At 41.3% G+C, this 110019-nt stretch overlaps 1 protein-coding gene across 1 annotated transcript; it reads left to right on the top strand.

Annotated features, from left to right (window-relative positions):
* The first annotated feature begins 27017 nt into the window (after positions 1-27017).
* Positions 27018-101072, top strand: LOC137347929 (protein HEG-like). The gene is made up of 12 exons (XM_068012984.1): positions 27018-27324; positions 69784-70560; positions 72356-72469; positions 75179-75288; positions 76237-76295; positions 81016-81158; positions 84479-84607; positions 87533-87575; positions 88844-88881; positions 93427-93514; positions 96057-96234; positions 100513-101072. The coding sequence occupies exons 1-12, from the start codon at positions 27231-27233 to the stop codon at positions 100633-100635; spliced, it is 1896 nt and encodes a 631-aa protein (XP_067869085.1). The 5' UTR covers positions 27018-27230; the 3' UTR covers positions 100636-101072.
* Positions 101073-110019: the final 8947 nt, after the last annotated feature.

The following is a 110019-nucleotide window of genomic DNA, read 5'->3' as shown; positions in this document are numbered from 1 at the left end:
GCTTGTTTGTGACTAGCAAGAGAGAGGAAGCAACACATAGAATGAGAGCTGCTAGTATATAATGAGAGAGACAGACAGACAGTAACTTGTCTAATGAGAGCTGTTAGTGAATGAAGGGAAAATAAACATGAGGAAGTTGCATTTCCTGGCTGTTTTCCATACATGTGGTGCATAATGTGGGAAATTCCTTTTTGGCAGGAAAATGGGGCAGAAGCCATCTACCAGTTTTCTATTATTAAATTGCTCCCCAATCTCTGGAATTCCCTGCCACTTTCTGGCCCTTCCATGACCCACCTGCTGAATCCCAAGTGCCATTATTTAAATAAATTACAATGAGGTTCTGCAGCGTTTCTGCACCCAAGTCTTTTGCTTTTATACTCCTGACACAGCCAAGGTAATACCAAGTGCCAAGGTACATACACTGCCAGGATATACGAATATACATATGAAAATACAAATTAGGAGCAGGAATAGGCCACTCAGCCCCTCGAGCCTGCTCTACTGAAGTGATTTATGACTTTAACCCCTTATATGGACTAAACCAAATCCTTTAATTAAGTTCAAACCAGACAAACTCTTATAGACACTTATTTGGGTCCAAAGAATTGAACTAGTTTTCCCTCAAAGAAAGAAAACTAACAGAGAATATTACCATCTTTCAGATAGCCTATTTTTAAAAATAATTATGGCTAAGTCAAAAGTATCCCCGATATTATAAGGGTCTGGGAAACTCTCTTCAATACGTATTTCTACACTTAAAGGGACACAGAGAGGTGGTTCTTGTAGTTGTATACAGAATGCTACATGAGACGATGTATTAACTTTTTTATATTTATTAAAGAATTTAACATGCAATACACTTTTAAGTGGATAAGTATACTACAATATCAAAGATTACTAAGAGATGTAAAACATAATCTTATTTCTAAAATAGAATCCAAAAGTTCAACCTTGACAATGTTAGAGCAAAATATCTTAGAATATCCATCAAAATTCAAAGTAAACTGTTACCTTAAATTCACCAAGTAAGCCTCCTGCTTAACAAGACAAAACACGCTTGGTTAAGAGCAGAATTCTCTTGTCATGCAGTCAGACATTCTTACCATAGATTGAGAAGCATTGATGAGGAATTTCAATACCTCTGATTTTTCGATTAAAAACTCTCATGTTTGTACTGTTTCTAATCTATTAACTCATCTTCTGGAATGTAGGTGTTACCTTTTTGTGTGTGTGTGTTTTCCCACTTTCATTATCCATATATGGTAATATCATTAGCTACTTATTCCCAATTAATTATCTGCTGAGAATTCCCTTCTGATGAAGTTGTGAGCTTTTATCTGGTCAAAATGTTTGTAGTGTTTTATAGTAACTCTGAGACTTAACTTTATAGATGTGTTTTATACTTAAAAGATTTTTAATTAAATTGTACAGTAACTGTTTTTTCCTTTTTGGGTTAAATTGGGTTTACGTGACATCTGTTTTTGTAGGTAACATTCCATTTTGTGATTGATCATCTGTGATGGTTCTTTGATGGTACCTTGTACCATCTCCTTAGTCAGTCTGTCTATATCATTAACATTATCAACTAATTAGGATTATAGTTATCAGTACAGACCAGGTATAGCCTGTCTTATTTAACTTAAAAGATGTTTCTGGTACACATTCCATTGTAACAGGGATGTTCATGGATTTTTAACTCTGCCCTTAAAGGGAATTTTATTGAGTCTTGAAACCTGACCATTTATTCAATCCTTAATTCGAAAAGGTATGATGTATTAATTCTAGCTAAATTCTACCTAATTAAGCCTATTATACGTATATATCATCACACCGCCATTCAATAAGATCATGGCTGATCTGATTGTAACCTTGACTCCACATTTCCGCCACTGCCTTTTGAGGAAGAGAGTTTCAAAGCCTCATGACCCTCTGAGAGAAAAAATTTCTCCTCATCTGTCTTAAATGGATGACCCTTATTTTTAAACAATGACCCCTAGTTCGAGATTCGCTCACAAGAGGAAACATCCTTTCCACATCCTCCCTGTCAAGGTCCCTCAGGATATTGTGTTTCAATCAAGTCGCCTCTTACTCTTCTAAACTCCAGCGGATACAAGCCTAGCCTGTCCAACTTTTCCTCATAAGACAACCTGCACATTCTAGGCATTAGTCTAGTAAACCTTCTCTGAACTGCTTCCAATGCATTACATCCTTCCTTAAATAAGGAGACCAATACTGTACACAGTCCTCCAGATGTGGTCTCACCAATGTCCTGGACAACTGAAGCATAACCTCCCTACATTTGTATTCAATTCCCCTCGCAATAAACAATAACATTCTATTTGCTATTAGGAGCAACTGATGTAGGCGGCAGTCGAGAGTTTCTGAGCCTAAAAAGCGTAGAGAGTTTTACCAGGGATTTCTGCAGCTGGGAAAAAATTTTTGCAGCATTTTTTTTTGGGTTGCCATTCTGTCTATATAGACCTGGGCTTGCTTCTTCACTGTTTCTGACAGGGTGAGAACTCTGGCGGATTTGTACATGATTACATTCCATACTTAGGTCGACATATTGGATTCCTGGGGCAGGATTTTGCTCTTTGCATCAGGACGCCAACCCTGGGGTCAAATGAGGATCACAACCTCAACTATGGAGGAAATAGTCACCTGGCAGTGATTTTTTTTCCCCAAATTGGCCAATTAGTGACCAGAGGATGGGCTTGCCATCCAATTAAGGATGGTAGGCAGGCTCTTGAAGCTGGAGGGCCAATAAGAGGCCCTCCAGCCTGGAAGGAGATTAAACCAGCAGTTCAGGTAAGAGAGAGAGGGTACCTCCATTTTGACGTGCCCTCTCTCCAACTTTTTAGACTTTTAAATGTAAAAATGCCCTCAACAGCCGAGCCACCATTGTGAAGAGGGAGCCTCACCCCACCTCCAAGCAAATGGCCTGGGGTCAGGATGGTGCTGGCAAACTGGCACGCCGGCCAGCAACACAAATTTCTGTGCCCGCCCATCTCCGTGCTCACCCCAATATGGGGCTAAAAATCCTGCCCCTAATGTCACTTCAGTGGGAAATCCACCAGAAGTGTTGATAGAATAAGTCCCCAATCTCCCCTTCCCTGCCACCCAGTTGAGTAACATTGGAGGAACTTCAGAAGAGCAAAAACCACTTCAATCTCTTAAACAATATAGGGGAAAAAATCCCTTAAACCCCTACTGATAAAATGTCATTACTCATAATATATTTTAAAATTTATAAAATAGATCCTAAAAATGAAATAACTTGCTTATTTCCAATTGTAAGGTATTTATTTAGCAAATCAAGAAACATTACATCAGAACTTAGTATTTTCCCCCAAAGAAGCTTTTATATTCTCAAAGAATTACATTAACATATATATGTCATAAAGTCATGCACATATTGATTGCTTGTGGGCAGACTTGGTATTTAAAGGAAAAAGCTGATAAAAGGGAGCAGTCAAACATTGTAAGAGGCTGTGCCTCTAGATACTTGTAACTTCGCAGCAAGTACCATGAATGGTTTATATGGTTTCCTGCTCACGTCACATCCCAAGGTTTGTTTCTCATTTGAACCAACTCAAAGGGATGAAAGGCTGAGCTAATGTGGTGTGTCAGCTGTGGTTCAGTTGATTGCACTCTTGTCTCTGAGTCACAAAGTTGTGGGTTCAAGTTCCACTCCAGGACTCCAGTGTAGTACCTAGGGAGTGTTGCACTCTCAGAGATGCTGTCTTTTGGGTGAGACATCAGGTTGACATAAAAGATTCCACGGCACTATTTCGAAGAAGAGTATGGGGAGTTCTCCCCAGTGTCCTGGCCAATATTTATCCCTCAATCAACATCACAAAAACAGATTATCTGGTCATGATCAAATTACTGTTTGAGGGAACTTATGCGCAAATTGGCTGCCAAGTTTCCTACATTACAAGTGACCACAATTCAAAAGTACCTCATTGCCTTTAAAATGCTTTGGGACATCCTGGTGGTTGTGAAAGGCACGAAAGAAATGCAAATCTTTTTTTTAAGTCCAGGGCCCTCTGTTCCCAGTCCAGCTATATTGTGAGCATTATTATTGCCTAGTCTGTACTGTACTTTAAGATTCTAGATAATGTCACTGACATTTATGTGTATTCTGCTCAAGGGTAGAATTATTATCTTGTACATATCTATCTAGTAGTTTAAATAACTAAAAGAAATGTGAAAATGTTTGAGTTACTCAGTAGCTCACACTCATTATTGTACACGCAACTGATTCCAGCCAACGTTCAGAGAAGACATTGAATAGACGCAAGGAGCTTCCCCACTGGGCACAGATGAGTCATACAGGGCTGTCCTATGTACCACTTGCAGTTTTGTTGGTTATTTATTTCACTTTGGTTTGTGGGTGCTTGCTGTGTGCCAATTGGCTGCTGTGTTTCCCTACAATACAATAGTGTTTAAACGACAGTACTTCCTTGACTGTGACGTGCTTTGGGACGTCCTAAAATTGTGACATGCAATACACAATTTAGATTTTTTGATTTAGAGATACAGCACTGAAACAGGCCCTTCGGCCCATCGAGTCTGTGCCGACCATTAACCACCCATTTATACTAATCCTACACTAATCCCATATTCCTACCACATCCCCACCTGTCCCTATATTTCCCTACCACCTACCTATACTAGGGGCAATTTATAATGGCCAATTTACCTATCAACCTGCAAGTCTTTTGGCTGTGGGAGGAAACCCACGCAGACACAGGGAGAACTTGCAAACTTCACACAGGCAGTACCCAGAACTGAACCCGGGTCGCTGGAGCTATGAGGCTGCGGTGCTAACCACTGTGCCACTGTGCCGCCCTACAAATGCAAATTTCTTACCTTGTAGCTGAATTGAGAAGTGTGGGTGCAAGTGACCTTTTCTGATTGTGTGGACAGTGAGGAGGAACCAAGACAGGAAATTATTATTTTTTTTTTTAAAAAGTACCTCTTCTTGTACTGCAGTGCTAGCTAATACAGAAATATCATAGCTTCTGATAGAAATCTATTTAAGGCATACAGGCAGGATGATGGAGTCTAACCTCTGCATTTGCATCTATGATTTCAGTAAAGCCTGCCTTCCCATATCATGAGGGGACCTTTCCCGTTCAAAACACCCTTTCCCTTTACTTTTCCTGCATCTTGTTCTGCTTTTCCAAAATAAAATTCCAAAATAATAAAACTGACTTTGTGTCTTTCTTTGTGGTTTGTCACTCATGTACATGCTTATTTTATGGAATAATTTAGAACTTACTGTTCACTCTTGTGTAGCTTTTCCCTTCAGTCTCCTTCCTGCTATTTTCCTCCTCTAACTTAATTTTCTTGCTTATTTTTTGCTTACTGCTGTTTCTCTTGTACTTTTTTCATTTATTTTCAATGTGTCTTTCACTCTCCTTTCTTTCCATTCTTTTATAGCTCTTCTCTCTCATCCCATATGTTCGGAGTCCCTGCCACCCCAGACATCAAGCTAAGCAATGCACAACAAAAATGGGCTGGACAAATTCTCTTAAAGTTATGCAATCTTCTTTAAAAACGGCATTTGCATAATTCCTTAGGGATGGAAATCCAATAAATTATGGGGACCTCGGCAAATCCAGACTTGCATCTATTGCCCAACTATCAACTGGGAATCCAATGGAAAATGGTAATATTCACAACAATGAGAACGCTGCAAAGAATCTGTTGCAGTGCTCGCCAATAACTGTGCCTGAGAAGCAGTAACACTTAATCTACACTTTTTCCCCCCCACCTGCTTATCTGGGGAATGAATCGGTGCCCGAGTAATGTTCCCACTTAAACAGCTGTCCTCCTCAGCAGGGTGACCATTAATTGGCGTGTACTGTACTGATAACTGTGGTGCTGGCTGCAGGCAGCTATTGTATAGATTGCGCAGTGGAATATAGAATGCACTTAGGAACTGAGAAACTTTCTGTGGAAACCACTGTGGATTTACAAGTTAGAAACACTTCATAAAATGAAGGAGCACATAAAAGCAAGTCACTCTTTAGGGTATGAGCCAAGTCTGGAAATGAAAATAGCTTCTTGGTGTTGCTGAAATGTGATTTGTATATTTTGCTTGTGACATGAAGTAGCTTAAGAACTGAATCTGGATCTGCTTAATGTCGATAATCTAGTCCAGGCGCACTGACAAGGAACACAAAAGTCCGAGTGTATCAAGCCTGTGTCCTCAGTACCTTGCTCTATGGCAGCAAGGCCTGGACAACGTATATCAGCGAAGAGCGATGTCTCAACTCATTCCATCTTCGCTGCCTCCGGAGAATCCTTGGCATCAGATGGCAGGACCGTATCTCCAACACAGAAGTCCTCGAGGCGGCCAACGTCCCCAGCTTATACACACTACTGAGTCAGCAGCGCTTGAGATGGCTTGGCCATGTGAGCCGCATGGAAGATGGCAGGATCCCCAAAGACACATTGTACAGCGAGCTCATCGCTGGTACCAGACCCACCGGCCATCCATGTCTCCGCTTTAAAGACGTCTGCAAACACGATGTGAAGTCCTGTGACATTGATCACAAGTCATGGGAGTCAGTTGCCAGCGATCGCCAAAGCTGGCGGGCAGCCATAAAGGCAGGGCTAAAGTGTGGCGAGTCGAAGAGACTTAGCAGTTGGCAGGAAAAAAGACAGAAGCGCAAGGGGAGAGCCAACTGTGTAACAGCCCCGACAAACAATTTCTTCTGCAGCACCTGTGGAAGAGTCTGTCACTCTAATATTGGCCTTTATAGCCACTCCAGGCGCTGCTCCACAAACCACTGACCACCTCCAGGCGCTTACCCATTGTCTCTCGAGATAAGGAGGCCGAAGAAGAAGAAGAAGAAGTCCAAATTGCAGGAAAGGTGCGAATAATAATTCTAAGAGACTTGGCTTTCAATCATAGTGTAATGAAGTTTCATACCTCCTGTTCATTCCAAAATTTATCTGCTAGTCTGATTAAACTAAAACCAATTGACTTACCATCTTTAACTAAATCTTTGCAGCAGCATTAAGATTAATTTTGCCCTGCCAGTCCCCTAGCCATTTTATATTTTTGCCTCTTTACTGATCTTTCACTGAGGCTATTCATTGTCAGTTTCTTGGTGGACTGGTTTGAATTTAGTTCTCAACTCAGTTAAATTATTAACCATTATTATTTTACACGTAATTGCCTAACTTTATGGATGAATGCCATGAGCTCTGTCAACACTTAGTGAGAAATCTAAATGTAACCATTAATGCTGGAAATTTCTGACATCTGTTGTATCGCAAATTTATAAAACCAAACTGCAAACAACATCTGACTAGATTGTCAACCAGTTTCTGTGATTTGTAAACATCATGCAGACAAAAATGGTATTTTCTTTTGGTAGATTTATATGATTAGTCTATTCATTTTCAGAATTTGTAAGTTTGGTTAAGTGGTAACTCTCTTTCCTGAGTCAGAAAGTTGTGATTCAAAACCCTCCCACTTCAAGATTTGATCATTATAAGAGAAGCTTGCACTCCAGTGCAGGACTGAGGGAGTGCTACTTTGTCAGAGGTGTTGTCTTTTTATGCAATATGTTAAACCAAGGACCAGATAAACAGAGGGAATTTTTTTAAAACTGAAATTTAAAAGGGATATTTAAAAGGAATATTAAGAATAATCAATCTTAAAAGTGTAGCAGGGAGGTGAGAAAAGAGATTGGAGGGACTACAAGAGGATATGAGAAAAAGTAAAAGAGTAATTTAAATAGTGTGTCGGTCTACACGGGATGAAGGAGAGAGTTTAATTCTGGAGGATAAAGATACTGGATAAATATTTAGCATTTCCTTTCACAAATGATGATGAAAGTGGTGTACTGCAGGCGGCTATATTAAAGATAACTGTAGAAAAGGCATTGGTTCTGAAAAAAATAAGCAGAACTTGGGTTGTATAAGTCACCAGGCCCTGATTGTTTGCTCTCCAGCCCAAGAGGAGTTAGCACTCTGGCCATAATTTTTCAAACCACTATTTCTTAATCCTCAAATATGCAAGTTGTGCTGTTCAGCTGGAGAGTAGCCAATGTAAGAACTCTGTTCAAGTAGGAAGCGAAGGATAAAGTGAGTAACTACAGAGCAGTAAAACTGACGTTGTTTGCGGGCAAACTCTTAGAATCATAAATTGAGGGAAAAATGGTCAGCATTTAGAAAAGCATGAGGTAACCAAGATTAGCCTGTATGGATTTGTTAAAGGCAAGTCTTGTTTTACAAATTTAATAAAATTTCTTTCAAGAGGTAACCAATTGCATAAAGGGAATGCTATAGATGTAATGTATATGGATTTTCAGAAGATGTTCAATAATTGCTTCATGAGGCATAGAAGAAAAATTCAGGCACATGGTGTAAAAGAAGATATAGCATTGATAGAAGGTTGGTTGACAAATAGAAAGCAAAGAGCCAGGGTAAATTGGTGTTGCTTGGACTGAGAAAGCCTGGAAATGGTGTAATGTAGGCATCATGCTGCATCCTGCTACTGTTCTTAGACCTGGATTATTTAGGTATAGGGAGCACAGCCTTCAAATATTGCTGGTGACATAAAAGTGGGGGCATTGGCAAACAACAAGGAGGATTGCTAGATACTTCAGGAAGACATAGACAGATTAGTGGAATTGATAGACAGGCAATAGATCCAATTTAATGTGGATAAATGTGAGGTAATAAATTTCTGAGTGACGAAGCCAGAAATGGGAATTTTCTCCACAATGGAAAGACAAGTAAGGATGTGAATAAAGACAGATACCTAGGGCTGAATTTTCATTTCGGGGGCAGGAAACAGGAACCGAAACTGTTTCCGGGTTCTGATCCCGCTCCCAGGGGAATCAGTCACTGACCTGGAATTTGACCAGGGCGCCCCCTTAATTGGCATGGAGACAGGCTCCCTGTCTAATTATAGGAGCACCCAGTTGCAGTAAAAAGTATGTTACTGAGATGGTGCTTCAACAAGAAGGTGGCCCTCTGAGCCACTTTTTAAAAATGTACTTAAAAATACAGAAAGCAGCCAAGTCACCACTGTTGGCTGGGGTGGGGGGAGTGAGGGAATCCCCTCTACAGAGCAGCCTTTGGCTGTACCCCCACCCAGGCAGGCAGGGGGACACTAGAGGCCTGCCTGGAGTTGTTGGGTCGGGAAACTGGAGGCCACTTAATCCCTGCTTAGCAAAGCTCTTAGCCTCGTGAGGACACGGAGTCTAAAGCCTGACTACCCGACCCAAACCCAACTACATGTGTCAGGTTCCGGTCGGGTCCAAATTCCGAGTCCAGCATTCGGGGTCGGGTTGGATCGGGCTGGACACTGCTTCTGGGAAGTCACAGGATCAGGCTTACCCATGATTCCCCACAACTCCATCTGCAGGGATAGCCTGCTGCCGGAACGGATGAAGGAGATTCATGTCATGTCGGGCGCGAAAAATAATTAAACGGCTCGGGTCGGGTTTGAGTTGGTTGTGGTCGGGTTGGGCCCGGGTCGGGTTTTAATTTTATACCCGAGCCAGTCTTCCTGGGCCTCGAACAAAATGGCAAGCATCAGGAACAGGATCGGGAAGCCGACATGCCAGCCCGCCTCGTAACGTTTGGGCCCCGTCTGCCTCCTTTCTGAACTTTGGCAGGGCCTGAAATATTTAATTCTTGATGCATGCATGCAGGTATAAAAAAAAAGTCAGTAAAATCTCGGATTTTATAAATCGAAGCACAAAACAGATGAGTAAAGATGTAATGATAAATTTGCAATAAACATCACTTGGGCCACAGTTAGTTTTGTTTGCACCATTAAAGCCATAGAGTCTCAAAGCATTTGAGTGTCAGCCGTGGGTCAGTTGGTAGCACTCTGAGTTACAAGGTTTTGGGTTCAAGTTCCACTCGAGGGCTTGAGCACAAAAGTCAAGGCTGACACTCCAGCGCTATACTGAGGGAGTGCTGCACTGTCAGAGGTGCCGTCTTTCCAATGCAACGTTAAACTGAGTTCCCGTCTGCCTACATTGGTGGATGTAAAAGATCCCATAGCACTATTTTGAAGAAGAGCATGAGGTGTTAACCCTGGTGTCCCTGACCAATATTTATCCCTCAATCAACATCCCAAAAAAAAGGATATCTGATCATTACCATATGGCTGTTTGTGGGAGCTTGCTGTGTGCAAATTGGCTGCCGCATTTCCTACATTACAACAGTGATTACACTTCAAAAGTGCTTCATTGACTGTAAACTATGCTGAGATGTTCGGTGGTCGTGAAAAGTGCTATCTATATATGCAAGTTTTTTTTTCTTTTTAGAGAGAAAGTCCAGCATAGAATCACCAGAATGATGCCAAGGAAGGGGAACTGTAGTTTTGAGGAGAGACTCAAAACTATTTCTACTGGAGTAGAGGAGATTTAATTGAGGTCTTTAAAATTGTGAAAGGTTTTGATAGGGGAAAAAATTATTTCCTCTGGTTGGGGAGTCAGAGGCAGTGTGTTGTCAAATCAAAATTGTCAATAAGAGAGTGAGGAATGAAGTTAAGCGAATATAGGCCCATTCTACTCAATCTCTCCTCATAGGACAACCCTCTCATTTCATAAATCAATCTAGTGAACCTTTGTTGCCCTCCCTCAAAGGCAAGTATAGCCTTCCTTATATAAAGAGACCAAAACAAGACACAGTACTCCAGGTATGGTCGCACCAATGCCCTATAAAATTGCAGCATGATTTCCTTCCTCCTATACTCCAAAGGCCTTGTAATAAAGGCCATACCATTTGCATCCCCTTCATGGTACTTCTTCTTCTTTGGCCTCCTTGTCTTGAGAGACAATGGGTAAGCGCCTGGAGGTGGTCAGTGATTTGTGCAGCAGTGCTTGGAGTGGCTATAAAAGCCAATTCTAGAGTGACAGACTCTTCCACAGGTGCTGCAAATAAAATTGGTTGTCGGGGCTGTTACACAGTTGGCTCTCCCCTTGCGCTTTTGTCTTTTTTCCTGCCAACTGCTAAGTGTCTTCGACTCGCCACGCTTTAGCCCCGCCTTTGTGGTTGCCCGCCTGCTCTGGCAATCGCTGGCAACTGACTCCCACCACTTTTGGTCAATGTCACAGGATTTCATGTCACGTTTGCAGACGTCTTTAAAGTGGAGCCATGGACAGCCGGTGGGTCTGGTACCAGTGACGAGCTCGCTATACAATGTGTCCTTGGGGATCCTGCCATCTTCCATGCGGCTCACATGGCCAAGCCATCTCAGGCGCCGCTGGCTTGGTAGGGTGTATATGCTGGGGATGTTGGCCGCCTCGAGGACTTCTGCGTTGGAGATACGGTCCTGCCACCTGATGCCAAGGATTCTCCAGAGACAGCGAAGATGGAATGAATTAAGACATCGCTCTTGGCTGACGTACGTTGTCCAGGCCTCGCTGCCGTAGAGCAAGGTACTGAGGACACAGGCTTGATACACTTGGACTTTTGTGTTCTGTGTCAGTGCGCCATTTTCCCACACTCTCTTGGCCAGTCTGGACATAGCAGAGGAAGCCTTTCCCATGCGCTTGTTTAATTCTGCATCGAGAGACAGGTTACTGGTGATAGTTGAGCCTAGGTAGGTAAACTCTTGAACCTCTTCCAGAGTGTGGTCGCCGATATTGATAGATGGGGCATTTCTGACATCCTGTCCCATGATGTTCGTTTTCTTGAGGCTGATGGTTAGGCCCCTTCATGTTACTACTCGGATGTGAAGAATGGCCAGTAGGATGAGGTACTGAAGGATGGTCAGTAACCATAAAAATGTATCCCTGTTTGAATTGGTGTTTTCACAAAAAATGAAAGTTAAAATAAAAAAATGGGAAGGTGAATAAAATTTGTTGACAGCATGAATAGTTCTTTAATAACAGCGTGAATAGTTATTAAATAGCCCATAACCCTAAGTATCTGTTCACCTGTAAAATTACTGACAGTGAGAAATGTGTGCATACCATGGGCAAAGGGAATTAGCAAGCATGGGCAGAAAGAAACCAGGAAAAAAAACAATAAATAGGCTGGCTGGTGTGGGAATTGGAAATGGTACAGTGCAGTAATCTTCTCAGGTTGGTGTTAAAACACATTAGCCTGGGAATTATTGCTAGCTGTGTCTTTGTATGTTCATCTAACAGATCCCTTTCTCCATTGTTCAACAGAGGCGCCAATCACTGACAGCCCTTCTGAAAATAAGAAATCACTTAAGGATGATATGAGTTTGAAGATCATGTATTTGGCCCCAAAAGGTGACATTTCAGCAGCTTTGTACAGGGAGACTGAGCTATTTCATCACCCTGATGCTGTGATTGAAAGTATTTCTGCCCCTCAGTACATCAGGGCAGGGAATATGGGTCTTTTAGTTCACCAAGATGAACCAATATTCTAGCACTTCAATGCACAAAGATGACCCTTGATGCAATGAAACAGGCATTCCAGGACTTTGGGTCACTTAGGTCTAGACATTCAGCCCCTGACATTAAGTAACATGATGTGGTAGAAAGAGTGCACATATTATGAAAGCTGAAAAGGACATTCAGTACTCAAAATGATTAAATAAACATAGAGAATAATCAGGATCATTGAGATTTCAGTGAAGATATTGGGACAAAATATAAAGAGGCCTATAATTTCTGCTGTTTACTGTGTTTAGTGAAAAGGTTGCAGTGTTAACAGGTGTCATGATGAGTTTAACATAAATGCCAGCAGAATAGCCTCATTTAGCACTGCACTAGTTATCCTACCCCGTCAAACATGGTTAACAAATGTTAGTGAAACAGTTTGTCAAACAAAAAGTCAATTTGTGCTATTAAAGCTCTGAAAAGTGAATGGCACAGATTTTGCTGCTAAAATAATGGCAAGTTTAATGGTGCTCACCGATATTTAATTGGCAGCAACTTGTGTTGAGGAAGAAATACCCTTTAAATTGAGAATTGTTACAAGTTTCAGGATTGTTTCCAATTTGACCTGTCCAAAAGTAAGAAAAAATAGAAATTGCATTTGTGTCATGCTTTTCACAACCTCCAGATATTCCAAAACACTTCACAGACAATTGCTGTAACATAGGGAAACTCAACAGCCAATTTGCACACAAAATCAAACAAAACTTCCAATGCTATATATTTGAAACCTTTAAGTGTGCAAATTCACTTAAAATCATATAAAATGTTCTTTAACAGATAAGTGGCCTTAAAAGGAATTCCTTTTAAAAAATATTTTTCTTTGCTGAATGTCAAACATTTTAAACTTTCATGGTCTGTTAGCAATGGAATCCTCAACAGCAGAGTTGGTGGCTTGAGAAAGGAATGACCTTTTGTGATCTTCAGGATAATGAATTACTCTTCAGGAACAGAACATCAGGTACTTTCAGGTGAAGTACAGCGTCAGCAAAATAAAGGACCCTTTACATTTTCCTATCAGTGTATTTCAACCTCAACTCCCCATCTGCACAAATGTGACCTATTAATTTCCAGCGTTGCCCATCACTGTGGCCTCTGAGTAAGATTGCAGAATGAGTATTAATTGAAGTGAATTCAAGGGCAATTTTGTGGCGTGGAGAACTGTTATTAGGAACCACACTGAGACTGTCCGAATACGATATATTAAGGAGCCTTAATAGTTCCTTTAAGCAGCCCTTTAATCACTCTGTCTGCATTTATACGAAGGTTGCAAACCAATTCTACGGCCTGATCTGAGGACAGCCGCATAAGGCTGGTTCCAGGATAGGGAATATGCCTCATTCATCAAAGACAAGTCAGTCTTACTTACAGTGATTTGTTGTGTTTAGAATATGCAGACGAAGAAAGAAGATTTGGTTGAACATTTTGTTTGGTGTGCATCACTTCATGACTGTGTGCAGCAATCTCAAATTGTCTTAAGACAAGTTTACTTGTATGTATATATCACTTGACATGGACTTTGTAAAAAATTCTCATATGTATCTGGATGTTACTCAAGCAATGTTGCCAGAAATTATTAATTCTGATAATCTTGGAATGTATGGGAATGGTTCACTTTCTCTGCAAATATCCTCTCTGAGTGGCCAGTTTGGGATGAAAAAATTATTTACAATTTTCTCCTGGATAAATTTGATACAGCTTTCCAACACAAACATATTGATGTCCCGCACTCCCTAACCTTGAGATTTCCTATTGTTACTGGAGAGAAGTAGCCAACCCAAGGTTTCATTCTTATATTGCACTGAGGTCATAAAGCATATTAGAAAAATAGCTGTAAATATTAGATGCCTTTCTTGTGAACACACCCTGACAGATGAGTTGAAGGGCATCTATATCCAGTGTTCAGGCTTCATTAATCATGGGCAAGACATTTCTAGTTTGAAAATACTTGAAGAAGCTTTTGATTGTAAATGGTTCTGCTTCCGAAAAATGTTTCAATACTTAATCCAGATTACGAACAGTAACATCATTTAAAAAGTACTTCATCGGTTGTGAAGAATGTGCTTTTGTTTTCTTTTTAATTACAGAACAGTTTTTTAAATTTAAACTCATAAAATGATTAATAATGAAAAAGCATTGGTCTGAGCATTGGTGGAATAGTTTCATTCTCAACCATGAGCTTGTTTCTGTTCAGAATTATACCGTTTTATTCTCCTCATTGCATTTAATTTCAAACTTTTGAAGAGATGTTTCAGAGCCTGGCACCAGTACATCTGGTTCATTATCACCAAATCAGAAAATACAAATCATATCACATGACTATACATCATTACTGCCAACAGAAAACTCAGTTTAAATAATTAAGTGGAAACTAAATTAAATCTAATCATATTCCTTTCTTCGATCCTTAATAAATGCTCTGAGTATATGCAAGGCCATACTAAGAGACCCAAAGTATCAAAGCAGTCATCTGCAAATTCGAGGCAATCAGAGAGTACGATGGCCCAAGGAAATATGTATCTGTGTGTAAACTCTTGAAATTGCAATCTAAAAAAGAAAATAACTTGATCTAGGAGATGTTATGTAACACCGTTGTTTAATGCCCTAGGCCTGATGTAGTGGTATGAGTGTAGCTAAAAAAAAAAGCTAAAACTAAAAAAAAAATAATTAGACATGACCTAATATAGTGAACCTCAACCATAAATGGCTGCCTTTCGTGTCATCCATGGCATAGTTGGTAGCGCTCTCACCTCTGGGTCAGAAGGTTGTACGTTCCAGAGACATGAGCACAAAACTCAAGGTTGACACTTCAGTGCAGTACTGAAGGAATGTTGCACTGTTGGAGGTGCTGTCTTTTTGCATGAGACGTTAAACCCAGGCCACATCTGCTCTCTCAGCTGCATGTAAAAGTTCCCATGGCACAATTTCAAAGTAGAGCAGAGGAACTATCCCCAGTGTCCTGGCCAAAATGTAATCAACATCACTGAAACAGATTATCTGATTATTATCACATTGCTGTTTGTAGGAGCTTGATGTGTGCAAATTGGCTGTCGTGACTCCTACATTACAGCAATGACTGCACTTTGAAAGTACTTCATTGACTGTAATGCACTTTAGGCAGCCCTGAGGTCATGAAAGGCACTAGATAAATGCAAGTTTTTTTAGGATTAACTTCAGATGGTCTTTATCGGCAGATGACCTTTCACTACATCCTCAAGGTGAATTATGAGTTTATTCTTGGGGCTAACAACAGGTGCTTGCTACTTAATAGATTGTTCATAACATAGACTTTACTGAAGGGATTTGACTCAATTGTGACCTACAATAAACCTCTCCCTTGGTCACTTGTTAACACCTTAATGTCTAGACTTGGTATTTAATCGGTACACAATAGGCATTCAATGTTTCAGTCAACGCAAGCTAATATTATGAAATCCATTACATAATTTGGATTATAATGAATGTTTTTATAAACTCGAAACATACAGCAAATAGTTGCAATATCACTTGCACCCAACTAAAATCGAAGATTCAACATTGCACCAATTGAATAATGGGGTGCCAATTAGTCACACTCTCCTCTCTGAGTCAGAAGTTTCAGCACAAACTCTAATCTGACACTCTAGTGCAATACTTGAAGGAGCGCTACCTTGTCACAGAGGCTGTCTTTCAGATGAGGCATTAAACCGAAGCCCTGTCTGCTCTCTCAGGTGGATGTAAAAGATTCCATGGTACTATTTCGAAGCAGGGCAGTTACTCCCCGTGTCCGAGCCAATATTTATCCCTTAACCAGCATCACTAAAAAAATGGATTATCATCACATTGCTGTTTGTGGGATCTTGCTGTGTGCAAATTGGTTGCTGTGTTTCCTATATTACAACAGTGATTCAAATGGACTTAATTGACTGTAAAGGGCTTTGGGACGTCCTGTGGTCAGGAAAGGTGCTTTATAAATGCAACTCCAGCTTCCTTTTCATACTGTTTAATATTCCTATTTCAAGAAGGAGTTAGATATAGCTCTTGGGTCTAAAGGGATAAAAGGGTATGGGGCGAAAGTGGGAACAGGTTACTGAGTTGCATGATCAGCCATGGTGGAACGGGCTTGAAGAGCCGAATGGCCTACTCCTGCTCCTATTTTCTATGTTTCAGGACACTAATATAATTTATGGACTCTACTCAGTTTATGGCAGAGAATTCCACATTCTAACCACGCCCTGTGTAAAGATATTTTTAACCTCCCCTTTAATTCTTTTCATGATTGTCTGAAATTTGTGCCCTTACATTACAGTCTCACCAACCATCCTTATCCACTACAATCTCATCCCAAACCAAATATCCATCCAGTTCCCTTTTAAAGCTATTAGCTGACACAGCATTCTGGAAAATCCTAATCTTAAACCTTTCTTCAGGAATATCAATTTTATTCTCTGCTGCCAGCCCAGCTAAACAGCCTGCTCCCATGACACTGCGAGCAGAACTTAGAACTGTTTTGTTCATTTGACCAGAGCCCAATCATAGATAGAAAGAGTTTTTTTTAATTTTATAAATCTTTAGAACTAAATCTGGACAGGACGAGCAGAATAACTTCTGAGGGATTAATTCTGATCTCTTCATGGAATGTTTATGGTCTTGTTCCAGGAACAGCAGTTTAGTTAATTATTAGCTATTAAGGGAATTATCTGTGGAATGAGTATAATTAGTTATAGTGGTCTCATATTAACCTAGGCCACAATTTAAGTGTTGCAATTCCCAGTAAGTTAGCCAAATGACTGGCATTTACAAGCAGATAATATCATAGCTGATGGGGTATCGCCATCCTTGTTAGATCTAATTTGAAACATTGGATGTGTTGTGAAATAAGAGGAGATACGTGAGACTAACAAAAGGACGATGATTTTCAGCATGGGCTGAGCAGATTGGGGTTAAATTTCCATGTACACATTGAAGGCTGGGAACCTCATGTGAGTCAGCATTTGAAAAACTGAGGTCTTTCAGTGACAACATGTGCTCAGAGAATGGCTCCCTTAATATTGGGCCAGATTTCTCTGCCAAAGTAATAACAAGGTTAATGCACATGTCATTATTCGTGGGTAAATGACCCAGGAAATTGAGGTGAGGAAGAGAATACCCCTGAGTTGCGAATCACCACAATGGTTGGATGATGGGCCTCACCCTCCCCATGAGTTCCCAGGAATTGCTGCATTAATTACAAATTAAACTCATCACAGAGAGTTACAGCTGATACTTAACAGTGGAAGGATTCTTTTAATGATGCGTGTCATGTTCATGCAATGCTATTCAATCTCTCTAGCCCAGTCAGAAATCAAATGAAACAATGGAAACTCTGTCCCTACAAGTAGGCAATTTTTGTTAGAGATTTTCAAAACATTTTTTCTTACTTTTCCTTTTCTGTATCTCTTACTCTCAACTTTACTTTTCTTTCCCATCTCTATTTGTACCTGATATTGCTCAAATTCACATACTTCTTTCTCCATCATTCCTGTTTCTTTCTTGATCCTTAAATCCCTTGGGTAAAGGAGATGGACTATTGGTCCAATCTTTCACCAAGGTTCTAGATGCCATATTGGCCTTGCACTTCCAGCAATTTGTAGCATAAAAAGTTTTGAGCTGAATGGTCAGGGAAGAAGTCTAATTAATGGGGCATGCTGCGAGATGCCCCATTCCAGAAAATTCTGGGCCATTGACTCACCATCTGTAGAATGCGCAACAGTACAATTTGAGCATGTGACTGTGTTGCTGAACCAAGAAAAGTGGATTTCATTTTGCCATTGTCAGGCAACCGCACCCACCTCCCCCACCCCCCCCCCCCCACCTCCCCACCTGCGAAGACCGAGACACACATTATTTTGCCACATGAACATTAAAACTTAAAAATTGCAAGCCCCTGACTGGAAAGACATTTGCATAGTACCAGACAGCATGGAAACAAAGGGAACCAGTCTCTGCCCCAATACACAGAAGAGACCTGGTCAAACCAGTCAGTCACGTGACCACCTGCTGGTCAACTAGGGGAGATTTAAACTGGAAAAGCAGGTTTTGAAATCAGAATGCAGCGTGCTCCTGGAACTGAAGCAAGAATTACAGCCTCTCCAGTCCCGCCTGCCTCCATCTCTTTCCCACGGAACTGAATCTTGTGAAAACACATGAACCGCAAAGAGAGAAAAAGTCTCCTACATGAACAAGGTTTAAAAGGAACACATGAACCCAACAAAACTCAAGACCATATCTTCAATCAAGGACTACAGTGAGCTTGAAGCACAGTAACAAGATAGTGCCTCAAACTGTTCTACTTTACCTTTTCTTCTCTTTTCTGTCTCTATCTGCATGTGTATATCATGTGTGCATGCTAGCGTGGACGCGTCGTATATCCGTAGGCATGAACCATATTAAAGTTTAAGTTTAATAAATTTCACTTTTCTTCTTTAAACCAAACGAAGCCTGTTTGTATTAATTTCTTTGCCTTATAATTGGAAAGCTGTGAACAGGAATTCACAAAAGGAGAGCTCAAAACACGATGAAAAAATAAATAAATAAAACACGATGTGTTTAAAATTAAACCCTGTTACTATCTTCACCTAGTCTTATTGTAACAGACCCCTAGACACCTTTCTCACCTGGTCATAACATCATGTATAGTTTCTAATATGTAGAAGTGAGTAGGAGGTTCCTGTATTGGTTTAATAGATCAATTAAATTGATAGGTGATTTGACCCATGCAAACCAGGGAAGTACAAAGTTTAATACTTAGTCTGTACTCAATTTACTTTGCATGATGAAGGGGCAGCAATGGAGCACTCAAATTGGCTTTGGTGTCACCAAGCTAGGGATGGATAAATTAGCTGGGAATCCTGCTCCTGATCAGCAAGCAGGGACCCATCATGTCAACATGGACAGAATTGGATTCCGCTACAATGGTCCAATAGCCCATTGATGCCCATCATCCAGGCTGATACATAAAGAATGTCAGCTGTGGGGGGCGGGGGGAGGTGATACTGAGGGACACTGGTGTCATCTAAGTCTATATTGTGCAATTACATATGTGTCCAGCAGATGGAGTCAAGACCTGGATGTAATGCTGAAGATGTCGAGGATCCATTTGGAACTTGCTACCAAAATAGAACCTTAACAGGAATAGAGACAGGGCTGGAGAAAGGCATGGTTTCTCTTCAACTTTATTCAAGCCAAATTCCATGCATACAATAGATGGTGCACTATACCTCAGTACTCATACCTCACTGCCTTCAGGAGAGAAGGGAGAAAATGGAAAGGAATATTTTGCATTAAAGAATAATCAAGAACATTTGCTTGGAAATATCGGAAATCTTATTAACTTAAGGCCTGCAGGAAGCCAGTATGATACCATCATCATGACTGTAGAACATTACTCCCAAGCCAAGTGGAGGGTGTAAAGGAATTACTTTGAGCTGAAAAGCACAATAATTGAGTAATGGAGACTATATTATAACCTAATTACAACATAAAACAGCACAATAGTAAGCAGGTTACATTGCAACAGCTTAGCAGCCATATTATAAATTTAAGAGTGTTCACAAGTTACCAGACCGAAGAGAATTGGACACGACAGCTCTAACACTTTGTTGCAGTCATCAGGAAATGCTCCTTGTATCTATGACAACGGGCCTGTTCACTGACCCTTTCAGCCAGGTACATTTGCACCCTTCGGCGCGTGGCCACTTTTCTGTTGCCTTCTGAGCCACATTTTCCCTGTGCTACCATGTATCACAAGACACAAAAGAATTGATTTATGCAATTGCCAACAGAGATTGTTTGTAACAGTAATGTTTATACAAAGAGAGAAACCTAAATGAATTGCTTGACAGTGAATACATAAAGAAACAGCATTTCATTTCCCAGAGAATCAACAGGTTTAAAAACAGTAAAATCATTTTTTTTTCCTAATTTATTATTTGCTTGTAGTTCTTACTTAATTCTAAGACAGAGATTTTATGCCATCATTATACTCCTGTCAAAAACATGTGTTCAGGCTTCTGTCTCCATGCCAACTCGCCTTACTATTAATTGATAAGAAACCAATTTATAGAATACTCCAACATGAATGTGGAGACCATTCTCCTAAGTGGCACTATTGTGATTCTAATGAGATTACATGGCTACCATTTTACCAGTTATCATTAACAAACATATGCAAAAATTAGCTCCTCTGTTCTGTTTAAACAATGTGTCCAACCTTATAGCAGTCACATTTACACTAGTGAGTTTTATTCCCCATTTCCTGCACCAGTCATCCTAATGTCCTTTTTTTTTGCCAAACTATGGGCAGTTTTATGATGCACACCTAAACCCATCAGGAACATAACTGGAGACTGCTCAAAACCATTCACAAAGGACTCTGAGGCTTTTACAGCTTTTGTTTTAAAAGACTAGGAGAAATTCTCCTGGGTTGCTGTCCTGATGTACTGAATCGCTTGGGTGCAGCAAATATATGAAAAGTAAGTGGTTCAGAGCATGTGCACGTAAAAGAACCACTTGATTTTTCCTTCCATTTAGATTATACATGCATTCTTGGATTTTTTTTTTTTGAAATTTTTTTTGAAATCTGCCTGGGAGCAGATCCAGAAAAATCTTCCCCCTTGAAGCTTTCTATTGCATTAGTCTGGAGTGGATTCAAACTTCAGTTTTAGAGATGTAAAACACTTTGTTCGAACTCATTGTGCCACCCAGTCGAGGCTGAATTGACTTCTCACTGAATTGGTGTCAGGAAAGCAAATGCATTTATTCTAGAGTGCAAGCAAAAATGTAGGTTTGCAAACCTGTGGTGAAATGTTCCTCTTGTTATAATGGATGAGAGGAAAATTCCACTCATTGTTTTTGAATGAACTGTGGTGTCTTTCAAATGGATTTAGAATTGAAACCAGAGTTGTGTTTTTCAGAAGGGGGCAGTTCACAATTTAAGGGCTGTTTTGAAATGAAATAGCTAGAGACATGAAAATACATGCGGCAATGGGAAAGTCTTTTAAAACTGCGTATGCTGTTGTCATAATGAAATGACCTGTGCACCAACATTTTATTAGAGAACTCAAACACTTCCTCAGAGACAAAACAAAATGCAGTAACGTTGGGAGTGACTCCTGGCTTCTGGATTCTGGGGATATTGTAGATGGAAAACATAGGGTTTGGTAGCACTGGGATAGAATGTGGGATTTGCTTCACTGGATCTGGCAAAAGTGGAGAGTGGAGCATTGGGAAGGGGTACCGAGATTCCCATCACTGGGGACAGAGGGTTCTGGGGTGTGGTGACACTGCGAGCTGGGTGATAAAATCTGAAAGCAATGGTGAGGGTTCTGGCAGCACAGGAGAGAGTAAGTTCCATGGTTCAAGAGTTTTAAAAATGGCTGGATCTGGCAGCAAGGAGGTGGGGGGTGGGGGGGAGCGCAATCCTGGTATATTTCATCACTCCGATTTTAATCACTCCACTTTTGGCAGCTGTGCCTTCAGCTGCCAAGGCCTCCGAGCTCTGGAATTGCTTCCCTAAAACTCTATGACTCTCGTCTTTCTTCCTTTAAGACTCTTCTTAAAACTTACCTCTTTAACCATGCTTTTGGTCATCTCTAATATCTCCTAATGTGGCTCAGTGTCAAACTTTGTTTGATAATGCTCCTGTGAAGTGCCATGGGACATGTTACTATGTTCAAGGTGCTAAAGCTGTACAATTTGTTGGATTAGTGGTATATGGCAGTAGTGGGAGAAGGCAGATCCAATCCATTCCAAGCATATTTTTGTTTTTGTGGCCCATTCCCAGCCTGAAGTTAGTTTTCAGCACTAAATGCATTTACACTGCATACCTGGTTTAAGTTTTTTTTTCTTTGTAAGCTGCTTAGTTGGAGCCCTGAGGACCACACATGATGCCATCTCTGCTCTTGACATTCTCATCTAGAATTTATCCACAAAAGAGGTAATATTCTAAGAAGATCCCTTTCCAAACCTCCATGACAAAATTCAACCAGGATAAACCAACGAATAAGAAAAAAGTACAAACAGCACTGAGTTGCCTTGGCTTTGAGAGACAACATCCTCGGGTTCAGGGAACCACATGCTTTGACATCCCGCTATATATGTTGTCAGCAAATACGGCATGAGTTAGCAAGGAAACAGAGATTTAAGCTGACAACAGGTTAATCAGCTGGAAAATGTTGTTGGGTGGCGGTGGGGGCGGGGGCGCAGGGGGAAGGTACAGGGCCACAACAATAGGATGGACCTAACAGGCAAGGAATACATCAGGGACAAGTGCACTAGGTCAAGAGAGGCCTGGAACATGACAGGCTAGGGACACTGCAAAGCAGTTCGGATAGGCAATAAACTCAAGCCCTAGGCCCCAGAAAAAAGTTAGGCCTCAGGATAAAAGTTAACAGACATATTTCCAACAAAAGTTGGGCAATTTTATAGGTAAGTTAAAATATTTTCTACTTACTCCTTTAGTACATTATAAATTGTGGGTGGTTGGCAGGTCAAGGAGGTAAAAATGGCAGATGGACATTGTTTTAAAATTGTTATGAGCTAGTTCAGCTTCGCCTTTCCAAGAAATATATATCTTTTATTATATTTATATCTATTTAATAAATTAAGTTAAAATGTGCAAATCAACCAATCTGGTCTAAGAAACTTAAATTGAGGCAAGATATGTTTGGGTGATATTGGAATCTTAAACACCTCGCCCAATTTTCCTCTCTATTGAAGACAATGCCAAGAAATATCAGTCGAGATTTATCACACTGAAATTTACCTTTACCAGGTGGTTCCATTTAAAGAGTAACCGGGATGCATGGCAAGCAGAAAGTACGCACATTTAGAAGTTTTTATATTACTCATTGGTATCCTGTGACATTATTTAGGCAAAATTGGAGGACATGATGTTTTGTAAGAAAGTGATCTTCTATGGCATTGCTCACACTACACAATTTGGTGTGTTATTTGGGAGAAGGGCACTTGGTTTGGGAGGATTCCTCTACCACTCCTCTGCAATCTCCCACCTTTCTGCCCTTCTCAATTCTCCCTCCCTCTCCCTTTCTCTCTCCTCTCTTCTTGCTCCCCTCTCTTTAGCACAACTTTAACTAGCAAACATGATAAAACACGATGCTGGTTGCTTGAAAAATCAATGGATTTTTGATTTAGAAAAATGAAATAACTCTCAAACTAGTTGATGTTTGAGAAATCTTTACACACAATTCATTTACCATATCCTGTTTCACTACGCTGTAATGGAGTAGGACTTGCATGCTGCTTTATTGATGTAAAATGAAAAATTTGACAATCACTTAAATGCAAAACTTTACTTGAGTAAAGCTGTTCCAAATTCATTGTCCAGCTTGGCAAAGAAACTTAGAAATCGTGTTACAGCACACAAACAATGGACCTTCTCTATTGTGAGTTCTGGGGCTCTGTGTTATTGGAAAATGCATAATGCTTTATATTAAGTTAGAAACCTTAGTTTGAGATGAAAGATGGGGATTTATTGGAGTTCTATAATTGGCCTCCATACAAAGGGGAAAAATCAGTTAGAGTTTCCACACTCAATCACTGCTCAGTAAACTCAGCATATGTATGGACATCCGGTAAGAACAATGAGATCCTAACAGCATTTTAGGTGTACCTACACCACATGGACTGCAGTGGTTCAGGAAGGCAGCTCACTCCCACCTTCTCAAGGGCAATTAGGGATGGACAATAAATGCTGGTTTGACAACAACATCCACATTCTGTGAATGAATTTGAAAAAAAGATGGGCTGGTAAGGCTGTATTGCCCTCCGTCATTGAATAGCTTGTCAACATTCAATAATTTGATATATAGGTGAAGAAAAGCCACTTACACAGGGTACCAGATGGCAGCTAGTACCCATGGCAGCGGAGGGGATTTTAACTTTTGGCAATAGTGTGAAGTGGGTGATATCGGAATCTTAAAACACCTCGTCCAATTTTCCTCTCTATTGAAGACAATGTCAAGGAATATCAATCAAGATTTATAACAGCAGTCAATTCAATATGGGCAAAAGTTTAAATGACCCTTTAGAACCCTGTCTCAGCAGGAGTCAGCATCAGCAGAGAAAGAAGGAATGAATAAAGCATTTTTAAAGTTCCTGCATGGGGAACAAAAGAGTTTCAATATTATAGGCGGTCATTAAAAAAGTGTATTATAAGTTCGCAACTCTTTCTAACAAAATTACTTAGTAATATAATCTTACACCATTATTTAGAACATGAGCTCACAGTCCGCTAGAAATGACCAGTGCAACCAATAAACTGTATGGTTTCTGCTCCAAGCTTCTCAGTCAGACCCTGGTTTAGGTTCAGCACAGGTACATCCCACCTGAAGTACAAGCCAAGCTTGAGATCAGAATCCCTGAAAGGCAGAAAGCTGATTTTGTTTGGGTGATTTGATACAGCCCCTCATCTGAACCCACTTCCATTAGTGCAGCATTCCCTCAGCACCGCCCTGGAGTGTCAAGTCCTGAACCAACAACCCTCTGACTCAGAGGTGAGAGTGCTCGCACTGAGCAAAGCTGGCACAAATTAATTCAACTGGAAGGAGGCAAATCTATTATCTTATAAATATTTTAGTCCTGAAATTCTGCGACGGCTCCTCCCGGTCTGTTGCCAAAATTCCATCCACCCCTTACAAATCAAGCACAGTCTCTATCTATCTGTCACTCACTCACGCTCAAGACTACACACGCATTCACATGCAACCACACATAGCACAAGTCTTAAAATTTGCTCAGAAAAATGGGGATTTTAAGTACCGTTCTGTTAGATTAGGGTTGCAATGCACTCTGCATTCAACAGAAACCGAGGGTTTTACTTAAAGGCATACATTGTTTAGACAAGTCCCAATTTCACATTAAATATATTGTAATCCTATTAAAACTTCCAAGCCTATTTTATGGTAAATACTAAGTAATCATGAGTGACAGACTACAGATACTGACAGCCTAAGCCTCAAAGGAGGATTGTGTACAAACTTGTGCCTCTTATTGTTAAATGTGCTCAGGCTTACAGCAAATAGAACATGACCTGTGCAAAGGATACTGATCCTGTGAGTTACTAATTTGCTGTGAAACTTCAGTAATTCTACTTATTGTAAAACTCCTTGAAATGATTCCATATAGCCTCACTATAAATAGCCTTGACCACTTTGGATGCAGCAGTGAGGATCATTAGTAATCCAGATATCGTTAGTTCACACTAATCAAGTATCTCATAGATTAAAAGGGCCTTCATAAGAATTCAGGGGATTCTGAAGACCTTTCTTTGTCTTCTACTTAGAAAATTAATATTCTCTATTGCGTGTATTCCAAACACACTTTCACCTTAGACCAGTTGTAAACAAATTTAAGTGGGTACCAAAGAAACATTCCAATCTTCCACCCCCCCCCCGGTTCTCTCTGTCCTGAAGAAGCTGGCTCATACTGTGATATGGTTCCACGGGTGTCAATATCCTCTAATATCTCAGCCGAACCAGTCACTGACTATTAATAGGCTTTTTTCACCACGACGACATCACAGATGAGCTCAGCCCTCTCCTCATCCAGTGACATCCATGGCATAGTTGGTGGTATTCTTGCATTTGAGTCAGAAGGTTCAAGCCCCACTCCAGAATCTTGAGCAGAAAATCTAGACTGACACTTACGTACAGTACGGAGGGAGTGCTACACTGTTGGAGGTGTCGTCTTTGGATGATTCATTAGACCTGAGGGCCACTCTGCCCCTTCAGTTGAACGAGCACTATTTGAAGAAGAGCAGGGGCGATATCACCAGCGTCCTGGCCAATATTTATCCCTCAAGCAGATTATCTCGTCATCATTGTATTACTGTCTGTGGGAGCTTGCTGTGTGTAAATTGGCTGCTGTGTTTCCTACCCTGTAACAGTGCTACACTTCAAAAAGTACTTCATAGGCTGTTAAGCAGGGACATCCCGCGCCCATGATGTTATGTGCACCTTATGTCCACCAACTTGCACCTTCCACTTAACAGCCCCACCACTCCCCCAGTCTGGCAGTACCGAGGCTAATTGGAGAACCCAAACTGCCACCCAGCTCTGATCGGTCATCTCGAATACAGCCTTGTCAAATACAAATTAAAACTGCTGAAACTTAGATCCTGGAATGGACACACCAACCAAATTCTCAGCTCAGTACAAAACAGCTGGAGATTATTTGTTATAATATGGTTTATGCAAAAACAAAATCCATGCCATTGTAGGAATAATAGATAATGGCAGCAAAGGCAGCAATTTAATCCAGAGGTTCCCATCGCACCATTAGTTAAGGGGTTGCAATGTTTGTAAATCCTGCACTGAATTATTGGCGTGCGTTGTATTATTTCTGACACTTTGTATATACACACAGGTTTGAGATGTTGGTTGCAAAGGAAGATGTGGTGGGGCGAGGTTTGCAAATAAGGTAAGCGAGAGGATACTGACATTGTAGTGGCAAAAGTAGAGACACAATGCTGACTGCATATTGTCAGTTATTCTGTTAACATGAGTCATGTACATCGAGCAGCAGTGGCTGAGTATTTGTGGGCGGTTCGCCTTTAAAGCCAGCGGGAGGGTGGAGTCTCATGCGCTGAAACCGCTACATCTGCTGAAAGTGACCAGAACCCGAGTTTGTTCAACACCTGTACACACTGAGCCTGGCTCCGTGAGGCTGTGTGTCACCCATTCAGCTTCCTGTGGATCTCCGTGAAGGCAAGAAAAACACAGCAGCTGGATAAGGCGCCTGCTACATTTTTTTTTGTGTGTTATTTCTTGTTCAGTCTGAATTGTAACCAGGATGGCGATGATGCACGGCGTCACATTGACTTGCCTCCTTTCTCTTATCTGCTACATTGCAGCTGTAACCGGGAACAGCAACATTACAACCACGGGTAGGTCATGTCAAATGTGTTATATGTCCTCCTTGGGATTTATTGCTCTGGGGGGAGGGGGAGGCTATGCTGAAAAGCAAGAGTTAGAACAAACTTTATTTGAGTTTTTATTTTTTTTAAATTATTTCTCCCCCACACCCCCCCCCCCCCCCCTTTCCGGAGAAACCTGGTTTTTGAAACCAGAATCCGTCAGGCGTAAAGTTTCACTAATCTTCTTACAGTGATTCGTTGCGGTTCGCATAGCAACTGTGCAGTGACTCAAATAACCTCGGGCACTCCAAAGATGTGTCCTCCTGTTTGTCCGAACTCCTGGTCTAACGTGTTTAAATCCCTGCCAAAGCTGTTTGCCATGCAGATTTTTTTTCTCCTCCGTTTTCTTCATTGTCTCAGCAACATTGTAACACAAACGGAAAAAAATGCGCAATGAAGTGGGAGTGACGCCTAATAAATCAGTGGCTTTGGCTTTCAGCGTTTTTATTTTAATGCCACCGTGGAGCCCGGGCAGCCTCCTCCAGAGCAGGCTCTGGTTTCCATTTCCCAAATTAACCCCATTCCCCGTAATTTTATCAGTTCATTCGTAACCAGCCCGTGACTTAAAACTGCCCTTGGTGTTGGGAATCTAGTTTCACGTCTGTTTTGGCAATAAAGTGGCAGTCTGCTTAAAGGGGGCACTGTTGAATGTTTAAAGTGCCCTGGCACTTATCCCTTCGAGGACTGCGCGCTGTGGATCTCCTAAATCAAACGGACAGTTGTGTAAAAATAACTTGAACTGTTGAATGCTAGCAAGCTGTACCCAGCAGTTGTCACTGCTGGCTTAGTACCAATCTCTAGTTCAGGAGCTAAGCAAGTCCGCCTACTTAGTGTTTCACTAATACCAACTTCTTTTTGGGAAGGGAATAATTAAGTTCATTTCAGGAGCATGAGTACTGTCAGTGTGGTAAACCCATGTGGTTCCTGTAATTGATCTGACGTGAGATTGGACTCACTAAATTCACGCACACTACTGCACGCTTGCTTCACCCCTATATGGAGGTTTCTTGGGTGGGGGTGGGAGAAAACAGTTACACATGTATGGAATCTTTTAAACTTGGTCCCAATTTTGATCTCCCTTCAGATAGCTAAACGGAAGGAGTGCCAAACACTGCAGTCCTGCTATGTTTCACTGTTGGATAACTCTGTTCCTGCTTGGTCACCAATGGTACAAGGAGTACACCAAGATTTATTTGAAACTGTGTTGATTGCAACATAACCTACAAATGCCACGGTTGACTTGCTTTTGACTCACTTTGTGACTGGATCAGAACAATTAGACAATTCTAGTGCACTGTAGCAGGAGTGCACTCGATAGAGCATTTATAGTTTTAAAGTTTTAAAGCTCTTTATATTTCTAAAGCTTGTCATTCAAAGCTAGACTTTAATTCTCTTGGAAATTAATGGACCATAGATGAATAGCTGCTTACCTGCTCCAAGATATTGCCCTATTTGTGCTGTTGGCCTAAGTCTGCATTCCACACTGTATGAAGCAAGCTGACATGTTAGCTGGTATTCAGGTTGACTGAGGTTGTTTGCGGTAATTAGGAGGTTTTGTAGTGAGTCGGGAAGCAAGGTGATGAACTGGACATTTAGCTTTTATTTGGGGTAATTTACTTACCCAAAGAATTGATTCTATAAGTTCAGGAAGCAGAATAAGATTTTGAGGTTTCTTTTTGTACTTTTTTAACCTGGTTTTTTAAAGTTTTGTTTTGAAAAGATCCTGATGACTGATGGTGCAGTGCTTGTAACCACTGAGGGACGTGGAACATGGCTATACAGACTGTTGTCCCAGTTACAATGCCTGCTCTTGATCAGGGCAGCCTTGAATCAGTAGAGCTAGCCTCTGCCTCTTTGGGTTGAGTACAGGGAGAAGGACGAAATCCCCTCATGCTGCTGCTAATTGCTATTAAATGAGTCTTAACTGGGAAATATGCATGTCGGGTGAGAATAATATGTGACAAGCTGTCAACACACTTACACGATGCTCATGTGCTAATGGTCACTTAGGTGGGTTCAAAATAAAGTTCAAGTAAAAATATTAGCGTTTTTCTAATTGTGAATTATGATCATATTAAACCTGGACTGCTCAGCACTTGGTGCATGCATTTTTTATTGCTTACTGTAGATAATGCAAGTGCACTCCTTTTAAACCTAGTTTGACACAACATTGGAGTTGCATAACTCTTCCAGAATGCGGGCAGTCTTTTTTTAAATTGTGTTTTAAACAGTGGTAGTGCGTCAGTATGGAGCTCGCTAATTTTTTTTTTTATTCACTCATGGAAGGTGGGCATCACTGGCAAGGCCAGCATTTACGGCCTATCCTTAATGCCATGCAAAATGTTGCACTGTTTCTATCTTTGATCTGAATCAAGTAGTTACATAGGCTGCAATTCCTCCCATCTGTGTTCTATTGAAGGAGTGTTTTAAATAGAAAGATTACTGTAAATGCAAGTTTTGTTTGAAATTCCAAATAGCCCAATTTAAACAACTGACCACCAGAAGTAACTTCAGTAGCTCATACCCATCAATAAGGGGAGGTAGACCCATCATCCATGACTGGTGGTTTCCCTGTCAAAACAGTTATTTTTACTGCTTGAATACCTCATAGTTTAGGTTTTAATGTTTAAAGCCTAGCAGAGCAGCCAAGTGATACATTTACACAAAGTTAAACTCCATTCTGCCAACTGTAATTCTTTCCAGGTAATTATTTTTGTTTTTAAAATCTCTCAGAAATCAAAGCAACTGCTGAAGTTCGTTGATTATCAGTACTTTTACGATCTACTTTTATTTTTTTTAAAAGTTCAGATTCTTTGCTTCGAGATATCTGAATGGTAAACTCCATAAATTGAGAGAGTTGGAAATGGCTGGGACCTGCCATGCTATGGCTCCCACTGATGTGGAGAGATTGTGAACCAGCAGCAGCACACCAAATATTACATGCAGAAAGTTGCACAGAGGCATAGGAGGATGCTGCAGGGAACACTGACTCTGTCTGCTTACTGGCCTCAAGTCGAAACTCTGTCCCTGCCTACCCACTTAACGCACTGTCTTATCTTTCACCCCTGCCAGGAATATTGGCACCATCCTAACTATAAAATGATTGGCTTGAATCTGAGGGGAGCATGGTGGTGGTCAGTTTTTAACGTGGGTACTTTTTGATCATGTCGACGGCTATGATTACTTTGAAATCTGTTTTGGTTAAGAACTGATTTGGGGTCCTGATGGGAAAAAGTGCTAGAATGAGGAGGGCAAACTCTACTCCTCACAGCTGTTAACCAGATCGTACACTTGCTGATGCAATTCCAGTTAAAGGCCTTCATAAGAGAATTTTATGTGAATTTAAAAAGTCCTGTTAGTCTTGGGTTTATACCATTTGAAAGACTGAGCAGTTTGTTCCAGGAAAAATGTAAATCTAGATCCCGTAAACGAAAGGTCAGTCTCCAATTCAGACACTGTTGACACAAGATTTGGTTGCAGAGCACCTCAGTTGGGAGCAACTAATTTGAAGGTTAGGACCTTGTTGAGAGCAGTTGTACATTGGAGTAGCTATCTCTTCCCAGGAGGTAATATTAGTTGCAGAATGCATGTTAACAGCCTTACTACTTCAGTGCTGAGTAATTAAGCTCTTGGGTTCACCTTCGAATCTTAATGATTGAATTACCCCCCCTTTGCCCTCCTTGTTTGTGCGTTTACACCATGTGACTCCTGCTGGCTTGCACTTCAAGGTCCTGCAAATGAAGGTCGAATTTGAAATGAGTTTGGACAGGTGTAGCCTCTAGTACAACCTGATAACAGGTCTTGCAAAATCTGACAAAGAAAAAGAAAGGCTTGCATCTGTACAGTGCTTTTTCATGACCTCAGCACGGCCTAAAGCACTGTACAGGCAGCAAAGTACTTTTAAAGTGTAATCACTGTTGGAACGTAGGAAACGTGGCAGTCAATTTTGTGCATAGAAAGGTCCCACTTTTTTTTTTTAAGTGATGTTGGATGAGGGACAAATATTGGCCAGAGCCCCTGGGAGTAATCCCCCAGCTCCTCTTTGAAATAATGCCATGAGATCCTGAGAGGTACTGGTGGGGTCTTGGCTTAATCTCTCATCTGACACTCCAATAGTGCAGCACTCCCTCGTTACTGCACTAAAATGACAGTCTAAATTTTGCATTCAAGTCTCTGGAGTGGGACTTGAACCCACAACCTTCTGACTCAGAATTCGATACTGTATTGTTCCTGCTATTGTCCCTTTCCTTACAAGCTACTGATATGAATGTGTATATGCATGCACCTGTTGCATTTTTAACATTTTTCTTTGCTTCCATGGACTGCTTCAGTGATCCACAATGCTTGGCTGGCAGGTGACCTAGTATTGTCCTTCCATAATGCAGCTTTTTTTAAAATTCTTGCATTGTTGTGGCATGGCTGGCATTTATTGCCCTTCCTCAGTTGGACTGAGAAGGTGGTGGTGAGCTGCCTCCTTGAAAGAGAGCTGCCATCCATGTGGATACTTGGTAGAAGTATGATACAACTGAGTGGTTTGCTAGGCCACTTCAGAGGGCAGTTAAGAGTCAACTATATTGGTGTATAGTCACATAGAACCAAACTGGGTATGGATGATGAGCTTCCTTCCCTAAATATATGTGAGCCAACTGGGTTTTTACAGCAAACTGACAGCTTTGATTTTTATTGATACCAACTTTATATTTCCAGATTTAAAAAAAAATTCAATTCAAATTCTCAAACTGCTATTTCAACACAAGTTTCAAGATTATTAATCCAGTAACAGGACCACTATACTGCAGTACCAAAAGTTGATTTATTGGACTAGTTGTAGGAGTTGTGTAGATGTTTGTTGCAGCGACTCACCAGGATTAACCAGAACATCTAGCTGAGTTTCCCTACATTTCAGATGCTGATTGCCAATTAAGTCCCTCTGCTCACTTTCCAGTTGGTGTGGGTAAACTGAAATTCCCCCAGCCAGTTTTCTCCCTTCCCCTTCTCTCTGAAGGTGGTGTTGGGGAAATAGTACCTAATTGATGTGAGTTTTGAAGTTGCACATTAGTCAGCTATCAGATTGCAGTGGGGATCAAAGATGTGTCTAATTCTGTTCCCACCTGCATTCTACATAGCTCTGGTCATCGGATAGTGATCAGGAATGGAAATGCTGGCCAATTTCCCTAACACAAGCTGCTTCCATATTATCTATGGGCTGATTTGCCACAAGTTTGCAAAGTGTGGACCTCGAGCAATTATGAATTTACCGGATTTGCAAAAGCCAATGCAAAAGTCGTTATTTTTTTAAACTGGGGTTTCCTGGACGTTGACCTTTGTGAATGTGGCAGACTTGCAATGGGGTTGGCACTCGCTGTGCAGGAGCTACTCCTTGGGAACCCACTGACAACCAGTAGAAAAATAGGTTGAGGGAGATGTTCGTTTTAGCAACTCTACTACTAAGCTTCAGAAAACTGCTAACTTGGCACAAACTGGTTGAGTTTGGGACTTTTCTAATCTCTCTGGTTTAGTGACTGCCTGGATAAAGTCACTTGAGCTGCTGGTAGAGCACCAAGGAGATTTTTTTTTCTATTTTTATAGACACAAAGAAAGGTGATGAGATTGGTAGAGCTAGTTTTGGTCAAAACAAAATTTAGTGTGGTATATTCAAACTTGTGTTGGAATCAGTGCAGTGTATATGGCAATTTAAGCCATGATGTGAGAATGTTGTTTATGCCACAAATGATTTGCAAGCTTCCAGCACTGATATATTTTTTTTAAATTATTGTTTGATCTTGTAATCTAAACAGGAAAAACACGTTTCAGTAGGAGAGTTTTCTACTTAATGCTTGGTTGGCAGATTTTGTGGTTGTGTTAAATCTCCACTTACTGGGGCTGGCTAAAATGTATGTGGGAAAAGATTATAGATAAAGATCTCCCCCTGACTGAGATCAGTATGTACAGTACAGATTGGGAATGAAACCTGGGGCTTTTCTCATTTGTAACTCAGCTACTAACTTGGGCAAATTTGCTGAGCCATCGTAGAAGTAATTCCACATGACCTCAGTCAGTAACAGGCGTTGTATTCTTCAAACAAGTACTCAGTGGCCGTCCTTAACTGAGGAGAGCATCTTTGTTTTTACTGAACAAGTGAATTTGATCCATTGAAGGAATGAACGTTTTAGAACCAGGATGTTCTCTTTTTAATAGGGTGCCTTTTAATACCTGCCTAGGTGAAATGTGTAATAATAGCATCACTCAACTTAATACTTAATACATAACACTCACTAAACATGAGCCGTGGGTTCCAGGTTTTTGCTAATGGCGCAAGAATGGTATAAAATTGGCAATTGTGCAAACAGTGACTTTCTTAACGTGGGGCAGGAAGGAGAAGTAAAGGAGACAAATAAATGATCATAACATCACCAGCCAAGACATTCAAATTAACAGTCATCAAATTGGTATTGCCCTGCTTTAGATGGTTCTATTAGCTTCTGTCTAATAGATTCCTAGCATTGTGTATGATTACCAAGGTCATACTAGAAATGGTAACTGCAAATTCAGAAAGTAACTTTGTTTCCCTCTACTCAGAATAATCTGCCACAATGTCGGGATCTCTGTCACATACTTAATCTGGGATGCATGAATATAGTCTATTGATAACCTTTGAACTTTGCAGGAAGCAAGGCTGATAGTACATTTCTCATTCTTTTTGATGTGTATATGTAGTAAAGAGGCAGTACTATAATCCTGAAATAAAAATAAAAATGCTGGAAATGTGCAGGTGGATCAGCATCTGAAAGAGAACCCTAATAAAAAAAAAAGTAGAATACTGAAGAAGCTGGGAAGTCAGCTGAGGCTCAGTCGGCAGCACTCTTGCCTGTGAGTGACAAGGTTGTGGTTTCATGTCGCACTCCAGGATCTGAGCACAAAAATCTAGGCAGTGCAGTAATGAGGGAGTGCTCCACTGTGAAGTACCATCTTTTGGATGAGAAGTTAAACCGAGGCCCCATCTGCAGTCAGCTGGATGTAAAAGATCCCCTGGCACTATTTCGAAGACGAACCAGGGGAGTTATTCCTGGTGTCCTGGCCAATATTTATCCCTCAAGCAACATCTCTCAAACAGATTATCTGGTCATTATATTGCAGTTTGTGTGAGCTTGCTGTCAGTAAATTGGCTCCTGCATTTGCTACAGTACAACAGTGACTACACTTCAAAAAAGAAACTTCATTGGCTGTAACGTGCTTTGGGACGTCTGGTGGTCGTGGAAGGTTACTACAAATGCAAGTCTGTCTGGTTTCTAAAAAGAAAAATTGCTGGAAACACTCAGCAGGTCTTGCAGCATCTGTGGAGAAACGGGAGTTAACGTTTCAGGTTGATGACCTTTCTTCAGATGCTGGCGCTGTTCCTCTCTCCACAGATGCGGCCTGACCTGCGGAGTACTTCCAGCATTTTCTGTTTATTTCTGAAAGAGAATGTTCAGTTCACACTCCATTTACTTGGGGTGTGGCTGAATCCGACGGACCTGCTGTGCTTTTTGGAAACATTATGGATGTGAAGTACACTTTCAACTGTGAGCATGATAGAATTTGCTTTTGTATTTGTGTAAACCCATAGTTCCCTTATCTTTCGAGAAACAAGTCTCTATTTTTCCTATAAATTTTCTGAAGCTTGACAGTACAAAGAATCACAAACATGGACCAGTGGGAATGGGAATTGGAGGTAGGGGGAGGGATTGGTGGGGGGGGGGGTGGAAGAGAATTCCTTGAAAATGTTAGCAAATAGCAAATTAAAAAGAACAAATGCATTTAATGTGATCTGATCTCTCTTTTTTTGCAGTGCTGTTTATTTTTTGCCCTTCCCTTTTCCAAACATACCTTTTGACACACCTAAAGTTGGAACAGACTGTCCTTGTCTTCCATTGAATCATTGTTTAGCTGCTCATGCAGTTCCTATAGTGTAAATATGATGTAATTTTAAAATAACTTTAGGCGTTACCAGGCTTGAAAAGTTTTGCATGCTGGTCAACAGACTGAGAAACAAAAGGTATCACGATGCCAGTATGGGCAATGAGGGAAATAATAGGCAATAGAGAGGTTTTTTGTCCAGTCGATAATCTATAATCTTGTCCCCTTTTCTCCTGGAACTGTTGATATTCTGCGATCTGGTGCTGTACAACACCTCACACATGGGTGCTCTTCATACATGAGCCTCAGTTGAGATCTGCCAACTCTGTAAATCCCAGCAATTAACACAAGGAAGTTTTCCTCCCTAATCTATGTGGGGGACAGTAGCATAGCGGCAATGTTACTGGACTAGTAATCCAGAGGCCCAGACTAATGCTTCAGGGACCCGAGTTCAAATCCCACCACAGCAGCTGGGGGAATTTAAATTCAATTAATTAATGATCATGAAACTATCAGATTGTCGTAAAAAAAACCCATCTGGTTCACTAATGTCCTTCAGGGAGGGAAATCTGCCATCCTTGCCCAGTCTGGACAACATGTGACTCCAGACCCACAGCAATGTGGTTCACTCTTAACTGCCCTCTGAAATCGCCTAGCAAGCCACTCGGCTGTACCAGACCACTACAGAAAAGTTGAAAATAAAACTGGACAGACCACCCGGCATCAACCGAGGCACTGGAAGTGAAAAAGGTGCACCCTGCCCAGTTGACCCTGCAAAGTTGTTGTCACTAACATTGGGGGAAATTGGGAGAGCTGTCCCACAGACTAAGTCAAGCAACAGCCTGACATAGTTATACTTTCCTGTATTACAACAGTGACGACACTTCAAAAGTACTTCATTGGCTGTAAAGTGCTTTGAAATGTCCGGTGGTCATGAAAGGTCCTATATAAATGTAAGTCTTTTGTTTCTTTCTTTACTTACTGAATCATACCTTACATCCAGACTCCTCCATCATCCCTGGGTTTGTCCTATCCCGCTGACAGAGGTGGCAACACAGTGGTATACAGTCAGGAGGGAGTGGCACTGGGAGTTGTCTGGACCCCATGAAGTTTCATGGCATCAGGAAAAACCATGGGCAAGGAAACCTCCTATTGATTATCACCTACTGTGCTCTCTCATCCGATGAAATCAATTATTCTTCATGTTGAACACCATTTGGAAGAAGCATTGAGGGTGGCAAGGGCATAGAATGTACTCTGGGTGGGGGATCTCAATGTCTATCAACAAGATTGGCTCAGTAGTACCCAAAGAAGGGGCATTTCCATTAATGCAATTCCATGCACTTTGAACATTTCAATAACTCCTTCTCAATTAGTTCAAAAATCAGTTCTGCTTTTACAGGTTATATTGTTGCCAATTCCCAAAATAACTTCTGTTTATTTAACAAAATGGGAATCTCACTAAATGTGTTCTGATTATTGCTTGTATTGTCTTTTCAAGTGAACAACAATCATGAATGTCCTTGACTAAATTAACTTTTGAGAGCTGATTAAATAAATATGTGCAACCAGAATGCAGCCTTGCTCACCAGCTATGAATATTGGAAGATCAAGCACATTCTGCCTATCATTTATTCATGTGGGGCCAGTGGGTGAAGCTGCACACTAGTGAAGTGCATTCTTAAGATTAGACCTTTTAAGTGTCCGACTATTTTATCTGTCTGTCTCTCTGCCTTATCTGTCTTTATACAACTGCTATGCAAAGCCCTGGTTAGACTACACCTGGAGTACTGAGAGCAGTTCTGTATACCACACTTTGAAGTATATACTAGCCTTGGATGTAGCATTAGATTTACCAGAATGATAGCTGGACTCAGGATTAAATGACAAGGAAATAGGAACGTAGGAAGATAGGTACAGGAGTCGGCCATTCAGCCCCTCGAGCCTGTCCCGCCATTCAATGAGATCATGGCTGATCCGCAGCCTGCCTTTGGCCCATATCCCTTAATATCTTTGCTGAACAAAAAACTATCTCAGATTTAAAATTAGCAACTGTTCTAGCTTCAACTGCTGTTTGTGGGAGAGAGAGTTCCAAACCTCTACCACCCTTTTGAGTGAAGAAGTGCTTCCTAACATCTCTCCTGAACAGTCTGCTCCTAGCTTTTAGACTATGCCCCCTAGTTTTAGAATCTCCAACTATTTCCACTCGTTGATCTTTATCTAGCCTGTCTTTTCCTGTTAATATCTTGAAGACTTCAATTAGATCACCCCTTAACCTTCTAAATTCTAGCAAAAACAAGCCTAATTTGTGTAATCTGTCCTCTTAATTTAACCCCTGTAGTCCAGGTATCATTCTTGTAAACCTACGTTGCACTCCCTCCAAGGCCAATATATCCTTCCTAAGGTGTGGTGCCCAGAACTGCTCACAGTACTCCGAGTGGGGTCTAACCAGGGTTTTGTACAGCTACATAAATAAGCATAGTATTCCCTGGAATCTAGGTGAAGGGGTGATTTGATCAAAGTTTTCAAGATATTAAAGCAGAAGAGATGGGGTCAATAGAAACTTTTTCTGGTTGGGAAGTGTAGAATTATGGAACATAGTCTAAAAATTGGAGCAAGATCTTACAGGAGGAGAGTTTTGAAATGCTTTTACCTGCAAAAAAGGGTATTAGAAGTTTGGAACTCCCACAAATGACAGTCAGTGCTAGGTCAATTGTAAATTTTAAATCTGAGATTGTTATCCAAAGATATATGGAGTTAGATCACAGATCAACCATGAGCTCATTGAACAGTGGAACAGGCTCAAGGGGCTCCGTGACCTCCTGTTCCTATATTTCTGCTTCAAACTGAAGTCAATTTTACACTCTCTATGTAGTGTCTATAGTATTAGTGTGGAGATATCAAAACAGTGAAAACATAATGCCAAAGTACACCTGGCCTTTAAATATAAAACTTGTAGAAACTTGTCATCCATGTTAACTACCCCTCCTTTCTGAGCCTTGGCCCATTATTCTTTCCCTTGCTGTTTTGAAGACTTTTGTACTTCATGTTGTGGTAGAAGTCAGTGATAGTTCAGCCATGTCTTTGGTCCATGATTTTTCTGTTGTTGCTGCTTTTATTATGCTTACCACTACACTCCTAAAATCAGAACATTGGTATTGAAACTCCCTTTTCCCCTTTGATTTAAAATATTCTTTGAAGAATCACAAGTTACCAAAGAACTGAGATGACCCTGATGTGAGAAATGGTAATAACTTAAATCTTTTACAAATCCTAATTTTTAAAAAAATAAACCCCAAGAATAAACAGCTGGTGCTATTGACATTTTCATATCATTGAACACAGTGATTTGGATTGTTGCATTTCGTGTCAGAACTCACTAACCATATAAATATTTCAAACAGGGATGTCATCTCTTTTTTTAAATGCGTTACTTTAACCTTAATTTGTGGAACATAAGAGTCTGCACAAAATGATTCAAAATTATGTGGGGAAACATCATGAAAGTTGAACAAATTTAAATGTGCAATATTCCACAAAAATCACAGGTAGTGACATGAGAAATGCAATGCTGACTACAATGGCTGAGGGCACTTCTAGTATACTCATAGAAAAATGTTCCCTATGATTCTGTTGCTGCGATGAGTTGCATCTTTAACAATCTCCATGAAACCATGTACCTTTTTTGAACATCACTTAACTACAACAAAAACTTGCATTAAAATGTCCCAAGGTGCTTCACAGGAGTGATTGTCAAACAAAATGTGACAAAATTCTGGTTTTATTTTGTGAATTGGAATGAGCTCCAATAATAATTCCAACTGAAAAACTGTGTATACAATCACAGATCCTATTTTGGCCCCAGGTGAAGTAAGGTACTTAATGGATCAATAGTTCACAATGTGCATGCCTGCTCATTCACTGTTGTAGTTCTGAAGAGTTTTTTTTTGAAGTAGTACATAACTAGTTGGTGCAACATGATCAATACTTATTCAATGAGTACTCTTTTTGTTTTAAGACCAGTGGCCTTTCAAGTCCATATTTTTCTTCTGTTCTGTTTGCTAGAAGCCCTGTCCACCCCATAAGGCAGGTGTAAAAGATCCCATCACGTTATTTGAAGAAGAGCAGGAGAGTTCTCCCCAGTATTTACCCCTTGACCAAAACCCAGATTATATAGTCACTATCTCATTGCTGTTTGTGGGACCTCGCTGTGTGCAAATTTGCTGCCATGTTTCCTTTCATTACATCAGTGACTATGTTTCAAAATTAATTGGCTGTAAAGCAGTTTTGGGACATCCTGACATCTTGAACATTTACATCAAAGCAAATTTGTCCATTCATTGCCTTAGTATAATTTAGAATGCATCGTTTCAAGGCCAACTCAAAAGAACAGCAAAGATGGCAAATAACCCAGTGTAAAAATGAAAGGTAATCCTATTGTAGAGTTCAGTTAATATTTTATCCTATATAGGCTTGCACGCATTTTCTATCTAGAATAATGAGGTCACTGTGCAATTGCTATATTTGAAACTCCAAAGATGCATGAAGTAGGAGTTAATGGAGGTACCATCTTTGGAATTCAGTTAATGTAAATATCTCAACCTTTTTAAGTCCTTGAATATGGAGCTCTATCAGTTCTTTTTCCTCTGTGGCTTCCCATTTGGGCGGTGACCTTGATACATAACCAATTTGAGCTATTAACTTTTATCTATTTACATAAACAGTACTTGGCAGTGATGCATGTTTACATTGCTTATATGCCAGGCCCACACTGGGTAGAATTTCTATCCTTTGGGAGGGATGTTATGGTTCTCTTTCTGTGGGATACAGAGCTGGTTGATTCGATTCTTTTCGTTTTAAAGGTTTCCAGCTTTCTCGTTTTTTGTTTCTCGTTTCTCCCCAACCCGAAGTGTACTATTGTGATTTAATCCTGAGTCATATGGATCATTGACTATCCCAAGTTCAATCTGTGGCTTTAATGTGGTCAATCTAATGAAAAATTGTCCCTTGTGCTTTAAAAGAAACACAAGTCCTCTTCCCAAAGGATCCTCCGCCTGTAAACAGCCACTGTCCCCCAAGATCTCGCTCTTCTGCCGTCACGACTGCAAATTGGCTGGTGCTGATGTTGGCTATGGCTTGTAACCCTGACAATTGGAGCCTTGCCTGGGATGACCACCGTTGGAGGTCTCAAATGACCTGCTATCCTAAGGTGTTGAGGACGGGATAAAGCTATGTTGCAGTGTCTCTAGTTGAATAGCCTGCTAACACTTTGTCTCAGCCCTATTGTAAAGAATGGTCACTCAATGAATGTTCAGAAGGCTGAAGGTGCTAGTGGAATAGAGGAAAATTTGGAAGGGAAGTGGAAACTTTCTCGGGTCCAAAACTTCATTTTAATCAGAAAAGTTGAAACCCCAACACCAATAAGCACAAATTTCCATGGGTGTGCATTACTCAGGTTTAATGGTTTCTCTGCATTGTACTTGTAAGTGCAAAACAAAAATGAGCGTTGACTGTGTATCATGGGGCTGTTCAACCATTAAGCAGAAGATGACTAATGAAAGTACATCATTATTCTTACTGAGTCAATGCCATAATATTTAACTTGAGAATAAGCATTCCGTTCTGGAATCCAATCTGTCACAAAGCATTCAACTTAATTAAACTGAAGGTTATCATTACTGTTAACTGCTTGGAGGCTGATTAAAAATGACTGAGTTAGTTTTACGTGCTTTGTTTCACATTACACATTTATTTTCAAACTTTGCCACCATTTTCATTCTGCACTTCCACCATAGCTGACCCAATATAAATGGGTGAACCTTGAGGGTTCAAAGCAGGAATGACTAACTGTTCAAAGCTAGAGTTGGAAGATGATTATATCTGGGAAGTGTAACGGCCCTTATTGCAGCTCATGTTCTAGGAGAGCAATGCCAAAAGCTCCACAAAGATTGGGTCATTTACTTCAGAAAGCTGACACACACACAGTTCAGCAGCGTTCCATAAATGCTTGTGTGGCACAACGTGTGTGTGATAGATTCCGTAGAGGAGAGATGAATTCCAGATCAATAACTAAAATGCTTCCCACCCATTTGTCTTCCTCACCTCATCTTTCAATGAGTCATGCAATCCATAATGAAACAGGGGGAAAACAGTTTATGCTTTTAAAGAAGGGGCATTAAAATCAAAACTTCGGACAAGTTTCATTTCATTCCACGAATCTACTTGACATCTCAAGTTTTAGTCTTCGGGTTGTTAAGCCTGAAGCCCCACAATTCTTTATCAGCAAGAAGGTTTTTGAAGCTAAAATCATATTAATCTTGATCCATAGTGAAGTCACTGAGGCTTACTCACCGTGATGTTTGTCTGGTATTGTCATCTGTTACTTCCTGCTCTTCAGAAAAGGGAAGTCCCACATTTGAATACTTGAGGGTTGATTTGTAGCCCTTTCCTACCAGCAGCAACCAGGCAGACAGTTGAAATGGCATGTGGGACATACCCACATTGATCTAATTGCTTTCCCACCCGTTTGATGTTAACCTGCTCCTCTGAGCAGGTAAGGGGGGCTCATTTGAAGCTAGCAGGGTCCTTTTTTAAATATGCTGATTGGATTCCAATGACTTTAACAGGGCTCAATTGCCAATTTAATTGGACGCCTGTGTGGGGCAGCCATTGTGGATTCTTTCCATACCAACCTGACAGCAAGTGGATCTAGGGCCAGAAGGCTATGGAACACTCGCTTACCTGAGCGCTAGAGATCATACCTTCAGCTTCCAGTGGCAGTCTCCTGTCGCTTAAAATCCTGATACCAGTCAGCAACCACTTCCTGTCGAGCACAGGCAGGGGTCTGATCGGAAATCTGTGGAGATTAGGAGTTAAAATTTCCCATACTTTGCAAGGAAGGTCTGGCTGGTTTGCCGCTTGCCTCCGCCCTCTGCCTGCACAAATCCCACCATGTTTAAATCATTTAACTGATCTCACTCAAATGCTTGCAAACTGCTGATTCCGCACTCTATTGAGCACCTATCCCAATTTCTGGAAAAAGCTGCCTCGACAGAAAATGAATGCAGTGCATATAATTGATGTGATCACCTGATTAAACAGCTACAGTACCACAACATTCAAAGGTTAAAGAGCTGCACCTGAATAATAGTTATATATGCATTTGAAGCATGTTCTAGAGACCAATGATGCTTTCACTGTGTATGGGTAAGATGTGCAAGGAAAACTGATTACCTGAGTACCCAGGAAATGAGAGAAAATGTGTACCACGGTATGACAACTGAACAAAAATCACCACTATTAAACATTGGCAAATCACTTGGAATTCTGGATACCATTTTAAAATGATTACAGTTGCCCATATTGTCAGTCACTGATTTGAGTCTCAAAATGGTGCGTCAAAAAATCCCTAAAAGGAACTATCGATGGGGAAGCAGACGTTGCCATTAAGGCCATTAGAAGGGAACAGCACAGACTAGTTCAGATCATAACCTGGGCTGCTTTAGAACAGAAAGAGAATGATTAGGGAACTTATTCAGAAGCATTGCCAACTGAGTGGGATCCCAGCACTGAGATTCAATGGCAGTACCACATTATAGAAAGCACCTCTGTTTAGTTAAAACTTATTCAATGTAAAAATGCTCTCACCTATATATCAGGTCATGCATTCTTTTTTAAATTCAATTTAGAAGAAGACACTAATTACAGTAGAGCTGTGATGGATTTTTTTTTACACAAGTTTGTACAGTTTAGCCTTGGGTCACCAACTTCTGAAACTTTTTTTTTTCCCCCTTCAAGTTTGCTTTCCTTAATGTTAATAGTAGCAAATTGAGATGAATCTTTTCTGTTTGCAACTATAAACAATTTGCAAAATCACTTGAAACATACAAGATCCAGAGGGGTCTTGACAGGGTGGATGTGGAAAGGATGTTTCTCCCTCGTGGGAGAATCTAGAACTAATTAGAATTAAAAATAAGGTGTCGCCCATTTAAGACAGAGATGAGGAGAAATTTTTTCTCAGGGTTGTGAGTCTTTGGAATTCTCTTCCTTAAAAGGCGGTGGAAGGTGGAGGTAGATAGATTCTTGATGAGCAAAGGGGTGGAAGGTTATCGGGTAGGTGGAAATGTGGAGTAATCAGTTCAGCCATGAACTTATTGAATGGCGGAGCAGGCTCGAAGGGCTGAGTGGTCTACTCCTGCTCCTAATTCGTATGTTCGTATCTTGAGTGTATCTTGGGGACTGGATGTCACGTGGTGATCTCTGGAACTCCAATGTAAACTGGTTCTCCAGTTATGGGAATCTATTCATTTTTGAAGTGAATTTGGACAGTTTCAGAAATGCATTTGTTTCAATCGTGGAAGTAGCACTTGAGAAGTGGAAGTTACACCCGACTGTAGAGCTGAGTAACACGACATGATGATGGCTGGATGCCAAAGATAGAGCTTGTTTCAAAGCACTGATATCCTTTACTTAATATCCAGGCTTGGGCTGATAAGTGGCAAGTAACATGCGCGCCACACAAGTGTCAGGCAATGACCATCTCCAACAAGAGAGAATCTAGCCATCTCCCCTTGACATTCAATGGCATTACCATCACTGAATCCCCCACTATCAACATCCTAGGGGCTACCCATGACCAGAAACTGAACTGGAGTAGCCATATAAATACAGTGGCTACAAGCGCAGGTCAGAGGCTAGGAATCCTACGGCGAGTAACTCATCTCCTGACTCCCCAAAGCCTGTCCACCATCTACAAGGCACAAATCAGAAGTGTGATGGAATACTCTCCACTTGCCTGGATGGGTGCAGCTCCAACAACACTTAAGAAGCTCAATACCATCCAGGACAAAGCAAGCCCACTTGATTGGCACCCTATCTACAAACATTCACTCCCTCCACCACCGACGCACAGTGGCAGCAGTGTGTACCATCTACAAGATGCACTGCAGCAACGCACCAAGGCTCCTTAGACAGCACCTTCCAAACCCGCGACCTCTACCAACTAGAAGGACAAGGGCAGCAAATGCATGGAAACACCACCACCTGCAAGTTCCCCTCCAAGACACACACCATCCTGACTTGGAACTATATCACCGTCCCTTCACTGTCGTTAGGTCAAAATCCTGGAACTCCCTTCCTAACAGCACTGTGGGTGTACCTACCTCACATGGACTGCAGCGGTTCAAGAAGGCAGCTCACCACCACCTTCTCGAGGCCAATTCGGGATGGGCAATAAATGGTGGCCTGGCCACTGACGCCCATGTCCAATGAATGAATGAATTAAAAAAAAAAAAATTGCTTCAAAGTCTTTCATAGAAAGCATTCATTTAATTTAAAATATAGTTGACCATATTTTTATTAGGGCAAAGTAGTGACTAAAATTGCTCTTGTGCTGTTGCCCATATCTTGGGAGAGTGACGTAAGTGCACTCCCAATCCATTTATTTCCATATCGTGTAGCTGATTTCTATGCCATCAAGCATGCTCAGAATGACCCATGAACTTTTGGCTGGCAGGAATGTGTGTAGTAGTGGTGCCGCGCATCAAGAAATATGATTATGATGTCCAAACATGGGCTGGGAGCTATTTGTGCCATTGTGAATACTTATTGCACTTCAGGGGCTAATTAGACTGGAAGGAGCGAGAAGACCCAGTAAGCTTGAGTAATCTAGTAAAGTTCCAACATAAAGGCAGTATTGGAGTCAATACATACTTGTGATTGTCAGGGATGACCAAGAACCCAAGATCTTTTGAAGTTTGGTGCTTTTTAAACGATAATTCAGTGCATGAAAATGGCAGAAGCTCTTGGCTTAAGCAGTTACAGCAGTCTGGTTGGCCACATTGTGGATCTAGTGGGCAAACTCGTAATAGCCTTGGCCGCATAAAACCTGGAATCCTGGAACCAATTTTATAGTTTATAGTACTTGTATTGAATTAGGATATGTGACTGTTTTGCCACTACTTACAAATGCTTTTGGCAGGCATCCAGGTTTTTATAAATGGATAGCTAATTTACAGTACCAGTGGAAAGAAAGGAAGAAAGAATGGTGTCAAACATTCTAGATAAAGTAGTGTAGTAGATTTGTGTGTACAAGTTACCTTGGAAACCAAAATGTTTGTAGTGACTAGGCAAGCCGAGTGAAAGAACAGTTCAGTTTCACAACTGGATCCAAGGAATACAGCTTGTAATGTGAAAAGGAATTTGTGCATGTGTGTATGGTGTGAATCTTGAAAGTGACCTGAGATTTAGCATTCTGACAGCCTAAGGGCATTACTGCAGTTTGTCATGTTCTGTAATGTGTGAGGCAATAGTTTTTTTTTAACCTTGTTGACGCCAATCTACAGTCAGTATTTTGTCTATATTTTTGGTGTGATGGGCAAAGACTTCCCTATTTTATTGGGACAAACCATCCTGTGCTGATGGTTGATGGAAATAAATCCTTTTATAGATGTGTGTTCCGTTATATTTCTGTTCTTTCTTGACCTCCTTTCCCCCCCCCCCCCAATCCCTTCGTCCTTATTGCTATGGATTGTTTCTGTGGATTAAGAGGATAACATAAGTTGTGGATTTCCCCACTTTGCAACCATTGCTTTGTAGCTTAATGACCAGCATGCATTCCAATATTGCTTCAACACACAATGGGACCTTCCACCAATCGTGAAGCATTTATTCTTCATGTGATGGGCAAATAGCTCATACCTGAGTCTTCACAGTTCATGGTAAACCACAGAAACTAACCTATCACTTGTGTGGCCACACTGAAGGAGTAATGTAATTTCAATAACTAGCCAATGTTGTCACCATCCTTGCTCAATGAATTGGTATCGAAAAACATTGCACTTGACCAAATACATTTTAATGTAGTGTCAATACACTTGCATAATAAATCATTACCTCAAATTGTAACCACTGTTATCACTTGGATTTCACTCTTGTGTAACGCAGCTGTAAGCGTGCTGTTCAGCCACTGCCTTGGTCTGAAGGCCAAAAACTGCATTTGTATAGTAGTAGTTGAGTGTCAGTCTTGGCCTTGGCTCAGTGGTAGCTATTTCACCTTGGAGTCAGCAGGTTGTGGGTTGAGGTCCCATTTCAGAAACTGGAGTATATAATCTAGGCTGATGTAATGCAGCACTGATGGAGTGCTACACCGTCAGAGGTGCCCTCTTCCAGATGAAGTGTTAAACCGAGGCCCAGCGGTCCTCTGGTAGGTGAAAAAGATCCAAAGGTGCTATTGGAAGGGCAGGGGAGATCTTTCTGCTGTCCTAGCCAATGTTATTCCTCAACCAACATCACTGAAACACATTATCTGGTTATTAACACATTGCTCTTTGTGGATCCATGCTGTGTGCTGATTGTTGCAAAGTAGGAAATACTCTGCCAATGACTACACTTCACTTCAAAAAGTAATTAATTGGCTTTAAGGCACTCTTGAACATCCTGAGTTGCGAAAGCCATTATATACAGTCCTTCCTTTCATAGTGGATGTCGTTTTTAAAACAAAAATCAGTAAAAATGTTAACTGAAGGTAGTTGAACCTTATACAGTTTTTCAGGTCAGTGTTTTCAGTTTGGTGTTTAGAGTCTATTGCTGGATATAAATTGCTGTGTAAAACTTGTGAAGAGTACAAGATGGTGCCTGAGACTTTCTGCTCAGTGCAACATCCTGAACCATGGTCTATAAGGATTCATAATTATATTAGAGGGATACTGCTGCTTTGGTGGAATGTCTTGCAAGATTTCTTTTTACCTCTCTGCTTAGATACCTGCTAATGCCATTATAATGCTTTTCTTTTCTTTTGGTCTGTTTCTACCTAACGTCATAGGGACAGAATCTTCAAAGAAAGTCCTTGAGTTGATACAGGAAGTCAAAAATGCTGGTTTCCAAAGCTCATTTGTTTAATTTTCACCTTTTCTTTATACTGCTCTTCTGCACAAAGGACTGGGAGAGACATAGCTCTAGAGTAAGGAATAGTAAGGCATTAGGTGGGATCAGAGTAAGAGGGAATGCAGTTAGGTTTAAATTGGGTCTATTGTGCATGTATGTGAATGCAGAGTATGGTAAATAAGGTTGGTGAGCTGTAGATGAAGGTATGATGGTTGTGGCGATTGCTGAGACCTGGCTCAAAAATGGCAGGAATTGTTCCTAAATATTACTGGATACAAGGTGTTCAGGAACGATAGGGAAAGAAAGGAGGAGTGGCAGTATTAATTGAGAATATTACAGTGCTGGAGAGAGACTACATCTGAGAGGGGTTAAGGACAGAATCTATTTGGTTGGAGCTAAGAATCAGCAGTTACCCTTGACCCACTGGCTATATTCAACTAGCGAGAAAGATATAAAGAAACAAATTTTGAATGAAATTCGAGGTGCAACAATTAGTGTAGCTATAATGGGGAGTTTAATTATCCTAATGTAGACTGGGATAATAGTGTGAAGGGCAGAGAGGGGTAACAGATTCTGAAGTGTGTTCAGGAGAATTTTCTAGATCAGTATGCTTCTGGCTCAGCAAGGAAGGAGGCATTACTGGATCTAGTTCTGGGGAATGAGGTGGGCCCAAGTGGATCAAATATTAGGGGAACTTTTTTAGGGGACAGTGAGCATATTATCATAAGGTTTGTTAGCTATGGAAAAGGACAAGGAACAATCCAGAGTAAAAGCTAATTGAGGGAGGGCTAATTTCAGTGGGGTCAAAATGGATCTGACCCAGGTAAACTGGAATCAAGTATCGGCAGGCAAAACTGTAATGGAACAATGGGCTGCCTTTAAAGAGGAAATGGTTCAGGTGTAGTTGAGGTACATTCCCATTACTGGGAAAGGTAGGACAAACAAAACCAGAGCTTCCTGGATGACGAAAACGATAGTAAGATGAATCAGAAAAAGGATGTGTACGACGGATGTCAGGTTAATACAAGTGAGAACAAGGCTGAATATAGAAAGTTGAACATAGGAAGATAGTAACAGGAGTAGGCCATTTAGCCTCTCGAGCCTGTTCCGCCATTCAATGAGATCATGGCTGATCCGCAGCCAAGGGGAAGTGAAAAAAAGAGAAAAATGAGAGATGAGCAGAGTAGCAGTTAACATAAACGGGAACCCAAAATTCTTCCATAGGCATAAAAATAGTAAAAAGAGGGGTTGGCCCAATTTAGGGAACAAAATGGGGTTTATGAATGGAGGGAAAGGATATGGCTACATTTCTAAATGAGTACTTTGTATCTGTCTTTACCAAGGAAGAAGATGGTGCCAAAGTCATAATGAAAGAGAAGATAGTTGAGACTTTGGATGGGCTAAAATTGATAAAGGTGGTGTTAGAAAGGCTGGCTGTACTTAATGTTGATTAAATCATCAGGACCGGATGAGATGCATCCAAGGATACTGAGGGAAGTAAGTGTGGAAATTGCGGAAGCGCTGGCCATAATCTTCCACAGTGGCGCAGTGGTTAGCACCGCAGCCTCACAGCTCCAGGGACCCGGGTTCGATTCTGGGTACTGCCTGTGTGGAGTTTGCAAGTTCTCCCTGTGCCTGCGTGGGTTTTCTCCGGGTGCTCCGGTTTCCTCCCACAAGCCAAAAGACTTGCAGGTTGACAGGTAAATTGGCCATTATAAATTGTCACCAGTATAGGTAGGTAGGTGGTAGGGAAATATAGGGACAGGTGGGGATGTTTGTTGGGAATATGGGAGTAGTGTAGGATTAGTATAAATGGGTGGTTGATGTTCGGCACAGACTCGGTGGGCTGAAGGGCCTGTTTCAGTGCTGTATCTCTAATCTAATCTAATCTAATCCTCCTTGGATACCAAGGATTGGAGAATTGCAAATGTTGCACCCTTGTTCAAAAAAAAAAGGATGTAAGGAAGACCTCAACAACTGCAGGCCAGTCAGTCACTTTAACATCAGTGGTAGGAAAGCTTTTTAGAAATGATGATCTGGGACAAAGTTAACAGTTACATGGATAAATGTGAACTAATTAAGGAAAGCTAGCATGGATTTGTTAAAGGCAAATTGTGTTTGACTAACTTGATTTGAGTTTTTTGATGAGGGTAATATGGTTGATGTGGTGGACATGGATTTCCAAAAGGCGTTTGATAAAATGCCACATAACCGACTTGTCAGCAAAGTTAAAGCCCAGGGAATAAAAGGGACAGTGGCAGCATACATACAAAGTTAGCTGAGTGACGGGAAACAGTGGCAAATAGTTGTTTCTCGGATTGGAGGAAGGTATACAGTGTCAACATTAGGGCCACTGCTTTTCTTGATCCATGTTAATGTCCTAGACTTGGGTGAACAGATGAAATTTAATGCAGAGAAGTGTGAAGTGATACATTTTGGTAGGAAGAATGAGGAGAAGCAATATAAAATAAAGAATACAGTTCTAAAGGGGATGCGGGAGTAGAGGGACCTGGGGTATCTGTGTACAAACCAGTGAAGGTGGCAGGGCAGGTTGAGAAAGTGTATAAGGCGTATGGGATCCTGGGCTTTATAAATAAATGCAGAGAGTACAAAAGCAAGGAAGTTATGAATAATCTTTATAAAGTATTGACTCGGCCTCGATTGGAGTATTGTGTCCAATTCTGGACTTCACACCTTTAGGAAGGATTTGAAGGCATTAGGGGTGGTGCAGAAACGATTCGAGTGGTTCCAGGGATGAGGGACTTCAGTTACTTCAGATGGTTTATTCTTCTTGGGAAAGAGAAGGTTGACAGGAGATTTGATAGAGGTGCTCAAAATCATGAGGGGTCTAGACCGAGTAGATTAGGCGAAACTGTTCCCATTGACGGAAGTGTCCAAAACCAGAGGATGCCGATTTAAGGTGACTGGCAAAAGAACCAAAAGTGACATGAGGAAAAACATTTTAACACAGCATGTGGTCAGGATCTGGAATGCACTACCCAAGAGTGTGGTGGAGGCAGATTCAATCATGGCTTTCAAAAGGGAATTGGATAATCATCTGAAGGGAGGAAATTTGCAGGGCTACAGAGAAAGGGCAGGGGGCATGGGACTAGCAGTGAGCTGGTATAGCCACAAAGGGCCAAATGGCCACCACCTGTGCTGTAACTGTTCTGTGGTTCTTCCTGATCCAGCTGACATCAGATCAATAACTGTTACAGGAAAGAACATGAAGGATCAAGTGAATGGCAATGTAAATACAAATGTTTTGAATCAGTGTTACAGCCATAATCTCTAATCATCTTGAACTGTTACATGCTGTAATAGTAGTAGTTTGCTGAAAAGATTTAGTCACTGAAAACCTTGCGTCAGCTCCAAGATAGCTGCAGTACTCAGTGTACTTTCATGTTCCACAAAAGGACAAAATTACAGTGGCACTTTTCTGCTAATGTGCAGTGCTTGGGTCTTTCAACCCAGTTGAATAAATATGTCCATTCATAATGTCCAGCGTTATGTAATAAAAATGCATTGTAATGATGGAATAAATAGTCTTCACTCAAAACTGGCATGTCAGTGCTAATCTCCAGCTTTAATGAATCTCCTTTCCTTTTGTGCCCTCCTCTTAAATTAGTAACTTGTGCCGTGTTGTGCTTTCACAAGTGTCAGTCGCCAATAGCACATGGCGCATGCGAACCTGGACCTTTATCATTTGCTCTTGAATTTGTAAGTTCTCCTCCTATTAAGGTGAATAAAACTTGAGAATTTAGTGTAACTGCTGTTGCACTCTAGAAACAAGTACATTAGTATTTGATTTTGCACAGTAACAGATGGGTGCTAAAATCCAAGTACTGGTGAATACTTCTAAAATCTGGCCTTAAATGTGATTGTTTCATTGAAACTAGAGAAGCAACTGCAGTGCATGCTTTCTATTCATTGAGTTAGATATTGTTTGATATATATTTCAGTGGAGGTGACTCTTTCTCTTTGATTCTCTTCACAGTGATTTAATTTCTTTTCAATACTGCTCTAGCTCATGCCTTTCAAGAGCAGGTCTTAAACATTTTTGTCAGGAGAAATTTTTATTTGGAACTGGGGCAATGTGGCACCTTTTTCAACGTTAATTGAAGGATCATAGTTAATGTGTTTACTGCGTTGAGCAGAAAAATGTAGATTAGCTAATTTAGTACTAGAAATTATTAATATTTTACTCTTTTCCCCCCCCCCCCCCCCCCCTCCCTTCTGCTCTAGAGTTTCAGCTTTTGCCAGTTAGGGCCATTGTAAGTGACTAATCTTTGAAGGCCAATTATAGCACACTTTTTTTTTTAACTAGCTTGTTTACCTCTCCAGAAGTATCAAGGAGGTGACTTCAAGATCAAATAAACAAGTATCTGTCGTCTTCCTTTCAGATCAATTCAGTCCCTCTGGCAACTCTTGAAGTCAGGGTTGCCAACTCTAATTGAATGTGTTCCTCAAGGCTTCATCACATGATTTTCTCTATCCCCCACCCCACCTCCAGCCATCTCTGTCCATCAAACTGCCTTTCTTATCTCCAATATTTTTATAACCAATAAATAGAAGTGTTTAATGAAAACAAAATACACAATTATTTGCACCTATAAATTTTCTCCCAAGTTGCTCACAGCAATGTTCTTTAATTCCTGAAGACTCCAGGGCTTCAGTAAAGGTTAAACTGTACGTTTAGTTCAGTGTGTTCATTTATCAGAGGCTGATGCACATCTGATGCAATATCTAAGGGTAGGCACAAGACTGGAACTATTACTGTCATCTTTGATTTTTCCAACCTTTTTGAATTCTGATCATTAGATAATGGGACTTTTATTGAACCTGCATTTTTGTTCTCTTGTGCCCTCATTGTAACAGCTTGTCAAGCTGTTGAGAATTATTTTTTCAAACTCTGTGCAGAGGTTTAAATAGGTCACTCTTACAACTGCTATTTTGACTTTCTGAAAAAAGTAGGCTGCTTGAAAATCCAAATCCTAAAGCTTTTTGCCCCTAGTGAAGAATGACTGTTGACACTGACAGACATGCATCAAACTATCAATTCTGCAGTCTATGTACTTCTTTATAGCATGGTTTTGCTTTAGCAACTCTGTACCACTATCTCCATTGTTGCTATCTCATCCCAATGCAATTGAACATGATTGAGGCATCGCCTGAATGGTGGGAGTCCTTGCTTTTGCAGGGATACGGTTGTTTTGTGCCTGATCAGTTCATGCGATACTGCATTACGCAAATCCAACTGTACACCCACACACCCCATCCCCGACCCAACCTCATTGACCCCATCGCCTGTTTTGTCTCCTTTCTGTGTGATTGTATCTGAAATATCAACAGTTTTCATGCAGGCCAGCATACCTATATTTAAGTTTTAATTGCTGTAATCAAGCAGTATAATTTCTAGGATGACCTGGAACACTTCTGTTTCTATCATTATGGACAGTTGTTGAATGACATGATGGCTTAGTGTCCTAGCTCTTCTGAGGATTGCTCCATAAAGTGGGTGTTTTGTTTTTATTATCCGGTTACTGATCACATTTACGAAATTACTTCAACTGGTGGCATTTTATTTTGTTAATAGACAGTCACCCCACACGTACTTAACTTTTTATTTCTACCCGTTTTTCTCTGCCTTTTGTGAAGGTGGTGGCCCAGGATGGCACCTGGAGGCACCTACACAAGTGGCTGTAGCCAAGCAGGTCTATATCAGCACAATACAGTGAGGCAGGGACCTTCCTGGTCCATGTTGTTCTGTACCGCATCAGGTACATTTATCTGCAATCAATAAGAATTTCTTCACTGCAGTGTTGTTGCTGTGTTTTATTTTTCCCGATTACTTTGCTTTAGAAATGCAATTAAGATCTTGACTGTAATGGTCCCTTGTAAACAGCAATTTGCAATTCTAGTCATTTGACAGCCACTCTCTCCTCCACTCTGAGCAGGAGCAGTTTGGAGACCATATCTGCAGTGTTCTCCTTCAATCCTGCAAAGCTATGTGAATTAAACTGGTAAACCCATCTGATCAATTACCCTGTTGAGACTGGACAACAGCTGAATAAAACTGAATCTGGAGTTTCAGTGGCTGAAAATGTGATGCTTTGATTCCTTTTTTTAAAAGTGTGCAAAGCTTGGCAATTTTAAAATTCAAAACTCTTGTCAATTACATTGATCAAAGCTATGAAGGATAGCCATACTTGAATCTTAGATAATGAGAGCATTTCAGCTTCTGTCGAATGGGGAAATGTCCTGGTGTAGCACTGTAGATCAGTTATTGCTTGTGCTAACACAAAAAATGGAACAGGAGTGCCCTTGCGTGTGGCCACTTGACCAGCATGATTGGGGAGACATGGGTTTGAGTTGATGTGGTGGATTTTTTAGATGCTGAAGTGACATGTGGATCAGTTACATTAAACTGGTAAACCAGGGAAATGGCCGCCACACAATTGCAGACTTGCTGGTGGTGGAATTATCTTGTGTTTCCTTTGTAACCTAGCTCTTGCTGCACTGTGGGGCTCTGATGTCTCATTGAGCTAATAAAGGTTAGAAAAGGAATAAAGAAAGCTCCTGGTATCAGGAAATGTTTCCGCTTTGGAGGGGGAGGTGGCTGAATTCATCCAGCTGGTATGCTGCAGAATACCAGCTGTGAAATATTTCAAGAATGCTGGATAATCCCTGGATGTTTGAGAGGTTGGGCTGCGTTCTCTGTCTGATTACAGGCACACGTTGTGATCATTGTACCCATTTAATTTATCTTAGCCTCTGACTTCAGGGAGGAAAGATGTCGTACTAAATATAAACCTTTTGTGCTAGAAGCATAGTTGTAATTTCCACTACAAAAAAAGACTGGGCATAAAAATGGTTTTCAAGTTAGAGTACAAGAATTTCATGTCCCTTTTCATATTTAAAAAAAAACTAATTACAGCATTGGGCAAACTGGATTGTTTTCAGCAATGTCTGCTGATTGAATCATTGTTACAAAGTACCTAGGCTTGTCTAATTTTAACTATTAATATAACTGTAATCGGCATATACTTTATATTTGTCTTTTTACATCTCCTGTCCTGTGATACCATCCATGAATTTCTACACCATGAACATGCACACTGGGATTTTCTGCTATACGTTTCCTTTCTAATTTGACTCATGTTTTGCTTCACTAATTTACAGAAGGTTCAGGACGCCGGGGACAAGCCAAGACAATTCCCACATATGATGAAACCTCTCTAATGTGGCATGTGATTTTGGGTTTTATTTAGGGATTGGAGTTCCAGGAGCAGTGCTGTCTTGAGACTGAGCTGCCATATCGGCCTGTGCTGTGTCTGATCTGTAATATAAATGCTGGAAGTATCTTAAGTAATCCTTGGAACATTCTTGACATTAAAAAAAAATTAAGACCTGACTTGGTTGCAGTTGTATTTAATTCTTCAAGTAGCTGAATCATCATGAATCCCTTAAATTACCATGGGGGTTGAGGTAATTTGGGAGGGATACATGTTGACTTTAGACCATTTTCCACTGCCTAAGTAACAGCCTGTATAATTGCAGGTGACATTGGGGAATGCAAGGAATTTTGTGCTAAATTACTTTTATTTATTTAGAGATACAGCACCGAAACAGGCCCTTCGGCCCACCGAGTCTGTGCTGACCATCAACCACCCATTTATACTAATCCTACATTAATCCCATATTCCTGCCACATCCCCACCTTTCCTTAATTCCCCTACCACCTACCTATACTAGGGGCAATTTATAATGGCCAATTTACCTATCAACCAGCAAGTCTTTGGCTGTGGGAGGAAACTGGAGCACCCGGCAAAAACCCACGCGGCCACAGCTTGCAAACTCTGCACAGGCAGTACCCAGAATCAAACCCGGGTCTATGGAGCTGTGAGGCTGCGGTGCTAGCCACTGTGCCACTTATTTGAAGCCATCCATTTATGTCGTTAAGAACCAGATCTGTTATATTTTGCAAAACAGATTCTCAGTAAAGTTAATCAAATGAAAGTAATGGACTTCATATCGGTTCTGAACTTGCACCATTATCTAAAAGCTGAGGTGCTTTGTCAGCGAACGTTGAATTGGCTCTGAGCTAAAAGAGCGTGAATCTGCCAGCTGTTTGCTTGTACAATGTGAAAGAGCACATGTTGACTGCAATCACACTGAGCTGATTAATTGGCTTGCAGAAATAGGAAAAACACGTTCAATGGGCAGGGTCAAAGTTGACATACTCCTACCTGCCACGTGCTGGAAAAACAATTGGCAAACAAGGTTCTTCATGTTCACTTCTTTGACATAACTTTCAATTGCTGTTTGACAACAAATATAATCAATAAAAATGAGGGCTGTTGCATATTGTTTTAAAACTAGATTTTCTAAAGTTTTTTTTTAGTGTAGAACGGAGTTTCTCTTTAAAACCTTGTGTTAAACATTGAATTACATAGAACATACAACATAGAAACAGACCATTCGAGCCAACTGGTCCATGTCAGTTTTTAGGCTTCACATGAGCCGCCTCCCACCCTACCTCATCTAGCCCTCTCCAGATATCCTATCTCCCTCGTGTTTATCTTGCTTCCCCTCAAATATATTTATGCTGTTCCTCTTAACTCCTTGTGTTAGCAAGTTCCACAAGCCTCCTTTGACAGCACCTTCCAAACCTGCAATCTCTACCAAGAAGGACACTGGTAGCAGATGTGTGGGAACACAACCATCCTGACTTGGAACTATATTGTTGTTCCTTCACTGTCACTGGGTCAAAAACCTGGAGTTCCCTCCTTAAAAGCACTGTGGGAGTACATACACGATGTGTAGTATAAGGGTCTGAAAGGGTTAATCGAGAGTGTGTAAAGAATACCTCCTACCGTGATGTAAGAGATTGAGAGACTTGAAGCTGGATGCAGCGTGGCTTTTGGTGGATTCTCTCAGACTAGTGTGAAGATGTATATAGTTCTGATATAAATATCAATGTTCTGACTAACCCAGACTGAAGTATCTCTGAGCTAGATTAAGTAAGGTGGCAGCGTACCAAACAAACACAAAACAACATGGACTACAGCGGTTCATGAAAGTGGCTCACCACCACCTCCCCTAGGGCAATTAGGAATGAGCAGCAAATGTTGGCCTTGTCAGTGATGCTCCTATCAGCGAATTAAAAAAGAGCATTGTAACCACTCCAGTTTCTCCTGAATTCCGATTGAATCAGTCAGGGATATTCTTGTATTTATGGCCCCTAGTTTTGGTGGTCTTTTCTCCCTCCCTGCCCCCCCCCCTCTTTCCCCTCCCCCCCACTCAAGTAGAAACATTTTATCTGTTCATCCAATAAAGCCGTTTCATAATCTTTCTTAACCCATTTAGGTTTCATACAGAGCAGCATGGATTAAGGCGCCCTGTCATATTCTAGTTCCTCCAGTAATGGTTAAAATGTGATTTGGAAAGTGTGGATCTAATAGTACAAATACAGCAAATCGGCAACTACTGGAGGATTTTTTTTGTAATTTTTTTTTTTGTTATTCATTTTCTTTCCCCTGTCCTGGATCTGACAAGTTGAGATTCAGTTGCAAAGTTGACACCAACACTCCAGTATTGTTTGACAGGGCCCTCAACTGTGTCCAGCCCATTTCCTGCATCTCTACCCTCACCCCTTCCCCTCCCTCCCAGAACCACGACAGGGTTCCCCTTGTCCTCGCTTTCCACCCCATCAGCCTCCATATCCAAAAGATCATCCTCTGCCATTTCTGCCACCTCCAGCGTGTTGCCACTTCCCCTCCCTTCCCCTGTCAGCATTCTGAAGGGATCGTTCCCTCCGCGACACCCTGGTGCAATCCTCCATTAACCCCACCACCTTGTCCCCTTCCCACGGCACCTTCCCTTGCAAGCACAGGAGGTGTAATACCTGCCCATTTACTTCCTCTCTCCTCACTATCCCAAGGCCCCAAACACTCCCTTCAGGTGAAGCAGTGATTTACTGGTACTACTTTCAATGTAGTATACTGTATTCGCTGCTCACAACGTGGTCCCCTCTACATTGGGGAGACCAAATGCAGACTGGGTGATCGCTTTGCGGAACGCCTCCGCTCAGTCCGAAAGCATGACCCCGAGCTTCCGGTTGCTGGCCACTTCAACATTTCCCCCCTGCTGTCATGCTCACATCTCTCCTGGGATTGCTGCAGCGTTCCAGTGAACATCAACGCAAGCTTGAAGAACAGCATCTCATTTACTGATTTGGGCACACTACAACCTACCGGACTGAACATTGAGTTCAATAATTTCAGAGCATGACGGGGCCCCCCATTTTACTTTTCATCTTTATTTTTTATTTTTTCTTGTGTTTATTTTATTTTAGTTTATTCAGTTTGTTTCTTCTGTGCCTACCCACTTTTTTTTCATGTTTGTGCTTGTGGCTGTTAAGTTTTCAGTCCATTAACACAATATCTATCTGTACTAATGCTTTGCCTTTCAGCACACCATTAACATATTGTTTGCCTTTGCTGCATGACCTTCTGGTCAGCTATTCTGTGATCTTGTCCTAGCAACACCTTTTTTTTTGTTATCTCTTGCTCCAACCCTGCTTTACTTAAAATATATTACATTTCTTATCTCTGCCAGTTCTGAAGAAGGGTCACAGACCTGAAATGTTAACTTTGCTTCTCTCTCCACAGATGCTGCCAGACCTGCTGAGTTTTTTCCAGCACTTTGTTTTTATTTCTGATTTCCAGCATCCGCAGTATTTTGCTTTTAATTTATTACTCCAGTATCTTGCTCCAAGTAACTATTCCTCATGCATGTGTCTCGACCAGAAGTGTTGAAATTGTTCTGATATCCTGTGTTTCCTATATTAGATAGTGACTACACTTTATTGCTGGTCAAACATTTTGGGAAGATGCGAGGGTGTGAAAGTCACGACTGTATACAAATGGAAGCCTTTCCTTTTTTTTCTGAGAACATTGTGGCTTGTCATGATTTTGTCCTTTTCTCCCCGTTGATCTCCTAGATGCATACACTTTGATGCAGAGATGACTGCACAGCTGCCAGTGATGCCTGAAAAATCGCCTATCCCAAAATGAAGTTGTGGATATTTCAGGCATCCATGGGCGTGCAGAGCATAACCTGTTAAAATTGATGCTTTCTGCCCTAATTTTCCACCTGGCAAATTGGTAACAAAGAACAGTTTCTACCCCTATATTTTGAGACCGCATTCTGTGAATCCCATTCATAACTACTTCCTGTAAGGTAATCCTATAGTTACAGCTAGAGATTGAAGAATGTCTTGCTGAACAGTTAATGCTATAATGAAGTAATACAAGCATCCCACCCCTGAATGAACAAGGCAGTGGTTTGTGCTCACATTAAAACTGGAGGAAAGTAAATTAATAAGCTAGTAATGGAGATGCCTGGCAATCCTGATTGTGGAGGGAGAATTACATTTCTCTGACCCAGTGCAAGTTAATTGCCCAAAACCGTATGTGACCTGCCTGCATTGTGCTGCTTCTCAGAAGCACTTAGCTTAAAAGAATTTAACACAACCTATTCTTTTTCGAAATGCTGTGATGTAAATAACATGAAAACATGCCATCACAGTGCTTTGTGTGTGATGCCATAACAAAATAATCCTCCTTTCCCAATACAACAAAAGATATTATTGAACACTTTTGTGTGTAGGTGAACTTGGTTGTTTCTTCCCTCAATTGAAATACTTTCAGTTGGAAAGGTGAAATTCTAACCTTTTACTACTAGCTGTTAGGGCTGAGAATTGTACACTGTGCAGTGTAGGAAAATCCTTAGTGCAAAGCTTCCCCACTATCAAAATGTTTACCTATAGCTGCTAGAAATTGTTCCAGAATTGATGTTGAGGGTGAAAGGAGGGAGCCATCTTATCTCATTTGTGTGATTAACTTCATGTGGGGGATTTGAGCTGAACTGCATGTTGTTGTGCAGAAGTGAATCTATTTTCATTTTAACTAATATTTTTCCAATCATTAATCTGTTCAATGCAACAAAAATACACTTCCATTCCTTTCTTCAGAGAAAATAACCAATGTCCTTGCTTGCAGGGTAACAATACTGTTGACTGCAGTGTCAGAGCAGAAAGAACAAAGAACAGTACAGCACAGGAACAGGCCATTCGGCCCTCCAAGCCTGCACCGATCTTGATGCCTGCCTAAACTAAAACCTTCTGCACTTCCGGGGACCGTATCCCTCTATTCCTATCCTATTCATGTATTTGTCAAGATGCCTCTTAAACGTTGCTATCGTACCTGCTTCCACCACCTCTCCGGCAGCAAATTCCAGGCACTCATCACCCTCTGTGTAAAGAACTTGCCTCTCACATCCCTTCTAAACTGTGCCCCTCGCACCTTAAACCTATGTCCCCTAGTAACTGACTCTTCCACCCTGGGGAAAAAGCTTCTGACTATCCACTCTGTCCATGCCGCTTATAACTTTGTAAACCTCTATCATGTTGCCCCTCTACCTCCGTCGTTCCAGTGAAAACAATCAGAGTTTATCCAACCGCTCCTCATAGCTAATGCCCTCCAGACCAGGCAACATCCTGGTAAACCTCTTCTGTACCCTCTCCAAAGCCTCCACGTCCTTCTGGTAGTGTGGCGACCAGAATTGCACGCAATATTGTAAGTGTGGCCTAACTAAAGTTCTGTACAGCTGCAGCATGGCTTGCCAATTTTTATACTCTGTGCCCCGACTGATGAAGGCAAGCATGCCATATGCCTTCTTGACTACCTTATCCACCTGCGTTGCCACTTTCAGTGACCTGTGGACATGTACGCCCAGGTCTCTCTGCCTGTCAATACTCCTAAGGGTTCTGCCATTTACTGTATACCTCCCACCTGCATTAGACCTTCCAAAATGCATTACCTCACATTAGTCCGGATTAAACTCCATCTGCCATTTCTCTGCCCAAGTCTCCAACCGATCTATATCCTGCTGTATCCTCTGACAATCCTCATCATTATCCGCAACTCCAACAACCTTTGTGTCGTCTGCAAACTTACTAATCAGACCAGCTACATTTTCCTCATTCATTTATACATACTGCAAACAGCACACTGATCCCTGCGGACCACTAGTCACATCCCTCCATTCAGAAAAGCACCCTTCCACTGCTACCCTCTGTCTTCTATGACGGAGCCAGTTCTGTATCCATCTTGCCAGCTCACCTCTGATCCCGTGTGACTTCACCTTTTTGTACCAGTCTGCCATGAGGGATCTTGTCAAAGGCTTTACTGAAGTCCATATAGATAACATCCACTGCCCTTCCTTCATCAATCATCTTCGTCACCTCGTCAAAAAACTCAATCAAGTTAGTGAGACATGACCTCCCTTTCACAAAACCATGATGCTTCTCGCTAATAAGTTTGTTTGTTTCCAAATGGGAGTAAATCCTGTCCCGAAGAATCCTCTCTAATAATTTCCCTACCACTGACGTAAGGCTCACCGGCCTATAATTTTCTGGATTATCCTTGCTACCCTTCTTAAACAAAGGAACAACATTGGCTATTCTCCAGTCCTCTGGGACCTCACCTGTAGCCAATGAGGATGCAAAGATTTCTGTCAAGGCCCAGCAATTTCTTCCCTTGCCTCCCTCAGTATTCTGGGGTAGATCCCATCAGGCCCTGGGGACTTATCTACCTTAATGCTTTGCAAGACACCCAACACCACCTCCTTTTTGATAATGAGATGACTTGAGACTAACTACACTCCCTTCCCTAGGCTCATCATCCACCAAGTCCTTCTCTTTTTGGTGAATACTGATGCAAAGTACTCATATAGTACCTCGCCCATTTCCTCTGGCTCCACACATAGATTCCCTTCTCTGTCCTTGAGTGGGCCAACCCTTTCCCTAGTTACCCTCTTGCTCTTTTATATACATATAAAAAGCCTTGGGATTTTCCTTAATCCTGTTTGCCAATGACTTTTCAAAGGAGAAGGAAAGATGTGAAAATAAGGGATAGAAAAGGGGCATGTATTCTTCAGGCTGCGAAAGGGAAGAACGATAGCCTGGGAATTGCAAAGCATTTTGCCTTTTGGCAAACTAGTTTCATTCATTTATTGTGTGGATGAGCCACAACTAATTCTACATGACTGGACATGATCACACAAAACAATCTGAAGTCCTCAATTTTTAAAAATTTTAATAAAATGTCATCCTTCCAAGAGGCGAAGTAATGCTGACTGATGACAAGCGAACTATTGGACTGTGTGCTTACCCATCCTGTAGCTGTTGGAAATTCAATTACTTTGTATAATTAATTGCAGGGAACTGTACTAATGGAATTTTCGGAATCATTTTCCAACACAATCTTTGCATGTCGGAGCAAAGCTTGCACCATTAAAACAGTTTCCTGGCGCACTTCCAATGAAACAGGAAAAGACCATCTGTTATTCATCCCTAACTGCTGGTGGTTGGTCACTCAAGTTTGTGGGCACATCATAATGTTGCAAGTAACAAGAAAGAATTGCATCAAAGTGTCTGCTATTACAAATTGTCCAGAGTTTATGGTTGATGGTTCCCTCCTCTTCCCCTCTCATTTCTGTAATTAACCTTTCGCCTTTCATAGCCACAAGACATCCCAAAGCGCTTAAAGCCAATGAAGTGTAGACACTGTTGTAATGTTGGAAATACAGTAGCCAATTTGATCACAGCAAGCTCCCACAAACAGCTAAGACCAGATAATTTGTGTTTGTGAGTTCATTGAGGGATAAATATTGGCCAGGACACTGGGGATAACTCCCCTGCTCCTCTTCGAAAGAGTACCCAGGAATCTTTTGTCCCCAACCAAGAGGGCCTTGATTTAACATCTCATCTGAACGACAGAGCCTCTGACCATGCAACGCACTCTCAGTATTGCACTGGAGTGTTCGCTTTGATTTTTGTGCTCGAATCCTGGAGTAGGACTTGAACCCACAGCTATCTGACTGTGGTGAGTAAGCTATCCACTGAGCCACAGCTGACAAGAGCAAGAATGCATTCCAAAATGTGGCGTTGGAGAAACAGAAAAAAAGTAGAATTGGGGAGGGTAGACATGCCCGTCCATCTAGTCTTGCTCATTTGAATTGACGCTTATTCATTTTGATTCAAAATGTTCTGAGTTCTGTGTCTTAACTTGCGACCTCTTGTGTCCACTCCTAACCATTCTGATAGAGACCCATGGAAGTAACACCATTTGCAAATTTCTTTGTAGGTGCTGATCAAATTGTGTGTCCTGGCTGGAAGCAACGTTGAGCTCCCAAAGTGGAAAGATAATGCCTGTCAGCAGTGTCCTCTCCACTTAAAAATTGGAATGGTTTTGTTTACTGTTGCCATAATTGTTTGGAGCTCTAAGCTTCACTTACTCAGCATCTATGAAACTGCCTCTTTATACAGCCTCAGTTGAAGCCATTATAGCAAACTTAATTACTGTTGCACGGTCACCCTGGTTTTTGTTATTTTCCTTTATGAAGTATGGTCCTGTTACTGTTTAGACTTTATGCTTGTGAGTGAGACAATGATCACTGTAAAAAAAAAAAATATTGCAGCTAAAGCTGTTCTCTCTTTCTTGCCCATCCACCCCACCCCAAAAATATTTTAATGGCATTAGTCTCTGCATTGATATTCCAAGGAGATTAATCCCAGCTTGTTAAATTCAAATTTGTACTACTGTGAGAAATTCTGTATCTTGTCGAGTGTCGTTATGGTGGTGGCTTTATCTCCAGTCCGATCATAATCCGTTGGGAATTTAAACAAGTCTTCTAGAACCAGAAGTTTTGTTCCAAAGCCTATCCAATAAAATATTGCAAGTTTTGTCAGTTGCATGTTTGAGAGAGGTATAATTCAAGGTTAAACTGTGCTGTGTGATTGGTTTTGTTTGTATCTGTCTGGCCAATTCTTTTTTTTTTGAATGAGACATTGGATATTCAAAATCCAGGATGTCCGGGCAATGCATTTCTGAATGTAAAGGAGAAATTGAGCAGGTATGAATCAAGCAATTGGGCATTTAGAAAATCTCAAAGGCTGTTTCCAAATCTTCAGAAGGCAAGGCTTTGGGTGGCGCAGTGGTTAGCACCGCAGCCTCACAGCTCCAGCGACCCGGGTTCAATTCTGGGTACTGTCTGTGCGGAGTTTGCAAGTTCTCCCTGTGAACTGCGTGGGTTTTCGCCGGGTGCTCTGGTTTCCTCCCACATGCCAAAGACTTGCAGGTTGATAGGTAAATTGGCCATTATAAATTGCCCCTAGTATAGGTAGGTGGTAGGGGAATATAGGGAAAGTGGGGATGTGGTAGGAATATGGGATTAGTGTAGGGTTAGTATAAATGGGTGGTTGATGGTCAGCACAGACCCGGTGGGCCGAAGGGCCTGTTTCAGTGCTGTATCTCTAAATAAAAAATAAATGTCAATTGAAAACTGCAGGAGAAATGTGTATTTAAAAGTGATTTACAAAGATTTAACTTTATCTTGAGTTGCAATCTTACTTTGTCTGCTGAGTTGATGAGAAGACTTTCTATTACAAATATTTAACTGTTTGATTATTTGCTTCATTATTTGTGCCACAGGTTTGGCTATTTTAAACTAATTTCATAGCACATCATTATCAGATCTTTGTTTAAAGACTGGAGAAAGAAGTTATGGAGGCAGTAGATCATCTCCATACTGGCAAACAATTACCAAACTGTTAAGCCAGGTGTAGTACCAAAACGCACCCAGATCTTGAAGCAAGAACACATTTCTGAAACTATGGTGATTTGGGACTATCCCATTGAAGTTTTCCATGTTATGAGAACCACAGTAATGGGCTGTATTTTGCGCTGGATGTGGGGCACCTGGCACCAGGTTGAAAAGGCGTGAGCCCCGCTGTGCCTTTTCGTGCCCCCATCCCGGAGCGATCCTCCAGTCTTTCTAAATCAATTTCAGGAGGTGGGATCCCCATTCCTTTAAAGACGGGGATCCCGTCTCCCAAGAGCTGCTGGCCAATTGGGGCCGGCAGCAGAGCAGTATCGGCAGCACGACCAGCTGGTACTACAGAGGCCTCGGAACTAGGCCCAGCGCTAGAACCCCAGACCAGAGGTAGGTGAGGCAGGGTCATCAGGGCCAGTCTGGAAAGCCCTGGCGAGTGAGGGGGGGAGGGGGGGGGCGAGAAAGAAGGCAGTGGTGCAGTCCAAGGGGAGGGATTTCCTGGGGATAAGGTTGTTCCTGGTGGGAGTCCACTGTGGGCCACAAATTGCCTATGAAGGAGGGATCCCTCCCATGCTCGGGGAATTGGGGGTGGCAGTTGTTGGAGTGCCTTGTGTTGCAAGGCGTCCTCTCCGTGCAGTGGACACGCCCCCACTGCTGGTAAGATCCCAGAGGCAGTGGGAAGAGGCCCTTAATTGGCCATTAATAGGCCACTTAAGGGCCTCAATTGGCCTGCAGGCTGACGGCCGCCATCAGCTGATTCTGCCCCTTGGAAGATCGCTGGGTGACGGGGACGTAACGGGCCCTCCAATCCACCGCGACCCCACCAACCTTCGCGAAACTCAGTGCCCTCGCGCTTCAGGGGTCCTCCCAAAACGCAGCTGATATGTGGTAAGAACGGAAAAGACCCAAAACCCAAGCAACTAAATAACAGTGGATCTATTTGGCAAATCCTGGCAATCCAGATTAGATATTTGAGGCTGTGTAATTTTCCTAACTTGAGCACTTTCCTAAAATTTAAATCTACCAAGGGTTGTGTTCCATAATCTCTTTATGCAGCACAAATATACAGGTGTTGTATCTTTGACTTTCACAATGTTAAATATGTTTTTTTTGGGCTTTTTTTTCCAAATGTGTTCACTCTTCAAAGTAAACACTACTCGATTTCTAAATCTCTGTTCATAAATCTCATTCCTCTAACTTATTTGTAAAACGAATACTTCTGAAAATTATGTGCAACTCTCACCCTCGTCTTTGTCTTGCACACTAGTTACTCAGACAGATACAATCAGCAGGCTTTTATTGGAATGTAGTAATAGGTTGAATGTTGAAATACAGTATTTCTATAGTATGCAATATAAACACACTTTCTGAAGTGGATGTAATTTATTTATTACAAATCTTTTGCTTAAGATTGTTAATGTTTTTCCTGTTAATGTTCAACTTTTTAAATACAATTTGCAAGTACAGGTAAACACAAATATATTCTATACAGTAGCTGTGGCCTCTGGTTAGACTCCTAGAGCACAGAAACAGGCCCTTCAGCCAATTGTGTCTGTGCCGGCCATCAAGCAGCTGCCTATTCTAATCCCATTTTCCAACATTTGGCCTGTAGCCTTGTATGCTATGGCGTTTTCAAGTGCTCATCTAAATACTACTTAAGTGTTGTGAGGGTTCCTGCCTCTTCCACCTCTTCAGGCAGTGTGTTCCAGAATCCAACCATCCTCTGGGTGAAAATTTTTTTCCTCAAATCCCCTCTAAACCTCCTGCACCTTACCTTAAATCTATGCCCCCTGATTATTGACCCTTCTGCTAAGGGAAAAAGTTTCTTCCTACCTAATCTATCAATGCCCCTCATAATTTTGTATACCTCAGTCAGGTCCCTCTCAGCCTTCTCTGCTCTAAGGAAAAAACAACCCTAGCCTTTTCATTCTTCAAAGCTGAAACGTTCCAGCCCAGGCAACATCCTGGTGAATCTCCTCTGCACCTTCTCCAGTGCAATCACATCCTTCCTATAGTGTGGCGCCCAGAACTGTGCACAGTACTCCAGCTGTGGCCTAACTAGCGTTTTATACAGCTCCATCATAACCTCCCTGCTCTTATATTCTGTGCCTTGGCTAATAAAGGCAAGTATCCCATATGCCTTCCTAACCACCTTTTATCTACCTGTGCTGCTGCCTTCAGTGATCTATGGACAAGTACACCAAGGTCCCTCTGACCTTCTGTACTTCCTAGGGTCCTACCATCCATTGTATATTCCCTTGCCTTGTTAGTCCTCAAAATGCATCACTTCACACTTCTCAGGATTAAATTCCATTTGCCACTGTTCTGCCCATCTATATCGTCCTGTAATCTAAGGCTTTCCTCCTCATTACGACACCACCAATTTTTGTGTCATCCGCGAACTTACTGATCATACCTCCTATATTCAAGTCTAAATCATTAATGTCCACTACAAACAGCAAGGGGCCCAGCACCGATCCCTGCGGTACAACACTGGTCACAGGCTTCCACTCGCAAAAACAACCCTCGACCATCACCCTCTGCCTCCTGCCACTAAGCCAATTTTGGATCCAATTTGCCAAATTGCCCTGGATCCCATGGGCTCTTACCTACTTAACCAATCTCCCATGCGGGACCTTATCAAAAGCCTTACTGAAGTCCATGTAGACTACATCAACTGCTTTACCCTCATCTGTCATCTAGTTACTTCCTCAAAATTCCATCAAGTTAGTTAGACGTAATCTCCCACTGACCAAGCCGTGCCTTGAGTTGGAAATACTTTTACCTGGGTCTTCAGTGCGGCAGATGAAATGATATAATCAGAATTGTAGTTGTGCATTTCTCTGAAACTGCATTGCCCAGAGTCCATTTTGACAATCTGTCACATGATCAGTAATAAAAGGATAGGCTGACGCAGCCTTCTCTCCCAGAGGCCAATTGAGCCTGTAAGTGGCTTATTAACAGCCAATTCAGGGCCTCTTCCTGCTGCCGCTTGGATCTTACCAGCGTCTAGGGTGGGGCTGGAGTGGTGGCCTCCTCCATGTGGGGAGGTCACCTTGTAACACGAGGTGACCTTCCTGCGGGCTTGGGAGGGGGGTGCGGTCCGTCCTCTGTGGGTAATCTGTGGCCCACAGAGGACCCCCGCCAAGAACAGCTTCACCCTCCGCCCCCCCTTCCCCCCCCCCCCCCCCCCCTCCCCCCCAACCCCGGACTGCACAACCACCCCCTCGCTGGGGGCCTTCCAGACTGACCCCAGTGACCTCTCACTTTACCTACCTCCGGTCCAGGATTTCAGTGCTGGGCCTGGGTCCGAGGCCTTTGCAGTACTGGCCCTGTGATTGGCTGGCATCTCGGAGGCAGGATCCCTGTCTTTAAAGGGATGGGGATCCCGGCTCGTGAAACCTAGATGGAAAAAGACCGTAGGATCACTCCAGGGGGGCAGGAAAAGACAGAAGTGGGGCTCACCCCACCCCCATCCCCATCGGCCTGGTGCCAAGAGTCCAGCACCATGTCTGCAGATGAATGCTGCCAAGGACTGTGTTTGGTGAAGAGGAAGAGGCCGTGGATAAATCCTTGTGGGATTCTGAGGGTCATGAAGTGGAAAGAGAAGCCATTTCTGGGGATGCTCCTGGTATGCTTCGATGGGCAAGATTGGAACCAAGCAAATGCAGTCCCACTGAGCTAGACAATGGAGGCAAAAGATTGGCAGATGATGTAGTGAACTGTCTCAGGCTGCAGAAAGGTAGAAGAGGACGAGGGATGCACGGTGGGCACGGCCACAAAGGATGTCATTCAGGACTTTGAGTAGAATTGTGGGAAAGGTGGGCTCATTTAGGGAGGCAACAATACGTTGAAGGACTTGAAAGTTATAGTTACTGTTGACACTTGGAGAGATACATCCTGGAAATTGTATTTTCACTTTGGTTCTTTGCAACTAAGTACTTCAGGCAGAAAAGTTAAAATAATTGAGGTATGAGCAGTGGAGAAAAACATCAGAAATAAAAGATTTTTGTTAACACTTTTTTTAAATTCTTTAAATCATTAAATAAACATTAAACAAGGGATGCATGTTTTTGTCATTTGAGATTGTTTCTTCAGGAGAGGGAAGTTTAAAGTTCTTTTAAACTCTGCCTTCGACACTAATTTAGCGAGTCTGGCCTACAGCAAATGACCACCTGTTCAGATACTGGTGTCCAGAGACAGAGTTGGAGGTGGGGGATGAATGGATGGGTATTGTAATATAATGGACAGTGCCACCCGATCTCTTAAGAATTATAGATCCAACATGGGATGCAAGGATCAAATATATGTCTGAGGGCATACAGTGCATCCCTCGTCCTCTTCTACCTTTCTGCAGCCTTTGAGACAGTTCACTACATCATCTGCCAATTTTTTGCCTCCATTGTCTAGCTCAGTGGGACTACATTTGCTTGGTTCCAATCTTGCCCATTGAAGCATACCAGGACAGGAGAGAGCTTTTGAGGAGAACACCAGAGAAAAATTAATGCAAATATTGCAAAAAGAAGTAAATAATTGGGAATAAAATATTTGATAGGAGGAATAAACATTTAAAAATTTTTGTACTGTCATAGATATTTATATTAAATGAGGGCTGTATCTCAATATTGATGTGTAATATTTTTAACCTCAAGTCAGTCTTGTAGTATGTTGCTTCAGTAAATTTGCTGTTAAAGGAGTTGGCAAAGTACTTGGTACATGCAGCGAGATGATAGTGAACAAATATAGTCCCGTAATTTTCATGGACTGTTTTTTTTTCGAAGTCAAATATTAAATAAATTTAAAGATGGTAATATTTAAAGGCCCAGGTTTGTGGTCAGTGGAAAAGCAGCGGTGCTCCATGCTGACTTTAAAGAAAGATGCCCACAAAGATCTAGCGATCTCTAGCATGGATTTTGCCTTTCCCAGTGTTAATTTGAATGTGACGCCAAGTTGAGGGGATCTTGAGGCATCCAGTAACAGAGAAGGCATCAAACAGGGTAAGTAGCCAATTGCTATGAAGCATTCTCTCAGACAGCAAATTAGGAAGTGAAATGCACTGATTACCCTTGACTCTTTAGTTTGCACTCCTAACATTTATTAAGATTGGGCCATACACATTCAAAACTGAAATATAGTAAATGTAAAATTTTTATATTAAACTATGGAATTTTTATCGTGGGGAAAAATTTGATGACGCAAATATAAAATTAGTTTTTCAGAGCCAGATAGGTTGTTCAACAGAGTTAAGACCTACAATGGTGTTTAAAAACCCAGTTACATCACATTAACATTTTCATTGGTTTTTAACAACAATATTACAGTGTAAAAGGGGATGCTCATCAGTTCAGTGATTTCTAAAAATGGGGCTTCCAACAGTGCAACCTGTAGAGGAGCAAGAAATAACTGATAACATCAGAGTTTCCGTAAAATAAAAGCAAAATACTGCGGATGCTGGAAACTCTGAAATAAAAACAAGAAATGCTGGAACCACTCAGCAAGTCTGGCAGCATCTGTGGAAAGAGAAGCAGAGTTAACATTTCGGGTCAGTGACCCTTCTTCGGAACCCAGTTCCAGCATTTCTTGTTTTTATTTCAGAGTTTCCGTGTTCAATTGCACATATGCAGGTGCCAGAAGTCACTCTCTGTTTTGCAGGATAATTATGTTGAATGCTGACAGTTTCACCGTCGTTACAACTCTAAAATTGGGGCAGAGATCTCTTTTTAAAAACTAACCACCAAACCAATGCCTTCAAACAGACTGACACTTGATTCACACCGTACTGCACTTAATGACTTAATTCAGACTATTACCATAGCAAGCACATGACAAATCAGTCATCGCTCCGATGATCTAAAAGACCAATATAAATCTCACTTAACAAAAGTTAGAAATGACTACTTTTCAGCAGGGGTTGTGTGGCTTTAAAATTGTAAAATATTTTCCAATGATATGAGTAACTATTTCTTTCAGAAGGAACAAATACCACTGGAACGACTCTTGTGACATCCATTCCATCAAGCTCTGTTACGTCAGCGGAACCTCAGACCCTTCCGACAACTGAACTAATGTCCACTTCAAAACAAAATCTGGCCAATGGAAGCACTACTTCAACATCCAGTTCTGGCTCTGAGGGAGCTTCAATGACATCCACTGATGCCATGTTCAATACAACTCTTTCAACAAACTCCTCAACTATTTCAATGACCAGTGAAATATCCTCTTTGACTGAGAAAAATATGAGCACAACTGAAGTGCAAACTTCTCTTGCAAATACAACATTTGTTACCACAAGCTCCCCAGTTAACATGACCGGTACAATAACAGAGGCTCCAACTACTCAAATGGCAGCCACAGCTGAGATGCTGGCAAATAATACAGTTAACGTCACCCAAACTTCAACACTCGAGCACACAACTATCATTGCCACACCTCATAATGCATCAACTGGCATACCAGCTACAAGTGGAGTTACGACTATTACAGCGTCAACAGCAGTTTCCTTTAATGAAACCTCTACGGTGGTTACACTTAACATTACATCAACCAACACGTCTGCAACCACTGAAACCAGTGCGAATGTTACAGTGCCAGTGACTGTTACAGTGCCAGTGACTGTTACAGTGCCAGTGACTGTTACAGTGCCAATGAATGCTACAGTGCTAATGAATGCTACAAGTGAGGTGACGACTCAGAGTACAGGAATTTCCAATTCGAGTTGGTCCACAACACAGTCTCCAAATCCTGCAGGTAAGGTGCCAACATTTTTGCTTCTGTTGATATTTTTTCTCAATGTAGTAAACTGCTTTACTCCATTTTGTTAGAAAGCATGTCAGTTAATTTGTGGTTAGCATTTAACTACACTTCATTAGTGTTACCAATAATTGTGATTCAAGTAGCCATTTTGTAACAATGTTAAGAACAGCAGTGTTGTGGGTCCAAGTACCTACCAAAAATATATAGGTAAGATGAACTAAATTTCTCCATGGGCATAGTTGATGCAACTCCCTCCTGCCAAGTGTTGTTGCTCTCAGTTAAACATTTGTTATGAGTTGACCTTGAATCTTGTCAGTCATAATGACCTTAATTTCTACTGTGTATAGTAAATATGTTGAGTTGTAGTGAAAACTTTAATGGCAACTGCTTTGAGCAGTCAGCATTTTGCCAGATGAAATCTGAATATAGAATCTTTTTGGAATAAGAAACAGTCCAAGTATTCTAGTATGAATTCAAGTCTAGGAAAAGTAAACTTGAGGAGTGAATAGTGGACAATATTTTGAGAGAAAAGAAAAATAGTTAAAAGTTGTTACCTTGTAATCCATGGAATGTCTTTGTTAATAAGAAAATCAGGTCAATACATGAATGAAGGAGACATTGCTGGATTTTTTAAAATAAAAACTAACCTTGCATGAGACCCAATGGAAAGTTAAATTTTCCATTCGTGTGAGTGATGGTTACTGTTGTGAAATAGTTTCTGTTGTATAAATAAACATCTGATTTGTTTATAGATTTGAATAAATCAGTTTTCCATTTTGTTCAGTAAAGCTATTTAGTTTTATGCTACAAGGTGGTTTCTTTCACCACTCAGTACATTAGAACCGCTATCAGTAAATTCTTTCACATGCTGATCATTTTGTATGAATAAACTGCTAGATAGAGTAGTGGAGACAAAATTCTGGAGCCAGTTAAACAGTTGGAGTACTACAGTGGTGGGAGTGGGAAACATTGGAATCTCTCTAGATAAGTTTAAGATTGACTGGCCTTCCTCATCTGTAATTATCTTGTGTTCTTGGAAAGCTTCTGCTTTCCCAGTTCTCCCTTTTCAACTAATTACATGGCCTGCATTGTGTGTCTAAAGAGTTTCCCCAACAGTGCCTTCTAGCTTCTACATAATTAATCAGTTGACCAGGTAAATCATTTCTTAAAGTGCAAGAGTTTTTGAGTTATGTAAGGGTGTGGCCAAGGAGTTAGTCCAGATCTCAGTTAAACTCCTCTTATAGGTTCAAGCTTATTTGATTCAGGCGTCAGTGAGTTCAGGAAGCAGAAGGTGAATGTGTGTTTTAAAGCTTTGCACTGGAATTGGAATCTGCTCCTTGTAGAATCAGCAGCGAAGGGGCTGAGCTGAAGTAGGTGCAATAGTTGTCCGACTGTCCCCTCATCTTGCATTGGTCACAGAATAGGTTATTTTAAAAACTTCTGGACTGAGACCATGACGGCTGTGATTTAAGTGATTGGTGAAGCTTGAGAGATTCCTTGCAGCACTTATCGATTTTGTGATCAGTTCTGTAACTACAGTTGACAATGGCTTGCTCAGGGCTTGGGTAAATTTAAGTCCTATTGTTAAAATCCACTGAAGATTATGAACTTCCCTTTAATTACATTTGATAAAACTTGTAATAAAATGTTGTAAGCTGTTCTTCTTATCCAAAGCTTTTGATTTATTTGTGTCCAGTAAATTTCAAACAATATGTGGATGTGACTTTATATTATAGATTAATTCTGTGAATAATAAATGTTGATATTGCTATTTTGTCTTGGCTTCCAGATCATTGTGCAAATGCAAACTGTCCTCCAGACAGCAAATGTGAGAATTTATTTTCAACATATGTCTGTCGATGTCCTCCTGGCTTCGGTGAACAAGGCAATAGCTGTGTAACAGGTAAAAAAAAAAAATTCTCAATGTTACAGTTTTATGATGTGTATATCAAACTCTTGCTGCATTGAGGCTACTTTTAATATTACATGAGACCCAAGCCAGTGGCAGCAGCTGTTGACATGTTGGTCCCTCGTAGCTGTAAGGAAACTTGCCAGGATTCGCTAATACTAATGATCCAGAAGAAAAGCAGCTTAAGACTTCCCTCAACTGGGGGTAGATTTAATGTTGTATTTGTATTGTGGAGATGCATATTTGAGGGGTTGTGCAGTAACTGGCTACCATGATTATTGCTGTCCTGCTTATACCATGGATGAACTTTTAAGAAAAAATGCACAAGCTTCTTCCCTTCATACTGCAGGATAGCTACTGCTTCAAATTATTATGCAATATTCTGCATGATTGGTTTTGAATCACTGATGCTAACTAAACCCATCTGGCTCACCTAATGTCCCTTAGGGAAGGAAATCTGCTGTCCTTACCTGGTCTGGCCTATATGTGACTCCAGGCCTACAGCAATGTGGGTTGATTCTCTTAAAATGCCCTCTGAAATCACCTAAGCAAGCCACTTCGTTCAAGAGCAATTAGGGATGGGCAATAAATGCTGGCCTAGTCAGCGATGCCCACATCCCACAAAACAAATTTTTAAAAAAACTGACACAATTACATATACTCATTTTCTGGCCACAAACTGCCCTCAATATACAAGCCAGTAAGAGCAAAAGTGCTTCACTGAACTGCAAGCACCTTGTCTTTTTTGCTGGTGTGTCCATCGGTTTGTGTGTGTCCATGTGTCTGTCCTTGCACTATCAGAGACTGATTTTAAAGTCGGGTAGGGGGAAATTATTGGAATGGAATGCGCCCTGACTTTATCCACCCCTTGGCTAGGAAATGTGGAATGAATAAAGGAAATGGGTCCACAAAAATGCTATTTTTTAATACTTCATAATCTGGTACAATTTTTCTTTCATGTGTATTTAATATTTTCTTTCCACTTGTCAAACTAAGTTGACCACTTTGGGAGAAATGTTGTCTTATTTCCAATGTTGATTGCATTGTAATTAATGCTGAAAATTTAATAGTTATCTTGGGCTGGATTTAATTTGCGCGTCACGCTTTGAATTTGGCAGCCTTTTGATGCAGAAGAGCTGCCGCACAGCCCCCGCGATATTATGCGCGAGGGCTGATTACAATAGAGGGGGCGGAGCAGCCGCCCCTGATAACATAGAGGGGGAGGCAACAGCGTCTGCCGCCACTGCTTTGAGCCCTTAACAAAGATTTAAATTTATAAAGTTTCAGTGGTGCCTATTTAAAAAAATAAAAATAAACAATTAGGAAATGAAGGCCCTTCCCCCACAATGGTCATTTAATTGGCCCTTATTGACAAAACTCACCTTATTCCCTAACCGACCTTCCCTCCCCGCCCCGTTCCCCCGCCCGCACCCCCCCCACCCCCCACCCAACCTTCTATCATTTTCCTTTCCTTACCATTCCCAACATCCCCACAACCTATAAACAGTGTTTTGCCCACTCCCCCACCCCACCCCACCCCGGTTCTCGCCTCGGAACTCAGTACAGCGTTCCGAAGGTGTGTGACGTACGGACGGCGGGTGTAAAATCAGCATGGGACGGCCGCTGCCTGCAGGTAAATTTATTTACATTTCCTTTAGGTTAATTTTAATATGCAAATGAAGGGCCCGCCGCTAGGCGGTGGGTGGGGGAGCAGGAGGCCTCACTAAGGTCCTCCCCCGCTGCCAGTAGTATGCAGCGGGCCGTTCACGACATTGCGGGTCGAGGCAGGCCACTCCCCGCAGAATTTTACCGGCCCTCTGCTACGACCCGCGGCGTTGTGGGGCTGGTAAAATTCAGCCCCTTTAGTTTCTTCAACATGAATTTGGCTGAGTAGTAGAACTCTCCTTTTTTGAGTCAGAAGTTTGGGGGTTCAAAACCCTCTACAAACTTGACTACACCAACATAGAAGGACACTTTTGTGCATTACTTACTGATGGATTGCTGCATTGTCAAAGATATCCTTCAGATTATATCTTTACCCCCACCTGAATAAGGCCCATCTCCCTGTTTTCCTAGCACTACTCAAAGAGCAGCAAAATCTTAGTGTGCTGCCTAACCTTCAACCCTTAGCTAACACCATCAAAAAAAAATTGACTGCTGCATCTACCTACATTTCAAAATTAATTGGCTCTAAAATGCTTTGAGGTAACCTGAAGGGATGGAACGTGCTATATAAATACAAGTTTAAAAATATCAAATAGTTGGCTGGTTAGGATTTTCCATTTTTACTGTAGAAATGTTTGTCCTGACAATGTAATGCACTCTCCTAGTAACAAATTTACTCTTCCACCATACACCATTTTGTCCATTCCCTGAAGGACCTGCAGCAGATGTTTCTTGTGCAGTCATTTTCACTGGTGTTAAAGATGACTGAATTATTTGTTTTGTTACATATAATGACCATGTATTTTTAACTATCAGTATCTATTTGTAGAACATTTTCCTACTGTTAGTGAGACTTTTTTTTGGGATTACTTTGGCTGGCAAACTGAAAATGACAATAACAGGAACTCATAGCCCATAATCTCTCTTTCCTCATGGTTTCAAAGCAGAAGACTGGAAAGCAATCTGTGTGTCTGTGATTTTTAATTGTTTAGGCTAGATGATCAACATGCCAATGTTTTATTGCTGTCTCCTTTCTAGCGAGAATCTTCCCTGGAATATTGCACTTAAAAAATGTCAGTTTTACAGATGACATGAATGACAAAAGCTCAAAGGCATTCTCTGACACTGCAAACGCATTAGAGAAAGAGGTTAGTTACCATCCAGCAAGCTTAACTTTTTTTTTTCCATATTTCATCATAGCTAATGTATCAGTTGCCTGCTCCACACAGCAATTCAGGTTAAAATTGCCCAGTGTCCATGGATATCTCCCTGGCAATTTGATAGTGGACATTTTTTTCCCCCTTATGAGACGGAACTTCAAAGTTTAGTCACCAGTTAAGTCTTCTGCAGTTGTGGAAGAACCCCAAATTCTTCAATCTGATCACTGTCCTCCAGCATAGGTCGTGGGGCTACTTGTAATGATTGAAAGCTTGTGAAACTTGCCCAAAAGTACTGTCCACATAAAGAATCGTGAAAGCATATAAATCACATCCGGCATTAAGCATTCAAATACTGCTGCTAGCTAGCCTATCCTCGGCTAGTTGAGCTCCATTAAGATGGGCATCCTGCTGGATTTGTGATTGATTCACTGACCAATTATGTAAGTGTTTAATAAACAAGTGAAACCTTTGTTGTCATGACTGAATTGAATGGAGGAAGAGAAACTCGGGAACTAGTGCCCAGAATCTGCACTTTTCTATTTGAAGTGCTATTTTCTGCAATGTGCTCACAAGAAGGTGAGAAATGTACATTACCATGATTTTTAGCAGTAACGTGTCCTGAATGTTCAAGTTGCTTTACTTTTCTCAAGGATTTTTTATTTTATTTTGGTCTATCTAGCTGCCTACAACTTGCTATCGAGGGCTTCTTGTTTCTCGTTCTTAATTGGGGCGCATGTGTTCTCCTTCACTTCCTACCACTGCAACTAAATGTAGTAGTAATTTAACAATATGCAGCATTGTAAAATCAAAACTTCTTTTGCGAAAATATCTGTGAAAACTACTTTTTGGGTGTGAAAATGCTGCTGCAACAAGATAGATAAGCTGATGTGATTCCTAAACTTGTTGTTTTCTCTCCTTCTCCCCTGTTGTAATTAGATGAAGGCTTTTTTCAAAGACAACCATTCCTACTACAAGTCTATTGTTTGGAAGCTTGAGTAAGTATCCGCTTTTAATCTAGACCCTCAAAATGCTGGGTAACTCTGAACATGTACTTAATCCTGCTTTCAGCTTGAAAATGCACGTAGGCCTATTTAGATGGACTGCCAACAACAACAACTTATATTTATAAAGCACCTTTCTTCTTTTGGGCCTCCTTATCTCGAGAGACAATGGATACGCGCCTGGAGGTGGTCAGTGGTTTGTGAAGCAGCGCCTGGAGTGGCTATAAAGGCCAATTCTGGAGTGACAGGCTCTTCCACAGGTGCTGCAGAGAAATTTGTTTGTTGGGGCTGTTGCACAGTTGGCTCTCCCCTTGCGCCTCTGTCTTTTTTCCTGCCAACTACTAAGTCTCTTCGACTCGCCACAATTTAGCCCTGTCTTTATGGCTGCCCGCCAGCTCTGGCGAATGCTGGCAACTGACTCCCACGACTTGTGATCAATGTCACACGATTTCATGTCGCGTTTGCAGACGTCTTTATAACGGAGACATGGACGGCCGGTGGGTCTGATACCAGTGGCGAGCTCGCTGTACAATGTGTCTTTGGGGATCCTGCCATCTTCCATGCGGCTCACATGGCCAAGCCATCTCAAGCGCCTCTGACTCAGTAGTGTGTACAAGCTGGGGATGTTGGCCGCTTCAAGGACTTCTGTGTTGGAGATATAGTCCTGCCACCTGATGCCAAGTATTCTCCGAAGGCAGCGAAGATGGAATGAATTGAGACGTCGCTCTTGGCTGGCATACGTTGTCCAGGCCTCGCTGCCGTAGAGCAAGGTACTGAGGACACAGGCCTGATACACTCGGACTTTTGTGTTCCGTGTCAGTGCGCCATTTTCCCACACTCTCTTGGCCAGTCTGGACATAGCAGTGGAAGCCTTACCCATGCGCTTGTTGATTTCTGCATCTAGAGACAGGTTACTGGTGATAGTTGAGCCTAGGTAGGTGAACTCTTGAACCACTTCCAGAGCGTGGTCGCCAATATTGATGGATGGAGCATTTCTGACATCCTGCCCCATGATGTTCGTTTTCTTGAGGCTGATGGTTAGGCCAAATTCATTGCAGGCAGACGCAAACCTGTTGATGAGACTCTGCAGGCATTCTTCAGTGTGAGATGTTAAAGCAGCATCGTCAGCAAAGAGGAGTTCTCTGATGAGGACTTTCCGTACTTTGGACTTCGCTCTTAGACGGGCAAGGTTGAACAACCTGCCCCCTGATCTTGTGTGGAGGAAAATTCCTTCTTCAGAGGATTTGAACGCATGTGAAAGCAGCAGGGAGAAGAAAATCCCAAAAAGTGTGGGTGCGAGAACACAGCCCTGTTTCACACCACTCAGGATAGGAAAGGGCTCTGATGAGGAGCCACCATGTTGAATTGTGCCTTTCATATTGTCATGGAATGAGGTGATGATACTTAGTAGCTTTGGTGGACATCCGATCTTTTCTAGTAGTCTGAAGAGACCACGTCTGCTGACGAGGTCAAAGGCTTTGGTGAGATCAATGAAAGCAATGTAGAGGGGCATCTGTTGTTCACGGCATTTCTCTTGTATCTGACGAAGGGAGAACAGCATGTCAATAGTCGATCTCTCTGCACGAAAGCCACACTGTGCCTCAGGGTAGACGCGCTCGGCCAGCTTCTGGAGCCTGTTCAGAGCGACTCGAGCAAAGACTTTCCCCACTATGCTGAGCAGGGAGATTCCACGGTAGTTGTTGCAGTCACCGCGGTCACCTTTGTTTTTATAGAGGGTGATGATGTTGGCATCGCGCATGTCCTGGGGTACTGCTCCCTCGTCCCAGCACAGGCATAGCAGTTCATGTAGTGCTGAGAGTATAGCAGGCTTGGCACTCTTGATTATTTCAGGGGTAATGCTGTCCTTCCCAGGGGCTTTTCCGCTGGCTAGGGAATCAATGGCATCACTGAGTTCCGATTTGGTTGGCTGTAAAGCACCTTTAACATAATCAAATGTCCCAATGGGCTTTACAGGAGCAATATTAAACAAAGTATGCTACTGAGCCACCAAAGGACATATTAGGTCAGATGACCAAAAGCTTGGTCAAAGAGGTAGGTTTCAAGGCATGTCTTGAAAGAGGAAAGTGAGGCAGAGAGACGTAGGAAGGGTATTCCAAAGCTTGGGCAAAGCAAGGGTGGGTTACCCCAGGGTCCCTAAATAAGAATCCTCACAAGTGGACCTTTTAGGACGCCACTATTATAAGAAAGAAACACAGTCCAATCAAACTAAAAGAAGCTTAACATAAGTAAATAAAGCCCCAACAAATGCAAAGGAAGCCTTCCCAACTAAATCAGAATGTTGCCGTGTCAATAAAGCACTCTATAGCCTGAAGTATCCACCAAGTGTGGAAGCGGGGAGTTGAGATCCTTGAAAGTTTGTGTACTGCACAAGCTAGTACTGATTCCCTGTGTTTATGGTTTCTTCGATTTCCATTGATCAGATTATTCACTTCAAGTTCTTATCCTCTGTTCCATTTTTGAAGGCAAACAGCTATTTTCCTTAGATGGTTCTAAGAAATATTACAAATAACATTTGTCAAGTTATGCTCCAATTCTTTTAAAAATTAAAACAGTGAAGACCTAGTTGAACAATGAATAGATTCAGTACTTTGAGGTAATGATTGGATGAATGCTGTGAAATTGCGCACATAACCAGAATATAATTTTTTTTTCTCGGTCGCTAGTCTGCAGAATTCACTTTCTCGGAGCAGTAGAGGCTGGATCATTGAATATATTCAAGGCTGAGTTGGATAGATTCTTGATAGACAGGTGTTTATGGAGGGCAGACAGGAAAGTGGAATTGAGGCCTCACTGAGATCAGCAATGATCTTATCAAATGGTGCAGTAGGCGCGATGGGCTGAATGGCCTACTCCTAATTCGTAAGTTCACATTAGTGGGATATGCTGTCTTTAAAAAAAAAAACTCAGATGTTGACCTTTAAGCAATTATAAATTTGAATTAAGGCTCTATTCAACCACTACACAGGTGACAAATGTTTCAATTATTTTGCTGACTTGGGTGTGACTCTTGTACAGCTCGGCATGTTCATACAAATCAACTGAGTTTGACTCAGTTACTTCAGTCAGTGTATGATTTTTGCATAGGTTGTTTTTGTACTGTCTTGACATGAAGGCCTCCACCCTGATGCACCCACTACATCATGTCTGCAGCCTGCCAAGTGGCAGATGGGTACAGCTTGTTGCAGGTGCTTAAGTTGAGTATGTGGCGAATTCTGGAACGTGTACTAAAGTTTAAACAGCTCATCTCATTTGGTAGATGGAAGAATTGTACACTTGACATTATATGTAGGTGGTAATCAAAACTGCTTGTGTAAAATGTCAAACTACCAGTTCCTTTGTGCATTACCAGGGATTAGAAATCCATGCTCCTTAAAACAGTGCTTTTTCCCTCTCTTTTCTTCACATTTTCTGCGCTAACAGGATGGTGTTATCTGTCAAGTTACTTAGTACAGGCAAACCTGGTTGTACATAGAAGTGTCTACCATCCTTTTTTTCCAGCTGAATGGTCCATTTGTTTTGAGTAGTCTTCTGGATTTAATGCAAATTGGATACCAAAGTCTGGTTTCAGTGGATTTTTTTTTTCTTTTGGTATTGTTGAGTTGGTGATTAAAATCTAAATCGGAGCACAACTGTGTTGCCTAAAAATGACTTTCATTGGTGTCTGCAAAGAAAATTGGAGCTGGTCCCAGAAGTTAAGTGAAGTTTGTGGAGCTGCAAAATGAGTGACTTTCAAAATTGGTAATGACTTAAGGATACTGCTCGAGGGGGAATGGATATAAAACTGGCCAAAACCAGGATTGTTTGTGCAAGAAGTTCCAGAATATATAGGCAATGTAGTTTGGCTCTTGAGTTGAGGCCTGGTCCTAAAAAGTCATGGGAATTCTTCCAAATTCCGATCATTAACATCAGAACTGGAACAGACTTGAGACGCTTTATCATAAATATAAAACAGATATTGCTTCGAATAAACTATTAATAAATGCAAGCTGTCATGCAATGTAAATACAAACTAATGGTCGTCAAATATGCCAGTTAGTTATAAACTGAGGGGGAAAAAAACCCCCAAATAAATGTACGGCAACTTAGACTGCTTTCAATCTGGAGAACTGTGCACGGCTTCAGTGGCTGATCTCTAATCCATTGCATCTAAAAACAGAATGAGTGAAAAGGTAGATGCTAGAAAGTTGAGTGAGTATTGAAGTGTTCACTCTCTGACTACATGCATTGCTCTTGAATGCTATCTCTTTTTCTCATTTCCCTCCCAATCCAAAGAACACAGGTCAATGTAACACAATAATTGAGATAATTTGCCTTGGTACAATTCTCAACATAATTGCTGGCTTGACGAAAGTTTTTTGCAAGTCTCCGGCAAAAAGTTACATTTCCATCTTCCCTCCTGTGTCTTTGACATGTTTTCCAAGCATTTCTATTGCTGACTCTTATCGTGCCTTCAGATCAAATCTTGCTTTCGCATTTAGATCATGAAAGCCTATGGCTTCAAGTAGATGTATTCAAAAATGATATGTAAATTTTGAAAGCCTCTGGTTCAAGTTGCAAACAGAATTGGCTTAATTAGCAAGCTAAGGCATTAATCTGTGGCTCGGTAGATGCTACAAGCAATGAGTTGACTGTATAAATGAACCGTTTGTATATAATTACACTTATTCTCATTTACCATACTTTGCCCTTTCAGAAAAGGGAGTGTTGAAGCTTTTGTGGACAACATTTTTGCACGTTCTTCCAATGCAACAGTTGAATCTATCACCACAAGTATCAAAAATGGCATTAAAGATTGTGTATCCTGTAAGCTAATATCGCCTTCAGACCGTTATATTGGTAAGTGAGTGCCTGGGGTTGAAGTTCAATAAATCAGCAATATACACTCTCTATATCCCTTGTGAAATTGCCTCGACAATTGAAAGATAACATCTATTTGAGTTGTCTTCATGACCAAAGTACACCTATTCATGGACAGGGAATTTGGGGCATATTTTTGGCGACAGGTTTTGTATTCTAAAATGCAAGTTAGGTTGTTCTTTCTCTGCTCCCCTTCCCTCCCCAACCCTACCCCTCCATGTACGCATTTTCCAAGAAAGGCTGTGCCCACTGTTCTATTTTCTTTTCCGCTCAGTTGGTTAAGAAAATTTTAAATTGTCTTTGTAATAGTCAATGCCATCAACTATGTTTGTACTATTACATTGAAGTGGTCAGCCATGCCTCTCGCATCTTGACCATATCTGTAACTGCCTGTGTTGCCTCAGACTGGCTGCATTCCTTCAGGTAAATTGTATTCGTGTTACTCACATACAAAGTAAAAGCTGGAAGTCTTGTTAATTTTTAAAAAAATATTCTGGTCCTGTCTCCCTCCAAAAAAAAATTGATTTCAACTTTTAGCAACAAACCCTGAATTTTTTTTTCATTGACCATGCTTATGAATTCAGTCCATGAGGACTGCGTACCCTTTTGTAAGCTTTGAACATCAGTTGCTGGAACAGCTTTGTTGCAGCTGTTTGGTCGTGCCTAATTTGTGAACTGTAATGTGGAAAAAAAATATAAATGACAGTAAAACATTTTGTAGTATTGGCAATGTAACAACAGCTTCTATTTATACAGTGCCTTTAATGTAGTAATACATCCCAAGGTATTTCAAAGGAGCTTTATCAAACAAAATTTGATACCCAGTGACAGATATTAGGACAGATGACTAAAAGCTTGGTCAAAGAGTTAGGTCGAAGAGATGTCTTGATGGAGAAGTTTAGGGAAGGAATTCCGGAGTTTATGGCCTTGGCAGCTGAAAGCACAACTGCCAACGGTGGGGCAATTCAGGCCAGAATTGGAGCAGCACTGAGATCACAGAGGGCTGTAGAGATGGATAGGGTTATAGAGATGGAGAGAGCAAAGCCATGGAAAGATTTGAGAACATATTTTTAAATTGAACCTTTTTCTGGACTGGGAGCCAATGATAGGTCAGTGAGCACAGAGGTGATGGGTGAATAGGACTTTGAGAGTTGAGATATGGGCAGCAGAGTTTTGGACAAGTTCAAGTTATGAAGGGTGGAAGATGGGAGGCCGACCAGGAGACTGATACACTTTTTGGCTTGTTTTATTCCTTGTTCTGTACTTGGTTGGAAAAAGTTTGAATTTTCATTGCGTGGGAAACTAGGATCAAGAGGCTTTCTATGATAGTTTACAAAATGGCTTGCATTTATATTGCACCTTTTAACACAGTAAAACATTTACAAGCCTAAGAAGCTTGAATTATACATAATTACAAGTTTTTAATTTTGGGGAGAAGGCGTGTGACACCCAGAGTGCATTTAAATCTGAATGGTGCATTAATGTATTATGCTCACAATATAAGTTCCTATTGGCCACTACTTTTTAACAACTAGGAATTTACACATTACGCTTGACCCACCGGCAAGAAGATGGGACTTTCAGTGGAATAAATGTAACAGTTGGATGAATTACTAGCCATAGTTTGTGGCATTCGTTGAAGCAGTACTCCTTTTGAGTATTTTAGACTGTTCAACATTTCAGGCATAGAAAATAGAAAAAGCTAGAATCTCTATGAAAGAGTACAATCTGCAGTAAGAGGTTTGGAATGTGTTGAGATTCACTAACTGTTTTCTTCAATGGGAGCAGAAAGACAAACTGATTAGCACAATGCAGTGAGACAAAGAGAGACAAATGGGCTGAGATATACAGAAACAGGTTCCTGAAACAGAGTGCTGGAAACAAAGATTGACAGAGGCACAGGTGCAGAAAGAGGGATAAGAGCACTCAGACTGCTGTTTGGTGGTGTCACATTACAGAGTAAGAGAACAGCGATACTGCACTAGAACTCCTGTGACTATTGTGAGTATGACATTTTCTCATGGGTGACCGTGTCTGATTGCAGCTCCGAAATCTATCCCAACCATCGTTTAGGTGGTGAATGCCTCACTGGTGCCATTAGGTGTTATTCATAGTGCTCCTACTACACAAGATTAGAACAATTTAAAAACATTTAATTATGCATCCTTCCTAGGAGCCTGCAAAGGATGATGAAAGTTGCAGTATGCTCCTTGAATACGTAAATTCACAGCCCCTTTAGTAAATTCTTTATTTTAAGGCTCAGGTACTTGGTTGGACACAGCCTTTGAAGGTCAAACTTTGCTCAATGATCAGTGCAGTCCATGTCGCTCGCTTACTATTAGTGGCCTGCACAGTGCAGAGGTCTTAAAATGGGCACCAATTTTCACCAGTTGTTTAGGATAGGGAGTAAGATAGTCCATAACTTCTGCCAGCTGTTCATTAGATGATGGAATGGAAATTAACTTTACCAGCTCTATGAAGGGAAAGAAAATGGATACATTTTAAGCCAAGAATTAGGACTTCTTTTAAAGTAAGACTTTAATGATGGGAAAATGAAAATTGTGTTTTTTGCTTAAACCAGGATCTAAACTTTGGGAGGGAAAGTCTACATAACAGCTTTCAGATCTCACTTTCTATTCTGAAGATGGTATTTGTAACACATGTTTTTGATTTTGTTTCTTGTGCTTAATGCAGTTGATTTTTTTTTTGAATGATCTCAACTGTAATATCGTAATTCTCCAAAAGGTCATCCAAACCAATAGATATTTACAGCAGTGTGGCCTCTGTTGAAAACCAATGAAGTGGTATTGGCACCAAAGCCTTTGTAAAGCTTGCTTGCAAATATTTTCCACTTCAGTTCTGTGTTTCAACAAGCCAAGGTATGAAATATGCCTGTTGGCAGTTTGATTAGCCCTCATACTGTTATTTGAGGTGAAAATGTCTTTTTTTTTTAATGAATTTCTGTATTTAGTTATAGGGAATTTGGCTTTGGTGATATGATGCAATGTTATATTAACCACAATTGACTCATTTTAATAGGTTGCGGATAAATTGAAAAAGCATTGTGTGTGCATGTGTACTCCAGTAGGATGTGTTGATCCAGTATCACTGCAGTTGAGGGCCATGTTTTGGTTTGCCTGAATATCAAGGGTACAGTTGGAACAAGGTGAAAGAAACTCCGCAGCAGAGGCAAAAGTCTACCAAATTCTAAACCATACAGAAACAAAGTGGAAGCAAATGTCTTGTAACTAATTTTTCTTTTTCTTGTTTTTCTCTCTTCCTCCACCATTTACAAAAAGCGAGATCCACATGCAATCCGAATCCTTGTGATATCCGCACTTCTGTATGTAAAGCAGGCGATGGGATTTTTATCTGCAACTGTCGTCCTGGTTACTACAAGTTTGCTGCTTCAGATCGAAGCTGCCAAGGTAGGTGACATCTGCCCAGTGACTGTGCTGTTAGGTGCGTTTAAAAGAATTTGCATTTATAGTACCTTTAGCATAGTAAAACATTCCAAGGTACATCACAGGAGCATTGGCAAACATAACTTGACACTGATCCACATAAGGAGTTGCTAGAACAGATGACAAAAAGCTTGGTCAAAGAGGTGGGTTTTTAAAGAATATCTTAATGGAAGAGAGAGAGGTCGAGGGTTAAGGGAGGAAATCCGGAGATTGGGGCAGCTGAAAGCACAGCACCTGATGGTTGAGCGATTAAAATCAGTGATATGCAAAAAGCCAGAATTGGAGGAGCACAGAAATATTTGAGGGTTGTCGGACTGGAGGGGAATAGAAATTTGAGGCTGTGCCATTACAAACAGTGAGTGCAGCCGAAACTTAAAATGTAATAGTCTCCTTCCAAATTGTTTCTTCCACTTTCTGGAAAGTGGACTGTCAACTTTTGAGGCCAGATCTGTCAATTGTTTGAGAGCTCATGTTCTAACTTGCTGTTCTGTGTTTTAAGCGATGTTACTTGTTAAAGTTACTGCAGGTGAAAATATAATCATAAACTCTGAAATATCTCCGCCATTGGGGATGAGCCATTTTAGGCTTTAAAGATTATTCACTAAAACCAAATGAACCAGTCCACCCCAGTCGGGGCTTGAAATGGATTAAGAGCTGAAAAGCTAATTAACTTGCCCATGTCCATGTGAAAGATTCTCTCATTTCCCCATTGTGTGAGCCTAATGATTTTGATTGTTGTACTCCATGAACTTCATGGTGTAGGATTACATTCCACTGCAGGAGTTGTTGCCTCAAACGATCAGTGGAGTGCTCTTCACTTTTGTAATGTAATGCACATCTCTGGTAGTTAATGTTGTGCTAAAGATGGCAGGATCCCCAAAGACACATTATACAGCGAGCTCGCCGTTGGTATCAGACCCACCGGCCGTCCATGTCTCCGCTTTAAAGACGTCTGCAAACGCGACATGAAGTCCTGTGACATTGATCACATGTCATGGGAGTCAGTTGCCAGCGTTCGCCAGAGCTGGCGGGCAGCCATAAAGACAGGGCTGAAGTGTGGCGAGTCGAAGAGACTTAGCAGTTGGCAGGAAAAAAGACAGAAGCGCAAGGGGAGAGCCAAATGTGCAACAGCCCTGACAAACAAATTTTTCTGCAGCACCTGTGGAAGAGCCTGTCACTCTAGAATTGGCCTTTATAGCCACTCCAGGCGCTGCTCCACACACTACTGACCACCTCCAGGCGTTTATCCATTGTCTCTCGAGATAAGGAGGCCAAAGAAGAAGACAGTGATGACCAATGTCTGCCGATGTCATTCTGAAACCAGCCCCTAATCTGAGCCCAGCACTCTGTATTGTAATTGATGCATCAGCATACCCCTCTACCATGTTGTCCCCTCTCGCTATGTATAGTTATAATCCTTGGGCTGGATTTTACAGCCCCCACAATGGTAGGGGGGTGGGGGCTCAGAAAATCTCTCCAGGAGAGACCCACTACGGGCCTCGATACCAGGAAGGCCTGGCCCGATATTGCCGGTGGCAGCAAGGCCTCGTGGCAGCCTCCCCGTCACTCAGCGACAGGAGCAGCATTTACATTATTTAAAAAATGCAAATTAATGAATTAAGTACTTACCCGCCATCTGTTACGGTGCCATATTGGTGGCAGCACCTGGCACTCCCACACCTTCAGATCACTATCAGTGCACTGTCGCTTTTAAACTTTTAAGTTGTAATGTAGGGCTCGAAGCCCCTTAAAAATGGCATAGGTGCTTGAGCTGTTGCTGGGGATGGACCGCCCCCTCCACATAATCGGCGGCTCTGCGGAGTACGGCCACTGTAATCTCGGCGGCAACATAAAATTCAACCCCTCATTTCAAAAGTTTACAAACCTATGCAAAGAAGTTACAACAAGGAAAAATGCAGTGTGCCCAATGTCTACATTTATCCTCAACACAAGCAAATGGTATTACTCTCACTTACCTGCTGTGTTCGATATCCCTTTTTAAACCACTTTCCTTTATCCACCAACCCAGTCTAATCCTAAATGTTGAATTAATTTCTGCTGTAACTACTAAGCCTGAACGTGATTTTTCGCAGCTCCACTTTACTCTGTAAAGAAGTTTATTATCTCTGAGCTAAATCTCTTGCATTTAATTTAGTGTCTGGAGCCCCTCATTCTCGACCCATCAGCTATTGGAAACAGTCTCCTTCAATCTAACCTGTCCCATCCTTTCATAATTTTAAACCCTTCTAACATATCACCCAATCATATACCATTCTTAAAAAAATAAATAAAGCCCCAGATTTTGAAGTCTTTGGATTTGTGGTCTGCAATCATAATCGGCCATGTGAAATTTCGAGATGGTTAAGGTGATTTGTGTTTCACCCAGGTTGCCAATATGGTGTCATTTACACCTGCATGACTCTATTAAAAAGGTTTGGGTACTTTAAACAATTTTTTCTGAGAACTGTGTGCCTGATCTCAAGAAGTCCTTGGACCTCATTGGTACAATTTCACCTGGTCTCTGTCTTCTAGAGTTTTATTTTGGGTAATATCTCTTAATTACTGTGCGAAGCAGGGAATCCGCCCAAGTTGTGATCCATGTGCACATACATGTTCAGCAAGTATAGGCTTTCTGGGTCTTACTGTGATGGGATGCCATTTTCCTGTGTGTACTTTTACTTTTCTACAATATTGGTATGAATGTACCCTTTGAGCCAGTCCTTCTGGATTGTTATTTTTATAATAATTTTTAAATTACATATACACACACACACTTATACTGGTGTCTTTGTAGACTTAATACTGCTATTGTGCTGGTATAAACACCAATTGAAATGTAGATGTATGAGTGAGACACAATCAATTTATTTACTTTTCTTTTTAAAACAGCTTGTGGAAGTGGATTTAAGCTTGAAAATGGAGCGTGTGTAAAGTAAGTTGGTTAATTACAACGTGCTCCAATAAACCCCTTATTTGTGTCTGTTGTCATCTTTATTTCCCTGGTATTTGATTCCCATTATGAATAATATGATTTCAAGAGAAATTATTATAAAGAGTAAAATACCCTCACCTTAGTCATGATATCCCTCCCTCCTGGATCTCATACCCATCATGAGGATGAGATAATTCTGGGCAGTTTTGTGGACTTGAAATATTAGTGATATAAAAGTGTCTTGATCACTAATATTTCATTACATTTTTAACTATGGGTTTGGTAAGCAACCTCTGTACCATTCTGCTGCTTTCCCATTTTTGAGTCAGGAGCCAGTCTCCAGTATGTGCACTGGACTCTATTTCTAACGTGTAGACCCGAAGAGCAAGTGTGGGGGGTCTGCTCCCGGTGTTAACGTAACTATCGAATGGCCTTTCCTGATGGGTGGAAACCAAGTCTTTTGATTTTTGCCTTTCCTGGCACCATGACTTGTTTACACTATGGGATGGAGGGGAATGTAGCTGTTAGCTGTGCTTCTGCAGTGTACCAGCATGAAGCTGTAGTCTCTATTAAAGGACTGATGGTGTCGTAATTAAAGAAATCCCATGCAATGCTTCGTATGGGTTATTGAGTTTTGAAAGGGTAAAGCCCTAGAGCTGTCTGCTTTTTGATTCTTTTGAAGAGATGAGTTTGGCTGAAGTCAAACTCCAGTTGTGGGAAAGTGTGGTTGTGAATCTAGACTCTGCCCCTCCCTTAGGCATTTTTCAAGTGAGTAGCTGCTGCAGCTACTTAGATTCGTAGGGAGATTTCTTGCCAAAATTATTTCTGATGGCCTTTACAAATCCGAAGTGGGAGACTTTCATTCCATCAGTTTTGATTGGAATTGAAGCTAGAAAGACCAGTTTGAATCCATTACACTCCACATTGCCTTCAATAATTTGACTTTTTGACCCCTGAAATTGAAAAACTGTTGCGTAGCTTGTTCACAATTACTTGTGCTATCTGATGCAAAACCCCCTCATTAAGTGATTTTAAATTTAAGGCTGAATTATTAACTACTGGATGGGGAAGAAGTAGAATTCAGTGTAGTTCCTAACTTCTAGTGGCTTTCCAGTAGAATTATTTGGGATACACAGAAAATCTTTTTTTGTCCGAGCCTGTTAAGCCAGTGATACATTGTTTTTTTTTTTGGAGAAAGTGGGATAAATTTTCAATCTTCTGCAATGTATTTGAGTGCACAAAAACATTTAGCTCTTTGTTATTTCTAGGTGTCCATTTGGTTATGGAGGATTTAACTGTAATAATTGTAAGTACCTGTCATTTGTATTCTTTGCAAACTGTCACATTTACAAATTACTGGGACTCAAAAGCTCACTTTTTGTATACAAATAATGAAAGTGATGGGCTGAAGGTAGCTGTTTGGTAACAAGATCCAAGATCATACTGATGAAGTGAGGTTTGCAGCTTGAGGGTTGCAGGCCACTCATTGCTAACTGGTACTACTTGAAATCAGAATATGGCCTTTGATGAAGAACTACATGAAATTTGACTGGAGAAAGCACGCTGGTTTTTGTAGTCACCACTCTCTTGGCTATCATATAGCAGTGCTATAGCTATTTTAAGTAAAGCTAAGTAAAGTGCTTTATTGTAAATGGAAGATAATGTGGTTAAGTCTCAAAACTTTGTTTGAATCCCAAAATTGTGAGTTGTTTTTTTTTTAGCCCTTTGTCTAGAGGGGGTGTGGCTGAAAATGAGCTCTAGTTGTGAAGTTTGGGTTTGACTCTCCAATCTGTCCCTACCTAGTACACTTTTTATAATGGTGAGCGTGGTCAACCAGTCAAATTGAGCAAAAAAAAATACCAATACCGACAAACAATTGTAAGCGTTAAACTTTGGCACGCCCAGTGACAATCTCCGCAGCCACCATTAGCACAGGCCTGGAACCCCGAAATCCAACCCACCAATGTGATGCCAGATGTGCTTCATAGCCAATAACCTCCCTGAAATCTGATCAGCATTTTCTCACTCCCCTTCTCCCAGTCCCTTGGCCTCCCCATCCTCAGCGTTGACCTCCCTCCCCTCCACTTCCATGCTCATTTTCATTATTCTTTTCCTTTCCCCAGCCACTATGGGCATTTTCTGCCCTCTAAGTTAAAGGTTTGACGGCATTAGCATCTCGTTTGAGGTCTCTCTTCTGCAGAGAGTCTGCAATGCCCTGAAGACATGCTCCTATTTCTAAAGCGGATTATCTGACAGTTAAGACCCCTCGAATACATTTTTACCGTCACTCGGAAGGACAACAGCAATTTTTTGTATGCTATATCTAGACCTGCCATTGTTCAAGTTGAGTGTGTGGACCAAAAGCCATTGTCCAAGGCAAAACCAAACCGCCTAAGTTGTGTCTACTCTGAAACCAGTTGTTTAGTTGAGCCAGAATGGATGAATGGTTGCCTATTTCCAGAGTCATGAAGCATCTCTGAACAGGCCGAAGGGTTTTATACTAGCAACAGAAATGCTAATATGCCTCTTACCTATGCTGAAATAAAAACACAAGATGCAGAAAACTCTCCAGAGGTCAGCTAGTACCTGTGGATAGAGAAACAGAGTTAACGTTTCAGATCGATCAACTTTCATCAGAGCTGGAAGATCTGAGCGTTGAAAAGCTTTTAAGCAAATACAGAGCCGGGGAGGAATCATATGATGTTGGTTGGCAACCCATGTAGCCATGAGACTGGACGAGCAAAAGGCTTATTGGCAAAAAAAAGCAGAATAATTTTAAAAAGCACTATTGATAACTCCTTATCTGATCTGTAAGGAAAATTTAGTTCTTATCAGAGTTTAGCTTTTTGCAGTTTGAGTTGCATCATGGTTTAGAATGGAACCACTTGCTGTTAGGAAAAAAAATTATGTAAAGATCCAAGTAGCAGATTTTTTTCTAAACTTTAGGAGATTGGGAGACCATGTTAATAGCCTGGACTTTGTGGTTGGTGGCAAACAAACAGCATTCACCATTCATTGTGCTTACACTTGTCCACAAACATGCTGTGGGCTTTTGCACTGCAATTTTGAGGTAATTAGTGAGCTGAAACATTGCATGGTACCCTCTACAGGGGATCTGGGACTTGTGAACAGGTCAAGCAGCAGCATGACTCCTCAACCTAGCAGATTGAGGAATCCTTCCTGAGAAATATAAGGTCAAAACCAGGAAGTGTAAGTTAAAATATTTAATTCAATGTAAAATCATGTACAGAAAATTAAATGGGGAGAGGGAAAAGAAGGATTGAGAGATGTGATGAAGAAAAAGTGAAAAGAAATTTAAATCTCCACCAATAACTAGAATCTGAAAGAATGAAGTTCCACACTTGTAAAAGTAAATTTTCAGTGCCAAAGAGGTTGTTTGACAGTAATCAAGACTTATCACACCATTAAAAATTCTCTTACACTTGAATGGATAAGCCATAACTTTTCCAGAATATTTAGTTGGGTATCTAATGGGCAAGTCATGCCATTGCATGTGTGGGAATAAAGCTTGGCTACCTAACCCGAACCCGACGAGACCCGCCTACATGTGTTGGGTTCGGGTCTGGTCAAAATTACAAGTCCAGCTTTGGGTCAGGCTGGACACTGCTTCCAGGAAGTCATGGGATCAGAAATACCCATGATTCCCCACAAATCCTGCTGGAACAGATGAAGGATATTCAGGTCGGGTCAGGTGCAAGAAAATTTTCAAGGACTAGAGCTAGGGCTCGGGTTGGGTTTGGGTTGGCTGTGGTCAGGTCGGGCCCAGGATGGGTTTTAATTTTAGGCTGTGTTTGCTGACCTCGTTACCACTAGGTGGCGCTACAGTGGTACATGCGCAAATGCAGCCTGTGCCACTAAAACGTCAGTCTGTGACGTCAGCAGCTGCCAGGACTAAAGATGGCGCTGCTCAAATAATCACACGTAGGCAACCTAGACACATGGCAGCACACAATGGCAGGAGGGAGGGAGTGAGCGAATGGTGAGGGGGTGTGGTGTTGGTGAGGAGGAGAGCGCACCTGCCGCCGCCACCAAGGTCTTCGGCCTCTTCCCGCTTCCCCCAACCCTGCTATCTCTCCCCGCTTCCCTCACCCCCGCTCTCTGCACTTGTTTACTTGATGATGTAATCTGCGCATGCGCCAACCAGTCCTGGCAATTAGGAACGCACCACATGTGCAGAGTAGGAGCCAATTTGCGCATGTGCACAGATTGGCACAGTCTGATGATGCCAGCTGCGTTGTCTATAATCGCTTTGTTAATTTTATACCCGAGCCAGGCTTTGTGGGAATGCTGAGTCTCTTGGTGAGTTGGCAGTGTAGCTTTTGGGGGAGCCAGCAACTTCCTGATTTCTGTGTTTAACTTCTCATGTGTGGAGGTTGGAAGTTGCTGTCTGATTTAATCCTTAGTAACGGCAAGTGCCTCACCATAATTCTTACTGCAAAATCTGGACCAATGTGTATTGGCATTCAAATCCCAGAATTGTAGAAATGTTAAATGTCTGCAGTTGAGTTTATTGGCCTTGATTTCAAATGAGCTTTTTCCCAGTAATGCTGAGTAACTTCTGTACTGTGCTTGAATTCTCATTGTGATGCTTAGCTAACAAATGATTAAAAATCGGAATTCTAGAACACTGGTTCTGACAATGGGGCGGCACAGTGGCGCAGTGGTTAGCACCGCAGCCTCACAGCTCCAGGGACGCGGGTTCAATTCTGGATACTGCCTGTGTGGAGTTTGCAAGTTCTCCCTGTGTCTGCGTGGGTTTTCTCCGGGTGCTCCGGTTTCCTCCCACAAGCCAAAAAGACTTGCAGGTGATAGGTAAATTGGCCATTATAAATTGCCCCTAGTATAGGTAGGTGGTAGGGAAATATAGGGATAGGTGGGGATGTGGTAGGTATATGGGGTTAGTGTAGGATTAGTATAAATGGGTGGTTGATGGTCGGCACAGACTCGGCGGGCCGAAGGGCCTGTTTCAGTGCTGTATCTGTAAAACTCTAAAACTAAATGTAATCTTGGCTACACCTGGGGAAGTGGGTAGTGGATTGAAAGTTGTCCCACAGCCCTGACTTGTTCTTTTCCCCATCTTCGAATTGGTAGGATAACTGGAAAGGGAGAAATGATGAACTCTGAAATAGATTGTCTACATTTGACTAAAACACTTCTGTGTAGCGGAAACCACTGCGGATATTGACACTCTCCCGAGGACTACCTGCCTTAACTTCTAAGGGCCATGTCGGTCATCCAAAAGAAAATGGATGCTGTTGTTGACTTGGTATATAGCTACAGAAATCAGGTGCTAATAAGTAACCAAATAGATTATCTCTGGGGCTTGCAGGGGTTCCCTCATCAGCTCTGGATTCAGTGTCCCCAGTCTAAAAACCTATGGATTAATATAGATGAGGTATGGTGGATACTGTCTAAGCTGTCCAGTAGTTTTAAAATAGTGATAAAGTGGAGACACAAGTAGGGAAAATACTTGCCCCACATAGGCCTGCTTAGAGTCAGTTAATTGCAATATTGGTATGGCTGAGAGATTGGATCGTGAAACATTCTGTTGGTGACGAGAGAGAGCAATCGAGCTCAACTCAAACACATTATTCTAAATGGCCAACTTTAGTTATAATAAGTATTTAAATGGGTTGAAGAGAAGTAATAACTTGCCTTTATTCTGTGAATTTAACATATTTTACATTTTTTATATGTATTGTCTAACACTTCCTCATTTTAGAATTTGATACCATCTCAGCATCCTGAATGGATGGACAAGTATCCCATTGTCAATATATCCAACTGTAAGGCACTGCAATGAATATTAATGTGGCTTCTGTTTTCCCAGCATATTTACTGGCAGTTGTGGTGATCTCCTGTGTACTGGGTGGTCTCCTCCTCCTCCTGTTGTTGGCCCTAATTGCAACATGTCTCAGGTAAGGATATAAGGATATGCAAGCTGAGTTATTTCTATCTAGTGCTGCTTAATCAACTGTTCAAAAGGGTTTGGGGAAAAGGAGATTTTCTACTGGTCAAAAGCAAAATTGAGGGGTCATCATGATATGGAATCCTGGTGGAAATAGATTTTTTTTTTAAAAAGTTTCTCTACTGTTGTCTCCTTCAGAAGCAGTAATATTGCTGTTGACAAGTGTTGGCCAATAATTATTTTCCCTGACTGTCAGGTTACATGCGAACATATGAACTAGGAGTAGGCCATTTGGCCCCTCAAGTCTGCTCCACAATTCTATAAGATCATGGCTGATCTGTTTGTGGACTCAACTCCACTTTCCTGCCTACTCCTGATTGTCAAGAATCTGTCTACCTCTGCCTTAAAAATATTCAATGACCCCGCCTCCACTGCTCTCTGGGGAACAGAGTTCCACATATTCGCAACCCTTTGAGAGAAAAAATTTCTCCTCCTCTCTGTCTTAAAAGGGAGACCCCTTATATTTAGCCTCTCCCACAAGGGGAAACATCCTTTCAACATCCCTGTCAAGTCCCCTCAGGATTTTGTATGTTTCAATAAGGTCACCTTGCCTCCTTCTAAACTCCAGTGAATACTGACCCAACCTGTCCAACCTTTCCTCATAAGATAACCCTCTCGTACCAGAAATCAGTCGCGTGAACCTTCTCTGAACTGCTTCCAATGCAATTATATCCTTTTAAGTAAGGAAGACAAAACTTTACACAATACCCTAGATTTAGTCTCTCCAATGCCGTGCACAACTGTCGCAAAACATCTTTACTTTTATATTCTGTTCCCCTTGCAATAAATGACAACATTGCATTTGCCTTAATCACTTGCTGTACCTGCATACTAACATTTTGTGTTGTGTACTAGAACACCCAGATCCCTCTGCATCTGACTTCTGCAATCTCTCTCTTTAAAAAATATGTTGCTTTTCTATTTTTCTGCCAAAAGTGGACAAGTTCACACTTTCCCACATTATACTCCATCTGCCAAATCTTTGCCCACTCACTTAACCTATCTATATCCCTTTGCAGACTCCTTATGTCCTCTTCACAACTTACTCTCCTACACATCTTTGTGTCATCAGCAAATTTAGAAACCAGACCTTCGGTCCCTTCATCCAAGTCATCGATCTAGATTATAAATAGTTGAAGCCCCAGCACTGATCCCTGTGACGCACCATTAGTTACAGATTGCCAACCTGAAAATGACCCATTTATGTCTTCTCGGTGTTTTTTGTTAGCTAACCAAATCTCTATCCATGCGAATATATTACCCCCTACAAACATGGGCTCTTACTTTGTTTCGTAACTTTTTGATGTGGCACCTTGTCAAATGCCTTCTGGAAATCCAAGTACACCACATCCACAGGTTCCCCTTTATCCACATTGTTTGTTACTTCTTCAAAGAACTCTAACAAATTAGTCAAACATGATTTCCCTTTCACAAAACCATGTTGACTCTGCCTGATTGCACTGAAATATTCTAAATAACCTGCTTATAACCTCCTTTTAATAATAGATTCTAACATTTTCCCTATGACAGATTTAAGCTAACTGGCCTGTAATTTCCTCCTTTCTTGAATAGTGGAGTTACATTCACTATTTTCCAATCTGATGGGACCTTTCCAGAATCTAGGCAATTTTTGAAAATTAAAGTTCAGCAAAGTAATACTCCCATTTGTCTATTTACAGATAATGCACTTAAAAACAGACTGGGTTGCATAGAGTGCACATTATCACAATCATTGTGTGTGTGTGTGTATGTGTTCTAATCCTCACCACAGTCTGCAATTTGCATGTCTTTTGACCCCCCCCCCCCCCCCCACCAGCCAAAGTGCTATGAATTCTGTAGCATTGTTGAACACTAAGGAAATCTAGGGATATGGAGATCTGACAGGAAAGTGGAGTTGAAGTCAAAGATCAGCCATGATTTTATTGAATGACTGAGCAGGCTCGACAGACTAAATGGCCTACTCCTCCTATTTCGTATGTTCTATTGTCATGGCAGCAAGGACATGAATTTGGTTGGTACTTGTCTTTTTACCTTTTGTTAAACAACAAAAGGGTGGCTTTACAAAATGATTTAATTGTTGGTATCCTCATTGCACTAATGAATGTGAGATATTTTGATCAATCATACCTCAGTACAAACACCTGTCAGCTAATGGCTGCACGAAGGTCATTTTGAAGCAATATACTCAATCTGGTATGAACTAGCTCTACTGTGAGGGGTAGCGAAACACAGTAAAGCCATTTATCTTGTCTATGTTGCACAATTGGATCAAAGCGTATTGGAAGGGGGCAGGAGGGGAAATAGTATTTCTGCACAGGCATCAGTGGATAGATGCTATGTCCTAATGAGTTTAAAATAGTATTTGAGTGCTGTGAGATCTGCACACATTTAATTGCAAAATGTGTTCACATTATGAAGTTACAACAATTATATAGTACAATAAATGTTGAGATTGGGGGTGCAACTAAAACAACAATGACTTCCATTTACAGGTCCAAGAGTGGTTCATATAGCTCCTCATCTGGCGCTCATGATTACGTAATGTGGCCCAAATCAGAGATGCCAAAGATTCCTCGTGCTACCATGCACTGGGAGGGCAATCAGCTTGAAATGCAGGAGAACGGAAGCACTAGCAGTTTAACTGATATCCATCGGGATGGTGGGAGAACGGTGAGTGCCTTTAAAACTATAAAGTGATGGGGTGGGGGAATGAAAAATGGATGCTAATTGGCCAATTACTTGTATTCAGTTATTATCCTTGCTGGTTCTCCAAAGCCTACCTGTCTGGCATTCTACAAACACCACTAGAATTAGCCCAGGTCCCACCAGTGTAGAACAGGAATGGTGTTACTCTGAGAATTTTGACATTTGCTGTTGTCCCTATGGCTTTCCTTTTTCACCTTCCCATTCCACAAATGTAAGGTGATTCTGATGACTGCCTGTGTTCTTCTCAAAAGCACACATATTCCAAGGAAGCAGTTTCGATCTTTTTTTTCTTAAAATGGAAAACAGCTTTTTAGTTCCCTTGGTTCAACTAGAAATTTTGTAACATTCACTGGCCAAACAGGCTTCATTAATCTGATATAAAAAGAAAATGGTTCCTGGACTTTTCAAGTGCTCCCTTTTTAAAATATCTTTTGAATTTTACATTTCTCAGGAAGTTGCCCAGTTTTTCTCAAATATTCTTGTGCTTTGGAACTGGAATAGTGATTTTAGTATTTGAATGTTGACCTTTAATTGGATATAATTATAAGTAAGGATGGCCATTTGGCCCATCTAACTTCATCCATCCAGAAAGAGCCTAATGTGCTCTCCATCCAATTGCTTCTTAAAGCTTCTAGGCTTTCTGTATCCACAAAACTATACCTGGAAGTCCATTCCATCTCTAACTCACGCTTTATGTGGATGAGTTTCCTGATATCATAAATTTACCTTTTTAATTAGCTTAAATCTATGTGCCTTTGATAGAACAAATCTGATTCATAACACTGTAGAACTAGTGTATAACCAGAACTTGGTGTTCCATTTTCTGAAAGAACTTTCAAATTGTCCTGGAAGATGGCCACTGAAACGTCATTTGGTTTGGTATCCTTGGCAAGCATCAAACATAAATTTAGACAGTATCTGCACTGCAATTTGAAAAACACTCCTTGCCAAATGGTATTTACTCTTTCTAAAAAGTACTTACCCACTTCAAAATATTTGAAAGATTATCTTATCTGACTGAAAATGTCTCTGATTTCACGACCACTGGCCCTATACCACTTCTGAAGGTACATTCATGAAGATCACTTGAAGTGGCGAAGTTAACATAGGGGGAAAAAAACAAGATTTAGTTTGTTAATAAAGGCAGAAGTTCAATTCAAACATACAAAAAGACAGGAAAAAACCAGTTGATCCATCTAGCCTGTCCCATAACATTCCTGGTCCAGACTATAACAATGGATCACAGTTGGAGCAGTAATAGGACTACAGCTATTGGCTCCAACTATCCAATATCTAGGGAGGGATATTATCATTTAGTTTGTAGCACTCTCATCTCCGTATTAGGTTGTGGGTTCAAGTCCCACTCCAGAGGCTCGAGCACACAAATCTAGGCCAATGTTCCACTGCAGTGCTGAGGGAATGCTGCACAGTCGCGATGCTGTTTTTCAGCTGAGGCCTCATCTGCGCTCTCGGGATGTAAAAGATCCCATGGCATGATTTCGAAGAAGAGATGGGGTGTCTTGGCCAATATTTACCCCTTGATTAACGTCACAAAAACATTATTTGGTCATTACTGTATTGCTGTGTGTGGGACCTTGCTGTGTGCAAATTGGCTGCAGCATTTCTAACATTACAACAGTGACCACACTTCTAAAGTACTTTATTGGCAGCAGCCGTGGAAGATTTATCAATAAATGTAAGTAGTTTTCTTTCTTTTCAAGATGTTAGCTACTGATTTGTTACCCAGCTGACTGAAGATTGGGTTGGCAGTGTTTTTTTTTGTTTGTGGGATGTGGGCGTCGCTGGCTCGGCCAGCATTTATTGCCCATCCTGAATTGCCCTTGAACTAAGTGACTTGCTAGGCCATTTCAGAGGGCATTTTAAGAGTTAACCACATTGCTGTGGGTCTGGAGTCAAATGTAAGCCAGACTGGGTAAGGACAGCAGCTTTCTTTCCCTGAAGGACATTAGTGAACAAGATGGGTTTTTACAGCAATCGACAGTGGTTTCATGGTCACCATTAGACTAGCTTTTAATTCCAGATTTATTTATTGAATTGAAATTTCACCATCTGCCGTGATTGGATTCGAACCCATGCCCCCAGAGCATTAACCTGGGCTCTGGATTACTAGTCCAGTGACTGTACCACTACACCACTGCCTCCCCTTATAGTAGGATGTGCATCACTATCCTGACTCCAGCTACAAACCAGCAATATGCGCACAATACAAAAGGACTACAACTATCTGTGGAACTGTATTCTCCTGTGGCTCGTTTTAGAGTTGTTATGCATAAAATGGGTGTATGCATTATATGCCATGCATCTGTCCAACAGGCTCCATCTTTGTTTTGGGAATATTAGTACATATATCGACTCTGAAATTTTAAAGATAATATAGTTTTCATTTTTCTGCTTTCCCTGGATTTTTCTTTTTGCTGCTCAATTGCTTTGTGAATTTCAGAAAAGTTGAGCAGTGGGGTTAAAAAGCCATTCATTCCTTCAGGCTGGTCCTAAAATTAGTGCTCCAGTATACTTACCTACAGATGGATTCATTACCACAACTCGTCATATGTAGTTCCAGATGTAACCATTTCAATGATGAGCAGGCAACATACTTTTGTGGTGAATTATAGGAGGAAGTGAGGGGAAGAAATAGTGATCAAAGCTTATTTTGGCCTGTGTCCCTGCTGTGAACCTCCAGTGGAAGGGATGGGGTGACATCTCGAGATCAAAAACTAACCTTTGAAAAATCTCTAAATGCAATCAGAACGTTGTCTTGGGTGGAAGGGACTAGAAGTGAAAGTTACTGAAGTAGTGAATTGCAACAGAATTAACTTGCATTACTGCTGAACCATCTTGGGTTAATGGCTGTGTCTTTTCTTTCTTTGATACTTTCATGATGAAAGCTATGTCACCCATCAGTTCCCCTTGTATTAGTACTTGCTGCTTAGTTTTCAAGTATTTGAGTCAAAATTTTTTGTCAATTTTTCTTTTGTAAAGCTCCATATCTTTAACTCTTCCACAGCCACAGTTAAAATTAATTTGCATTTATATAGTACATTACTATTGACTATGTCACACAATGACTGTCTTGGCTTACAATAACTTGTGCAGCCAATGTTGAACGTTCTTTCCAAAAATTCTAACTTCAGCTTGAAACTTTTTTCTGTCAGAACACTTTAAACATTCACTTTTTTTTTTACAAACCTGTGCATAAGGCAGTGGTACAATGTGGCAGAAATTGTTGTATAGTGAGGAAATTTGAATATTTGTTCAACATCAGGTGATGGCAGTGCTTCCCTTTCATGCATTCAATGACCAGAATGATCTCATTGAGGCTGACTTGTGCTCAGCAGCTGTGTTCACACTTGTACGGAATGTTTTTTTTTTTGCTTGTCCCTTAACACTAGTTTGGGTAAGATTTATATAATTAAACTTTCACCACAAAGCGGTCTACAATGCATTATTTTTGAGGTCAGTACAGAACCTACTCCCAGGTCTCTGCCACTGCAATTCCTCCAAGTCGGTATTGTCTGTGCTAACTAGCCAACCTCTCCTCAAAAAATGAACCGTGACTTGCCTAAAAACTGCAGTAAAATCTGATCAGACGGTGGACTACTTGTGTAATCAGAGTGCCCATGCCAGCAGCGTGTGTCCCAGAACAGAAAGGAATGTTTGTTAAAATAGTTTATTTTATCAAATTTAAATCTCAACACAATGAGAAATGTGGTGGAGTCCAGAACAAGGGACCCTAGCCTTAAAATTAGAGCTAGGGCATTCAAGGGTGATGTCAAAAAGCAGTACAAACAAAAGATAATAGAAATCTGAAACACCCCCCCAAAAAGCTGTTGCAGCAGGGTCAACTGAAAATGTAAAGCCTGATTATTAATAGACTTTTGTTAGCTAAGTGTATTCAGGGATATGGAACCAGGGTGAATAAATGACATTAAGATGCAGATCAGCTGTGATCTGGTTGAGTGGCAGAACAGGCTAGAGGGGCACAATGATGTTCCCCCTGTTCCTAAAACCGGCTGCTTTTGAAGATTCTATCTCTAAACTTCAGGCAATAAATGTCGCTCGTTGCCTGCGCAACAGTCTGTGCATTTGTATTTAAGGTAAAAAGTTTTGCGATGTATTTGAAAGATATAACATTCCCATGTAAGCACAAATGCTGCCTGTGTGTTCCTAATTGAAATGTTCTTCTTCCTTCGTTGTGTGTGTGTGTGTGTGTTTTTATTCTAGCCTGAGAAGAACGATGACCTGAAGACCTTTAAAGGGAAGCAGCAGTCCCGTTATACCTATCTCTGCCAGGGTCAAGAGAATCCATATTATGTCAGTGATGAAAAGAAGCCTGAATATTTGTAAAATGAGCAGAATTGATTTTGGAGGGTGGAGCAGATGCTCCTAGAACTGTTGTAAACAGCCTGGCATTCTTTGTGCTTCTTTGCATGTTGCATAGCGAGCATAAAGGGTGAGTGTGAAAAAAATTGAATTTTGTAAATTTTTTAAAACTAAATTCTTGGGAAATATTTCTATAGTGAGACAACTATAAAAAAAAAACGTTCAGCTTAGTATCGCCTAAGCCAAGAATGGAATTCTGATGTCCTGGCCACTACAATATCTGATGGGATATTCGGATTTCCAGTGTCAGCCTGTTGGGATACATCATTGTCTCTCCTCCCACCATCATAACACATCAGTCAGATTTATTATTCAACATATAACACATGAAGCAGGGGAGAGCACAGAGACTTAGTAAAATTCTGTGGCCAATCTGTTCTGAAACCAGCTTGGGGAGGGTAAGGGGGTGGGGGGGGGGGGGGTGGGTGGGGTGGTGGCAGGTGACGTGGTGGCAGGTGACGTGGTGGTTAGTTGGTGGAGATTTACTTTGCTTAGTATGAAGCGTTTCTTGTATTGGGGTGTTGAATATTCATTTTTGAATTTCTTTTGTCATAACCTACTGATTCAGTACATTATTCCCAAACAATACTACCAAACACAAAGGTTGCTCCTACATCAGGCAACTAATACATTCAATGCTGAACACCCATACTGCAGGTAGTTGCAGTAGAAAAGAGGTGTTAATTGATGATGCTGCAAGCAGTATCAGGAATCTGTACCTGAGCATCCCATACAAAATTTCCTTCTAAATAATCAAATTAGCAATTTATTTTGTTACTTTTTTTTAAAATGTCAACATCCCTTGTAGTGACAGCAAAATGATATAATTTTAACTTCTGTTTGAATGTATTTAAACTGATGGTGAGTTATGTTTGGCCAGCCATATCACTAAGTTCCTTCTGTAATATGGTACAGGTGTATAATTTTTGTTTTATTGGATGTTCAATCACCAGCTCTTTTTTTATATTGTGCTGCTGTCTTTGGATGGGCTGAAATACGCAAGCAATGTGGCGGGATTTTCTTTTTTTTAAAAAAAATCATTTTTAACCTAGCAAAGTGAACAATAAGGAAAATTGAAGCAAATCTTATCCTTTATGATAAAAAGCAGGTTAGTTGATAATAGGAAATGGATAATTGCAACTTAAAATGGCAGAAGGAAACAGACCACCCTCTGTGGTATGCCAATTTTAGTGTTGTCCAATCACCAGCCAGCTGAAAAGGACCTGTTTCCAACAAAAAAAGACTAATTTTAAAATTGCACATTTTCCTGATCAAGTTTGTAGATGTACATTGTAAATACTCTAGTAGATACCTGGACTCCAAGATGTATATTACGTTTTTTGGCCACTGAGTTCTTTTGGTTTAAATCTGCAATCTTTGTTTAAAGTCCTCAGTTTCTTGATTTTTAGACTCTAAATGTTTTTCTTCAGTGAAGACTCTCTACATTTGGCAATCTATACCTAATTTTTCCCAGCCAGAAGTGGTGGTATGTTTTGCAAAGATATTAAATAGGCTTAGACTTTTCTTTACAAAAAAAGTTATTAGTTGGTTTTTTAACTTGTTGAAAGTTTAATGTAAAGGTAATAGCTTACATTGTAAGAAATGCCAATCCTTAATTCTTCTGAGTAAAATTTAGCTTATCCCATTTTTGGAGCTATTTTAATATTGCACACTGGGTCCTGGCTGGTCAAAGTAACTGTGTTGCTCTCCCTTATTAACATTTGTAATGTGTGGTTGTTCTTCCTGTAAACTGGCTGCACTGTGGGAACATGTGCAGACTGGCCATGACATTTTGACTGGTGTGTATGCATGGGGTTAAGTGACCTCATGACCAAGAATAGTGATGTACATGCATGTTGTTGACACCACGGTGCACAGTTATTGCTGGGACAGCACTTTTACTGGCCCAGTGAAACTTGCAGCAGCCATGCAGACTTTTAAAAATAGGGCTGCCAGCCTTAAATCAGTAGGTTTATTTTAACATAGCAGCCAACTGCACAAGGCTCAAGCGACAGCGGCTGGTAGCTGAAGACCAATATAAAAAGTATATTTAGATAGTAGTTTGGTGAAATTCCAGGTTTTGTGCACTGCTTTTCTCTTTCGTTATTCTCTGACCATTCTTCAAGGATAGTCACTGGTAGCACTTGACTGTTCAATGGAATGAGGTGTTGCGACAAAGCATTATTGAATAGTGAAGCTTAATAGCCTGTCCAGTTTGCAGCGTATAGGAAATAACTCCAAAGATTAGAGTACAAGTAAAGCACACAAATGTTGGTTAGTCCTTGGGGACATTCTATTCCAAATCTAAATGTTGGTGTTTCCTATTGCTAAACAGATGTAGACCAAGGTTCTTCAGAGCCTCTCTCTCTCTCTACAATATACAATTTGAGTGTCTTATTTAATTGTATAGCTTAAACGTCAAAGCATGTTTATGGAAACATTTACAGCTTGTGCATGTAAAAACTTTTCTTTCTAGATCAAAATGGAACAGTCTATAAATAAAGATGTGACTATTTTTCCCCTTTTACAAATGATATATTTTTGCAATACAAAGAATGACTCATCAGAAATGCAACTTTGCTTAACAAAAATGCACTCCAGCTTTCAGTGCACAAGTAGATTGCATCTCTTGTGTGTTTGTATGTTTTATGTATTAGTAAGATTTGCTTTTCCTTCATGGTAATTAAGCATTATCTTTTCTTTCCTTGTTTGTTCTTCCCTACCATCTCTTTCTGCTTAGTTTCATTCTGTTATGCCTGAACCTTGTGTTCTTCCAATAAGTAAACTTTAGCTTTCAATGTTTGCCAACAGATATGAGCTTACTGCTTCATGGGATGGGAGTGTTTGAGGAAAAAGTGGGAGAAATTGGAAGTAGCCAATAGACTGGGGTATGAATCGGTTACTCTAGGCTCATAAAATGTGCATTTAAGCACAACACTTTAGGTCTTTGTGGATATTGATCATTCTATTGTTCATGGTATATGGGTTCTGAATGTTGTATAGACCTTTTTTGACCTTTGTCACCTTGCTGAAAGACTTCTAACTGAGTTAAGTTGCAATTTTATTTTGGAGTAGTTTTTTTTGGGAGGGAGGAAGTTTAAAGGGAAAGGAGGAGACCCCATTTGACTTGTGATTAACATAGAATATTTGTAAATAGGAGACTGGATTTAACTTTATAATGTGGTTTTCAATTTGGAGATCACTTCTGCATTACAAAATCGAACCAAAACTCAAATGAAGAACCCTTCGGAGGTGACATCGTTTCTACACCAATTCCAAAAACGTACATAAAGGAGACCCTTTGGTTTTCCCAATGAGCCTGTTTTGTAGATGCCATTTGTGTCTGTTAGTTTCAGCAAATGTGTAATGGAAAGTGTCCTTCCAGGAGCTTAAAAATCTTCCCTTGCTCAAAAAGAATTTAATTTGCTGCTCTTGCATGTAATTAAAATGGCCAAAGTTGCATTCTCAGTCTGGATTGACGGTTTTGCTTGTACCTTTTTGTACATTGTAGTTTGCAATACTTGTAAAACAATTTAATGCCAAATAGGAGTAAATTCATGAGAATTTCAAGTAACTTTATTAAAATCACTGGTATTGTAATATTGATGATTTTTCTATTGATTGCCATTGTATAATTTAAAAATGTTTAAATTGAAATAAAATAAATTCTTTCCAGTTTCTCTCGTAAAGTTTGCTTACAACTTTATTGGACCGTTTGACTCCAGATAATTTCAATAGGGAGAATGAAAATTGACCTTTTAATGTATGACCATATACAGTATTGCCATCATTAAGGGATGGTCCTGCTACTACAGGATCATAATAAAATATGTTCATTCTTTTTCTTTAATGCTGTGCTGTTGGTATGTTCCACTAGGGTGCATTTGGGGAACTCACTAAACAAACTATCCCACAGCCCACAACCAACCTTTTAGTTATCTGGTTAGAAAGCCAGTGTAAGATTAGCTTGGCAGTTGAGCTTCCCCAAGAGATGCTCTTGACTTTAAATACTTCTGCTAAAGGACCACTTTATTATCTCTACATTATTCCTTTCAAAATTGAACGTTCGAAGCCCAAAGGTTGAGTGGCTCAACATTGGATGTGCTTGTGCTTAAATGATTTTATTACTTGCCCATCTGCAAATGTTTGCGCATTTAGAAGTGATAATCTTGAAGAATCATAATGTCTAAATCAGTATCTTGTTTATTGTAATGGAGTACATCAAAAGATAGTAATGATGCAATAACTTGATTTTTTTTTTGTAGCTCCCCAGTTGCTGCTTGTTTGCTTCTAATTGATATTTTAAGGACATTGCTATTTTTGGAAAACTTCCTAATTGTTTCTAGTGAATGCAGTTGCAGTTTTGGCGCATATATATAAACCCTGCTTGGTAGTCCCTACGCTTTGATTTTCCAGCTGTAATCATGCCGTGAATTAAAACTGTGGAGCAAAATTGCTCCTTATGTAATTTGTACTCTTGTGAATTCATTCAATTACTAGTCAGATGGACAAAATCCAAAAGGTCGTTTTTTTTTTTTTGTGAATTTTCTAAGATAGCTTGTTTTGTGAGCACTTCCTCTGCAATCGAGAAAAAAAACTGGAATGCCACAGCTCAGCATCCGAAAGAGAAAAATAGCTTTGCGTTCAGATGAAAGAGGAGTGACTTCTAACAGCTCATCAGTGCCACCAGGAGGGACCTGGTGATACTACATCAATTTACCTCCAGTTAAAATGTATTTATTGGCTGTGAAAGTTGAGGTGGTTACAGTATTATAAAGCAAGTCAGAATTGGATATCTGTACTAATGCTGTAGCTATTACTTTGTATCTGTATTTTAAGTTTAGCTTATTCTTACTGATTTCCTCATTACTAGCACTATAAGCTCAAAAACAGGAGAAAGAAGTGCCATAAGATACACTGCAGCAACGCACCAAGGCTTCTTAAACAGCACCTTCCAAACCCACGACCTCTACCACCTTGAAGGACAAGAGCAGCAGATGCATAGGAACATCACCACCTGCATGTTCCCGTCCAAATCACACACCGTCCTGACTTGGAACTATATCGCCGTTCCTTCACTGCCGCTGGGTCAAAATCCTAGAACTCCCTTAACACTTTGGGTGTACCTACTTCCCATAGACTGCAGCGGTTCAAGAAGGCAGTTCACCATAACCTTCTCAAGGGCAATTAGGGATGGGCAATAAATGCTGGCCTAGCCAGCAACACCCACATCCCATGAATGAATTTTTAAAAAATGTAAAGTCCTTTTACCTATCTGAAGGTATTTTTCGGCTGATTGACCACTGTGAGGACCTGTCACCACGCGAGTCTCCAAACCAAGTTACTGAGAAATCCAACATAATCTCTGCCTGATGTGGAGTGTGCACTGTCTGTTTACATATTCACCTCATTTCAGGCTAGAGAACTTGGGTGCAACTTGGTCAAGGCTTGGGAATCTCCAGTTGTGCTCAAGCCCATCACTGAAAATGGGCAGTGTCTCAACAGGAATGCTAGTATTGTTTTGCAGCATTATCTATAATTGAGTGGGAACAAGCTTAGTGATAGGTCTACCCCTCCTAGCTTGCTTATGTTGTCATCAGCAATCACGAGCATTATTGCAGACCTGTCTGGCTCACCAGATGGGACACAGAGTTTACTGTGGACTGTTAACTGTTCCAATCTTCCATTGTCACCTGGAACATAGAAACCATACTTCCTTTCATTTTCTTTGTCTTTCTCCTCTCCTTTCCTGTATCTTCCCCCCCCCCCCCCCCCCACCCCTTACTCAGCTGCAGCCACCTTGCACCACCCCCGAAGGATATAGACATCAGTTGACCATACAACAATCAAGAAAAGTAGTTTGAACCTACTGGCTGCACAGCAGATGCTAGTCCTTATGAGGACCTTACAACCTACATTCCCATCAGCCTGGCCCCGTGTATAGGCTGGAATTTAAAGCTGCCCCAGCGGGTGGGGGGGTGGCGTAAAATTAAGCGGCAGGCTTAATGCCTACCTGCCCCGATTCCACCACCGGACAAGTTTAGAGGTCAGGTGAGGGTGGGAAACAGCTCGCCCGCCCGAAGTCAATCAAGACCCTTAAGTGGCCCTCGCCAGCCTCCACGGGTATTTTACCCTGGTAAGGGGGTGTGCTGGGGACGTGAAAGGCCGCCCAGCGATAGCTGCCGGCCTTTCTGCACCCTGGGGAGGGGGACATGGTAGTCGGGCACAGGGTGCCTGACTGAGGGCTGCCTGCGCCTCCCAACCCACCCCCAGGATCCAAGGCACCCCCATCCCCTCAAACGACCACTCCAGCCTCACCAGGGAAGGTATTGGTGAGGTATGCCCCTACTTGCCTTCTCTCCTCGATCCATGGCGTCGGCTGGGCTACAGTCCCAGCTGTGGCCACCGCTCCCGGTGGCGCTGCTGGGACTAAGTGCTGCCGGCCCACTGATTAACCGGCAGCTCACTGAGGTAGGACCTCCTCCCTCAAGTGGGTGGAAGTCCCACATCAGGGCAATTAAAGCCCAGGGACCCATAAAATACGGGACGTATCCCTGGGCCAGGCGGAAGCGGGTTTGCTACCAACTTTCACGTCGGAGTCTGGCTCCCGTCCATCCACGGTAAAATTCCGGCCACAGACACAGACTATACACTATTATTTCGAAGTGCGGTGAACAACAAATGCTGTCCTAGTCACCATGGGCATCAAGTCCTGAATATATGAATGTGTCTTCCTATCTGAAATCAAGGTAATAACTTTCAGCTATTGGTTTCCCAAGCCCAAATTCCTTCCTCAGCTACATGACAAAAATGTGCTTTTAACATGGTGGAAGAACCAATGCAGGACAGCTTATAACATGCCAGCCACCTTGATGTTCTGAATGTTCAACTCCAATGTCCTGTATTGAATATACACCTCATCAACTGCTTAATTTAGCCTGCTAATAGACTCTGGTATCAAGATGGCACTTGTCAGGTGCAACAGATGGTTATCGGTGGCATTTAATAAGTCTTGGGTTTTATTGTCCTTTGTTCAAATATTTTTGAAGTGCTGTCTTGCAGCCTGATTTTCCAAGAACTGTATTTCAAACTGTTTTTTGGATATAAGAGTCCAACACCTTTTGAAGTAGCAAAACAGGAACAGGAGTAGGTCATTCATCCCTTAAGCCTATTTCACCATTCAGTTAGATCAGTGTTAATCTGTAGCTTGACTCCATCTGCCTGCCTTGGTTCCATAACCCTCGCTAGTAGATAGCTGTCTAAGAGCCAGCACAGACACAATGATCCAAATGGTCTACTGCTCAATAGATCAATGAATAAGTCGACAATACTTAATATGTCATAACATTACAGACAGACTAGTTCAGGGTGAGCTGAAAGTTTGTAAATGAAGCTAAGGACGCCAACAAAGCAGAACATTTGATAAGCTGAGCCTGGAAATGACAGACATGGATAAGAACTTCAGACATAGTCAGGGCAAAGACAGGCTGTTCTGCAGAAATAAGCAGTCTTGGTGATGGCCAGGATGTGAAGTTTGATGGTTGGTTATGGGTTGGACAGGACACAGACTACACACTGGTTTGGGGGGTAGCCTCTGAGATCATTCAAAGATGGGGTGGGGCTGGATGGTGAATGGGGTCTGGTGTAGGTATTTTCTAAGGACACCTGAACAGGATGGCTTCGTTCTTTTCCATTTTTAATTGGAGGAAGTTCTGGCTTATATATAAGTAAATGATAGACAGCATAGCAACAGTTGTGGAGTCAAGGGTGATGGCAAAGATGTAAAGCTGACTGTCATTGGTATGGAGAAGCCGATCTCATGTTTACGACTGATATCTTAAAGAAGCAGGATGAATCCTTTGGTGTGGAAAGAGAACCGATCCTGAGTGCTGAGATTTCCAAATCTTCCACATGCCGAGATGGCAATTTGTTGCAATTCTGCAGGGAAATTAGAAAACTGCCTCCCTACAAGAAAGACAAACATCAGTGTAAGAATCGTTTCCGAGTTGGCATCAAATAGCTCCTGGCTAAATTCATGCCACGGATCTTTCGGTACTGAATTCTCATCTTCCTTGATGCAAATGTGTGAGCGTTGGAAAGTAGTCGATATTATTGGAATGGGAGACAGCTTTTGCAAAATTTCACTCAAAGTTACACTTTAAAACTATTATATAAGGAATAACACATGAGCTGCAGGGCAGTAACATACTGAGTGGGTTGCACAGATGTCACAAGCCTCGAGTGAAACTCAAGCAATGTATGTCATCTCTGCCTGGAGATGTGTGACAGCCTTGATGTGCTCCCCAGTGTGTGTAATGTAATAATCAGATTTTGGTTTTTCTCTTCTGGCCTGTGCCCTGGCCAACATCAACTGACTTGATTGAACAGAGCTGCAATTGTACTTTGTGATTTGAACAGCAACAATAACAGAACTTAATTTACCACATGTTACAGGGGACTATCCTAATGTGTATATAATATATGAAGATCCATTCACAACTGAATTTGGTATAACATACAAGGCCTAAGGGACTGAAAGGTTTGATGAGTTTTGGTTGCTGGTCAGGCTGCACCTATGCTAGGGGTGGTAAGGGAAGAAGAATAAAAGGGAAGGCGTGTGATTGAGTGGAGAGCAGGAGAGATTAAATGACAAAAGGTTTCAGGGTACAAAGCCAAAGCGGGTAGTAATGGGACAAGTGAAGAAACAAAAGATGTGTCCAGATGAGGTGTAAATGACTAGAGAGCAGTCCTCAGAACACAAAGTAAAGGGATTAAAGAAATGAGGGGTGGGAAAAAAATTAAAATAAAAAAAAAATGCAGGCATAGTTATGGTCTAAAATTATTGAATTCAATGATGAGTCCGGAAGCTGTAAAGTGCCCAGTCGAAAGATGAAGTGCTGTTCCTTGAGCTTGCGTTGAGCTTCATTGGAACATTACAGCAGGCTAAGGACAGAAAAGTCAGAGTGGGAGCAAGGTGGAGAATTGAAATGACAAGCGAAAGGAAGTTTGGGTTGCCCTTACAGACTGAACGGAGCTGTTCCGCAAAGCAGTCACCCAGTCTGCGTTTTGTCTCCCCAGTGTAGAGGAGACCACATTGTGAGCAGCAAATACAGTATGCTAAATTGAAAGAAGTACAAGTAAATCACTTTCACTTGGAAGGAATGTTTAGAGCCCCAGATGTTGAGAAGGAAGGAGGTAAAAGGGCAGGTGTTGTATCTTCTGCACTTGCATGGAAAGGTGGGGGATGTTGGGGGTGACTGAGGAGGCTGTGCATATGTGCCCCTAGGTTACTCTGCTCTTGCAGCCCTTCAAAGTTGTATCATTTAGATTATACTATCTCTCCATGTT

The sequence above is a fragment of the Heterodontus francisci genome, chromosome 33, assembly GCF_036365525.1.
Source record: "Heterodontus francisci isolate sHetFra1 chromosome 33, sHetFra1.hap1, whole genome shotgun sequence".
Taxonomy (NCBI): Eukaryota; Metazoa; Chordata; class Chondrichthyes; order Heterodontiformes; family Heterodontidae; genus Heterodontus; species Heterodontus francisci.
This window is presented reverse-complemented; position numbering and strand designations above follow the sequence as displayed.

Excerpts from the sequence above, each read along its gene's own strand:
- LOC137347929 (XM_068012984.1), top strand. The coding sequence starts at position 27,231 with ATGGCGATGATGCACGGCGTCACATTGACTTGCCTCCTTTCTCTTATC. Across the intron at positions 84,608-87,532 it reads TTCAGATCGAAGCTGCCAAG|CTTGTGGAAGTGGATTTAAG; the intron begins GTAGGTGACATC and ends TTTTTAAAACAG. Across the intron at positions 96,235-100,512 it reads ATCGGGATGGTGGGAGAACG|CCTGAGAAGAACGATGACCT; the intron begins GTGAGTGCCTTT and ends TTTTTATTCTAG.